The sequence below is a fragment of the Arvicanthis niloticus genome, chromosome 24 (assembly GCF_011762505.2).
Source record: "Arvicanthis niloticus isolate mArvNil1 chromosome 24, mArvNil1.pat.X, whole genome shotgun sequence".
Classification (NCBI taxonomy): domain Eukaryota; kingdom Metazoa; phylum Chordata; class Mammalia; order Rodentia; family Muridae; genus Arvicanthis; species Arvicanthis niloticus.
This window is the reverse complement of record NC_133432.1, coordinates 28,955,667-29,099,845: the sequence shown is the minus strand read 5'-3', so window position 1 is coordinate 29,099,845 and position 144,179 is coordinate 28,955,667. Positions and strand designations below refer to the sequence as shown.

At 43.6% G+C, this 144,179-nt stretch overlaps 1 protein-coding gene and 1 non-coding gene across 4 annotated transcripts; both read left to right on the top strand.

Moving 5' to 3' along the window:
- The first annotated feature begins 40,516 nt into the window (after positions 1 to 40,516).
- On the top strand, positions 40,517 to 137,304 carry Wasf3 (WASP family member 3). Of its 3 annotated transcripts, none has more exons than XM_076923407.1 (10): positions 40,517 to 40,624; positions 79,165 to 79,252; positions 100,792 to 100,934; positions 115,208 to 115,342; positions 117,555 to 117,708; positions 119,833 to 119,950; positions 129,144 to 129,310; positions 130,097 to 130,363; positions 131,564 to 131,928; positions 133,860 to 137,304. In XM_076923407.1, the coding sequence occupies exons 3-10, from the start codon at positions 100,802 to 100,804 to the stop codon at positions 134,015 to 134,017; spliced, it is 1,497 nt and encodes a 498-aa protein (XP_076779522.1). In that variant the 5' UTR covers positions 40,517 to 40,624; positions 79,165 to 79,252; positions 100,792 to 100,801; the 3' UTR covers positions 134,018 to 137,304. The 3 variants fall into 3 exon arrangements, with proteins under 3 accessions (XP_076779522.1, XP_076779520.1, XP_076779521.1); XM_076923405.1 differs by lacking the exon at positions 129,144 to 129,310 and adding an exon at positions 125,471 to 125,646 and having other exon boundaries at positions 40,518 to 40,624; XM_076923406.1 differs by lacking the exons at positions 40,517 to 40,624; positions 129,144 to 129,310 and adding exons at positions 62,576 to 62,594; positions 125,471 to 125,646.
- Positions 137,305 to 143,510: 6,206 nt separating this feature from the next.
- Positions 143,511 to 143,641, top strand: LOC143438297 (small nucleolar RNA SNORA17). Its single transcript, XR_013107239.1, has one exon. It is a non-coding gene; the product is annotated as a small nucleolar RNA SNORA17 (small nucleolar RNA).
- The last annotated feature ends 538 nt before the right edge of the window (positions 143,642 to 144,179 follow it).

Below are 144,179 nucleotides of genomic sequence, written 5' to 3'. Positions count from 1 at the left end.
GAGCAGGGGGCAGAGGGACTTGTGAGGAATGGTCCAGGAGGAAGGGAGGCAGATGAGTGGGGGCCAAAATTGGAATGACCCAGCACATACAGTTTCAGAGACCAGCAATGAATGACAGAGGCTGATCTAACCCTTCTCAGGGTCTACAGTGGAACTTACAGAGTAGTGGGGAGCGCTTTTACCAAGGCCTTGTGCTCCTGTCCAGGCTTGAGGAAGAATTCAAGTGCTAAATCTTTCCAGAGGACTCTCTAGGAGGAGGAAACAGGGAGGATGCAGTCGACCACCGTGGTTAGAATTCTATCTCCTTTTTTTTGGAAGGCCAGAAAGGGATCCGTCTGTAGTAGGAGATCCCGGGAGAGACCACTTGGGATCTAAGCCTTTCGCTTTCTCATTGACACAGACTAAGCCTGAGCCCTTCTAGCTTCTCTGGAAATCTAGGAAACTTGAGACTGAATTTCCACGGCTGCTCAGTCCTCGGAGGAACACCACACATGCCAACCGGCTTCATCACTGTCCTTTTCTCAGTCCTGGCAACTTCAATAAATTCAGCTGTTAAGTATTCAGAAGAAAGTCAAGAGAAGAACAATGTAAATACAGGGAGTGCCAGGCATTCCCCACAATAAGCATATGCTCGTGGCGTGAGTCTTTCGACAGCCTCATCCTGAGCCTCCGTATTGCGAGCATCTTGTGCACCAGTGTTTAAAGCCACAATATGTCTTTTTGGTAGAACCTGACCTCAAAACACAAGCCAAGCTGAGTGTTTCTGTGGGTACTCTGCCACAGACTGCCATCTGTTCTCTTGCTGAAGGGAAGCTGGCTGAGTGGTATTTACAGGCACACTGCTTTTCTGCTAACTCCTCACCTCCCCGAGGAATTCCCCTGTCCCTCAAGGGTGACTTTGGTTGTACTTGATTTTTTTCCTAGATGCTGACTTGGGAATCCAGTCAGAATACTGTCTGAAACATAACTGGAATGTGCGGTCATCTTGCTACTAAGCTGTGCACTTTGTCATGTTTCTGTTGCTGGTGTGTGCCCAGTGCACTGCATCTGTGGGACCAGGAATGCATGGAAAAGCCAGAGGACAGATGAGTTTGGGCTCCAGATGGGTCTCGATCACTCTCCCTGGGGATGATTTGATTGTACCTCAAAGCCCAGTCAAAGTGACATTTACTGTATCTTCTAATACTTCTTTGGAACGTCCATCTGACAATTGACTACTGTTGTCGAAACACAAACAGTGGACACCTACATGAGTTGCACCAGGCCGTGAACTTAGACCTTTCATGAGAACCACCATCTGACACATAGTAAATGCTCAGTAAACTCGACGAAGGATTGTTGTCTGTGTAAATGGATGAGTGAAGCCACATGCCTACTCTACCAGGTAACTATGGAACCCCTTTCCCTCTTGACTGTCAGCGTCCTGAGAGTCACTAATACACAGAAGTCTCCTGAACTGAATTTGCAAGCCACAACTTGACCTTACCTTTGAACTTATCCTTTGATCTCTTGACCCGGATTCCTCCCAGAAGGCGTTCTTAAAGGGCTACATTCAAAGAAACTATGCTTGTATCTTCTTTCTGTTTGTCCCACAACAATCTCTATAAACATGAATGAGGCAGTAACGGGGGCCTGCCAGGATCTCAGTATAAGGACCAATACCCTGAATCTGTTAGGAGAGAAAGAAATATGTTTCAACTTATAGGCAGAGAAAAAGACTTCCTGAGGAGGAACATGTTAGGAGCCGTGGTGAGCGGTGACAACATTCGCCATTACAAGATGGCGTGGGCATCCTGTGCTCCCACAAGTAAACAACTAACTGCGCAGGTGCAAAAGGCAAAAGCGCGCCAAAGTCACTGCCCATCCCGGGACGTATGGGTAATGAGTGAACAGCCAATCAGAAGTGAACACGCCACTCTAGGGTACATATAGCAGTGCCTTTCCCGGGCTTGAGGTCTTCCACTTCTCCTGATACAAGAATAAAGCCTCGCTGTAGTAACCACCTGAACACTGCCTCACGTGTCTCTTTCGCAGGCGAAGGGGACTTGAAGGGGCCCGGAATAGGAACACAGTAGTGCAGACATTAAGACCAACAACTGAATAGAGGAAGTTCATAAAACTAGAAAGCTTATGCACAGCCAAGCACACCAGCATTTGAGTGAAGACACAGCCTGCAGAACGGAAAAGAATCTTTACCATCTACATTTGAGTGAGGCTCGGGATCTAGAACATGCAAAGAACTCAGAAACTAAACATCAAGAAAACAAACAACCCATTTAAAAATTGGAGCATGGAGCTAAACAGATTTCCTCAAAAGTAGTCACACAGATGGCCGAGAAGTATACATATTTTTTGAGTGTTTAACTTTCTTAGCCATCGTAGAAATGCAGATTAGGACTACTTTGGGATTTCATCTTGCCCTGGTCAGAATGGCTAAGATTGAAAATAAAATGAAAGAAAAGAAAATAAGACAACTGGCCTAGATGTGTGAAAAAGGGAGCCGTTCACTGTTCACTGTTCTTAGGACTGCAAACTGCTGAAGCCACTGTGGGAATTGGTGTAGACATTCTTAAGAAAGCTAAAGGTAGATTTACTACACGACCCAGCTACATCTATTTTGGACACATGGCCCCAATCATCTAAACTCTACTACAGAGATCCCCGTTCACTTACGTTTACTGGTGCTCAATTTACAAGAGTCAGGGAATGGAAACAGCCTCGTGTCTGGGTGGCTGAATCTTACCAAAAGTTTTACTGGCTGGAGATTACTTTCATATGTAACTGCACGTATCCATATAAATAATTAATAAATATGTGGTACACTTAGAGCAATGGAATATTATTCAGCTCTGAAGAATTGTGATGTCTGCACACAAATCAATGAAACTAGAAAACATTATACTAAATGAGGAACCCAGACCCAGAAAGACAAACACCATGTGTTCTCGCTCATGTAGAGACTAACTTTAGACCTTTACACACATGTGTTTGAATTGTACTACCCACTGAAGTCAGGAAAGTAATAAGGAGGCATGGAGGGATTTCAGGGGAAGAGGGAATAGGAGAGAAAGTATGCAGGGGAAGACAGAAGAATGGAGCCAGAAGGATTAAGTGGGGTGGGGGATGGAAAGGCCAGGTGGAGAGGTGAATGTGGAGAAGGCTAGCTAACTCTAAAACCCTTTGTAAACCCACATGGAGATTTAGGACTGCAGAAGCATCTTAAAATATATTATACATGTACAGTTTAAGAGGAATTAACCTGAAATGGGTGCTATAAGCTATCAGATAAAAAGCCTGGCACCAGGTATAGCTCACCTCTTTTGGACTTGTTGGTTGGTAAGGTCTTATAGACTCCTGAACATTACAGGTTACTGCCATTTTTCTTAGTTACCCTCCAGAAGCAGATGGCAAGGCCCTCTTGCTAAAGCCTGCATACTTGAGGCATGGACTAGTGAGGAATCAAGCTGACACTAGCCAAGAATGTTATCCCTATTGGCTAGCTTTCACAGAGGTGGAAAGGTCTATGTACCCTGCCAAGGGAGAAACATAATCTTTCCTAGCTATGAACCCTGACAGTTGTAACTGACTCAGAAAGGGAAACAATAACTGCGTGAATGTTATGGGAATAATTAACCTCTTTCTGATTGAATTTAAGGCTCTTTGCAGACAGGGCTCATGTCATTAACAAGGCCACAAATCTGTGGCTTGGTAGATACAGGCCCTGGAGGAGAACCCACTACTTATAATTCTACTAAATGAATGTAGTATCAAATTGCCTACTGAATACCTCTAGGTTTGTGCAGGTCTCAAACCTCACCAGAGAGGCTTCTTTTTGCAGTAGATGGCGATTAACACATAGCCCACAACTGGTCAACGGCAGGGAATAAGAGCCTGAGGGATGCTTAGCCATAAATGGGACCATCTATAGCACACGTGCCCCTTGTAGGGGGTTAGGTGTCATCTTGGTAGTGAAGGAAGAAAGGTCATAAAAGCCAGATGTGGCGGATGACCACAGTGAAATGATGTTTCTGGATACAAGGGAGCAGGTGCACACATGAATTTATAGCAGTTGGGACAGCAAGTCCTAAGACCTGGGCAATTTCAAGCTAGACAAAATTCTAGGTTGGAGGAAGGAGTTGGTCACAAAGCCTCACCCTTAGCTGAGGAGCTATGGAAGTTGGTGGCTGCTAAAGAGTCACCTTTTTTCAAGGATGCTGCCCCTGAGAGGTTACCCATGATCAAGTAGATGGCCCTACATCCATGCATATTCTATCAGCACGTTGTATGACAAAACTGTTCCTGGGAAGACACAACAGATATGACTACTCACTCCAGATAGGAAGCCCATGACAGACCAAAATACAGATACCACTAAAGTCCAATTTGGTGAACCAATAAGCTATAAATAAATAATATAAATAATAAAGCTATATTAGGGTTACTTACAGGAATATGGGTGTGATAGTTTGAATGAGAATGGTCCCCATAGACTCATAGATTTGAACACTTAGTCACCAGGGAGTAGCACTATTTGAATGGATTAGGAGGTGTTGCCTTTTGGGGGAAATATGTCACTGGGGGTGGGCTTTGAGTTTTCAAATGCTCAAGCCAGGCTCAGTTTCTCAATCTCTCTCTCTCTCTCTCTCTCTCTCTCTCTCTCTCTCTCTCTCTCTCTCTCTCTCTTCCTCCCTGCCTCCCTGCTGTCTGCCGGTCTGGATGTAGAACTCTCAGCAGCCTCTTCAGTACCATGTCCGCTGGCATGCTGCTATGCTCCCCAGCATGATAATAATGGACTAAACATTTAAAACTGCAAGCCAACCCAATGACATGCTTTACTTTAGTAAGACTTCCCATTGGTCATGGTGTCTCTTCACAGCAATAGAACACGGACTAAGGCAATGGGTGAGGGGTTACTTATAGGAACAGAAATGACTCAAAGATGGCCAGCTCATGAAGGTGGAAACCTGGAGCACACCACACAGATTTCAGGCAGCAGGTCCCAATCTCTTCTTCTAGCCAGCTGGTCTGGTCTGAGAGTCTTTCTCAAAACTCAGTACCTCTAGTCTCAGAGGGACCCTCGGCTTTTATTGCTTACTTTGGCAGGGAGGAGCCTAGTGAATCCAGTCAGTTTCAGGGACTTCCTGAAGCTATTTTGAGTTGTTTACTTCCCAGTTTAAGGATGGGATGGTTTAATCTCTGAGGAAATATACAACACAGCGGAATTAGTGGCTAAAAAACAAAAATAAAACACAAAACAACAACAACAACAACAACAACAACAACAACAACAACAACAACAACAAGAAAACTTCCATAAAACTGGGAACAGATAGTGGTAGTGGGGACAGGGGAGGAATTGGAGGAGCTGGAATGGAGGATGGACTTGGTCAAAACACATTATATACTTGTCTGAAATTTTCTTACAATAAAAAAAGAAAAAAATCATTGACCATTATTATTTTTTTTCTTAGACAGGACAATTTCTAGTACTTCCTGTCTCCAAGAAGTCATTGCTAATATTGAATTCCAATAGCTCGTGAAACCATGGCTATTGTGAAACTATTATTGTGGCTGTAAAAGAGGCTTTGCATTTCAGCCCTTTCTTCAAAGCCCAGTAATTTGGGGGTAACATAATGGGAGCATGGCAGAATTTATTGAGCAGAGGAGACAGAGCCTTTCCCCTGCGTGGCAGAAGCTGAGGGAGGCTGGATGGTCCTGATGAAACCATGTTGGGAACTGAAGCTGCAACTTCATACCCATATCTATTGCAGAAATGTTCTTTTTCTGAAACACTTGTAAATGTACCCAGAAACGAGGAGAGAAATTCAAAAATGTATTTGCTTTCTTCAACTAGGAGGCAGATATAAGTTCTAGACTCAACCACTTTTCAGGATTGTAAATGCAGACACAGAGAGACAGGTGTGGTGGCTCACCTGACAGGGAATAAGCCCCCAGCAAGAAATTCATCTGGACAGAGTCAGCTGGGACTTCATTAGAATTGAATGGTCATGACCCCTAAGACAAGAGAGTTAGAGAAGGAACAGGAAGAGCCCAGCACACCATGCAGAGACTGCGGAGGGAAGTATTTTGCTGTAACTCCTTCCTGCTTTTTTTTTTTCTTTCTGAATTAAGAGACGAGAAGGGAGATTCCCCAAAACGAGACTGCACTGAGAGTCTGAGGCAGGAGGCAGCTCTCAGTTCTCTGATCCCTGCAGGTTCCTGGCAGCTGAAGCCTCCGAGAGCCCTCTGAGCATGGGGTATCTCCAGAGACTGAGAAATGAAGCCAATACCATCTGCCAACACAAAAAGCCGCAAAGGTGTGGGAAGTGTAAACAAAACGCACTGTTGTCTCTGTCAAGGTAAATACATAAAACAGGAAGTTCTGTCTTTAAAGAAGTTTGTGGAGTCACCATTTGGCAAGAATCTCTCTTGATCCAACATTTTCCTGAAGTCAAAATATAACTTCAAACTTTGTGGTGGTTTGAATAGGTACGGCGCCCAAAGACTCAAGTGTTTGAATGTTTGGCTCCTAGGGAATGGCACTATTAGGAGGTGTGGCCTTGATGGGGTGTGGCCTTGCTGGCGGAAGTACGTCACTGTGGGGGTGGGGCTTTGAGGACTATGCTCAAATCAAGCTCCAGCCAGTGTGGAATCAGTGTTGCCTTCTGCTGCCTATGATCCTGATGTAGAACACTTAGCTCCTTTTCCAACACCATGTCTGCCTGCAGGCTGCCATGCCATGATGATAATGTACTAAACCTATGAAACTGTAAGTCAGCCCCAATGAAATGTCCTTCATAAGAGTTGCTGAGGTCATAATGTCTCCACACAGCAATAAAACCCTAACTAAGACAAACTTCATTCTCCCCAGCAACTGGACTCTTGAATTAGCTAATCCTGGAAGAATGTGAGGCTGAATTCTCTGCTCAGAATGAGGCTTTTGGGACCACTGATCTGGGATTAAAAGCCCAGTGGAGCCCCTGCTGTACCGGTATGCTTGCTGCTGTTTACTTTATGTGTGTGTGTATGAGCCTTAGTGTGTGTCTGTGCACCACATGCATGCAGTGGCAGCAGAAGTCAGAATTGGACATCAGATCTCGAAGAACTGACGTTACAGATGGTTGTGAGCTGCCTTGTGGGTGCTGGGAACCAAGCCAGGTCCTTTGAAAGAGCAGCCAGTGTTCTGAGCCATCTTCCAGCCCCTGCTTGCTGGGTACCGAGCAACTTTGGACTCTTAAGCAGAATGCTGAGATATTCTGGACCATGTGACTTTATGGAGGAGATCACAAATCCTAACAAAGGGAACAGTATTGAGGGCCTTAAGCAGTGTGTGTGTGTGTTATTGAGATGATACATCTAGTCTTAGCTGAGATGGGACCATTTTTGATACCCCAATTACACACGAATACATAATCAGCACAAGACTGAATTTCAAGCACTATCCTATCAATAAATAGAGATCCCTGAGACTGCACAATAAAGAAACTCTAATGGGTTTGGCCTAATGTTTATATTCTAATGTTAATTTGGGTCCCCAAAATTGTTCGGACAAGAGAGTGCACACTTAAGACCCTGAGGGATCCTGCCCCCAGTTGGTTCTGATTGGTAAATAAAGATGCTTGCAGCCAATGGCTGGGCAGGTCAGACTTCAGGATGCCTGGGTTTGGGACTGGGAAGAAGGAGAAGGGTCAGGAGATCTGCCATGTTGGGAGAGTGTGGAGGACAGGAGAGACACCATGCTTGTGAATAGTGCAGGGCAGAGAGGCATGGCCACCCTGTGAAGGGGCCAGGAGAGCCAGGACCAGTTGGGCAGGCCTCTGGGTCCAGAGCAGCCAAGATAGAACACAAAATTTAGTAAGTAGTAGCTCTGAATTATCAGTGGGAGGTAGTTGAGGTTAGGCAAGTGGCCTAACTATTGAGCTGTTTAAGGCATATCAAAATATAAAGGCTATGTGTGTATCTTTCATTTGGGAATGAAATCCATTGAGCAGGTAGCAAACCTGACAATGGGATTTATTTAATTCAACAAGAAACTGCCAACATGACAACCCCATGATATAGTTAAGGTTTTTATTGTTGTTATGAAATAAAGAGAGAGAAAGAGAGAGAGAGAGAGAGAGAGACAGAGACAGAGAGAGCGACAGCGACAGACCAGCCAGAGGCATCTGGAAGGGTCCAGAGCAGAGAGAAGAAGGAAGCTATGTCCAGAAGACTGGACATACTGAACATAGCTAGGGCTGGGGAAGCTGGAGAGTGGGAGAGAATAGTGGAGATCAAAAGATAGCAAGAGGCAGAGAACAAGAGGATAGCAGGTGTGATCATACATGGGACAGTTAGATCATGTTAGGTGTAATGATGACCTAGGTACCGTTCTCATTTCGAAATTAATCATGACATAAGAGATGTGATTTTGTGTCAAGTTGACAAGGGGTGAACTTGTAGCTATTCTTGGTTGTCAAGTTGACTACATCTGGTATTAACTAAAAAACCCAAATGGCTGGGTACACCTGTGAGGGATTTTTTTTTTTTCTAAATTAAATCATTTGGGAATGGGAAGACTCATTTCTAGTCTGGATCTTTGAAGTGAGAAGATAAACCTTTGATCCAGATCTTTTGAGCTGGGACGATCCACCTTTAATCTGGACCACACCTAATGCTGGCAACCTAGATAAAGAACATGGGAGAAGGAAGCTTGTTCTTTGCCTACTTGCTGTCACCCTCACTGGCTAGTCCATTCCTTCACTGGCATTAGAGCCGACTTCTTACAAATTATGATGTATATGGAAGACCAGCTAAGACGTCCAGCCTCGTGGACTGAATAACTGCTGGATTCTTGGACTTCCTGCTCATGGGCAGCCATCACTGGGTTAGCTGGACCACAGCCTGTGAATTATTCTAGTACATCCTCTCTCTCTATCTACATATAGAGATTCCATCTCTTCTGTTTCTCTAGAGACCACTGACTCACCAGGAGAGAGTAAAAGAGCAAGTGAACATGTGAATAATGAGAATAGCTGAGTCAGGGGGAAATCCTTGCTGTTACAAGGAGAACAAATTGGTACCTGCAAGGAGGGAAGTCTGGGGAAGTGAGAAGGGCCAGAAACAAAGAACAAGTGCTTGCGATTAGTCACTGAGGGAGTCTGGAGGCTGTGTGGGCTTCAATAGGCAGCCACAGGTATATATGTCAATGGAGCCATATGTTCCTCTTCCCAGAGGTAAGGGAAACGACTCCTTTTCACAGATGGGAAGCAGTTTTACAAGTTCCTGTAGAGTGCTGGCTTTTACTCAAACCTCAGAAATCCCCCTATAGTTCAGGTTGAGCTCATTTCTGGATACATGGACTGCCCTTTGCAGTGCGGGGAATTGGAGTTTTCTTTGGACCTGACACCAACCAACATCATAACTCTCGACATACACATCCCACAGGAAAAACACAAGTGTCACAAAAAACCAAGACAGCATGTCTCCTCCAAACAACAGCATTTGAAGCAGTAATACATTAATCCACTCTAAACTTTCTGGCAGGTGGGTGCACATGAGGGCTCTTCACTATCTGCCCCAGTATTCTGGATTCCCAAAAGAAAAGCACATCTACACTTTTATACTTTAAAATACCATAGATAGCTCAATGGCTGGGCCACTCCCTAACTCCATGTGGCTAACACACACTCCCCTCTGATATTCCTGAGTTAATACTTACTCAATCTGTATTTTATCTTGGCTGCCCTGGACCCTGCTGGGCAGCCCTCCTGGGGCTGCTTTTCCCTGAACCCACATGTCCACTGTGTCTCCCTCCTGTATCTTTTAGGCATGGTCCATCTCCTATGCCCTTATCATGGCAAAATCCCTTCTTGTTCCTTCCTCGATCCCTTTCTGGGAATCCTAAAAGTCCTTCTTCTGTTTCTCTACCCAGCCATTGGCTGTCAGTAACTTTATTGACCAGTCAAAACCAACCGGGGACAGGCTTTCTTTAGTCCTGTGTGCAGGATGCTGCAAACAGATTTTTGGGTAACAATTAGCATGAGAAGACAAGCCACTACAAGTACTCTTAGTGTACCCAGGAAGACACATGAGATGACACAAGATGATGAACTCAAAACATCAATTATAAACATGTTTGAGGGTCTCAGAGAAGATAGCTCTATCTGACACCTTACCCAGAGACCCATTTACATTTTTTATAGTGGAAAATTACATATATAACTGTAAAATAATTCCACAGATGCAGTAAGATAGGTGGGAGGAAGCTTCCTGACAGGGCAGGTTAGCCAGCTTGGTGTGAGTTATTCATGAGCAACTCAGGATGAATCTTTGTAATCCCTCTAACTGCATCTGCACACTGGGAGGTGTATAAACACGCACGATTCTCAGCCATCAGTTGTTTTCAGCATGCAAGGGGTAACCGTTTCCTATTCAGCTTGGCAAGGTGGAATCTGAAGGATGTTAATAAAAAAAAATCCACATCCCAGATTTCCTGCCCTACTAGGTTCATATGCAAAAATCTTTTCCTTCTGGATGCTTCTCCTCCAGTGATCCAGGAGGAGTTAACATCTATTAGCAGTTGACCTGGACACAGACTGGACACAGTCAGTGTTGTCTTCACTTCGTCTTAGAAGTGAAGAAGTTGACGGGAATGAAGTTGAGTGTCTTGTCCGTAGGGACAGACTGAAGGTGTGGTGTCCCCGCCCCACTTACCTTTATGCCAGACTGATGTATCATGGGCATGAGCTTCTGAGGATACACTCATCTGAATCAGCCGTCACTGGCTGGCAGCAGCTGTCTGCTGTCAGGAAATTACTTCCCTCACCACCACAGTCAAGTGGGAGGTGTTAGCATTGGAGTGTGAAAGAACGACACCAGAGCGCTATTTGAAAATTGATTATGTCTAAATTACTTTCTGTGTTACATTATCCCACAGGTTGTGGCAAGAATAGCATCTTCAGTCTTCCTTAGGCCAGCTCATCATGACACCAGTTACAGTATTTTTTAGAGGACATACAGATGAGATGTTGTCTTTCAAAAGCAAACTATTTTCTTCCTGGGACATTTCCCTTTGGGTAGTGGGAGAGCTCAGGTGCTGTGTCTGTCTCTGTTACCATCTCACTCTGAGCGTGCTGGGATTGTACATGGACATGGATGCTGTAGCATCCATCTTTACGTGGGCTCTGGGGACCCACACTCAGGTACTCATGAGGGAATGGCAAGCGCTTTATCCACTGCTCTGGTCTGCTTTTTATCACTTTGATACAACAGTGACTAAAGCAAACTTGGAGAAGAAGGGGTTTATTTGGCTCATGGGTTACAGGTCATCATGTGGGGAAGCCATGGCAGGAACCTGGAAGCAGGAACTGAGACAGGGGCCATGGAAGAACACTGCTTATAGTATATTTCACTGTTCATGTCCAGCTACCTTTCCTATACACTGAGGCCCACCTGCCTAGGGAATTGTATTACTCTGGATGGGCTGAGGCCTCCCACATCTATTAGCAACCAAGAAACTGCCCCACAGACTTGCCCCCAGTCCAACCAGATTGAAGGGAAATCACCGGCAGAGATACTTTCTTCCCAGGCACATCAAGTCTGCAACTGAAGTTAACTGTGACATCCATTGAGCCATCTCCTCAGCCCCTCTGGTTAACCCTTAATTCCACACCCCCTCTATTGTCTGCTTCAGATGTCTATTAACCCAAGTAAGACCTAACCATTTCTTCTCTGGCACCGTGCAGAAGCCTTTCATACTTTTATTGCAGCAGTCATTGTGTAATCTCTCTTTCTCTTTGTATTTGAATTGCCTCTTCCTTAGTCAAACTTCCTTCTCAACCTCACGACACAACAGCTCCCTAATGAGTCTTTCTGCACGTAGTTCCATAGAAGTGTAAGCCTCATTAGCACTTCTGTTTCCAAAGCCTTCCAAGGTTCTGTCCTTCTCAGGAGTCAGGATCTCAGATGCTCTGTCTGATATGCCATTATTGTCCCTCCATTGTTTTCCAGGCATGTCCTCTGCTCTCTTCCAGAATCACTCCAGCCCATTGACATGTCCTGTCCTCAGCCCTCAATTGCCCCCAGATTACCCATGCCTGTGTATTACCTTTGTCTGCAATGTTCATCCGTCCATTCCCCTTAAATTTTCTTCTTACTCTTCAAGTGCTCTTATCTTACACACTCCATTTCCTATGTGGAGTTAATTCATCTGTTCTTTTTTTTTTGACCATTATCCAGCTGGCCTTTGTTTTGTGTGTGTGTGTGTGTTTTGACTTATGATGTTTCAGTTTTATAATGATGTAAAAGCAGTATATAGTGTAGATTGCTGTAGTTTCCATTTTAAGCATTTCCCTGTTGGGAGCCAACTTTTAGCAGAAAGCGGCTATCAGCTTTGCAGCCATCTTGAGCCATATACCCTGACGTGAGACTTGGATTACAATAGCCTACAACAGCTGAGCACACTCTGATAACATCTTGCTTTAGATTCCCAGGACTTTCCTTGGGTGTGTGAGATTAAAGGTGTGTGAGATTAAAGGTGTGTGACTTAAGGGCGTGACTTAGAGATCAGATTTAGAGACAAGACCTAAGGGCATGATTAAAGGCTCGACTTACAGGCATGGCTTAGAAGTGAGACATATAAAAGAGAGAGATTCAGACACTAGGGATTGAGACACTAGGAGTACGAGGTAGAGAGACTGAAGAATAAACGGGATTGAATCACACTCTGTCTGGTCTCCATTCTTCGAGTCTGTCCCCACTCTCTCTCTTGCTGAACCCTGACCTGCAGACCAGAATGGCAGCTTGGGCCGGGATACAGTGGCCGCCAATCATGGAGTGGAGAGGGCCTCAACATCTTAGGCCGCCCAAGGTGGGGCAGCCTAGGCCCCAACATTTTTGGCCGTCTGAACGTGGGAATAGTGCGGTTCCCAACATTTCCCCAAAGGACTATTTATGAAAGGCTTGGTCATCAGCCTTTGGTGGCATTGAGAGGGGCTGGAAGTTTTAGGAGATGGGACCTAACCATCCCTCTTTTCACTTCGTGACCTTATGAGGCACACGACTTCATTCTGAGCTTCAGTCATGATATACTATGCTTCCACAAGCTCAAACAATCAGGGCCAAGTAACCAGCTACAAATATGCATCCTGGCTCTCTCTCTTGAGGCTAGGAGGATACCAGACAGCCACATGATCAGAATAAAACAAGCCACATGAACAAGCTTACAGTGTTGCCACCCGAGAACTTTCAGTGTACTGGGAGGAATCTCAATTACATTTCCAATTTACAGTACTTTCAACTTATGATGAGTCTGCAGGGGTATATCTCACCATAAATAAACTGCATGTGTACTGTTAGCCAATCATGTAGCAAGCACACGAGGTAAAAACTAATGTCTCCCACCATGCCCGTGTTATCTAACACAAAGATTTATCGGCATTATTGAGATTTCTGGGACACTTTGTGCATTGCAATGTCATTTCAAAAACCTTATTTTGTTTTATGTATATGTGTGTTTTGCTTACTTGAGTATTTATACATCACTTGTGTTTTTAGTATCTACAGAGGCCAAAAGAGGGCATTGAACCTTCTGGAACTGGAATTACAGATGGTTGTGAACACCATATGGGTGTTGGAAATAGAACCTAGATCTTCAGGAAGAGCAGCCACTGGGTCATCTCTCCACCTCCCTACAATGTCATTTCAAATGCATTTGTTCAGTACAAAAAGAAGCTAGCTTTCTGAGGGTCATAGAAAACTAGAGTTTTGACACCAGAATTCCTATCCAAGTAATAAATTCAGTTAAAAGCATGTATTTTTTTTTTTTTTTAAAAAGATGTGATACTGTTTTTTCACTTTTTTTCTGCTGGTTGTTTCCAGGCAACCTTGAACTTGTCAAATAATAAAGTATAAGCAAAAATTGTGAAATGCGTGGCCTTACTTTGAAAATCCTGATCTTGACAGGCTAAATACACGATTCCACTTTATGACTAGACAGTCGTTAAAGGTCACTTCCTTCCTCATATTGATTTTTCTTGGTTTATTTTAATATGAAAACTTCAGCTAGGAAAGAACACAGGATATGGAATTTTTCATTTCAAATAATGTGAACCCCAACTTCACTGGTGTGAGAGCATGAGAAATTGTTTGAACTTTCTATGCTTTGATTTTTTCTCTCTCTCAAATAAGCATGCTCAGGGAGTCGATGGGTACCAGGAGGCTGGTGAGGGGATGGACTGATAACAGTAGTGCTTATCATAGCCAGCACTATAAGCCTCATGGTAAGGGCCCAGAGGAAACACAACTCTTGGAATCTCTGATGCTGGGCATCTGGACACGTCCTTCTAGTTTGGTCTGGGCTGCCTGCCATGGCCAGTAGACATACTGCTTCAGCCAGTTCTTGAGGTATAAATTCTGCAATCTGTGGTTTCTGAGTTACTTTCATGAAGTAACATTAGAATGATCACGGCTCGACCTTTCTGCCTTCCAGATCATCCCCTTCTACCCTAAGCCCCTGACTCAATGAAGAGATACATTTTTCCCCTCCCAGGAGGCTGAACTAGTTTAGGGAAGCCCTGGATGGTGATGAGCATAGTTCCTGCCAGATTTCAAGCAAATGAAATAGATGCTGTGCTGATGTTGACCTTGGTGTTGAGCCCTGATTGACATCCAGAGCTGTATTCGGAAGCTCCCAGGCTCCTGTGAACACAGCAAAGGAGCAATTATCTTTCCTATGACAATTGCCAGGACTCCTTCCTTCTTGGGCGGCACAGGGGTAGAACAGATGAACATATTAGAGTGAATACACCTCAGCTATTCATTTATTTTTGCAAATCCCGCTGATACTCAGACAAATCTCACTTTTGGCAGAAGAGGATCTCTGTAAGGAGAGAGAACATGATAGCTCAAACCTGTAACCTCAGCACTCGTGAGGCTGAGTCAGGGGGATAGTCTGGACTTCATGGTGAGTTTGAGGTTGCCCTGGATGACAGCATGAGATGCTGCCTCTGGAAGCCCTCAAACAGAAAAACGAGAACAAAGGTAAAAGAGACCATTAGATGCATTAAAGTCCTGCCTCCTACCCACAAAGTAGGGTCATTATATCTCACCAGGGAATGACATTTCAGAAGAAAACATGTATTTTTTTCTGCTATGACATAATGACAAGTTTTTTTGTGAATATCAGGAATGTATGAACCTTAGAGAAGTGAAATTTGAGCTTTTAATACGAAAGATGCCTATTGGGCAGTCCTAGTAGGATGGGACTACCAGTTTCCAAAATGCAAATTAAAGACACATGAACCAAACTTTCCAGAAACAAACACGACGAGCGTTAATGACTGATGATTAGTGGGGTAGAGCTTCCTGACTGTGGGGAATTGGAAGAGTACAGATTCGGAGCAAATTACCTCAGTCTAGTCTCAAGACTTTTTCCTTAACTCACAGTCTAATGATGTATCTTAGGTTAAAGGCTCTTTTAATTATTTTGATTGATAATTTGGCAGAAGTGCTGGTGAGGTCTTCTGGTGTTTTGATGGGGACTTTAGAGTACTCAGAGTCTTTTAAGTACAGGGTCATGCCATCCACCGAGAGGGCAAATTCAACTTCTTCCTTTTTCTACCTGGCTTCCTTCTATTTCTTCCTCTTGTCTTATTGCCCTGGCTGACTTCAAGTACTGTCTTGAGTAAGAGGGGAGGAAAGGTGCCTCCTTCTCTCTTTCAGAGCCACTCATTTGGTTTTTCCCACTCAGTGTCATGCTAACTATCAGGTTGCCCTGTGCGGTGTTTTTTTTTTTTTTTTTTTTTTTTTTTTTTTTTTTTTTTTTTTTTTTCCGTGTTGAGTTGTTTGTTCTTAGTTCCCTTGGATCTTTTTATCATGACAAGATGTTGAATTATGTCAAAGTTCTTTTCTGCATCCATGGATGTGACTGTGTGATTTCTACCTAGGCACTCTGTTACCCATCTTGATTGGGATATATCATCAAACCAAATCTGTATCCCTAAAATGAAGTTAATATTGTTCATTTCATTTTCCCTAGAGTCTTCCACTTTCTTAAAGAATATTTGCAAAGTACTCTTCAATGACTGAGTTCCAATGAAACCTGTGATGAATCTTCATTTTCATCTTTAATTTTGTTAACTTAGGCCTTCTCTCTTTTTTGTTCACTAATTAGAGACATGTTTATCAAACTTGGTTATTTTTCCATATCTAATTATTTGATTTATTCTATGTATTTTTGCTTTAGTGTCAACTTCATTAATTTCTGTTATGATCTTTAATATTTCTTGCATCTACTGTTTAGGGTTTGAATTGTTCTTGTTTCTCTCAGACATGAAGTGCATCATTAGGCTCTTTATCTAAGTTAATTTTGTTTTCTTTTTTTTTTTTAAGTAAGCACTCAAAGTTATAAACTGGTTTGCTTAGAACTCCTTTAACTCTATCCCAAAGGGTCTGTGAAGTTATAGTTTCTTTTTTTTATTTGATTCTAGGAACTTGTTAATGTCCTCCCTTATTTCGTCAATGACTCACCACTGGTTACTCCCTAGTGTATTGTTCAGTCTTCAAGCAAGCCTCTGTGTTATTTGTAGTTTATCTCATGATTTTTAGGTTCATTTTACTAAGGTCTGATAAGTTATATGGACTTGCTTTTGATCCTTTTGCGTTTGGTAAGACTTGATTTGTGGCTGATAGGGCTCTCTATTTAGAGAAGGTCCCGCAGGCTGCTGAAAAGGTGTATTCTGTGTTTGTTGGATACTCTGTTCACCTGTGTGTTTTCTTTGTTAATGTTTAGTTTGAAAACCCTATCTGGAGTCGACAGAGTGGGATATGGAAATCAACCACTATTATTGCACATAGCCTACCTAACTTATCTTGTCCATTAGTGTTTGTTTTATGAAATTAGAAGCCCCAGTATCTGGTTCATCTATGTTTACAATCATTATATTTTCTTTTGTTTTTTTTCCGAGACAGGGTTTTTCTGTGTAGCTCTGGCTGTCCTGGAACTCACTCTGTAGACCAGGCTGGCCTCAAACTCAGAAATCTGCCTGCCTCTGCCTCCCAAGTGCTGGGATTAAAGGTGTGCACCACCACTGGCCCGGGCCCATTATGTTTTCTTGATGAATTCTTCTCTCTGCTACTATATGGAGGCTTTATGTTCCTGTTTGTTTTCTGCTGTTGTGATAAAAAAAAATGTGCTGATAAGAAGAAAGGGTTCCTTTATCTTACAGTTTCAGGTTACAGTTCATTATTGTAGGGATTGAAACTATCACACACCCACAGCTCAGGGCAGAAAGAACACAGGCATCTGCACATCCTCATATTCCCACATGCCTGAATCTCCACATCCCTGCAATTCCACACCCCCACATCCTCATACTTCTGCTTGCCTGCATCCCCAAATGTCTGCATGCCCACATCCCTACATCCCTGCCCCATATCCTTGCATTCTTGCATCCCAGCATCCCTGTGTGCCAGCATCACCTGCATCCCTCCCTGGCATCCTCATATCCCTGCTTGCCTGCATCTCCACATCCCCAAATCCTTTGTTGCTCCACAAGCTTTCTTCACTCTTTACAGTTCAAACCTCAAAAACAAAACAAAACACTCCACATTTTAAACTTTTTGTGCATACTAGTATATGATCGTGTAGGATTTTAGGATGTATATTTTATTTCCTTCCTAGAAGATTTCCTCTATGTTAATTATTTTTTAAAATACAATTCTGATGTGTCCATCTCTGGTGGACCATGATGGTCATTCTTGGTTGTCAACTTGACTATATCTGGAATGAACTAAAACCCCCAAATTTAGAGGGGCACATCTGTGATGGATTTTTGCTTAATTTTAAGTGGGAAGATCCACTTTTAATCCAGATCACTGTTTGTGATTAAAGGTTGTGTCCGTATTCCAGCCAGAGGGATTAAAGGTGTTAGCTAAGGCTGAGCCACACCACAACTAGAGACAGTTTTCTCTAGTAAACAACAGAATTTTAGGGTTCAGAGAGTGATCAAATATCCTGCAAAAAGAATAATCCCCTCTTCCCTAATCACCTCTAAGCACACCTGCTGCTGGAAGTCTATATAAAGACACGGAAGAATTCGGAAGCTTTGGCTCTTTGCCTGCTTGCTCTCGCCTTGTTAACAAGTCCATCCCTTCACTGTCATTAGAGCCTAATTCTTCAAGGCTCCAATGTATGAAGACCACCTGAGACATCAAGCCTTGTGGACTGAACAGCTACTGGATTTTTGAATATTTCATCTATAGGCAGCCACTGTTGGATTAGCTGGACTACAGCCTGTAAGTTATTCTAACAAATCACACACACACACACACACACACACACACACACACACACACACACACACAGAGAGAGAGAGAGAGAGAGACAGAGCGCGAGAGAGACAGAGAGACAGATTCATACTATAAGTTCCGTTCCTCTAGAGAACACCGACTAATACATGGACCAAACACGAGTAACTAAGCACTAAGAACATTCTAGCATTTTCTTTCACAAAGGGCTGGTTTGGCAATTCCACATCTAGTTCAGGGGTAACCACTTGGCAATTATGATGGTAAAGATTCTTTTTGAGATAAGGTCTCACTGCAAATCCCTGTCTGGCTTGGGCTTTGCTATGCAGATCAAGCTTGCCTTGCACTCACATGGATTCCCATATCTATGGCTCCTGATTGAGCCTGTGTGCCACCATGCTGGCTCAACATCTCTACCGCCACTTGCTTCCACTTTGCATGAGCCCTTACAGACTTATGAATGCTTCTTTTCACTTCTCTAAACAGGAAAATTGTCATAACTTACACTAACACTTTGCGGAAACTGCTCGCTTCAGGCGGGAACTTCAGAAAGCCAGGTTAAATGCCTGACTTCTCATGTATATCTGGCCACACAGCATCCTACACAAGATGCAGGAGACTGGACACTTGTGGTGTTAATACTATCTGAAGATGGGAGAGTGGTATAGAAAGGGAGAAACTGTCTGAAAGAGTCTCGAAGGCTAAAAACTGAACACACGCTTCAGCTTGTCAAAGGCGGCCAAATCCTGGTTCAAATGATCCAGCTGTGTAAATATGGTTTTGTTAGTACTTAAATTTTATATGATCCGGGAGGGAATCAAGGGACACACCACTGTCTTTGTTACTGTTCTTTAAAGGGTGTGTATGTGAGATACCATTGTTGTTAGGATTCAGCCCATGGAGTCACAACCTACTCATATGGGGATCACCGTCAGCTTCTTTGTAGCTGCCTCTGCAAGATGTGTGCAGATCAAACATCAGCCCAATTGCTACCATCTACAGAACTGTTATTTTCTTAACTTATGAAGGATTTATTTACTTTTACTTTATGTGTTTGGGTGCTTTGCTTGCATGTATGTGTGTGTACCTTGCGTAAGCCTAGTGTCTGTGGAGCCAAAAGAGGGCATCAGATCCTCTGGAACTAGAGTTACATCTGTAATTCTAGTTACAGATGGTTATGAGCTACTGTGTGGGCGCTGGAAATTGAACCAGGGTTCTCTGCAAGAGCAGCCAGAGACCTTGTCTCTGAGCCACTTCTCCAATCCAAGCCCTAGGTATTGTTCATCTTCAAGTTGAACTACACACTTCATTTGACTTATCTACAAGTTTACAACTGTGCCTAGAAGACACATTTATACCCATTTTACAGAGCAGGATGCTAAAGCTATACAACACAGATTCTAGGCAATAGACAGGGTTTCTCTGTGTAGCTCTGGCTATCCTGAAACTCAGTCTATAGGCCAGGAAATCCACCTACCTCTGCCTCCAGAGTGCTGAGATTAAAGGTGTGTGCCACAACTGCCCAGCAAAAATTAAAAAAGGGTTTTAAGAAACCCTTTCCCAGGACTGACGCTACAGAAACTGGTGTTTTTATATTGTCAGCATATGGCTGTGTATACCAACAGTTCTATTAAGTGAAGGTGTAAAGAGTTAATCTTTCCGGTCTGTTTTTTTTTTTTTTTTTTTTTTTTTCTTTTTTCTTTTTTTTTTTTCTGCAAAAGGGAGAATGAGGACAGAAAAAACACACCTGCTGGAGGGGAGCTGTCCGCGGTTCTGAAAAGGATGCTCACCAGTAAGGCAATAATGAGCTTATCAAAGGAACAGGGGAAGGCAGAAATGCCTGTGTTAATAAAGATCTCACTGCTATTCCCTGGGTCTTTAAAGTAATTAAGCATTCTCTCTGCCACTGCTGAGTGTGAGGATTATTAAACAGATCAAGCCAGTGCTAACTGAAGGTGTGGGCAGATTTGCTCAAACTTCTCTACCACCACACTTCTGAAAAACTCCTCACTTTTATCCAAGTAAGTAATGTGTGCTTATAATGTTGAATAAAAGTTTTCAGATCTGAATTACAGATCCTTCTACGTGACATATGTTCTTGGGATTGACTTTCCAAATGTCACCCAAGAACCAAGATTAATTTAAGGAGCTCTCTATGAAGCCACACAAATCCTGTTGTTGGTAGCAATTTTCATTCATGTCTTTCATTTATTCACAGGAAGGCAGTACTTCACATATGTTCATATCAAAGGACGGAAAAGCTACTGCACAAATGCTAATATAAGCAAGAGTTTTATTTTCATCTTATTTAAGACATTTATTTATTTATTTATTTAGTGTAATGTACACACCACTATATGCACATGAAGATCAGAGGAAAACTTGAGGGAGTGGGTTCTCTCCTTCCACCATTTGGGTTCTAGTTGTCAAACTCAATGGTTAAGTTTGGCATCAAGTGGCTAAATTCCATGAGACATCTTCTTGAGCCTAGTAACATTTTTTTTTTTAAATGGAGTTGATGTAGGATATGTGAAAATGTTTAAGCTAAGCATGCCTCCTACATCTTTCTGTCAATCATGACTGGTTGTGGAATTTTGAATCATTGTTTGTAATCATCCCCAACATAGCCCCTGCTTCGTAATTCATTAAACTAATTAAATTAATTCATAAAATTACATTAATAAACACCTGGGATCTTAACATTTTTTCCACTCCGACATGACTGACAAGTTTCTTCAAAAAATGGTCGGGTTAAAGATGTAAGGAGATGAGGCTGGAGAGATGGCTCAGCAGTTAAGAGCACTGGCTCTTCCACAGGATCTGTATTCAACTCCCAGCACCCACATGGCAGCTCACAACTGTTTGCAACTTGAGCCCTGGAGTTCCACCATCTTCACACAGATACACACGAAGGCAAAATAACAATGTGTATAAAATAAAAATAAATAATTAATTTTAAAAAGATACAAGGAGACTTTGCCCACTAACTACATTAAAAGACTATATCACACTCAGAATTTATTATAAACTATAGTTTATATGTGTGCTAATAAGTGTATATCTGACCAGAACGAAAGTTAAATTTTAAAAGAAACACATAGTAAAAACTTGTTATTTAGGTGCACTTAAGGTTATTTGAGAACTGTGAGTGTGTGCGTGTGTACTCAAGTGGTAGGTTCACATATGGAGGGGGCGCTTTCAAATACACCTGGATATATTTACACACGTATATTTGAGGGTGGGACTATTTGCACATGAGACCAGAGATCATCTACAGTTCTTCCTTCTGGAGGTTGAGCCTGAGCACTTTGCAAAGAGAAGCCTTCTGGATATCTGAAGGATCAATCATTGGCGCAAACAATGTAAGATATGAACTCCTAAGCCAAAACAGAGTCTGGGCTCATGCAGCTCCAAAGACTGGAATACAATGTATGAAGGTAGAAACATTGTTTTTCTTTTGATTTTTTTTTTTTTTTTTTTTGGACAGGATTTTTCTGTGTAGCTCTGGCTGTCCTGGAATCCACTCTGTAGACAAGGATGGCCTTAAACTCACAGAGATACATCTGCCTCTGCTTTCTGAGCATTGGGATTAAAGTGCCACCACTGACCATTGATAGAAACATTCTTAATCCGTGGGTGGAAAGCTAGACCACAGAGCTGGAGGCCTGGGGTTTAGCACAGGGCTCTTTGGGTTCCCAGAGCATGTGTAATTTAGGAGATACCAGAAGCAGTAATCTAGACAGGACAACATCTTCCCAGGAGACTGCAATAGAAGCCACTAGAAGCAGTGTGTCCTCAGAATGCAAGGTAGATGCCCAGGGCTGTCCAAGCTGAGGCAGCAACCAGCTCATGTAAAATGAAAGAACACTAAAGACAGCAGCAATGGTCTGAAGAATGTATCCACTGCTCATCCAGGACAGGTGGAAGAGCTCCCAGCTCTGTGAGGCTGATGTGTGTTCCTTGCTGCACTCTGGGAAGCTCAGGCATTTTCCTGAATATTAGTCTGGGGATGTCTGCAAGGGTGTTTCAAACAAGAAATAAAGAGGTTTATAATAGGAGGGAAACAGAAGGAGAGATTTGGGTCTATATGAGCAATTGGTGGATTGTTCAAAGGAAATGGAATGAGAGAAGGGAGGGAGGGAGAGATAATGGAAGGGAGAAAAATAGAGGAGGGAGAGAGAGAGGGAGAGAGAGAGAGAGAGAGAGAGAGAGAGAGAGAGAGAGAGAGAGAGAGAAAGAGGGAGACAGAAAAGGGAGAGAGAGAGAGAAAGAGGGAGACAGAAAAAGAAAGAGAGAGAGAGAGAGAGAGAGAGAGAGAGAGAGAGAGAAAGAGGGAGACAGAAAAGGGAGAGAGAGAAAGAGGGAGACAGAAAAAGGGAGAGAGAGAGAGAGAGAGAGAGAGAGAGAGAGAGAGAGAGAGAGAGAGAGAAACTGCTAAGGTCCTGAGTGAATGCACAACTCCCTCCTCCTTGATGACTGCAGCCTGGAACTGCTCTCCTACAGAGATTCCCCCCTCCCCCAAGATTAGCCCACCCACTTTCTCATTATGTCATTTATAATTAATGTGTTTTCAGCCATGTTCCTGGCTCCATGCAAGCGTATGACCCACCAAATCCCAACTTTCCTGTATGTGTGCCTGACATTTATTTGTTCCCATGACCTGAGTCAGGTCAGGTCCCAAGCCATGGCATCTCAGCTTCCATACTGAGGATTTAGGTCATCTGAGGGATTAAAGGGAAGATTAATATTAAGATGAGAACCTAAACTGTCCTTGATAGGCTTCTCCTTTGAACTTTAGTCTCCTAACTGTTGCTACTATTTAGAAGGGAGACTGTGGAACCTTTAAGAGGAGGCTTAACTGGTAGAACTGGGTTATTAGAAGCAAGCCTTTAAAGGTTATAACCAAGTCTCTACTGCTTGCTCTGCCTCCTGGTGAACAGCCTCTGCCATTTGCTCCTGCCTCCAAAAACCCAAAGAAACCCTGAGCTAAAATCCACCCTATCTTGTTGATAATCTTCCCATCGGGTAGTGTAGCCACAGGATGTGAATATAGCTAAGATGCTGAACCTCCTGCATGGTCTGTTAATGGTTTATTAGGAGGCAGACTGTTGGAAAGGTTTATAAAAATCTCATGAATTTCCCGTGTGTGAACACTTTCATAAACAGAAATGTGTCTGATGGTACACACAACCTCTCAGGCATCTGTGTGTGATTCCCCTCCTTGTAGGTTCTTGCATAGTCACGGGTTATTAGAATTTAATTGGCTGCGTTAGGTGACTGTTCTGTGGTAATCTGTTAGTTGGGACTCTCCTGCAGGGAAGAACAATGTAGCTTCCAAAAGCAGATGTCCTTAGAAGCCACCATGCCCAGAGAGACTCGGATCAATGTACTCTCTGGGTAGAATCCTTGGCAGCTCATTCTAGGTTACTTCTCTGTTCTGAGGAACTCCCTGACCAAAAGCAACCTGGAGGAGGAGAGGGCTTATTTAGGCAGGGCAGGTGCTCAAAGTGGAAACCTGAAGACAGGAGATGAAGCAGAGAATGTATCTACCTACTAGGCTGTATGTCCCCAAACTTCCATGGCCTTTGAAACAGTACTACCAGTTTTTAGGGACCAAGTGGCTAAATTCATGAACCTTGGGGGAAAGTTCAGGCAGTGACTTGGGGAACCACAGGCTCTTTCCTCACTCCCCGAAAAGCATCGCTCTATTTTCTGTCTCTGGGTATCTCTATAAGGGGAATCAATGAGGTGTTCATGCTTTTGGCTAGCTTGAGTCCTTCATTTAATATCCACAGGAGTTGCCCATATTATAGCATGCATTAGAATTCCCTGCTTTTTAATAATAATATTCCATTGTTCTCCAGCCTATTGAACTTCTGTCAGGCTAAAGAAGATATAATTGGATTACATCTGATACACCATTCTGGGAACGTTACTTTTATAGAGGTAACCTCCCAAATTGTTCGGAATGTATCCTTCTGTTGGTTTCAGGTTATTTATAGTCTCAATTTATGAATGAAATGATTTAAACTCCCATTGTGTGTATAGAACCCATATCGTACAGATGGGTTTTTTATCTATTAACATATACTGGCTTGTTTTGGCCTTTTGGTTATAGATAATGATACACTGTAAATATGAGGACATATTCTGTCTGTCTGTCTGTCTGTCTGTCTGTCTGTCTGTCTGTCTTTCTCTGCTCCCCTTCTTCATTCTGCCCCACCGAATGTGACAGATATGGATGGAACGTTGCTTAACACCAAGAAGATACTCGAGAACCATTAACACTTCGGTGCGAATGTGTTTGAAGTACTACCTCTAAATGAAAGCATCACATTCTAAAAATTAGGCCAAAGTGAAAGAGCACATGGATATGAACACTACATTACCCATTTTTTTTTTCATTAAAGGTCTCCAATCACATGCTACTTACAGGACCTGGAGCATGCCAAGGCTCTTTTACCAGTGGCAGCACAGCTGTGTCTCCCACTACACCTGATCATAAGACTCTCCTTTCTAAAAGGTATCTCTCTCACACAGCTATTCTTAGAACCAGCATGTATTTTCAATCTTTTAAATTTTATTTATTTTTATTTTATTTTGGTGGGTCTTTTGCCTACATGTATGTTTGTGCAGGGCCTGAAGGGGTCAGACAAGGGTGTTGAATCCCCTGGATTGGGAGTTGAGGACAGTCCTGAATCACCTGTGGATTCTGGGAACCGAACCCAGGTCCTCTGCAAGAGCAGCCACTGATCTTAACCACAGTGCCGCTGCTTGGCTCGTCAGTACTCATTTTTTAATAAAGAAAACCATGGGAATGCATTATTTGTTTTACAAATATATGAGGTAAGATAGACCTGAGGGTCCTGGTCCACGTTAAGAAAGCAGAGATCTATCTGAAAGTGTCGATCCCACAGCAGGCGGCCGAGTCCCATGTCTTTGATAGTGATTGAAATAGTGTGTCTGGTTTTGTGTTCCAACCTGTAAATATCTTTGCAAACCTTTGAAAGCCTTAGCTTCTCTGTGTCTCGAGGTTTGACTGGAGAAGTAGGATAGGCTCATTTCACGCATAAGCTCCTAGAGATGAGGACTAATCCTTTTATGTAATAAGCACCTCAAGTGTACCTGGTACCCAGTAAGTATTCAAGCAATGTTCATTATGGTTATGGGAAAAAGTAGATGGTACCTGGTACACAGTGAGCACCCAGTGTTAACTATGATGACAGTGTTAGCCTGCATAGGACCCTCATGGCCCTGGAGACCTAGAACCTAAGCCCCTTTGCATGCCTCTTTCTCTATCCCCAAAGTCCTTTTTCAATATCATCTCAAGGTCACAGCCTTCACCCAAGTCTGTCTTTTCTGAGCCTCCAGAGGTTACAAGTCTCATCATCTTCCACACCACAAACCCTCTCAAGCACCCCTGAACAGCTCTGCTATGTATCTCTGCACTTGCTTAGGCCCCATGTAGGAGACCTGCGCTGCCTGTCACATGCTAGAAGGTTCTCTAGTTGTGTAAACTGAATTCTTCACTTTTGAGATGACCAATTTAAAAAAAAAAATGTCCACAGTGGCCCACACCTTTAATCATAGCACTTGGGAGGCAGAAGCAGGCAGATCTCTGAGTTCGAGTGAATACAGAGCAAATTTCAGGACAGCCTTTATGTGTGTGTGCACACATGCACACACACACACACACACACACACACACACATACACACACACACATGAAAAAGGAGGAAAGAGGGAAAGGAGGGAGGGAGAGACAAAGGCAGGAAAAGAAAAAGTGTCAATGGGAGTTTTCACCCCGGGACCTGCAGCCTGTGAGCCTGTGAGCCTTAATTAAATGGTTCACCTCGCTGCCTCACACCTACCAGGGATATTAGCCTCCACTTAACACTGTGATCTTTGTTTTATGGGAAGGCTACTACAGAGGGCAGGCAGAGCCACCTGGCTCACCCTCTTAATTTGCCATCAGAGTTAAACTCTATCTGACCACAAACTCCCGGATGTCTGATGGCATCTGGGTGCTAATAACTGTGTGTGTCTCACTCTTGGGCAGCTTTAGCTGGAGGAGCCATGCAAAGCAGTGTTCATGGCCTTCAGTCAGCAGCTTTAGACTTAGAGACACAAGATGCTAAATTGCTAGTGCATTATCTTCTATTCACCTCCTACATGCCTTGGCAAATAAAATATATATCGTTTGTTAGTCTTCATCAAAACCACAATCCCCCATTCAAAGGTTGCCTTCCATTGCCGGCCACCTGACATCAGAGTCACAACACCTAGTCACACAGGCCTCATGGACTGAAATGACATTATCTAAAATGAGGGTTCAATGCCACACACTTAATATTTTATCTGTCTTAGGGTTTTATTGCCATGAAGAGACACCGTGACCACAGCAATTCTTATAAAGAAAAATGTTTAACAGGGGCTGGTTTAGTTTAGTCTGTTATCATCATGGTGGGATGCATGGCATTGTGCATCTTGATCCTCAGGCAGCAGAAGGAGACTGTGAGCCACACTGGGCATAGCTTGGGCATCAGGGGACCTCAAAGCTTGCCAACACAGTGACACACTTCCTCCAACAAGGCCACACCTCCTAACAGTGCTACTTTTTGTGGCCAAGCATTCAAGCACATGATTCTATTCCTATTCAAACCACCACAGTGTCCTTTTGGAACATGAAGAAATCATGTCTTCACACAAGGGGCCTACAGTGCTAATGGAGCAAGGAACTTAGACACGTGGGCTAGTGCACATAAAGTAATAAGATGATATTAAAATCTGGCTGCCAGGGTAGGGCTTTGGGACATTGTGTCCTAGTGATGTTCACTGTGAAAAGACAAGAGACTTACTCTTTAATGCATTTCAGAGCACTATGATTTGGGGTGATGTGGATGGGTGGGGAATGTTACTCCCCTGATTCTGACCCCAGGGCCCTTGTGTATCCCGAAGTATTCATTATTCCTAATTTGCTTTGACTCTTGCAGCTTCCTCTGCACATGTTGAGGGGAGTCAAATACAGATTTATGGCTGTTTGATACATTCAAAAGCAGATTCCCTAAACTGGAAGGTTTGGGGGGTTTAAGTGGACAAGATTTTAGGAGTGAAAACTGTATGATGTGTTGATTATAGACGGCTTTTAGTCTTCATGGTAATTGCTTACATGTAGTAAGGACACTATCTTAAAAGGAGAAATGATGTAGTTTTGAGTAGTCTAATGAGAAAAAAAAAAAACCCTATTACTTGGTTGACTGTAGGGATGAGTTAGGGAGCATAACAATAAGGTCTGATGAAATTCCAAACCTGAATTCTAGGGAGATGAAGGGTGGATTAATGGAAAAATGCGGCAACATGCAACAAGGATTGCAACTGTGGTCTCTTTGACATGTCAACAACATGAAGATTATATGGATCAAGTCTGTTTCTCAGAAAGCCGAAATTACAGAAAGATTGTGTGGGGGTTTTGACACTGTCCCCAGCCCGGCTCTGCTTGCCCTCTTCTGTCTTCCATGAGTAACTGAGGGAAACTGCTTTCAGTGCAGCTTCTCTGTAGTTGTGGATAGTTCATTAGCTGTTGGCTGTATTTAGTCTAACGAGGATTGATCACTAAGATCTCAGCAGCTGTTATCGACACAGAGATGCCTCCTCAAAAAAAGAAAAAGGGATGTTACAAGGGATTTTGCATCTAGGTAGACAGATAGATGATAGGTGGATGGACAGATGGATGATTGGCAGATTGGTGAAAGCTCTTTTGCATCTAAGCATGTCTGCGTGTGTGTGCCCATATCCTAGAGAGGACTGGGAGGAATGTGTAAGAATCCCAAGCTGGGTTTTAGAATGAGGACAACTAGGATATCTTGCCAGTCTCAGCAGGATGTTGTGGTGGACACCTTTAATCCCATTGCATGGGAGCTAGAAGCAGGTGGATCTCTGTGTTTTAGGCCAGCCTTGTCTACACAGTGACTTCCAAGATAGCTGAAAGAAAACTGTAGCAGTTGGCATATCAATAATATTCTTACATCTTCCCTAGTTCTTGATGTAAATCTGATTTTAGACAAAGTCTCACTACACAGAGAGTTACAAGACAGCAGGGGGTTACATAGTGAGACCTTGTCTCTAATGGGTTTTACATGTGGAGAATTGGGAAAGGTGTTAGAGGGTGTTGTAGTAGAGGGTAGTCTGTGTGGCCATGCCTGTCACAAAGAACAGGATCCACAGGGATGTATTCTTCCTTGTATTATATGATATTAGAGTCCAGTCCTATCAAAAATATCAAAATGTAACTAAGAATAGAGCTGCAGCTAATTAGTTTGGATTTGTCTAAATGCTGTCACAGCACAAGATGTTTTCACACCCTCTAGTCAACAAGATGAGTCCAGCATTGTGGCGCCTGTTACACTGCTCTGAGAACAGGAGTATCCCTAGTCTCTCTGGTAAAGCCTGCTACCATGGAGACTGCAGGACTACCCGTGGTCAGAGGATCTGATGCACATGGCCTCTTAGCTGACAGAGGGAAAGCCAGACTGTGGACTGGAGGCTCCCACAACACTGTGGGTCCAACACATGCCGAGTCTAGGCTTCCTATCTGGTTTCATTTCTCTGGAGCTATGTGTACCTCTCACCCAGTCCATGCTAAGCAGTGTGAGTAATGGGTGGGCATTTTCCTAGATGCTCGGCTAAAGGAGACCTGAGCTCATGTGTGAGCTTGAGAAGACTGCAGTGGTCAGGAAAAGGGATGCTGGGTCAGCAGCAAAGGACGGTGTGGCGTTGCTTCTGTGTCCAGTTGCTTTTTACTCTGTCTCTGTGCCCCCCCTTTTGATTTATAATTGCTGCATTACCAATTTAAGGTTCCTCTTTTATTAGGGATTCTAATGACAACAGAAAGCAATTTCATTTGGCATGGCATTCTACAGAGTACCTTGCAGCTTGTCTCTGAAAAATGCTTAATGAATACAGTTAGTGTTTCATAGGAACCCATAAACTTGATAATCTCATATTGGGGGTTGGGTGGGGCTAGTAGACCTGTCACAGGGATCACAAAATTGACTAAAACAGAGTCCTTGGCAACCGGGACCTGTCATCTCAGGCAAGTCCTTTAATCTCCATACATCTTAGGTGCCTGATTGGATAGTGAAGTATCTTCTTTTCAAGGGTTTCTCTAAGGAAAAATAAAATTTAACAAACATCCAAAATCTGTAACACATATTTGTTTTGCAAGCAAAGTTGTAACATGATAACTCATGTATATGGGCTTATGTAGTTAAATAGTTAGTCCCCCTCCCCCAGGCCTAATGTCAAGGGGATCTGATAATGACGGCAACTCACTCATGTATCATCTGTCTGGGATTTATTTTATTTCCACCTAAGGCCTGGGCAGCTTATATCTCTCTGCCTGGCTGCAGCATTCCTCCATGACTGCCACAGGTAATTTTGCACAGGATGCTCTGCTAGAGTGCAGGGGGATATTTATTTTAGAAACAAACTGAGTATAGTAATAACCCAACCAATAAAATGAAGACTCTATAGTTTAATAGCCAAATTTGGGGCCATCAGAGGGCCATTGTCTTCAGCTATATCAGCCTGCAGGGTATATTTTAAAAATAGAACTCTTTATTGCAGACTATAGGCATATCCTGTGACCTATTTTCTATTTGTTTAAAATATGCACGGCGAGCCTTATTTTGCTTTACAAGCTTAGATTTAGTCATCTTCAGGGGACCCTTTTGTTTGCTCAGTAGAACATTTACTGGAAACACATTTTCTCCGGGCATTTTTTGAGGGGGTGTAATATGCACTTGGGATGATTAATTTGGTTTTTTTTTGATTAATTTGTAAATAAAAAGGTTAATTGGGATTACCACATTGAAGGTTTAAGTCCATGATGGGTTGGCCTTATTGCTTTGTGCTTGTGGTATGGCAGAGCTTAATGGTGGGAGCTCAGAAGAGTCAGGGCGAGGGCAAGGTTTCACAATTATCTTTGAGGGAATAGCATGACCCTAATAACCTAAAAGCCTCCCATTAGGCTCTACCTCACATGAAATTTCTATTATACCATCCTGGGGTCTCAGCCTTTAATAATTGGATATTTAGGGGGAGAAGGGGGCATTGAAGATCCTAACTACATCAGTGATGAAGAGAATTGATCCTACCAGTCACAAAACATAAAAGAGAAGGGGATGATAAGAAAGGCATTATCAGTGTTTATTGGTCACCCCTTCTTAAATATTATTTTAGGTGTATGGGCCTGAGTGTATCTATGTGTACCACATGCATGCAGGTGTCCCTGGAGGCTAGAAGAAGGCATTGGATCTCCTGGAATGGGAGGTGTGACCCATCATGTGGGTTCTGGGAACAAAACTAGGGGCTTCTGTCAGGGCACCAAGTGTTCTTACCACCAGGCCATCTCTCCAACCTCTGCCTAACTACTTATATGATTACCCGTATGAGAAGAATAGGTGCTTGGAAACACCAAGTCACTTTCTTAAGGAAACAGTGGGTTTGGAATATAATCCATGTGTGCTTTTATGGTAGTTTACATAGGTGTGGCTCTCACAGACTCATGTATTTGACTACTTTGCCCATAGGAAGTGACACTGTTAGGAGGTGTGGCCTTGTTGGAGGAAGTGTGTCACCATGGGGGCAGACTTTGAGGTCTCAGTTGCTCAAGCCAGGACTGTTGGGGCGTTCACTTTGGCAGCCCTGGGATCACGATGTAGAACTCTCAGTTCCTTCTCCAGCACCATGTCTGCCTGTGCACCGCCATGATGATAATGGACTAAACCTCTGAAATAGTAAGCCAGCCCCAATTATAAGAGTTGCTATGGCCATGTTGTCTCTTCACAGCAATAAAGCCCTAAGACATCTGGATTTAAGAGGTCATGTTCTCTGCACCCCATCCTCTGCTCTGGAAGTTTCTAGAATCCAGAACAACTGACCGTGGAGTTGTACCTAATTGTATCCTGCACTTACCTTGGAGTACTTTCTGTTTAAGCAACCAAGTGACTTTAAGTCCTGATTTTTTTCTATGTCTCTTCCCTCAGCAAATTCTGTGCTATGTATCTTCCTCACGAGAGTAAAGGGAAGCTGTGTCAGGGCCGACAGGACTGAGTAGTGCAGGGACAGGTAACATGCACTTTCCAGACCACATGGAGCATCACATTCTACCAGCAAATAGTCACATGGGCTACCAGAATCTTTCTGAAAAAAATTTAATTAATTTATTTTAGTTGTATGTGTATGGGTATTTTGCTTGCATGTGTTATCTATCTGTGCATCACATATATGCAGTACTTAGAGAGACCAGAAGAGGGCACCAGATCTACTGGATCTGGAATTAGAGATTGTGTGCCACCACGTGAGTGCTGGGAATCGAACCCAGATCTTCTGGAAAAGCAACAAGCGCTCTTAACCTCTGCAGCTTCCTCCCAGAATTTGGAAGTCTATTCTCTATGTGTACATCATGGGTGTCTGCAAGCCTGCTGCCTTGGAGGACTCTGTCTTTTTTATTATTATATATTTTTTAAGCTGGTATACAAAATACAGAGTTTCACTGCCACATGGATACCACTGCACTTGTATCTACTCACTCCTCTGTCCTCTCCAATGCCCTCCTTCCCTTCCCTCTAGCCCCCTTCCTCCCCAATATACATACATATACACACATATGCTTCACACATGAGAAGACACATGAGAAGACACATGAGCTGTGTCTTTCCTCTTCTCACTAGAGTCTCATCATTTAGTCCCCTTTCTTCCCTCAAAGAGTCTGCATTATACATTCATGCCTTATAGAATGTGTGTGTGTGTTATATGTGTGTATGTGCATCCTTTCATATTTCAAAAGCCATATTTTACACATGAAAGTAAACATGATATTTATCAGTCTGTGTCTGGATCACTTCACTAGCATGATGTCCTCCAACTCCATCTGCTTCTCTGCAGGTGACATAATATTATTCTTTTTTATTTCATATGCATGTGTGTGTGCATGTGTGTATATGCATGTGCGCACTACATGCTTGCATATAGAGGTCAATCTTGAATTCTACTCCTCAGGACTTACTCACTTTTTATTGTTTTATGAAACACAGTATCTCCCTGGGACCTGGGATTTCTAATTAGTCCAGCCTAGCAGGTCAATGAATCCCAGTGATCCACCTGCCTCTGACTCCTCAGTGTTGGGATTACAAGCATGTGATGACACACCTGGCTACTTTTATCCACATGGATGCTGGGTATCAGATTCAGGTCCTCATGCCTGCAGATCAGCAATCTACTGGTTGAACCATCTCCCCAGGCCCTAGTTTCATGCTTCTTTATAAACCCACTAAGTTCCATCTAGATTGCTTGAATGTTAGTTATTGTTAGGATATCATGAATATTCATTGGACAACCACAAGCTAGCTGCCTAGCATGTGATTGCAGCTGAGGATTCAAAATGAATAAGAAATAATCTCCAAGGGGAAATTTCCAATGTTATAGGGAGTAACATAAAAAAAAAAAAAAAAAAAAAAAAAAGGCCCCAATGTTAATGCCATGGAAATCCCAGAGGAATGGCCAAGGCAGTCAGGGTTAACTCCCCAGGAACACTTCAAGGAAAAGTGATTTTTGAGCTACACAGAGATGGTCTAGCCCTCCCAGATGAAGTGGGTAGCAGAAGTGTTCAGACAGAAAATGCTGAGCGTTTGTTAGAACAGCAGAACTCATCTTGCAGGAGTGAGAACCTCCTCCAAGGGCTTCTGAACAGAGGACAGATGTGAGATACCTGCCCTCCAGTGTGGGGCCAGGCCAAAGGAGTATGAAGGAAAGAGAAATAGGTTGGAAATGATGTCAAAGCATAGGAATTGGTTACACTGACCTCGGCTTGGGGAGTGGGAACAGGAAACTTTGAGGGGTATGTGCAGACAAATATTTTTTATAACCTACTTTGATAAGGCTTCAACCTCCCCTCTAGCCTGCCACCCGTCAGAGGTAGTGGAAAAGAAAGGTTATTAGGATACAGGGGAAGTGGACCTGTTTAGAAAGTTCTTTGGGGCAATTCCAGTGTTCACCGTTCTCAGTCCAGTCCACTAGCAAACACGAGACATGAATCAGCAGCTGCAGATTTCTCCTCTTAGCAGACACCACACACAAATCAGCAAAGGCAGTTCAATCCAGAAGAAACTGCAAGGCTCACCAACCAGCCTGAGTCCGAGGAAGCAGCAAGAAGTCACAGGAACTTCTCGAATTCTTTGGTGAGTTTCTCTCTATGAAGTCACCCACAATCGAAGCTCAGCAACACAATGAAAGATGAACCAATCCACGCATGTGAAATGAAGACTTGTGAGGCAGAGCCATCTGAACTAGCGCTCAAGCTCCCACTGTCTATGGGATCATATTTATGTTCTTTCTAAATATCATGCATCCTTTTACATGTTTGCTATAGCAAAACATCCTTTCACCTGTTCTGGCTTCAGTGAAGCATTCTTTCACCTGTCTGCCCCAGCAAAACATCATTATTACATAACTGAGTCTCTCCAAACAAACCAGACATTTCCACTTTAGGTGGGGGTTGCTTTGAGAGCGTCACTGACCAACCAACCAACAGTCGCATGTGCGCTTGTAGTTATGATACTTCCCCTAGCGAGGACAGCAACCTTTGTAGCTGTATTGGTTATGAACTTATGCTGTGATAAAACACATGACCAAGGGACTCTTGGAGAAGAGTGGCTCGCGGTTCTGGAGGGAGAGTCTGTCATGGCAGGGCATGCATGACAACAGGAAGCTGAACAGCCACATCTCCTTCCACAGGCCAGAGGCAGAGACACAAAGTGGAAGTGGAGCAAAGCTTTAAACTCTCAAGTATGCCCTCAGAGACATACTTTCATTGGCATGGCTCCAGCTTCTAAAGGTTCCAGAACGTCCCCCAACAACACCACCATCTAGGGACCAAGTGTTTAAATATCTGAACCTATGGACGGGACATTATTCTTAATTCAAGAGATCACTGTAACTGTCCTAGGTTATTGTAAAATACCCTGGGTAACATTAGGGAAAATAACACTTCTTAATATTTTCACTGGACAGTGAACATGAGAACACCTATTGGATACATACATAATGAGAACACATATTAGGTAAATACACAATGAGAACACGTATTTAATACATAGGAAGTTCACAATAAATGTTTGTTATTTTCATCTTCTCTAATATTGCTTCCCTCACGATACGATTATCACTATGTTGCCTTGCCGCTGTGAAGATTTCCATTTGAGAAATGGATCTTTACATAACTGGAGACTTTATCCCTATGAGAAGTATGCATACTGATTTAGATGACCCTTGGGTCAGGGTAAGTATAGATACAATTTTCTTAATTTTAAAAATGATTTATTTTTTACTTTTGCATATGCATGTCTGCATATACATGCTTGCAGAAAGGAGAAGAGGGCACGGATGTCCTGGAACTGGAGTTACAGGAGTTGCAAACTGCCATGTTGGTGCTGGGAAGTAAATCTGTGTCGTCTGCAAGACCAGCAACTACATTTATTGAATAGCCATGTACTATTATTATTATTATTATTATTATTATTATTATTATTATTATTATTACTATGTAGCTCTTAGCTAACCTGGGTTATGCAGGGACACTATATAGGACAGATTGCTTTGAACTCATAGACTCATAGTGATCCACCTGCCTCTGACACCCAGGTCCTTTTTATTTAAATTTTTAAAAAATTTTTATCTTATTTTTTTTATTTTAAGGAAGCTTGAGTAAGTGAAGAGTTATGAATGGAGCTAAATTAATTCCGGATACCAAAGTATCTGTAATCATTATTTCACTTCATTCTGAGAGCAAATACAAGTGAATGTGTCAAAAGCACTGACAACTATTATGTCTTTATAATTTGATTTCTTACATATTTTAATTATATCCTCTTAATTAGCGGCATCTCTTTGTTCTTCAGCTTTCTCCAAAGTGTGACTGAATTCAGCTCCTGATGCAAAACAGTGTGTAATTTGTACATAGGATGGCATGCTATTGAGTTCCAGAGAATGACAATTGATATTCTACTAACAAGTAGCAGTGACAAAAGGGAAGCTAAACCAATTACTGAGAAAATATCTAATTTATAAAGTGTCACCCCCCCCCCCCAAAAAAAAACAAAAACGCTGGACCATTACTGTCAGACTCCAAGCAAGGACAGTTCTAGAACTTCTCTGGATACCCACCCAAGAGTGTGGTCAGCCAAGAAACGGGGATGGAGTGTTCCACGAGGTTTAAGAAATGTCTCTGTGAAGATCTTAATAGGATTATGATCGAAAGCTGTTCAGTTATCACAGTAATGCCTGACAGCGGGCTGTCCATGGAGGGCGGCTGGCACAAGCCTGGCTACCCCTCTAACTTGTCATTCAAGATGTTATGGGACACTAACAGCCGTTCACATCATCAGAATTCTTTTCTTATGTGTTAGGAAACGAAGGACGAGGTTTTCCATTTAGATACATGTTGAAGTATTTAGAACCATGGTTTGGATTTTAAATGTCTCCCCAGAGCTCACATATGGAGGAGCCATTGGAAGGCTGTGGGCCCTTTAAGAGCTGGGACCTGCCTTTGGATCCCTTTCCTGTAACTGGGCTGCCTTGTTTGGCCTCAGTAGATGCAGTCTTGTCCTACTGCAACTTGATATGTCAAGGCAGGTTGATATTTATGGGAGGCCTCTGGGCTTTTTTGAGGAGAAAGGAAGGAGGAGTGGATGGAGACAGGGATGGGGTGCTGAGAGGGAGGGACTTGGGGGAGAGGAGGGAGAGGAAGCTGTAAATAAATAACTTAATAATAATTTAAAAAAAGAGTTGGGACCTTGTGTGAGGAGCTAGGTTACTGGGACATACCTTTGAAGCAGAGAGAGATAGTGGGGTCTCCACCTCTTCTGTTTTTTTTTTTCTTCTCACTATAAACTAATCTGTGTGGCGCCTATCAAGTTCTGTCTCGTCATGCATGCAAAGCAACAGAGCTAAGTAAACATGGATTTCAAATCCTGAAACTACAGTCAAAATATAGCCTTTCACTTTTACAGTTAATTTTATTTTCTTCTGTGACAGAAAGCCAACACATTTAGTGCCTTGGTGTTTGCAACTTGCTTCTGATTGGCTTAGTTAAATAACCTATGTGGCAAAAGGAAGAAAAGAAGTAGAGAGGAGAGAAAGGGAGAGAGAGAGAGAGAGAGAGAGAGAGAGAGAGAGAGAGAGAGAGAGAGGAAAAGAGGGAGGGAGGGAGGGAGGGAGGGAGGGAGAGAGAGAGAGAGAGAGAGAGAGAGAGAGAGAGAGGAAAAGAGGGAGGGAGGGAAAGACAGAGAATGGGGGTGAAGTGGAAGGAGAGCAATGTGGGGGGAAGAGGTGAGGGGAGGAGTAGGAGAGAGGTTGGAAGGAGTGTGTGGGCTAAGGGACTAACAAGGTCCCTGTCAGGGGATAAGCCGATGAGGCAGCATGTGGACAGCCGACAGAGGACAGCGACAAAATAAAATGGGCATTCACTTTATAAGTACTTAAATTTTCCTTTATATTTGAGAAAATTTCAACATAAAGCTGTATTAGAACCTAATTATCTTGTGAGGAAGGACTGTAAAGATTTACCAGTAATGGAAGGGGAATGTAATTTGTGACTGCAACAAGGCAAAAGATGACCTTTTAAAAAGATGAAACGTTGTCTTCACCGTCTCTACTGCAGTGTCTATGGGTTTGCTGTTGTCAGCGATGAATTCATTTTTAAAAGGACGTTTGAATTTGCAAAATTAACTGAGGGCAGGTGCATAGATTTTCAGGCACTCACCTCCCCTTCCAAGTTCTAGTTATAAATGTGTTAGTGAGGCTGCCATTTGCATGCTCACAGTTGATGTATTTTTATTAAAGAGAAGCCACAGTTTAAATTAGAACCCTTCATTCTCTGGGTTTGGACAAATGTGCGATATCTATCTATCTATCTATCTATCTATCTATCTATCTATCTATCTATCTTTGCTTTTCTCCTTCCAGGCCCCTGACAATCACTGATCCCACGCTCTCTATAGTTTTTACTTTTCCAGAATTTCACATTTCAGGATCATGTAACACATAGATTTTCCCCGTTGTCTTCTTTTACTCAGCCGTGAGTTCTTCCATTCTTCTGTGGCCCCATTAATGATTTTTTTTTTTCTCCTTGTGGAATAATATTGCATTATATGGCTACATCACCGACTACTTACTGAGGACATTTTAGTTTCTACCAGTGTTTGGTGATTATGGGTAAACATTGAAGCATAAGTTTTAAGATTAAAAATTATTTATTTTTATTTTATGTGTATCTGTGTGTGCCTGAGTGTGTGTGTGTGTGTGTGTGTGTGTGTATGCATGGGCACACATACACCATGTACATGCAGTTCCTATAGATGCCAGGAGAGGGCATCTGGTCTCCTGTAACTGGAGTTCAGATGGTTGTGAACTGCCTAATGGGTGCTGGAAGCTAAATTCCTGTCCTCTGTAAGAGCAGCCAGTGCTTTTAACCACTGAGCCATCTATCCAGTCCAAGGTGTACGTTTTTGTATGCACAAAAGTTTTTTTAACTCCATCGGATAAATTTCTAAAAATGTGTTTGCTGGGCCCTACATAAAAATTAGCCTCTGTTTTGTATGAAGCTGCCAAATTGAACCCTTTTGCAATCTTCAGTAGCAGTGAATGAGCCGTCCAGTGGCCCTGCGTCCTTGCCAACATCTGGCATTGCTGCACTTTTGGATTTCAACTGATCCAGTATGTATGCTATGCTGTTTAGTCTTTGTTTTACTTTATGACTCCCTAACGGCATATTTGGTGGTGCATATGCCTACTCAGTTCTTGCATTTTTTTCTATATTCATTTTGACAAAGGGTCTGTTAGGATATTTAGTTCATTTTAAAACTATATGTGTCGTTTTCTTTCTGAGATTTCGGTAGCTTTTTATAACGTGAGTCTTCTTAATGCATTAGTCAAACGGGAGATTCAGTCATGAATTTATTTATTTAGTAACATTGACAGGTACTGGCCGTACATAGGCCATACATACAGTTGTTCTTTCTTACTGACAGGAAGTGAGTGTCTTTCTGTCTTAGAATACATAATACTTTTGTCTCTTTTGTAGCCATATGATATGGGTCTGACTAAGAAGCAAACAAGGTTCTCACAGAGCCTTCCCAGAAAGAGTGCTAAAAGGGGAGGAGCCCCACTGGCATGGGAATTGCTGGTCTTTTCCCCTTTGTCTATCTACTGTTTTCCTGAATGGGATGCAATGTCTAGAGGAACTATCTTGTAAACATGGTAATTGATGGAAGGGTCACATGACAAGGGACATATTACCACTGACTCTAAAAAATCTGAGACAATGTGACACCATGGAGATGTTGTGGAAGCCCAGGTGTTTGCTCCAGACTTCTTGTTTAGATATGTCTGCATCTGAAGTAATTCCAGTGTTGAGGACACATTGAAGTCACAATGCTCACTGTAATGGTTTGACTATGCTTGGCCCATGGGAAATGGGCACTGTTAGGAGGTGTGGCCTTGTTGGAGGAGGCGTGGCCTTGTTGGAGAAAGTGCATCTCCTTACTGTGCGGGTGGGCTTTGAGGTCCTATGCTTAAGCTCCACCCAGGGCAGAAGAGCGCTCCCCCTGGTTGACTGCAGAAGACAGAGTCTCATCCTGGCTGCCTTCAGATCAAGATGTAGAACTCTCTGCTTCCGCTCTAGCACCATGTCTGCCTACATGCTGCCATGCTTCCTGCCATGACGATAATGGACTGAACCTCTAAAACAGTCAGCCAACCCCAGTTAAACATTTGCCTTTATAAGAGTTGCCTTGGTCATGGCGTCTCTTCACAGCAATGACACCCTAACAAAGACATCAACAGTAAGTTATACGTACTAAATACTCTGTATGACAATACAAGGTATCTCATCAGACATAAGCAGAGAATAAACTGAGTTTGTCAAGGAACTGGGATCTAAAGGCAAGTGGCCCGATGCAGCAAGTGTCAACACTCTAAGCTGCACCATTAAGGGTTACGGCATGTTTAGCCTTAAATCTAGAGGCAGCTCAGATATGGCAAGGGTTACAGAAGTGAAAGGACCGGGGAAATGTGACTAGTAGCCACAAGAAAGACATTCTGGATATTTCTGTATCTTCATATTTTTGAGTTCTCCATCAATTACCTGAATATATGTATGGGTAAGAACAGATGAAAGGAGGAGCGGCAGTTGTAATTTGAATGTCAAGTCGTCTTTGGGCGGGGCACAAATTTATCTTTCCAATGTCAGTGTTTAGAATACTGGGGAGCTGACATCTTGTTTACCTGTATATTCCAAATTGCTCTGGAATTGGAAACCAAGAATAGAGTTTTAAAAATCCTTTGAAAACATCGCAGAGTTTGTGAATTGTGTGCGGTTTTTCTGCTGTCCTTCTGGTGGTGTGAGCCCTGCTAAAATGTCTATCAACAGTTAGGCCTTTACTACTGGTTTGTTTATCATGTCTTAAAGACCACCTGAGTCAGTCTTCTTGAGCTTTTTAAATATAACTTTCTATTTCGTGATTTGATTTGTAAACAAAAACAAAAGACGAGTAACATTCGTGTTTTGACGCTGTAAAGCTCATTTCCTTTGGAACATAGGAGAACATGCTAATCTTCTGTTTTCTCTTTCCCCTCCTCCCCCTTTCTCCCCGTCTTGTTTATTTTCGCCTCAGTTATCTGGCACTACCGTAGACCAGGGTAAATTGGTGGTTCAAGACTACCCTATTTAATTCGCAGTGTGTCTTTCCTCGTAGGTGGGGGAGAATAGGAGAATAGGATTTGGAGATGGTGAAGACCAAGGCAAGAGGAATCTGTACATGAAAAAGATGGGAGGTTTCTGAACCTCCAGGGGTTAAATGCCAACTGATGACAGGGCTATAATCCTCTCAGGCTTGGGTGAATCCTCTGCCCTGAAAGGTGTCTGAGGACATACAGGTATGTTGACAGCCCTGTGTTACCAGGGGCCTCAAGGCCCAGGTGAAGGGTAAGCTACAGGTGGGGACCCAAGGGGTCTCAGGCAGAGGGGGTACCCAGGCCCCTTGGGTCCCCACCTTGGAGGAGGAGGCCTGAGAACGGGCCGCCTTCTCCGCAACGCCCCGCCCCCGCAGCGCCTACGCTGCCCTCTCCTGTTGGCTCTCCATTGGCCGCAGCGCTCGCCAATCCAGCCCCCTGGCCGTGAAGGGGGCGTGGCCGCGCGGTGCCGGGCCCCGGGCCGCGTCTGTCGCCGCTGCGCGCTGCGGTACGGGCGGCGGGACGATGAAGCGGGGAGCACGGCGCGGTGAGTGCGGCTGTGGTCCTTCCCAGGCTCCGGGCCGACCTCCGGGGGACGCGGGGCGGGATTCCGGGGGGTGTCGCGCTCGGGCTGCCGACCTGCCCTGGTCCCTCCCGGCCGCAGGTGGCGCCGCATCCTCCTTGCGCATCCTTCATCCCGATTGCTCCCGTCCCGCGTGCGGCCTGGCCTGCGCCGGGGTCCTGCGGGCCGCGTGCACCGAGGCTCCGGCTGCTCCCGGCCTGGTCCACGGCGCAGCCTCCCGGACAGCTCGTCTGTTCCCCCTCTGGCTTTGGTACTTCCCAACAAATGCTGGTTTTTCCTCTTGGTTGGCCTCTCTGCAGTGGAGAACAGAGTTCTTAATTATTGAGAAACTATGCGATAGGCCTGGGATTAAAGGTAGCCTGTCATCTTCATGGCTGATGTTTAGTGGAATAAGGATTTTTTTTTTTTTTTAATTCGTTTAGGGGTTGGTTTTGATATGGCGATTATCTCCTAGCAGTTTTTTTTTTTTTTTTTTTTTTTTTTTGTTTTTTTTTTTTTTTTTTTTTTTTTTTTTTTTTTGAGTTTTTAAAAGCCGAAGGTTAGAAAGGGTCCTATTTTTATTTCAGGTCGAAGCTCTTAAATTCAATTGCCTAATAGGGCATGACATTTTGACTTTTAAGATTCTGAACGCACGTTTTTGTAAGGGAGGAAGGGCGACCATTTGAAATGTTTTCCATTTTGAAAGTTTGGCTTGTCTAAAACAGAAAATACCTGAGACTCTACAGCAAACCGAGTTCAGAGTACTTGACTTGTTTCGTTGTCTTGTCCAGGGCAAATTCTCCTGGGCACGGGCTGTTTTTTGTGTATGCTTTACCAAACTTTCCTATTCAAGCAGCGAGACAATGCAGTCAGTGGCTCCTTTCAGTCCGTCCTTTCATCTACTTGAGAGGTTAAACCAGAGCCAGCTGGTTTGACCTTTCCCAAAGGCAGTTAAAGATCGACTCCTCTCCTCTTCCTTCTCCCAGGGTTCTAAGCTGTCTTGTAGTGCTCAGTTTTCTGAATTTAAAAGGTCCTTTGAGTTGATTTTTAAGAAAGTTGTGCTGTTTTAGAAGTTCAAAGCTCACTGGATTGTAAAGGAGACATACCTCTTGGACCTGCGTTTCTGTTACCTTTCAACAGAACCTTGTTCAAGATCTGCCTGTAGACATGACATCTGCACAGTGAAACTGCTTTAGAGCATTGCTTGATCTGTTTGCTTAAATTTTATAGTCTCATTGCCATTAATGGATGCTAGTAATTTGAAAAAAAATTGAAGATAAAGCTGGAACACACTTTGCTAGGTGATTGAGCCAACACTGACCTAACCCCCTCAACTTTCTCCATCACCAGTGTGTCTGTGTAGACATACTTTAGGGTTTTCATAGAAACTTGTATGTTAACAAGCAAGAAGCATTTTTTTGGGGGGGCTATTAAGATGCTTGGGTGAAAACAACTTTGTGAAATAAATATGAAAAAACTTGTCTGTACTATGTTTTACTGGTTTTCTGATTCCAGAAATTTCCTTTGAAGAATGTAGGTTGTCGTTTTTCCCTTGGGATAGTCTCTAAATTGCTGTGCAGACTTCAAATTGCTCAATTTCTCAATTTTTAAAAAGTTAATTAACTTATTTTAAGCTCTTCTTTAAATTCAGTTTTTGTGTGTCCAGGGTACATGTGTGTGTGTGCGTGTGCACATGGGTCCGTTTGTGTGTCCAGGGTACGTGTGTGTGTGTACATGTGCACATGGGTCCGTTTGTGTGTCCAGGGTACATGTGTGTGTGTATGTGTGCACATGGGGCTGTTTGTGTGTCCAGGGTACATGTGTGTGTGTACGTGTGCACATGGGTCCGTCTCTAACTTTCTCAAGTCTCAAGTTTCTTCCCACTAAACTCGCTGGTGGTTGTCAGCTCCGGCAATCCTCTGCCTCTCCTCACCTGTCAGCTCCGGGGTCACAGGTGCACAGCTATGCCTGGCTTTTTACATGGATGCTCAAGACCCAGCCCCAGGCCCTCATGTGTGTGTGTAGTAAGCACTCTTACCCGCTGAGCTGTCTCTACAGCTTAAGAGCATTTTATTTTTGTCAAATTTTGTAACTTTACTTTGGGCATTTGGAACCATATACACACTGGAAAAAAAAAAAACTTAATGTCAGTATAGAGATACCTGGAAAGAGGAGTGTCTATTTCTACCCTTCCCCCCTTGTGGCTGCCCTGATGCTGTTTCTTTTCTTTTTAAATTTATTTAACATGTGTGGTGTTTTGCTTGCATGTATGTCTGTGCACCACGTGCATGCGGTGCCCATGGAGGCCAGAAAAGGGCAGCAGATCCTCTGGAATTAGAGTTAAAGATGCACACAAGTGGGTGCAGGGGACTGAACCTGAGACCTCTGGAAGAGCAGCGAATACTCTTATACACGGAGGCATCTCTCCAGCCTTCAGATTTTCTTTTAAGGTGACCTTTTCTATTTAAAAAGTATTAGGTAAGTGCCTACTCAGTATGACACACCACCTTTATCCGTTGGGGTTGCAGAAGTGAGAGAGAGGAGGTTTTAAGATTTCCATAATCTATGCTCACAGACAGTGGGGGTGTGGTCAGGATTGTGATAAGCAACCTTCATAAATAACCTAATGTGCACATTTTCTTCTCTTTAACCTTCCGGGATATTTTAGAGTTTGCCAGGCATGGTAGGACTATGCTGTTAAGCAGGACAGATCTCTCTGTTGGCTGCCAGTGAGCTTACTGTGATATACTGGCTACAGTTTGTCTCCTGCAAGGACCGTAAGACCTCAGACGAGGACCACCAGCTAGAACTAATGGGCTGTTCTGAGATGAGAAAAGCCCCCAGAGCGAGTGAATGAAAAGTCTTAGCTGAGGTGATGAGAGAGAGAAAGAGGGGGGGAGACAGGGAGGCAGATGTTCACGTGTCTCCACTAGTCAAAGATAGTTGATATATCTAGGTTGGGTAGTGGGTTACACCTCTGATTGTGCAATACCAAACTTATAAAGCTTTTGATTAACATTTAAAAAAATGTATAAATGCAAAAAGGAAAAGGGGGCATGAGATAGGGGTTTTCTAAGGGGGGAATGGGGAAAGGGGATGGCATCTGAAATGTAAATAAAATATCCAATAAAAAAATGAATCTCAAAAAAAAAAAAAAGAAAAAAGAAAAAAGAAAAGTCTCAGCTGAGGGAAAACTGGATGAAGAGCCAGGGAGGGCGCAATGGAGCCGCTGAAAGCAAAGTGTGGTAGGGCGCAAGCGCAGGGAAGTAGAATGGAGTGAGAAGAGAGAATAAAAGCAGTACGCACGCCATTGCTGAGTAGAACAGAGACGGGAGAATGAAAACCATGTGCGCTATTGCTGATGGCGGAGTTTGGGCATCAGTGGGCAGTAGATAGTGGTTGAAGGATTTTGATCGAAAGAGAGACATGGTTAGATTTTCCTGTTGGGAATGGACTGGAAGAGGGAAGGGCAGGAGGAGGGAGGTCTGAGGAGGTGGAATTGCTAGGACTTCATCATTAGTTGTGTAAGTGTGTGGGATTCAGGGGGGCTGGAAGACATCTTCTTAGAGCAGTACTCTGTTGTCTTTGGGAGTTTGGTGATTTGGTGACAGCCCGGTGTTTCTTGACTTAGATTGGGGCAGCTGCATGCCCTGGTACTCATGGAAGGGTAATGATGGGCTATCTTTGTCCAGGTTAAGTCTCAGCCGTGTGGGTCAGGTGGTCTGTAGTTTAAGCACAGCAGTGGGTAGCATGAGATTTGAGGAACGCTTTCTTATGTCTGAAAGACAGGCATGAAGTGATAGAGAAGCAAGAAGGTCGTGGTATCCAAGGAAGCCAGGGGATCATTTGTAACTCTGAGGTGGCAGTACAGTTAATGATGGACCCAGAAACCCTAGGCTGGTATGCACCGGTGTTCACTAGTGAGTGGGAATCTGGGGTGTAGACTGCCTTGTTCAAGAACTCTGGTGGTAATGATAAAGGGTTGATACGGGGGAGTAGGGTGAAGTGTGACCTTGTTGATTTTGGTTTTTACCTGGAAGGCTCCTAGTTACTATAAAGAACTCAGATGGGAGGTATTGGGGAGAGGTCCATCTTCATAGTGACTTCAAGATGTCTGCTGGGCTCAGCCTAGAGGTGTGGTTAGTAGCACGGATGACTAGTCTCTCAAGTCTTGTTGTCGTGGATGAAGGGAAGAGAAAAGAGCCAGCTACAGTAGGCGGCTCCCTAAAACTCCAAGAAGAGAAAAGATTATGAATTTTTTTTTTTCAGGTGGGTGCTCTGGTACAAGATAATTGTTTTTCTTTTTTAAGACATGGAGTTTTTAGGTCAGGGTAGTCCTTATCAGAATGGATTCCAGGTTGGGTTAGTGTCTCTGGCCTCCTCTCTGAGTTATGTCTTTGCCTTGCCTCAAGGCTAGCTCTGTTTGAGTCAGAGCCCATTCTCCTAGTCTGGAGATGTTCCTAGATAGGACGGCGTTTCTTTGCTTACATTTCAGTTGCTCCTCCATCATTTTTTTCTGGACCCATGCATGCATGCTCTTGGAGGGTAGCCACTGTTTTTTGGTTTTCTGGGGACTCTCTTAAATTATTTTACTATTAATTTTATTTACTACCTTTATTTTATTAAAATTTAATCTAATTTCAATTTTAGACGCTCTAAATATCCCAGGGTACATTCTCATCTTTCAGGTTGGGCTTCTGAACTCAGCATCAGTTTTTAACTTTGTGCCTTACTTTTACTTGGTGGTACAAACCAATCTAGGCCTGTCTGTGCTGGGTATGCCCTTCACCACTGAGGCTTTTTAACTTACCCAGGTCGTAAAGGCAAAACCTAGGATCCCCTTGTCTCTTGAAATGCTACCTCACCAGGCCTGGAGCCCCATTTTATACTTCTTTGAAGTTTTTCTTGGGGTGTGTTCTTAGGGTCCCCTCCACTACCAGCCCAGTGAAGCAGTGGTGTTGAAATTGGTCTAAAGTGTTTTCAGTCATATTACATATTTTATATATAAATATATATATTTTATATAAATATGATATATATCATAATCTTTTCTCTTCTTGGAGTTTTAGGGAGCCACCTACTGTAGCTGGCTCTTCTCTCTTCCCTTCATCCACGACAAGACTTGAGAGACTAGTCATCAGTACTACTAACCACACCTCTAGGCTGAGCCCAGCAGACATCTTGAAGTCACTATGAAGATGGGCAAATGTGTGTGTGTGTGTGTGTGTGTGTGTATATATATATACATCTATCTATCTATCTATCTATCTATCTATCTATCTATCTATCTATCTATTTTTCTATCTATCCTCTTTCACCATTTAATTTTATTTTCCCCCCTTTTCAGTGTGCTAATCATTTTTAATCTGTTACTATAACAAATGTCTGAGTCACCATGAAGTGAAAAGGCTTATTTCATTTTGGTTCACTGTTTTCAGTCTGTGATCAGTTGTCTCCAGCTCCCCCACTGGCTTTTGTCCTCTGGCAAAGTTGTCACATCATGATAGGAGTGACCTGTTGCTTCAATGCCAGAGAAAATGTAGAAAGAAGAGACCAGGGTCCTACCATGCCACACCCCAATGCCTCCAAACTTTCTGCCAGGCCTCAGCCTCTTCATCTTTTCCTTCCTGTCACATTTCTCTGGTGTTCAAAACTTTAACACTAGACCTTGGAGTGTTTGAATCTCACCTATAGCAGCAGCCAGTCCTTGCTTGTTTGAACCTGTGTCTTAGGTACCATTGTAGTTTCCTAATGTCTTATTTCAATCAGGCATATCTGGAGTACTCAGGATCAGAAGTGCTTTGGATGCTGGAAACATGAGCTACCATGGGTGTGGGACCCAAGTACAAACCCAGAATCCATGTTGCATATATATCATATACACAGCCACAGGTTAATCTTTTTTATAATAATTATGTTTATAATAATTTTTTGCATGAAACCAAGTTTCATGGTAGGGACTTTTCTGCCATACATCAAAGCTTTCAAAGTTTTGATTTTTGAATGTTTTATTTTGTTATGTGTGTGGTTGGCCATTTCTGTGGGTCTGTTTGTGTGTATGTGTGTGACTTGGGGTGTATGTGTGTATACGCTTGTGTGTGGACAAAGGTCAAGTGTCAGAATTCTGTCCTCTTCTCCAACATGGAGTCAGATGGAAGTTACTCTGGCTAGTACATGTCAACTTGACCCAGGTAGAGTCAACTGGGAAAAGAGATCTTAGCTGAAGATTTGCCTTCTTCAGATTGGCCTACGGGAGTGTCTGTGGGACATTTTTCTTGATTAATGATTGATTGGGGAGGGCTAAACCCACTGTGAGGGCTGTTACCTGTGGGCTTGTGGTCCTGGGCTCTATAAGACAGCAAGTCATGAGAATCAAGCCAGTGGACAGTGTTCCTCTGTGATCTCTGCCTATGTGTTGGTCTTAGGTTCCTGCCCTGACTTCCCTCCGTGATGGGCTGTGGTCAGGGTACATAAGGCAAACAAACACCGTTGTCCTCGAGTTGCTTTTGCTCATGGTGTTTATCACAGCAACGGAAAGCAAACTAGAGCAACAGTGCTCAGCCCACTAAGAGAAACTGTTTTCTCTTGGTAAACCATGATTATTTTATAGATTGTATTTCTCATTTTTTTTTTTTAGTTGTTCTAAATCTGCTGTTACATGAGTTTCAGTCGAAAGAGCAGGATCTGATCTGTGACTCTGGCCTTGGACTGTACTTGATGGACGTGTATAATATCCTCAATTGCCCCCAAAGAAAAGTTGATTACAAAACCACATCCTACTTTAAGAGTTAATTAATATAAATGAGTTGGTCAGTGGTGGCGCACACCTTTAATTCCAACACTTGGGAGGCAGAGGCAGGCAGATCTGAGTTTGAGACCAGCCTGGTCTACAGAGTGAGTTCTAGAACAGCCAGGGCTACACGAAGAAATTCTGTCTCAAAAAACAGAGAGAGATAGAGATAGAACAGAGAGGGGGAGAGAAAAGAAAAAACAGGAGAGAGAGAAGAAGAAACAGGAGAGAGAAAGAGAAGAAAAAAACAGCGGGGAGAAAGAAGAAAAAAACGGGAGGAGAGAGAGAGAGAAGAAAAACTGGGGGGGGGGGGGATGAGTAAGAACTACTTGGACAGAAAAAGCCCTCAGGCAAGTTTTCTATTATACTTAAAAGACCTGTTAATAACTATCCCTTTAATAAGAGATGCACTTAAAATGTTTTTTATTAATTTACTCTCTGTCACTCCCTGTCTCTCTTTGTCTCTGTCTCTCTGTCTCTTTCTCTGTCTCTCTCTATCTCTCTGTCTCTCTCTGTCTCTCTATGTCTCTCTCTCTCTCTCTCTCTCTGTGTGTGTGTGTGTGTGTGTGTGTGTGTGTGTGTGTAGATCAGAGGACAGCTTACAGGAGTTCTTTCCACCATGTGGGTCCTGGGATTGAAAGCAGTTTGTCAGGCTTGGTAGTAACTTTACTCATGGGGCAGGCTAACTGCCCCTGAGATGCTGACTTTTATACCCAGAAGCCCTTTGCCACTTCAGTTGTTTATAGATCCTCACTGCTAAGCCTTCCTGCTTTTTCTGAGCTAGAATTCACAGTGCTTTTTTCTTTCTTTGTTTATCTACCAGTTTCTTCTGCTTCTCTGACCCCTTAACTTAAAAACAAATAAACAAACCCCCAAAGCTCCCAAAACCAAAACAACAACAACAACAAACCCGGCTCTCTTTCTCTCTAACCCAGTTCTCATAAGATTGACTTCCAGTCTCCTTCTGTGTCGCTGCTAAATTCTCTCTTCTATGATAATGAGAAGCTGCATAAAGGACCCTGAATTCCCCACGGCAATGGAGTTCTGGACATGGCTGCTGATAGGGTTTCCAGGTTTTGTGTCTCTGAACGGAAAAGGAAATTGGGCAGAGGCATGTGTCTTATAATAATAAAGCTAGAGGCATCTGAGGAGAGGAGACAGACACAGTAGGACACAGATCTGAGCAGGCAGACAGAGGCTTGCTCATCCGAGGGGTGTGCCCAGGATCCAGGTGATTCTATTGTACTTCATGGCTTTCTGGCTGGTTTGTGGAGCCCATATCATGCATGCAGAGTCTGTTACTTACTGGCATCGCTAGGTCAAATGTCTACCTTCTTTTTTGCCAGCACATTTTTCTTGAATGTTAATTTTGCAGTCTTTGTGTGAGGCAGGAACTTCATTCTTGGCCCTACTCCCCTGCCTCAATAGCACCACCAACTAGAAGCAGCAGAGCCCCTCACCAACACCCCCAATTCCCTATCATCAGACATCTGGTTATAATTATACAGTGCAACACTGTTTCTCAAGACTTCACTTCAGTTGAACCATTCTTTGAAGCATTCTGATTATTAAAATATTACTTTTGTTTCAGAGTTGAAATCGCAGTTTATAGTAGTTTCAAGGTTTGTCAGTGATAATAAATCCATACCTGAGCTGTACTTAAAAGTTTTATGACTGCTCTGCTGTTTGCGACTTATTTAAGCTTAATAAAAACTTAAAAAATACAGAGTGTGGCCGCCACCTGGCTGTCCCCACTGCATTACTGCCTATCCTAGCTGGCTTTCTGCTGCTGTGATAAATGCACAACTAAAAGCAACTTGGTGAGGTAGTTGCAGGCTTATTCATCTTACAGGTCCAATTTTGACATGTCCAGTTCTTTCTCTAATTCCTCAAAATAAAGCAAACACACACATAAAGAACAGCAAAAGCTCTCCCTGCTCCATGAGGTAAGGATAAAACATGGAAGAACTGGATAGGGCTGACACATTGTTATACGTAGCTTCAGCTATCAACTTCACACAACCCGGAGTCACCTGGGCAGAGGAAACCTCAGCTGAGGAATCACCTCCTCCATCAGACTGGCCTGTGGGAGCATTTTTTGATTACTAATTGATATAGGAGGACCTAGTCCACTGTGGGCGGTACCATCCCTAGGCAGGAGGGCCTGGGCTGTGTAAGAAAGGGGAGCCTGGGAGCAAGCCTGGGAGCAGCATAGCATTCTAATTTGGTTTTTCTTTTAGTTCCTGCTTCAAGTTTCTCCCTTGGCTTCCCTCAATGATAGACTATAACCTGTAAGATGAATAAGCCTGCAACTACCTCACCAAGTTGCTTTTAGTTGTGCATTTATCACAGCAGCAGAAAGCCAGCTAGGATAGGCAGTAATGCAGTGGGGACAGCCAGGTGGCGGCCACACTCTCTGTATATTCATTATTAATTTTGTTCCAACAGTAGGCATTCAGAAACTTATTGTTTTACTCTTTGGCTCTTTGGTTCTAATGATCATTGTCAGACTTAATTCAGACAAACCATTTTACTGTGTATTTTAATATACGTAGAATGCTTTCTCTTTTTGGATGAAGAACTTGGGTCTGCTTGCAGACTAGTGAAAGTTACAGGTTGTGCTTAAGCGGGTTGTCTGAGATGCTATTGGTTTTATTGGCCATAATCGGTAGAGACTTCTAGCTTGTCTTCTATTAAATGAAGATCTGAGTTAGCTCATAAGGGGGACTTGTAACAATGAAGAGCTAAAACGTGAATTCTGAGAATCATTAATCTTTGGGGACTGAGAGTGAAGCACTGAGACCTGTGCCTCTGGTAGTTAAGTCTCCCTGGCCAGCATCTTAGATGGTAGTGTTAACAGCTTCAGTAACTGTAAGAAGTGGCCGGAGAAGTCTGTGAGGGGAGGCTTGTGTGGCTGACACAGCTGGGCTTCTGTGTGGACGCCCTGGTGGTTGGTCTCTTTACACCTTGCATCACACTTTCTGCAGGAACTGGGATCCTGGGTGGTTGAGCTGGTGGCTGGGGAAGGGTGAGAGCCTACAGAGAGATTTAAGAGCGTAGCACATAGCACCTCTCAAACTGCTGGCCGTGCTAGCATGCAGCGTCCTTTAGCCTGTTGCAGATTAGAAGATGCAGTGTAGCTAGGAACCCCCAGAGAGGAGACTTAACATCACCAGGTCTTGCCCAGGGCTGACTAAGACGTTTGCATCCTGGGGGCTTTAGTGAAGGGAACAAAGCTCAGCTTTATGCTGTAGTTTGCATCATTTGTAAAGATCATACCAGTTTTCTTAAAAAAAAAAAAAAATGCTTGATTTCACATTGTACATGCTTCAAGCTGCCATTCAAATGTGTGTGAAGATGCTTATAGGATCTGTGTTCCTGTTCCTCAGCTTCGGGGCAGGGGCACATAACTCTGAGCTGTTTGTTAAAGGCAGCTTTAGAGACCAGGGAGGAATGTGTCATTCGTTCAGAGTGTGGTGCACACCGTGTACTACAGCAGAGGTTGGGATGTCCATTAGGTTTTTTGGTTTTTGTCAACTTGACAAAAACTAAAGTTATGTGGGAAGAGGGAATGTCAACTGAAAAGTCACTTCTTTCAGGCTAGCCTGAAAGTTGTGGGGCGTTTTCTTGATTAATGACTGACATGGGAGGCCCAGACTACTATGGGAGAGGCCTCCCCTGGGCAGGTGGTCTTGGGTGCTATAGGAAAGCAGGTGAGCAAGCCATGGGAGCAGTAAGCAGTGTTTCTCTAAGTGTTTCTGCTTCAGTTCCTGCCTCCAGGTTCCTGCCCTGACTTCCTCCATGATGGACTGTGGTTGAGAGTGTAAGGGGATTCAAATAAATCATTCCCTCCCCAAGTTGCTTTTGGTTGGGATGTTTCATTGCCGCAATAAAAAAAGCAAATTAGGACAGTTGGTAAGCTGCATCTTGGGAGTTAAACCCGGATTGTTATGACGGTTGTGTTAGTACATGGGTTTCTGAGCAGCATGGGGCTGATGTGGCAATGGAAAGTGTGTCACTTGCAAAGAATGGAATGTTTGGTGTCTGGCCCTTTACAGTCAAAACACTTGCACCCTGCCCCCCCCCCCCCCCCCCCCCCAGTTTCAGAGGCTCAACTGTGCCCTACTCACTGGGGAGAGATAATAGGCAACTTGTAAATACAGGTAGTAGGAATGCTCTAAGGAAGAGAAGCAGTGAGTGTAGAGAGTACCCAAGCGGCTGGCTTTCCTGTAGTGTCCAGGGAAGGCTTCTGTGAGATTTAAACCAAGGGGTGAGTGGAAGGGAAGGAGGAAGCCAGCCAGCTGGACACTTTGGGAAAGAGCTAACTAAGATAGATGTGGACTACAACTGTTTCCAAGTTGTCTGAGATGTCTGGAGATAATGTGCCCAGGGGTGTGAATTAATTGCAGCTTCTGGGAGGGCGGTCCATGACCCAGTGGGCTGAGATGATACTTGGTATCCTGAAGTGGGAGGGTTGGGTTCTTTTTTGTTTGTTTGTTTTTATTTATTTATGTTTTTAAAGATTTATTTATTTCATGTATGTGGGCACACTATAGCTGTCTTCAGACACACCAGAAGAGGTATGGGATCCCATTATAGATGGTTGTGAGCCACCATATGGTTGCCGGGTATTGAACTCAGGACTTCTGGAAGATCAGTGCCCTTAACCGCTGAGTCACCTCTCCAGCCTGAAGTAGGAGGTTTTTACAAGGTTTTGAGCAGGAAAGGAATTTGTGTCATTTGTGATGGATTCCTGCAACTTCTATTCAGGGGACAGATTGTAGGAGGAGCAGTAGAGACAGGTGTGTGTGTGCCCAGCACCGCTAGGTTCTGTGGCTGTCTAGATTACTTTCCTTGAGGATCTGATGGTGTGGTTGGAAAGGGAAGGGATCCCTGCAGTGTGCTGCCATAGGTGGAGAAGCAAATGGCTGTAGAGGTGCCAGTCAAGTATACTTCCGTACCCACAGTCTGCAGTTCTTGGAAGGACTGGTTTTGCACAAGTGTTTCTCCCAAATGTGAAAATAGGCACTCAGTTGGGTTTTGAGAGGTTCTTCCAGGACACAGGTAGTTTGGTTTTTAGATCAGTGGTCGTGTCAGTGGTGTCTGGACCATGTGCGGGAGCTAATCTAAGCCCTTGTCTCAGCTCAGTAGGATAGTGCCGTGGACACTGAAGGGAGGAGCGACATTTGCTTTCTTTGCAAAGAACGAGGGCCAAGGTAATTCTGACTTGGGAAAAATAGTATCTCAGAGCTATAAAAAGTCAGTAATTTGTCGAGAGCATATTGTTGGAGAACTGCTATTTTCATATGTACCCAGCAGTATGAATTAGTTGCAAAATGCACCTCTGTATAATTAAACAAATTGCCATGTTCCCTGGAGTTATGGATATGACCCAATTAAACTTGGGAAGATGCCTAAGAAATCACTTTTTTTTCCCCAGGTAGGTGACATTAAGCCATTTGGATAATGATTAGTTGGAAAAAAATAATTTTGGAAGAGGTCCTTTACTTTCTTTTCCCCTGTAACAGGGTATCTATATCATTAGGAACACCTTTTAAAAAAAGTTTTTATAGTTTAGGTTTAAAATGAAATAAAGAAACTAAACCCATAAATTGTAGGATTTTTTTTTTAAATAAACACATTCTTTACAATGGCTGGAACTACATTTAGTAAGAATTTGAATGCCACAACTAATATATTTCTCTGACACGTCCTGATGTTGCTCTTAATGGCTGTGAATACACATTCTTTACAAGCTCCCAGTTTGTTGGGACAACAGAAAATCTCAGCAGATGCTGGGCGATTCAAATGAAACAAAATGCTGTTCTTTCAATTAAACAAAAAATAGTAGCCAAATGTATCCAGAAAATTATTTACTAAGTAACCCATGGTCAGAGAAAATGTTTGATAGGAATTACCAAGTTTTAGAAATATTTTGCTTAGATTTAATATAAAAATACTATATGTAAGGACTTGGAGTGCAGCTAAAATTATACCCAGAGGAACATTCTTAGCCATAAACATGTATATTAGGAAAGAGGAAAACCTGGAAAATGCTTAGTGCTCTGAGCATTCATTTAGGGCATGGTTAGCAATTGAGTATACTCGTGTGTGAGCGTTATTTGTGTGAGCAAGCACATGTACTTTCTTTCATTTTGTCTCATGTTTCATTTTGTCTCTTGATGTTCAAGTCACATCAAGAAAGAATTCTTCTATTCCTATTTGCTCAAGAGACTTAATTTTTAAAAAATTGAGTGTATATGAGTTTGTGTGGGGTATGTGCATATGGATGCAGGTACCTGTGGAGGCCAGAAGAGGGCACCAAATCCCCTGGAGCTGGAGTTATAGGGGGTTATGAATGAGCTACCCAGTGTGAGTGCTGGGAGTTGAACACAGGTCCTCTGGAAGTGCAGTACACAACTCTTAACTGCTTGAACTAATCTCTCCAGCCTCCTCAAGAGATTTTATTTTTGTTGGATTGGGGTGGGGGGGGGGGTGTTGAATTCTATCAAAAGCTTCCTCACCTTCTCTGGAGGTAACCATGTAATTCTTCTCATTTGACATATTAGTTTGACATTTATTTGCTACAGTTGACAATAGTGAAACATTGTTACATTCCTGGTATGAGCCCTTGATGTGGTGTTGTTGCTATTTTTTATGTTTTTCTTTTTTGCTTCTTTGTTATTTGGTGTATAGATATGATTAACTGTTCACTCACTAGAAGCATACCTTTGAGTCTCTAAGTAGTCATTATCTATTTCAATAGTTTTGTCTTGATTTTTATTTTATCTGATGTTATTAAAACATATTTCCATTTGCCTAATAAATTTTGGCCCACTCTTTAACCTTTTTGAGTATGCATTTGCATTATCTGTCATGCACTAATTGTTCTGCATCTTAAGCATGACTCCTATAGTCAAAATAATTAAGCTCTGCTCTAAGAAATTTGAAAATAACTTTTCATTCAGTAGGCTAGCTAGGATCATTTACATTAACTGCTGTTAACTGTGTTTGTTTTCAATTCTGTCACTTATAATTATGTATATATTTTATTTCACTTTATTTACATAGACATTTGTTGTTAGGTTTGTTTCATTGATCAAAGTCTTTTGATGTCAGGAAATACTTTATTATTGTAATGATTACCTTTGAAATAACAACCTCAGAAACACCTTAATGCCATGCTCACTTTAACCTGCCCGTCTAGAATAGCATCTCTTTGTTCTTACCCATAGGTAAGAACATGCACGGTAACAGTGACCTCACTGTGTTCTCCTCTCTTGATAGGTTCCTCTCAATATCTTGGTTGTATTTTCCATAGTTAGGGCATAGGAGGTTTACTTGCGGCACATATGTGTGTGTATGTGTGTGTGTGTGTGTGTGTGTGTGTGTATGTAATGGTTGTTTGATGCACATATTTATGTACATTGCCTTCATTCAGTACCAGTGGAGGCCATAAAAGGACATTGGGTTCCCTGGTGCTGGAATGTGGATAGTTAGGGCTGCCATGTGTGTGCTGGGAACCCAACCTGGGTCGTCTGGAAGAGCAGCCAGTGTCTTTAACCACTGAGCCATGTCTTCAGCTCCATACCTGTTGTTTTTCTATCCAGGACCCCAATAATTTTTCAGTCTTCAACTCGGTACACAAAATACTGACTTTTTTGTTCTTTCAGTTCGGTTGCTTTGGCAACCCCTCAGCTAGAGAGCCTTCCAGCTCTGATGCAGCTGTTGAACACAAGGAGCACGTTTTGCTGGCGTATCTAGAATGGTATTAGTTGTGTACCATTTGGGGGACAACTGAGAACATACTATTGAAATAATTGACTGTGTCTGAGGTCCAAGTGATGGACCTGGGCTTTAGAAGCATGGTTTGAACCCCAGGAGGGATAATGTGTAAGCACTCTGAGTCCCTGCTTGCTCAGATGTACAGATGCATCTATATTTGAACAGTTTTGGTACCTGAAGGAAGCTCGGCTGGCTACCTTTAGCTTCATTTGTTTTCCTTACGTTTGTTCTGAAAATGATTTTCTACTTCTGTAGTGCTTTGTTGATTCTGACTTCAGCCTTCACTCCCTACCCTTTCACCTTCCTCTCTGTGGGCCCCGAGGACGTTTCCTGTCTCTGCGAATGTAGCTTACTAGATGTGGACGGTACCGCTCGCCAGGTAGCTTACTAGATGTGGACGGTACCGCTCGCCAGGGCACACTTTGACATGGTTTGCTGTTTGGCTCGTTAAACAGTCATTTCATCTCCTTTGTTTTCAGAAACTTGTATTCAAGTATTATTTAAAGATTTTGATGTTTTGAATTTTTTTCTTCAAGTTTTATATATGTGTATCATGACGATACAGTGTTTCCAGTTACACCTCACATCTGGCTCCTTCCCTGTGCCTGGTGTTCCCAGTTACACCTCACATCTGACTCGTTCCCTGTGCCTGGTGTTCCCAGTTACACCTCACATCTGGCTTGTTCCGTGTGCCCGGTGTTCCCAGTTACACCTCACATCTGGCTCGTTCCCTGTGCCCGGTGTTCCCAGTTACACCTCACATCTGGCTCGTTCCCTGTGCCCGGTGTTCCCAGTTACACCTCACATCTGGCTCGTTCCCTGTGCCCGGTGTTCCCAGTTACACCTCACATCTGGCTCGTTCCCTGTGCCCGGTGTTCCCAGTTACACCTCACATCTGGCTCGTTCCCTGTGCCCGGTATTCCCAGTTACACCTCACATCTGGCTCGTTCCCTGTGCCCGGTGTTTCCAGTTACACCTCACATCTGGCTCGTTCCCTGTGCCTGGTGTTTCCAGTTACACCTCATATCTGGCTCGTTCCCTCTGCCTCAGGTTTATTCTCTCTGACCTGTCATAGATCGTTGTCTCACATGAGCAGAACTCCCTTCTTTCCTTCTTTCTTTCCTAAAAATATCTCCTCAATGACCTTCATCAAACTGTCATTTGACTCTCTTCGCTGCCTGCAGGCATCACATTTAATATTTGGCTTACTGTAATTTTATTTATTCAATTTATTGATTCAAAGCATTCTGTTTTTCCTCCCCCTGTCTTAGTCAGGGTTTCCATTGTTGTGACAGAGCACCATGATCAAAAAGCAAGTTGAAAAGAAAAGGGTTTATTTGGCTCACACTTCTACATCACTGTTCATCATTGAAGGAAGTCAGGACAGAAACTGAAGCAGGGCAGGAACCTGAATGCAGGAGCTGATGTAGAGGGCATGGAGGGATGCTGCTTACTGGCTTGCTCAGCCTGCTTTCTTAACCCAGGACCACCAGGGATGGTACCACCTACAATGGCTCTCCTCCAGTCACTGTTGGGTCTGAGAACTTGAGAATAATCCACTATGAAAACCAAGTTCGAGCCAACAAAAGGTTATTCACAAAGCTGATACATCAGGAAGATGGTTGTGTTCTTAGATACAAACTCTGTCAGCCAGGGATGGGGTGGGGGAAGGACAGAGCAACCTTTTAGAGCAAAGTCCGACAAATTAGGACAGGTGGAGGCAAGGGTAGAGGAAACCAATGGCGTACATGCAGACCGTGTGTGTTTCCAACCAGTCTTGCACCTTAAGTGGGTTATTATCTGTCAGGTACCTCAGATGACTTTCCTGATAACTTGGCCTGGATCAAGATCAACCAGTTAGAGCCTCTTTAGCAGCTGGTGGGTTTCAGTTCTAACTGGGTGCTGACCAACAAAGCACAGGGTAAGATATCGTGGTTTAAGTTCATACAGGGCACCTGGGGCCAGAAGTCATTTCTGGAAATCAGCTGTTTCTTAGAATTCAGCTTATTACAAAGATGGAGACGATACAAGATGGGGTCTCTGTAGCCAAGGAGGCCTCCAACACCATCGGTTAAGAGCATGCCCATAGGTGGCCCACAGCCTGATTTTATGAAGGCGTCTTCTCAGTTGAGTTTCCATCATCTCAATGACGTTAGCTGTGTCACGTTGACGTAAAACTGTCCAGTGCACCTTCTGTTGTTAGTCCCTGTTGAGGTTTAGTACCATGAACTGGTCGTGAAACATGAATCTAAAAGATACTGCTTCTTAAGGGAATGATTTACCTTTGGAATTTCCAGAACCTTAAGTTCTGGAATCTAGTCTCTGAATTGGGATGCCCCTGGAGTGCTGCATAGGTTCTCAAGTTTCGATGGACAATCAGCTGATTCCAGTGTGCACACAGGTTTGGGAACACGACTGTTCTGGCCTTGAGTCGTGTGGAGCTTTGTGCTGCTAATGTTAACCCTTGTATTAGTTTTTCGTGTGTGCGTGCATGTGCGTGTGATGTATGTGTGTGTGTGTATGTGTATAGGTCAGAGGACAACTTTAAGGAGTAGGCTTTCCCCTTTCACTGTGAGATGTCCTATTTAAGATGTTTTATTTTGAGACAAAGTCTCATTAAATTTCCTAGGCTGGCCTTGAACTTGGGATCCTCCTGCCTCAGCCTCTCAAGTGGCCGGCATTTCTGGCCTGCATCACCAGGCATAGCTTATTACAATTAATTTTTAAAAATAACTTTTTATTTTGAAACAATAATAGGCTCATAGCAACCTCCAGAAGGGCATCAAACAGTTCTGTGTGCTCTCAGCTCAATGCCACACTTGTTGGGACTCATACAGTATCAAAACGAGGAGGTGAACAGGGCTGCAGAGGGCTCAGAGGTGAAGAGCAGTGGCTGCTCCTGCAGAGGACCTTAGTTCCATTTCCAGCGCTGACATGGCAGTTTATAAACGTCTGTAAACTCTATTCCCAGGGGATCTGACACCCTGTTTCTGGCTTCCCTTGGCACTGTATGCACATGGTACCCATACACATAAAATAATAAAATGATTAGAAGAATCTGTCCTAACTTTAAAAAATAAATACTTTCAATTTTGAAGTGGAAACTTATGGTTTTGTTGGAAGGTCATTTGTGTCCAATGGTAGTTTTGTGAGGGGGGCAGACATGTGAAGGAGTGTTTTCCTGAAGTGGATATAGGTGAAAGGATGTTTTTCTAAAGCAGACATGTGAAGGGACGTTTTGATGAAGTGGGCATAGGTGAAAGGATGCTTTACTAAAGCAAGCATGCAAAAGGACATGTGATGAAAGACACGTATGTATTGGTTTGCCTTACATTGTATTATTGAACTTTGCTTATGGTGACTTTATAGAAAGAAACATACCAAAACCCTTTTGGTGGTGTTTTGGTGGCTTCTTGCCACTTTTGTGGGCTCGGGCCAATTGGCAGAGTGATGTTCGCTGATACAGACTTCCTTGGAGTTTTATTAAAACAGACTCATGTGCAAGATCCATGGTGAGGTAAGTCCCGTGGAGGACCTGTGCTGTTTGGAGGGATATAATTGTGTGATGTTTGGCCCCTGCTGGTCCCTGTTGCTCCTGCTGACGCGTGTTGATTTGGTGGAGGCCTGGCTGTTTCTATTAGGTTGTGCTACCATTGTTGATTTGTGTTTGCTCTCCTGACACTACTAAACTACACTGCTGGTATATTCATGGAGTATTTGCAAATAGGTTGAGCTGCCACTGCTGGTGGGTGGTGGGCTACAGGGAGGTTAAAGCCTTTAAGAACCACCATTAGAAATAGGATTTGAAAAAAATTAAAGTTACAGAGAACAGAAAACACTTCCTGTCATATATTAAGACATTGTAGAGCACAGCAATGAAAGGCTGTATTAGTCAGAGCAAAGAAAGCTATGGTGAGACAGAAAGGGGTGGTGGTGGGGGGAGTGGACCTGTTTAGAAAGGTTATTTGGAGCAACTCCTGTCTGTGTTGTCTGGAAATCAGTGGTTCAGCTCACAGGCTAGCAGGAAGTGGTAGCTCTATCCACTCACAAAGACTTCACAGATAGAGCAGCAGTCCAGGTTGCTAGAGCTGGGTTAGCAACAGTGGTGACGACCTAGCAGAGACAGCCAGACCTCAGCCTTGGCTTGAATCAGCAGGAGGGACCAGCAGGAGCACCAGGAGATGTTCTCAGCTCTGCCTCTCAAGGAAGCAAAGATCAGCGAAGACAAGACACTCACTCACAAGTGTTACACTCTACCAGCAAGCCATGTTCTCTCTCTGTCATTCCATGGAGACATCTCGTGTCCTCCATGTGCTTTACCTCAGAATGTGCATCCAGTCAGCCCTAGTTCTCAGAAGAACCTGCAGCGTCTCACCAGAAGTTCTTTTGGAGCCTTTCTCTATGTAGCCATGACAAATGCAGTTCGGCTACGAAATGCAAGGCGGACCAATGCACGCATGTTGTTAGCACAGAGTCCTTCATCACACGTTCTTTCACGTGCTTGCTTTAAGCAGAACATCCTCTCTCCTGTGTCAGCTTCAGCAAAGTCCCCTTAGCCTTTCACACCTGTGTTCACTTTAAGGAGATGTTCGTTCACATGTTGGCCCCAGCAAAACACCACCCAGCCAATGTTCCAAGGAACCCTTAAGTTTCCACTTCATTTCTCCATTCTTCTTTTATAGATTTTCTTTTGTTTTCTGTAATAATCTTAAAGTTATCCTGTCTGGTTTATAGAAGATGGTCAGAGATACTAAGAGAAACATTCTCTCTGCCCTTTGGCCCTGTTTGGAGTCTGGGTTTTAAACTTAAGTGTGACATTGGCTCTGTAAACAAACAAACAGAAAACTATTTAGATTCATGCTTTCTTATATATTTCATTTGATGGACCTTGAAGACTTTGCAGTGGGACTTTTTCTTTTGTCTGTATTTTCACCAGGGTTATTGTAAAATTTCTCAAAATCCATGAGCACTACAGCAGTAACCCTGCCTGCAAGATCCAAAACAACTCAGGTTCTTTGCTGTTATAAAACTGTGAATAATAAAAGGACATTATACCATCAGTCCAATTAAGGATTGAGTGAAAATGTTTGTAGCTGCTGAAAAAGACTTCCCTACCAAGGGAGAGGCTTCAGAAATGGATCTGGCAAGATCATCTCCTTCCAGCTTTTCCACTAAACCAGTTGGTGTTTTGAGAGGAAGCATATTGTCGAGATTTTTCAGCCTTCTTCAGAATCGAGGTGAAGGAGGCCCTCCTATCTGAAGTATGTAACATGATTGGGCATCTGCAGTGGAAGGGAAGGCTTGAATTCTTTTCACACAGTGGTTGGCATCTATGGTTGGAATAAGATCCTGTCTCCTTCTAAGAGCTGCCAACTAAACGGTTGGTTTACTGAAGACAATCAAGGCTGTAGTTGTTTGAAAAAACCAAACTGTAGACCTTGAAGGGCAGATCAAATCAGGGCCTCATGGGATTCTATGCAGGATTTGAAAACAATGGAGCAAATGAGAAGAGAAAATTGACCTCATCTGCGGGTGAATAGCTGTGTCTGTTAATTGAAATGACCTTTTTAAAATGAGGGGTTTTGTTGTTGTTTGGTTTTTTCTTTTTCTGTCCCTTTTGGAAAAAGATTTCTTAAAATTGCCACAGGACTTCAATTTTTTTTCTTAAATTTTAACTATAGTATTCCATTCATGATAATATTCCAAAGTAGAGGTTTCAAAGTTGTTTGGCCACAGCAGACAATCCATTGAATAATTATAAGTGATGTTCACAAATGGGAGTAAATGTGATAATCAGATGAATTGATATACACGATCATTATTGAAATTAGCAAGATGAGAGGAGTGAGTTTAAAATATATATTCTTATATTAATATATGTGCACAGCGGTGACACACACACACACACACACACAAACTAGTCCTGAAGGGTAAGTGTGAACAATTGAAAGAAGGATCAGTTTAGTGACCCTTCAAGTGTTTATTTGCCCTAAGTATGAGGGGCTCTTGATGGTGTTGTATGTTTTTATTGATCAGAGCATGTGTTACAGTGACATAAAACCAAACCTGCCCATTGTATTGTACTGTGTGCCTCTGGTTTCCATTTTATATTGCATGAGGATCTTATCTAGCAGTCCTGACTGGAACCACAGAGATTTGTCTGCTTTACCTCTTGAGTGTTGGGATTAAAGGTGTACACCACCATGTCCAACAGGTATTGACTTTTATTGGTTTTGAGATAGCGTGCCTTGTAGTCTTGTAGCCCAGCTGCCCTGAAACTGCTGGCCTTCTGCTCCTCCTGCCCCCATGTCTGAAGTGCTGGGCTTGTAGGCACAATTAGACATAGCCTGTTAGGTAGATGGCTACTTGGTTTCTTCCGGCTTTGTCTGGCTAGATCGGTGAGCAATACTAAGATTCTGGTTTGGGAAAGCAGCATAGAGGCGGCTTATTTGCTCCATTGGGAACTTTAGTGCTATTCATGGTTAATCTCAGGATTGACAACTAATTACCTGCTTTGAAACAAGGGAGGGCAAACCAAAACCCCTCCCACACAGTGACATACTTCCTCCAGCAAGGCCACTCCCTCTAAGCCTCCCCAAAGAGTGCCACCAGCTGGGAACCAGGAATATAGGAGCTTATGGGGGACATGCTTGTTTAAACCACCACGTGGTTCCTGACCAGGGTGTTCTCTTGGGAAATGTTTTGATTGATCAATGTCAAATTTCACAATAATTAGAACTCAGAAGAAAGGGACTACTGTGTGCTGCAGAATGTGACTTGTGTGGACAAGCAGTGAGGCCCTACTATGGTAGATTTGGCTTGCCATGGCATCACATTTGTGAGATGTCTTGCTCTTTGGGGTGTTGTTGAATGGTAAAAATAAAGAGGATTACCTCAATGATTCCTTAGACTGGCTTTGCCAGTGTATACTCAGTAGAGTGTGGCTTTGCCCCTGCATATGTCTGACTAGCCACTGTAGGATCTGCAGAAAAAACTGCAGAGATGAGGACTGGCTGTGACCGGCTGTGCTCTCTTAAGGCAATTCTCTAGCTTCTTATAAAATAGAATGAAATGCCAGATACGCTTTCCACTTTTATTTTTAAGCAACTCCTTAGTGAGTAGCTACCCTGCCACAGCCTTCTTTGGACACTGGCAACACGTGACTAAGCAAAATATTAACAAATCCCCGCCCCACCCTGCCCTGCTCAGCAGTCAGAGCAGAAGTCCCATGGGAAAATCAGACAGAAGAGGTGTGCAGGCTAAGTTTGTACACACTGCAGAGCGGAGCTCACAGGAGGCAACGGAAGGAGAGGAAAGTTCTCCTGAGAAAGCAAGGAGGCCTAGGATGGTGTGGTTTTAATTGGAGTGAGGTCAGAGCAGGTAATGTTTAAGCAGTGTTGTGAAGGAAGTGGGATGGGGGTTGGGGAAGAACATTCCAGGGGAAGCTGCATTGAAATGTAAGTCCTCAGGAGGTTGCCGCCTGTGGGTGGCAAGAGCTGCAGAAGGATGAAGTAGAATGAAGACAGACAGACCGACAGACTGACTGACAGACAGACAAATATGTGCGTGTGCACACACACCCACCCGCCCTAGAGGGTGGAGAGTGAAGGAGGTGGGTTGGGTGGTTCTTGTCAGTTACTGGAAGAGTGTTTTCTTCTGACACAGTTGCTAATACTTTCGTATGGGATGGAGATCAACCTGTTGGGAGCAAAGAGAGACCAGAAAACAGGGGTGGGGGGTGGGGGTGGGGATGCTCAGGCTGGGGCGGAAGCAGCAGCGCAACAGACAAACTTGAGTGTAAGGATGACTGAGTATCCAAGGTGCATGACAATATCACCATGACGCGCACTGTTATGTATACCTGATGCTAATAAACAATTATAGTAGTAAAGAGAACTGTATAAAATATAAATCTTCTCAAAGCTTACAACGTATGTAAATATTGCATAATATTTGTAGGTCTGGTATAATTAGTCTTAATTCTTTGGCTTGGTTATATCTGAGTTTATTAACAGAAAAACATGTCGATTGTAATGATTTGAATAAGCTAAGACCCTGACCTACACCAATGGCAGGATATAATGATTTGTGCTTTGTTAAGCGGGAGTCTGAAAGGAGCTCCCATCTTTGATCACCCATGCTGTTTTCGTCTCATCTTGCATTCAACCCTCCAGCGAACTCATCTGCTGCTGGTTTTGTCTAGACCTTTGATTACACCCAAGTCTGTTGATTTGCAGCATCGGCTCCCGACTCCAGTTCTGCATTTTGTAGATAGCAGGACATTCCCCTGCTCTGAAAACCGTCTCCCAAAGTGTGAGTTTTAGTTTTCCATCAAAATGCCTTTCCTACCTCTGAAACCCTTCTGAGATAGACAACTGCAAAATCTTTTGAGCACCCTAGTGGAATTATAGGTGACTTTCACACCATCTTTCCTTTTATCCTTAACTAGCTTGTAGATGCTATTTATTATGGTTTGAAGCTGAATTGTCCCCCATGGTCACATGCATTTGGACATCTGATCCCCAGCAGGCAGCACTGTTTGGGGAGGTTATGGAAGCTTTTGGTTGATGGGCCTGGCTGGTGGACATGGGTCTGCAGGGTGGGCTTTTGAGAGTTATAGCCTTACCCTGTTTTCCACCCCACCCTGTGCTTCTGGGTCTGAGGCTGTGATCTTAGCAGGAAGCTTGCCACACCCACCTGTAAGGATGGGGTTGCTTCAGCTGCCAGGCCCAGGTTAGCCACTCATCCCCTAAGATGTTCCTGTTAGGTATTTCAGTATGGCAGCTGGTCCTGCCATTGCCCTGCTGCTAAGCCTGTGATGCTGCTTTGGCTCAGGCTGTGACTGGGGCTCACCTAGACTGTTGCGTTATTGCCTGTGTTGGTTTTGGGGTATATCACCCACACTGCCAAGCTACCTCCCTTCACCTATCCCCTCACTCTCCTCAAACCCATGACTCTTGCCTCCTCTCCACCGTTCCTCTTAGGTATTTGTCATAGTGACAGAACATGGAGGAAGAGAGATCTCTGGCATACTGTGTCTGTATAATGGCTGGGAATGCCAGGAGTGTTACAGCTCTCAGGAGAGAAGTGAAGAGGTTTGGGAGGCTTACACGGGACAGGCAATGGGGGGTCCTCGTCTGTCATTGGCAGTGCCAGCAGCAGAGGCGATGTGAGGGCCACCCAAGATCCAGTGGTGAGTGCTTCTGGAGAGAGAACGCTCCCCCAAGTGTTACAGCTTGGTAAAGACGGCCACTCTCAGCCTCTCAGGTGAAAAAACTTGTGCGTTTTCTTCCATGTGGACAAGGACTATATAAACTTTGAGGAGTCGGGTAGGATGTAGGGGTGGGTGTTTCCCATTGGTTGAGTTTGAGATGTGAGTGATGCTGTTTGCTTTGGGAAGGACCCGGGTGCTACATTACCTGACTGACTGCCCATGGTCCTCTCAGTGGGGTATCATGGTTACCTGCTCAGGTACAGAGACAGGGAGGAAGGTCCTTGGCTCCTACTGATCTCAAGTCTCTGAGATTCCTGGGATCTGAGCTCACTCAGCCTTGCCGGTTCTTATGGTTGTCTGGTGGCACAGCCCATTGGCCTACACCACAGCCCATTCTGTTCTGGCTTTTGTAATGTTTGTTAAGAATTAGTGTAGGGAGCAAAGGAAGTCCCAAGCAACTGAATTCCTTAATGAATGTGTGCTGTTAACATGGGCACAGTCATGTCAAAGTTCCCACAGCCTCACCCTCAGAGGGATGGCGAAGCCTTCTTGTTTCACATTGACAGGGTGTACAGAAGATGTCTGCCATGACTTCCCCTTCCTAGATGTTTCTTGTTGCCACTCAGAGATTGTTCCAATCAAGATTAGCTAAGCCTGCCTTCTTATTCTGCTGTGTATAAAAACCCCACCTCCTTGTTTATCTGTGTGCAATAACCACACCTCCCTGTTCAATTGTATATAATAAAAATAAACACACTGGTTTCTCCATCAGAGAGCCCAGACCACTCAATCACAGTGCTCTCTCTCTCTCTCTCTCTCTCTCTCTCTCTCTCTCTCTCTCTCTCTCTCTCTCTGTGTGTGTGTGTGTGTGTGTGTGTGTGTGTGTGTGATTTCTTCATTCTCCTGCTGCTCCCAGTCAGGTCCAAGTCCCCGGGCAAAGGACATAGTGAATTAGTTTTCTGTATGTTTCTCTTAATTGCTTTTTTTTCCTTTTTAAGTAACAAACAGATCTCTTTTCTTTTGTTTACTTTGGATATTATCTCTTTGGTTAGCAGTTTGGCTGTTATCATTTGGAGATGAAATGGTCTCTGTCTTATGGTTCTAATCATTCAGAGATATATGATCTCACGAGGCCTCTGGTGTCATCAGTGGATTCCACCCCTGACAATTCATAACTTTGTGGAATTGTTGGGTGATAGGGCCTGGCTGGGGCAGGTGAGTGGAAGCTTAATTTTGAAGGACATCTTTTACTTTACTACTCTCTGCCTCCTTCTGGGCTTCTCAGCTGCCACAAGGTGAGCAGCTGCGTCCGGCCGTGCTCTCTGCCATGACCACTTATCTTAAGCCCAGAAACACTGGAAGCAGCCACCGTGGACTAGACTTTGGAACCGCGAGCCCATGACTCTTGCCTCCTCCCCACCGTTCCTCTTAGGTATTTGTCATAGTGACAGAACATGGAGGAAGAGAGCTCTCTGGCATACTGTGTCTGTATAATGGATGTTATTGTCACCCGACAACTATGTTTGATTTGATCCTTAGACACACTATGTCTAGAGGCATCATCTGTGAGTGAAATGTGCAGTTTACTTGTGAACTTTGGCCCCTGGAATCTTTGTGGTAGGATTCGGTAGGCATCTGTGGAGGTATCCATTCATTAATCTGCTGTCCTCTTTGGGCTGTGAAGATGGTGGGGTGGGGTATATACAGAAGGCCATAGCAGTTCCGTGGGCTTGAACGGCTTGCCTGGGTACTGCACAGAGTCTCTGAGGTGTTTGTTTTTAGTAGTGGAGTGGCAGCTTTCTGTTTCCAGAGATGTCTTTCGAGTGAGATGGTTTCATCCTAAATGAAAGGCTAATGACGGAAAGCCTGCTTTCTGGAGGCCCACCTTCCAGGTTTGGCTCTCCCGTTTGTACTATGCATAACAATAAAGGAGGGCCTGGCAGGAGACATGGAGTACTTTGGTCCATTGCCAGGGGTCCATTGTTGTTTAGACGGGTGCCACCCTCAGGGACGGAGGAAGGGAGTGTGCTGCCTGGACACAAGTGTGGGGGATGTGAACACTTGATCCACTTGCACACAAATATGGGGTGCTAGCACCTCCTCTCCACCCACCTGCACACGAGTGTGGGGGTGCTAGCTCCTCCTCTCCACCCAGAGCATCTAGCTGAGGCAGCTGAGATTTTCTGCTTCCTTCTCCATCAGCTGACAGCTCCACATTGTGCTGCCTGCAGCTGAGGAGAGATAGCTGCCATTCACGAAATATGCCAGCCACTCCCCTATGTCCTTTGCCTGTGATAGCCCATCTTCTCTATTTCACACTCTGGAAGGAGGTATGGTGGGCCATGTTTTTACACAGGGATGCTGATGTGTGAGGACCTGACAGTAATATCTTCTCCAATGTCTAGAGCTTTGGGTGGTTGATCCATGTGTGGAGCTCAGATCTCTGCAGACCCCACCACCCCATTCCTTCACCTTTACCATGCAGGCTTGGAACTCACAGGAAATGTGTCTAGCAGAATCAGAGTAGGTGCTATAATGAAGTAAGTACTTCTAGCTAACTGGTCAGAGATGGGATTTAATGTCAGAGATACTTCCACTGTATGGGTGAGTTGTTTCTCAGGCCATCTCTCTCATTGGTATGATGGAAGTACCAGGCCAAAGTACCAGGCCTTACATACTTCCAATGTAAGGAAGTATGGGCTTTCGTTGGGGTCTAGATCCAAACAATGCAGTCTATCATGTGGGAAGGCATGGCGGCAGGAGCTGGTCACAGTGTACCCACACTCAGGAAGCAGAAGAGGTAGTAGGTACTGGGGTTCAGCTTATTCCTTTTCATTCAGTCTGGGACCCCAGCCTGTGGGATGGGGCCACCCACATTCAGGGTGGTGGATTTTTACACCACAATTAACCTAATCTAGAAATTTCCTCACAGACCTGTCCAGAGGTCTAGGCAATATGAGAATGTTAACCATCACAAGTCCATCTCCATGTCAATTTGACAGTAACATGCACCATTAAACCACTCCCTCTTCTTACACACCCTACAGTTCCCATAGGCATGTGGCCATCTCTTAATTCATTATGCAAAACGCATGCAATCCAAAGTCCCTGTGATTTTTAACAGTGCTCTTCAAAAGATAAGTGCAGAGTGTCCCTTACCTGTTCATCTCCACAACATTGGGGAAAACAGCTGAATACTTCCACTGTGCAGTGGTGTAAAGTAAACATCTCTATTTTCAAAGAGAAGACTGGGGTGATCAGAACAAAGCAAGACTGAACCCAGCAGAGAAAACACCAGCTCCGGAAGCTCTGTGTCTGGCATCTGTGTCTTGTGATGGAATCACCAGGGCTCCAGAGGGCTCCTGCAGCACACATAGCCTATCTCTTGGGCTAGCTCCACTTCAGGTCTTCAGCTTGCCTCAGGAGCTATCTCATGGTTCTAGCATCTCTGATATCCCAAGATCCCCACTACAACACAGACCAAATTCACCTCTATAGCTTTATGTAGTGGCCTCTCAGGGCCTCCTTACAGCTGCTCTGACCCTACCACTCATCACCTAGCCTCAGTGTCTGTGGAGCCTTGGCACCAGACTTCACGCCTCCTACCTTCCTCTTGCATGTTTTATGCCTGCAAAAATAGTACCATATGATCGGCATTGCCAAGTTCTGCTAATTTGGTATGAACCCCAACTCCCTTACATCAGTTTCCACAGCTGACCCTGAAAAAACATTTCGCTAGGTGATTGTTTTCAAGGGAACTTTTTGGGTGGCCCTGTCCTTTCAGATGAACTTGCATATTCAGTAGGTGGAGCCTTCAGTGGGTAAGGCCTTGCCTTTAGGGCCCCTTTTGTGCAGAAACCCAGTGCAGAGCCTGCGGTTTCTCTTTCTTGACATTACTCTCGTCAGCAATCACAGCTGCCTTCACACCTACTCCGTCTCCTCTTCCTGAGCAGACTGCACATCTTCAGTATTTTTCCGCTTCATTTTCACTCTGGCTCGCTGTGGACCTGGATGATGGCAGTGAGCAGTAACCGTGACATAGCCCAAATGCCATCCCATGTTAAACAAATTAGTCCGTTACCTTTGAATTCAGCATCAACACTGTTTGCCAGAGTGTCCTAGGGGAGTTCCCAGACTCTTCCATGTTCCTCTAGCAAACCAGTTCCTAAGGCTCCTGAACCACAGCAAAGATACCAGTTTTCTGTGTTAGTTACTTTCCTGTTGCTGTGGCCACAATCTCTGATGGAAGGGGCTCTGACTGCTTTGTATGGACAGACCAGAGGCTTGGGAGAGTGGGTGGAGCTGTGTGCTAAAGCAGCCTGGCTCATTTGAACAACTTCTGTTGGGTAGAAGTTCATAGACATATTTGTTACCATAGCCATGATTATACTTTTTCCTCAGGAAATTTATACACAGAATCTTTGTATCAGATTTAGTGTTACAACTAGCCTTAAAATATAGTCTGGTTCTAGAATAGTAGAAATTGTCATGGTAAGAATGGAAAAATAAATCTCCCCATACTGTTCCTCAGGCTTCTCTGCTTCCATTTAATACTGGTGCAGGTTTCATAAGTATTTTGGGTCATTTATTTATGTAATACTTATTATTTTCCTTGGTCAAAACTTAAGAGTCTACACATCTAGTGGCACTAACCGCTAATCCCGTGACCAGGCTGAGACTTAGCTCTCAGTGTTGGGGGTGGGAGGTGATGGACATATTTTAGTCCAGGGCATCTCTACCCTGTTTGGAAGCAGGAGCTTGAAACAGATCAGCATCTTAAGTAGGCAATGGTAGCAATTAGGGTTGTTGTTACATTTGTCTTCCTACCCAAACAGCTGTGGCAATGCAGAGTTCCAGCTATCAGCAATTAAAACACCACCACCACCACCACCACCACCACCACCACCACCACCACCACCACCACCACCACCACCACCACAAACCAGCCTCTCTCTGGCCAACAATAGAAGGCTCAGCAACTCCCCACAGAGACTGAAGGGAGGGAAGATCAGACAGTGGGGTTGGGGCTCATAATTCAAGATAAGGATTCTGGCACCCATGGAGTATTGAGGAGTCAAGTTTAATTGCATTTACTTGTTTAGTATGCACTTCGAAGGCAGAGTAATAGACGGTAGTTTGTGTTGCATATCCCATGCGTTCGGAGTTCTTTGCAGTTTTTGGGAGGGGTGTTCCTTCTGGGTGAGGTGGTCCTGAGGTCCAGGTCCTCTGAATGGGATTCAGAGCCAGGTCGCCTTTGTGGTTGAGCATGCGTCCATGCCCCCTTCATGTGGACTTCTGTCTACCACTAAGCTATATATTCCCCATCCTTGATGTATGGCTTTTAAGTCTGTATTTTTTTTCTCTCTAGCTTAGGCTCTAATTTATTGAATATATAAAAGCAATTTGTAAGCATGGAAAAATGGCTCAGTGGCTAAGTGCAGCAAGCGTGCTTCTAGAAGGTCAGAATTTGCATCTCAGCACCCATGTCTAGAGGCACACAGTTGCTTGTAACTCCCCCTCCAAGGGATCTGGTGTTCACTTCCACAGGTCCATACACAGATGGCAGATGTTTACATAGGTGCACACACACTTATATATAAAGTTTTTTTTTTTTTTTTTTTTTTTTTTTTTTTTAAATAATTCTTACCTTTCTGGTCTCAGTGTTGTGGATTAAATAAGATGATTTATGTGAAATCCTTTGGTCAGTGGTCCTCTGGATTCAGATGTGAGTTGTTATTAATAAAAGTGACTTGCCATTTGCAGTGCGGAGCCCAATGGATAGTGGCTTTCTTTTAGTTCATTCATTGTATGTTAATGAATTTATTCTTGCAATTAGAAACGCTTAATGAAGGTCATGATTAGAAATAGAGGGAGTGCACCAGTAAACCTGTGTCGTTGTTCTTTGTTTTCAGACCCGGCTCACTGTGTAGTCCTGGCTGCCCTAGAACTCACAGAGATCCCTCTGCCTCTGCCTCCCATTCCTGGCTAGGAGACCATTTTTAAGTAAGATTTATTGCAAAGATTTCAGCAATAGCTACATGATTGGTTTGAAACATTAATGTTTTTGTGTACCTGACTGTATCTGACGTGTTTTACATTTTTGGCTAATGAAAAGGAAGCACACTTGAAGGCTACACTGAGGAAGACTGAGGGGGGAAAGAGCGATCGAGCGAGCGAGATGGTGTGATGTGCCTCACTCTGCATTCTGTAGCCGGCTATTTTTAGCATCTCTTTGAATCACTGATGAATTCTCATTTGAAGACTCAACCATTAAAGGAGAGAAAAATACAAACCAGTTTAGGCAAGGATGCTTGCTACTCGGCCCAGATCTGTTTCAGGCTTTAATGTGAACAGGGGTAGCCACTGGTTTGCAGTCTTTGAAGGAGCAAGGGCACTAGGAAGGGTGCCAGAAGATCAGCCAAGGACACGCTGCTCCACTTTTTCAAAGGAGACTTTTACAAACTCTGAAGTTGGGGGATTGCTTAATGAGGAAGCTGTATTGCATCTGTGATGCGGGACAAAGGACTCAATCAGGCATCTGTGGCCTTACTGTGCCTCTCCTGTCCTCGGGTCCACCCTCTGGACCCCATCTGTCTCCTGCCCCATCCTGTCTGCCGATCTCATCCTCATTTCTTGGGCTGCCTCTGAGTATGGCTCAAGAAATCTGCTTACCAAAGCCAGCTGGGGCTGGTCCGCATGGTCGCTATTCAGCAGGCCTTGCCACGTGCTTCTTGTCTTTGACCGCTCCTCGAGTAGGAAGCCTTATTTTATCCTGAACAAATTATTCTTATTTTTATCTTTCAATGCTCATCTCAGAGAGGCTCATTAACTGTTTGGTGGCCTGGAAACAGCTGCTACCCTCGCTCACAGGCTCAGCCTAAGCCCACGTGACTCTTGGAAGTGGCGATCACAGATTCAGTTCAATGTCATTGAGTCCAGGGCATGTCCAGCTCTCTCTTGCCCAAATAGGTCAGAAATTAGCTCCCACTCCACCCCACTTAGGCATATGAGAGAAGTCACTTATTTGTCAAATGATTGGATATTGTGTGTGTATTAAGTGTTAGAGAGACAAACAGTGACAAGAGAGGGAGGGAAAAAGAGTGGAGTTAGTCTGGAAAGTCTGAGAACTTTAGTGCCATGTCTGTCCACCAAGGGAGATTAACATAACAAGGAAACACTGGCCTGGCCTGTGTAGTTATGCCTTACAATTGGGCAGTCTGCTTTCCTTTGAAAACAGTGTATTTGCTATGAGTATCTGACCATCTTCAACCTTTCCATTTTTCCCCCTCCAGTGATCCAGTTATTTTGGTATGCTAATGAAGAGTTCAGCACAATGAATAGCAGACCTAAGCTGGAACTTTCCAGAAGCCATCTCAAGTCTTAGTTTTTTCTGTGTGCTTACATGGTTTTTGTTCTAGGCTAACAGTGATTGGAAGCTGCTATGAACTCCTTTCTGGGTGGCATCTGGGCTTAGGATTCATGTGCAGTGGCCCGGCTCTACAGTCTTCAGTTTGGGGGCATGGTTGCAGGACAGGCTGTGGCAGTGTTTGATACCCAGTTGTGTGCCAAGGCTAGCTCTTTCTATTATTTAGTCATTTAATGATTCTCCCAGCCTCATCCTTGTCTCTTGAGAGACTCAGGTCTGAACAAACTGTCTTAGTGAGTGAGCGGAGAAGCCCACTCGAGATTGAAGCTGGCTTAAGTGCCCACTGCACAGTGGCCTTCTATGCAATGGGTACAGAGAAAGGAGATGCATGTTACCAGGTTGTCGGAACAGGGCTCTTGATTAAGTGTCACTGCTGGGTGCTCATTGGTAAGACGGGGACAGGAAATGCTAGTCCCAGCCTGCTGGAGCTGGGGAGATGTGTGCTGATGATCCCTGAGCAGCTGGCGTCCTGCATGGAAGGTGTTAGACAATGTGCCCAAGAACTGGACATCACTGTTCAAGTGCTTCAGGACTGGGGAACAGGGGCCCCATTTGTGCTGACAGTGCCAAGGAAGTGGATACTTACTGAGGGTACAGACTGGTGTTGTAGCCCAGAAGGGTGTGTGCCTTCCCTGTAGACCTTGTGTGGTGGGTGTGGCTTTAGGGCAGGCGTCTCTCCTATGGCTAGAGAGTACTGGGCATCTTTAGGCTTGTGCTAGACCTTGATTGCAGAGACTGGCTAGAGCAGGAAGTACTTATTTGATGTTTCAAGGATACAGACTTCTCCTAGGTACCAAGAAGCCTTATTACTGCCAGCAGTGTTCAGTGCCTGGGGTTATAAATCAATAACTCCCTCTGCCTCCTAGTGCTCTTGTAGATGTGGAGAGGAGTCAGAGGAGGGGATTCGTCACTAAGTAGGAGTGTGTCTCTGGAGATCCTTAACACCTGACACTGCTGACGCCAAGTGTGAGTGGCCCTGGAGACACGTCTGCCTTGTCTGTGATGTGCCAGGAGCACACTGCATGTGCATCGTGGCAGCAAGGTGATATGGAGCCTTTATCTAAGAGCACATCTCTCTTGTGCTCTGCATCCCAAAGGGTGGATCTTCAGTGCAGCTTCCTGCAGCTGCTGCCAGGTTTCCCTCAGCAGTCTGTGTACATCCCTCCAGCACTCAATTTCCCAGCTTGTGCTGCAGTCTTTCTAACGTGTAGCGGAGGGCTAGCGCCAAGGGGCAGAACTCAACCACATGTAGTTTCAAGATGGCTTTTATTTGTGATTCTGTAACCAGGCAACAACTTGTATAAAGACAAAGTAAATGTTCTTATGTGCTGATAAGCCTGGATTCCCATGCAGAAATATGGAATGAAGAATGGATCAGTTCCTTTATCACTGTCTTCTGTGATACCATACCAGCCTAGCTAACTGGACTTCTGATTGGCTGCTTAGTGTTTCTTCTGATTTGCTCTTCCCCCTCCCCACTTTGAAAATTGGGCCATTGCAGGGTTCAGTTTGATGGAGGGGCACCTAGTGTGAATGATAGCATTTGTTAGGACTGGCTTATAGAGGCCTACTGCAGTCCAGTCGAGAACAACAACAGCCCGCCAGTTTTCCTTTCAGTATTTTTGACCAGGCACCGTTAGCTTGGTCAAACTTAGGTCCCAGTCCAGAGGTTCTGCAAAGTCACACTGTGTCAGGCATTGATTTTCCTTTTTTCATATCTTACCAGATTCACAACCACCCCCACATCCAGTTTCCAGGGGACCCTGTATCCCCTACTAACCTACAAGGGTACCAGGCACAATTGTGGTACATACACATACATGGAGGCAAAACTCTCACACACATAAAATAACTCTAAAAGGGACTTTTAGAAGTGCTAATCCTAGCTGGCGATGTGATATGCACTATATTTGATAGATGCCCCTGGTTTTTGTCGACTTACTCCACTGCCTCTGCTGCTGCCGTCTCCTGCATCACCTACCTTATACTTATCCTTATACCCTGCCAGCTCAGTAAGGATGTGTAAGGGCAAGGGTCTTTGCTGTTACTCAACAGTGGCTCCCCCACTGTCTCCTAACAGTTCTGTTCTATATTGTATTGAGTCATGGGACCAGGTAAACGTGTTCTGCTGTAAAAGATACAGGTATGTAATGCAGTGGAGATGAATCCCCAAGACCATAGGGAAAACACAAAGGCTGCTACTGGTGCCTGTAACCTCACTCCCTCCTCACCTTCCCCCTCCTCGCCTTCTTCCCCTTCCTCCCCCCCCTCCTAAAATGTCATGCTTCATGTTTTATGAGTTGTGCTTTCCTGACACCAATAGCGCCATGTCTCAGGACTGAGCCAAGGGTTGCAAGCAGAGTTGCATTTGTGAGTAGTTGAGATGCTGACGGCCTAAGGACATAGATGGAAGTGGGGTCTTGTGAAGGGTGTGGAACAAGGAGTGAGTCGAGCAAGCATCTGCACCTGGAGGGACCACACGTGAGCTCTGCTGACTTCTGTGAAACTAGAATTGAGAGGCTTAAGAGCCTTGTCAAGGACCGAAATAGTAAACAGGTTTAATGCAGTCAGATTAGGGGAGTGCAGGCAGATTAACAGGGAGCAGTTTAGACACCGTCTGTTTGCACAGGAAGCCTTTACATATCCCAAGACTCCTTGTTTCATATTGACTTTAAATGTCATAAATAAGTGAGATTAACAGGAAACGTTTTTTATTATCATTGACTTTGTAAGATGCTGGTAGAAAAGACTTCCTGAGCCTGGTGCAGAGTCTTCCATGCAGGGCGCAAACTGAAGGAAGCGTGTACTGCTGTTGACACACATGGTCTACAATGTGTGTGAAGTCACCTGAACTCATGTTCATTATCATAAGAAATGCCTAATTCTCTCCACTTTCTTCCTGATTTTAGAAATAGACTTGAAAGCAATAACAACAAAACTCGGTGGTTATTTATCCTACGGAGTGACTCACTATGGGTTCCTGATGTAGTAAAGGCGATTTTTATTTGGTAGCAACATTTTAACAATTACTTAAAGACCACCTGAGAGCATTTTGATGCTTCCATGTTGAGGCCGTTAATCAGAATCCAAATGGCCAAGGGTAAATACATCTCTGTTGGGATTTCAGAAAAGGGTGTGGCTCCAAAAGGACCACCTCCTTAATTGTTGATTTGTTTGTTCTTGGAGTCAGCTGTGGAGGTTCAGTCTTTTGCTATGTAATGTAAACATGTTAAATATGCCCCCCCCCCCCAAGGCCTGGTTCCCCCATGGACAAGAGAGTTTGAATGTTCACAAATGATGCTGTGTGCCCTTGCTCTTTAACTTAAAACTAGTGGTTAAGTAAAGATGCCTGCAGCCTATAGCTGGGCAGAAGAGAGGGAGGCTGGGTTTTGGTGTGGGCTTTGGGTCTGAGGAGGGACCAAGAGAGAAGAATGTGGAGAGAGAAGATGCCATGGGGTAGGTGAGTCATGCAGACATGGCCATGAGGACTGGCCAGTTGGAGTTAAGAGCCGCCCAGATTGTACATGGTGAGTTATAACTCATGGTTATTGATAGGAAGTAGATATAACAGGATAGAGGGTAGATATTTGCCCAGGTCTGGTACATTAAGGGCTTATTATAAATATAAAAGTCGTATGTCTTTTATCTGGGAATTGAATGATTAAAAGCACGGTAGTAACCCAACTGAGATTAAATAATTACAGTAACAGTCAGCGAATACTTGAATGTCTGTATGCTATTTTTCATAGTATTTCTTTCTTAGATTCTTGTAATAGGATCTTCAGTTCAGCTATCTGAGCCAGAACCCATAGTATGGTACTACGCAGACAGTGGCCAGTCCATTCATAGTGTTGCTTATATTAACACTAATTAAAATTAGATAAGACATTAAGTCTCTTCATCATGCTAGCTGGATTTTTGCCACCCCGGCAAGCACTCTGGGAAGCTGGAGGCCATCCAGTTGAGCATTGTTCTCTGGAGTACTTCACTCATGACAAGGAGCTCAGGTGGACAGGTTGCCTTAGGGTATTCATTCCCCTGACTCCATAGTTCGGTAGGTATCTCAGCCTTCTCTTCCACTTCTGACTATGACCTGCATCTTTCAGCTTTATTCCTTTTAAACATCTTCCTCTTCTGGCTTAGGACTGTATCACTAGTCATCTGAGTGATACGAACGATCAAAGTCAGCGTCTAAATCTATTGTGTCCCTCAAGATGTCAGGCCCCTGCTGTGTGCTGGTTTACACCATTGCTACCTCTATAAAGTCCTGGTTACCTGGAACTTCACTTGCTTCTTCTGGTGCACTGAGAAATGCATACATGCAGGCAAAACAGTCATACACATAAAACGAGTAAAAAAGAATTTCTCGGGCACAAGTTTACAGTTCCCATGGAAATCAGAAGAGGGCATTAGATCCTCAGGAACTGGAGTTCCAGATGGTTCTGAGCACCATGTGGGGACTGGGACTCAAACCCAGGTCCTCTGGAAGAGTTACCAGTGTTCTCAGTTACCACTGAGCTATCTCGCTAGCCCCAGGATTTCACCTCTTGGTAGCTATGCAGTGTTTCACATGTAATGGTCTAGACCACTCACACAATTGAGCTAATTCTCAAAGACATTCTGGTTTTTGACCTGTGTTAGAGACATTAGTAGCTTTTTAGGAAAGAAAACTGTGATTGTTTGTATCTGAAGAGAGACTGCACAATCTAGTTAGTAACAGTGGTGTTCTGTCTGGTGCTGGCTCATCCTGTGTGATTCTGGACAATCCTTTCTGCTGCTTCAGTTCTTCCCTGCAGTGGAGAGTCCGCAGGCTTTGAAGACTAAGTTAGTCCCATGTGCGATGTTGGTTGTAGAATTGGTCCTGATTGTAGCATCTACCAGATGGTAGCTAACAGTAAAAGTAGTGATTTTGTAGATTCTCCCGGACTGCAGAGTTCCTAGGTGTAACTGACACAGGCGTGTACTGGACACTTTCCTGGCCCCGGGGTACTGCCAGTTAAATTCCTTTCTAGTGAAGCCTAGATGGCTTAGCCATGCTTCTGCTGTGATGCAATGCCATGACTACAACTGGTAAGATAAAGAGTATTGGAGTATTTTTTTTTGAGCTATTTCATTGGGTTTTTATACCCCCAACACTAGGGAGGAGAGAAAGAAAGTTAGATGGGAAAGAGGGCGTAGATCCCTTTTAGACAGCAAAATAGAGCACTTCCTGCTGATTAGGGACACTGGGTTCCTTGGGGGCAAGTCCAATCTTTGTTGTTAGGATATCTTCAATTTCTTTCAATTTCGTCAAACCACAACAGCAGTAACCAGGAGCAGCAGGAGGGAAGCAGCAGTCACCATAGACACCCTCTTTCTCCTGCTCCTGCTTTCTCCTCCTCATCTTCCTCTTCTTCCTCCTTTTCTTCCTCCTCCTCTTTTCCCCACTCCCCCTCTTCCTTATTCAGAGCACCTCTGTCCCTCCCAGGGCACTGGCATTTATTCCTTCTCCAGAGTCCCCAGAATTAAACTCCCTGCAGCTGGCAAAAATCACTTCCTTCCTAGAGCACGAAGCAATCACAGTTAATGGCTATGGACAAACTGAAGCAGCCCCATATCCCACACCTGGGATTAAATAAAAACGTGTTCACATAATATTTTTTAAAAAAGAAACCAAAAATCTCACTACAAAGATTTTTTTGGTACTGTTCCAGAGGCATAGAGTCCCTTCTGGTGAAGAAGGCATGGCATGGTACAGGTACAGGTGCAGGTGCAGGTGCAGGTGCAGGTGCAGGTGCAGGTGCAGGTGCAGGTGCAGGTGCAGGTGCAGGTGCAGGTGCAGGTGCAGGTGCAGGTGCAGGTGCAGGTGCAGGTGCAGGTGCAGGAAGCCAAGAGATCATATTTCAACTCTACATGGGAAGCAAGCAGAGAAAGGACGTGGGGAGAGGTCATGAGCCCTCAAAGCCCCACCAATATGATGTGCTTCCTACAGCAAGGTTCCACTTCCTAAAGGTACTAGATCCTCCCCAAACAGTGCCACCAGCTGGCGACCAAGTGGCATTGCTCATTCAGACTTAAAACCATCAAGTCAGACCAGCTGGACTAGTGCGGGTGAAATGAAACCTGGATAATCTAAACCCAAGGATAGTTTTCTGCATTTGTAAATAAGTTAACATACACAGATTACTTTAAAAAAGGATACCTTTAAAAAAAAAAGGTTTATTTTTTTTTTCAGTTCTATATATGCATGTGTGTTTGTGTGTATGTGTCCCCTGTGGAAGTCAGAAGAGGTCTTCAGGCCCTGGAGCTAGAGTTAGAGGTGGTTGTGAGCTGCCTCTCCTGGCTGATGGGTACTGAACTCAGGTCTTCTGCAGGAGCAGTAGGCAGGCATTCCTAACCTCTGAGCCAACCCCCTGCATTTCTCTTTTGCTCTTTAAAATCAATAGGAAGCTATGGAGCTGACTTTTAAAGATGCTTTAAAAAAGGATGGTGACTCTCTTCACTGCATTGATTCTCAAAGTCGCTTGAACTGGTATAGCTCAGGCATGTTCAGATAATTGTTTGGAAGACTTGATGCTGCTTTTCTTTGTTTCAGAACTTGCACAGGTATTCCTGTGCTTGGACTGCCTTTCCCAGGTTTAACCTCTGCCACTGGTGACCGCTGAGAAGCAGTTTGGCAAAGTGTGTCTGTCTTCTAAACTGCTTTGTTCTCGGTGTCTTAAACTCACTGATTTTGCAACAATGTCCCCTGTGTGTTTCTCATCCTGATTCTTTCCTGAGCAGTCATTCCTCACCAGTTTTATGTGTTTGGTCTAACAGAATAGCTTGTCTTTATCTCCATTTTTCTCACTATCAAAAATGTCTATAACATGATTAACAGGATTCTAATTAAATACAAATATTGTTGGAAAAAATGAACAGTCCTTGCATGAATGATCAATATTATTGGACTGATTCTGAGAGGTAGCAATAGCACCTGCAGACATGTCTTACTGTTGAGTGAACAAATCAAATGATGTAGTTGAAAGTGCTTAGAATACAACTGGCTATTTTCCTATCCTTCATTCATTATTCATATTATTATTATTCATTAACTATGAATTCTTCAAGTTATTTCGAGAGTTTATTCCTGAATAGGGAACTGGGCTATATAAGGCCTTAAGTCCTACATTAGATCTTTCCTTAAGCTAATTAAAAAAAAAATAGTTCTGGGATTAGCGCTTCCTTGGTGAAGTTGTTGAGTTCTAAAATTTGAATTTCAGGCTTAGGTGAAGGCTTGAGAACATTTCAGCTACTGTTATTTAATTATTCTCTTTATTCTTTCCATTTAGTTCTGATCCCGTTTGCTGTCCCTGCTGACACCTGAGCCGCGGCGGCGATGCTGCTGAGACCCCTTCAGCCCACAAGTCAACCTACCTGGTAGGAGTGTCTTTTAGCTTCAAGGTTCCTCAAGTGCAGCAACAGACTGGTCTAGAAATGTAATTGAAAATAGAATAGCATAAAAGATTTTAATGGCTGTGAATATTTGCTATCAGTATATTTTAATATATTGATAATAACTAAAGGTCTTTGAGTTTAGTTACTGCTTTGGGATATTAAAAGAGAAAAACTGTGACTGGATATATTTATTTTATTTTTGTACGAAGCACATGATATGACTCTTTAGTTTATGTCATATTAAACTGTTCTATTCATTTTTTCTATACATTTTTTTTTTTAAATAAGATTTTATTTTATGTGTATGGTGTTAGCCTGCATGTGTGTATGAGTACTCTGAGCATGCAGTCCCTCAGAGGTCAGAAGAGGGTGTCAGATTTCCTGGCAAATGTGTGCGAGCTGTCATGTGGGTGCTGCTGGGAATTGAACTCGGATCCTCTTCAAGAGCAGCCAGTGCTCTTAACTGCAGAGCCACCTCTGCTCCCAACCCCATAATTGAACTGTGTGATTCCCCAGCATGACCTTTGTATATGACAGTGTTGTGTCACAGTATCACACAGTTGGGCATGCTGTGGGACATTTTCTTCCGATTCTTCTGTGCTCACTCCTTGTCAGGTGGACCTAGCTAGCAGACTATCTCTTCTGTATCTAAATGTAATCAAAGGGTCTTCTGCCGATTGCAAGACTCCCAGTGATGGAAGGAAACGTTCTGGCTGTGCACCCTCAGTCAGATCCTGAGGCCTCCTGGTGACAGTCGTCCCTGCACTTGATTTTCACTAGTGCAGAAGGGAAACGCGGCACTAAGCACCGTACTTCCAAAGCCACGGAGCTGGGTGGCGCTTAGAGACCAGCACGATCTGCGATGCTAACAGAATAGGCAGCACAGTATTTTGAATTTCTGTGGTCGTTTATCTAGGGTGCATCTAGTAATGTTCATTACTTCATCCAGTGATAGAATTAATAATTGATAAAGTCTCACAAAATCAGCAATGTAAGAAACACTTTCAAAAACAGAAATCCAAAAGTCCTTTCAGAACTCACTAAAGGTGTCTGTAAATGCCCTACAGCTAATGCTGGAACTATTAGTAACAGAGTCACTGTTAGGAAGGAGGCCACTGTGGGCTGGAGATGCTGTGAGCACAAGGCAGCAGGAATGCAAGTCAGAGTACCCAGGAAAGGAAGACTAAAGAAGTGACATTATCCCTACAGTCTCTAAAGCAGGGGAAAGAACGAGAAACAAGAATGAGTATATATATATATATGTATATATATATTCAGCACAGTTTTTAACATACTCTGCAGAAAGAGATATATATAATAAAAAAGACAAAATGACTGAGTGTTAATATGGCTCAGTGGTTTTAAAGTCTTTGGAGATTTCTGTCCTTTTCTCCACAGACCAAGACTTGCCCCTTTCTACTGCTAAAGAATACTTTTAAGGCCTCAGGCTGCTGCCATTTCTGATTATGGACTCAGTCACAGAAGCATACAGCCTGTGACTTCCCAGTTCTCTAGAGTTCTGAAACAAGCAGGGCCTAACAGCTCTGGGAGGGGGCTGCCCTGTGTCTGTGCTGTGTGTGTGTGTGTGTGTGTGTGTGTGTGTGTGTGTGTGTGATTGGGCCCCTCCCTTCTTTGCTAACATCTGTGACTGATGAATTCTGAACACCTGCTGCTAAGGATGGACCTTAGCAATTCATTTCTTTTTCTTTCTTTTTTTTTTTTTATATTTTTTCTTTTTAAAAATTTGTTTCTTTTAAAAAATTTTTTATTGGATATTATATTTATAGTTCAGATTTTATCTTCTTACCACCATTCCCCCCACCATCCAGGAACCTCCTATTCCATCCCCCCCTCCTCCTGCTTCTATGAGGCTGTGCCTCCACCTACCCCCCCCACTTCCACCTCCCCACCCTCGAATTCCCCCCCACTCGGTGTTCAGCCTTCATGGGACCAAGGATCTCCTCTCCCACCTATGCTCTACAAGGCCATCCGCCCCTACATATACAGCTGGAGTCATGGGTCCCTCCCTATGTGCTCCCAGGCTGGTGGTTTAGACCCTGGGGAGCTCTGGTTGGTTGATATTATTGCTCTCCTCATGGGGCCACCAACCTTTTCAGCTCCTTTAGTCTTCTCTCTAACTTCTCCATTGGGAAACCCTTGATCAGATCAGTGGCTAGCTGTGAGCATCTGCCTCTGAATATGTTAGACTCTGGCAGACCTCTAAGGAGACAGCTATATCAGGCTCTTGTCAGCATGTACTTCCTGATATCCACATCAGTGTCTACCTTTTGGTGACTGCATACTTTGAGTGATGAATACCCAGGTGGAATGGTCTACAGACGGCCCCTCCTTCAGTTTCTGTCCCACACTTTGTCTCCATATTTGCTCCCTTGAGTATTTTGTTACTCCTTCTAAATAGGACTGAGGCATCCACACTTGGTCTTTCTTCTTCATGAGCTTCATGTGGTCTGTGAGTTGAATCTTGGCTATTTCAAGCTTTGGGGCTAATATCCACTTACCAGTGAGTAAATACCATGTGTGTTCTTTTGTGATTGGGTTACCTCACTAGGGATGATATTTTCTAGTTCCATCCATTTACCTAAGAATTTCTCAAATTCATTATTTTTAATATTCATTTTTCCTATATTTAATTCATTTTCCTATATTTAATATTGTACTCCATTGTGTAAATGTACCACATTTTTTGTATCCATTCCTCTGTTGAAGGACATCTGGGTTCTTTCCAGCTTCTGGCTATTATAAATAAGGCTGCTATGAACATAGTGGAGCATGTGTCCTTGTTATATGTTGGAGCATCTTCTGGGTATATGCCCAGGAGTGGTATAGCTGGGTCCTCAGGTAATGCTATGTCCAATTTTCAGGGGAACCGCCAGACTGATTTCCAGAGTGGTTGTACCAGCTTGCAATCCCACCAACAATGGAGGAGTGTTCCTCTTTCTCCACATCCTCACCAGCATCTGCTGTCACCTGAGTTTTTGATCTTAGCCATTCTGACTGGTGTGAGGTGGTATCTCAGTGTTGTTTTGATTTGCATTTCCCTGATGACTGAGGATGTTGAGCATTTGTAAGGTGCTTCTCGGCCATTCGAGTTTCCTCAGTTGAGAATTCTCTCTTTAGCTCTGTACCCCATTTTTTAATAGGGTTATTTGGTTGTCTGGAGTCTAATTTCTTGAGTTCTTTGCATATATTAAATATTAGCCCTCTATCGGATGTAGGATTGGTAATGATCTTTTCCCAATCTGTTGGTTGCTGTTTTATCTTATTGACAGAGTCCTTTGCCTTATAGAAGCTTTGCAATTTGATGAGGTCCCATTTGTCAATTCTTGATCTTAGAGCATAAGCCATTGGTGTTCTGTTCAGGAACTTTCCCCTGTGCCTAGGTATTCGAAGGTCTTCCCCACCTTCTCTTCTATTAGTTTCAGTGTATCTGGTTTTATGGGGAGGTCCGTTATCCACTTGGACTTGAGCTTTGTACAAGGTTTTGGTATGAGTGTAATTGTGGCTTCATAGAACGAATTGGGTAGTGTTCCTTCTGTTTCTACTCTGTTGAATAGTTTGAAGAGAATTGGTATTAGGTCTTCCCGGAAGGTCTGATAGAATTCTTCACTGAAACCATCTGGTCCCCGACTTTTTTTGATGGGGAGATTTTTAATGACTGCTTCTCTTTCTTTAGGGGTTATGGGACTGTTTAGATGGTTTATCTGCTCCTGTTTTAATTTTGATACTTGGTATCTGTCTAGAAAATTGTTCATTTTATCCAGATTTTCCAATTTTGTTGAGTATAGGCCTTTGTAGTAGGATCTGACGATTTTTTTTTTTTTAATTTTCTCAGTTTCTGTTGTTATGTCTCCTTTTTCAGTTCTGATTTTATTAATTTGGATACTGTCTCTGTGCCCTTTGGTTAGTCTGGCTAAGGGTTTATCTATCTTGTTGATTTTTCTCAAAGAACCAGCTCCTGGTTTTGTTGATATTTTGTACAGTTCTTTCTGTTTCTATTTGGTTGATTTTAGCCCTGAGTTTGATTATTTCCTGTTGTCTACCTCTCTTGGGTATATTAGCTTCTTTTTCTAACGCTTTCAGGTGTTTTATCAAGTTGTTAGTGTATGCTCTTTCCAGTTTCTTTTTGTGGGCACTTAGAGCTATGAGTTTTCCTCTTAGTACTGCTCTCATAGAGTCCCACAAGTTTTGATATGATTTGTCCTCATTTTCATTAAATTATAAAAAGTCTTTAATTTTTTTTTTTATTTTTTCCTTGACCAAGTCATCATTGAGTAGAGGGCTGTTCAGTTCCCATGTGTATGTGGGCTTTCCGTTGTTTTTGTCAATATTAAAGATGAGTCTTAGTCTATGGTGGTCTGATAAGGTACTAGGGATTATTTCAATCTTGTTGTATCTGTTGAGGCCTGTTTTGTGACCAGTTATATGGTCTTTTTTGGAGAAGGTACCATGAGGTGCTGAGAAAAATGTATATTCTTTTGTTTTAGGATGAAATGTTCTATAGAATTCAGTTAAGTCCAATTGGTTCATAACTTCTGTTAGTTTCATTGTGTCTCGATTTAGTTTCTGTTTCCATGATCTGTCCATTGCTGAGAGTGGGGTGTTGAAATCTCCCACTATTATTGTGTGAGGTGCAATGTATGCTTTAAGCTTTAGTAAAGTTTCTTTTATGTATGTGGGTGCCCTTGCATTTGGGGCATAGATGTTCAGAATTGAGAGTTCTTCTTGGTACATTTTTCCTTTGATGAATATGAAGTGTCCTTCTTTATCTTTTTTGATTACTTTTGGTTGAAAATCGATTTTATTTGATAGTAGAATTGCTACTCCAGCATTTTTCTGGAGGCCATTTGCTTGGAAGATTGTTTTCCATCCTTTTACTCTGAGGTAGTGTCTGTCTTTTTCACAGAGGTGCGTTTCCTGTATGCAGCAAAATGCTGTGTTTTGTTTATGTATCCAGTCTGATAGTCTACGTCTTTTTATTGGAGAATTGAGTCCCTCGATACTAAGAGATATTAAGGAAAAATGAATGTTGCTTCCTGTTATTTTTGTTATTGGAGGTGGAGTTATGTTTGTGTAACTGTCTTCTTTTAGGGTTGTTGGAAGATTACTTTCTTGCCTTTTCTAGGTTGTAGTTTCCCTCCTTGTGTTGGAGTTTTCCATCAATTATCTTTTGAAGTGCTGGGTTTGTGGTAAGATATTGTATAAATTTGGTTTTGTCATGGCATATCTTGGTTTCTCCATCAATATTGATTGAGAGTTTTGCTCGGTATAGTAGTCTGGGCTGGCATTTGTGTTCTCTTAGGGTTTGTATGATATCAGTCCAGGATCTTCTGGCTTTTATAGTCTCTGGTGAGAAGTCTGGTGTAATTCTTATAGGTCTGCCTTTATATGTTACTTTACCTTTTTCCCTTACTGCTTTTAGTATTGTTTCTTTGTTTTGTACATTTGATGTTTTGATTATTATGTGACGGGAGGTATTTCTTTTTTTGGTCTAGTCTATTTTGGGGTTCTGTAGGCTTCTTGTATATTTATGGGTATCTCTTTCTTTAGGTTAGGAAAGTTTTCCTCTATAATTTTGTTGAAGGTATTTACTGGTCCTTTAAGTTGGGAGTCTTCACGCTCATCTATACCTATTATCCTTATTTTTGGCCTTCTCATTGTGTCTTAGATTTCCTGGATGTTTTGGGTTTGTAGCTTTTTGTATTTTGCATTTTCTTTGACTGTTGTGTCAATGTTTTCCGTGGTATCTTCTGCACATGAGATTCTGTCTTCTATCTCTTGTATTCTGTTGGTGATACTTGTGTCTATGACTCCTGATTTTTTTTCCCTAGGTTTTCTATCTCCAGGGTAGTCTCCCTTTGTGATTTCTTTATTGTTTCTACTTCCATTTTTAGATCTTAGATGGTTTTGTTTAATTTTTTCACCTGTTTGGTTGTGTTTTCTTGCAATTCTTTAAGGGATTTTTGTGTTTCCTCTTTAAGGGCTTCTACCTGACTTTGAGAGTGTTATTTATGTCCTTCTTAAAGTCCTCTTTCATCATCATGAGAAGTGATTTTAACTCTGAATCCTGCTTTTCTGGTGTGGTGGGGTGTTCAGGGCTTGCTATGATGGGGGAACTGGGTTCTGATGATGCTATGTAACTTTGGATTCTGTTGTTTACATTCTTATGCTTGCCTTTTGCCATCTGTTTAACTCTAGTGCTGCCTGTACTCACTGTCTCTTACTGGAGCCTGCCTTTCCAGTTATCTTGCTTGTGTCTGAACTCCTCAGGGTCCACATGTCTCTGTGATCATTTAATCCTGAGCTCCAGCTGCTCTGAGTACAGTGGTTTCTCTAAGATGTCTCAGGATAAGATGTCTCCAAGGTAGTAGACCAGCTAGGTGTCCGCTGTTCTGGGTGCAGTGTCTCCTCTAGGATGTCACAGAATATGGTGTCTTCATGGGAGCAGACCAGCTAGGTGTTCTCTGCTCTGAGTGTAGTGGCTCCTCTAGGATGTCTCAGGATATGGTGTCCGCTGCTCTCAATTCAGTTGCTCCTTTAGGATGTCTTGGGATAAGGTGTTTTCATGGGAGCAGACAAGCTGGGTGTCTGCCCCAGCCACAAGGACCAGACAGAGGGTGGAAGGGGAGTGTTATTCAGCAGGGGTGGGGTTTGGGTACCTAGTGGTTCCTGAGTGCTCACTGCTCCCAGTTGTAGCTCTGGGGTGTAGGGCAGTGGGCGACTGTTCTTACCTGCCACTCTGAGGTCAGTGGCCTCTCTAGGAAATCTCAGGGTACGATGTTCACATAGGAGTAGGCCAGCTGAGTGTATGTTCCAGCCACAAGGACCAGGTGAGTGGCGGAAGGGGAGTGTTATTCTGCAGGGGTGGGGTTTGGGTTTCTGGTGGGTCCTGAACCCTCCCTACTCCCACTTGTAGCTCTGTGGCATAGGACAGTGGGTGACTGTTCTTACCTGCTGCTCTGAGTTCAGTTGTTCATCTAGGATGTCTCTGTATAAGGTGTCTTCACAGGAGCAGACCAGCTGGGTGTCTGCTCCAACCACAATGACCAGGTGAGGGGCAGAAGGGGAGTGGTATTCTATAATGGTGGGGTTTGGGTGCCTGGTGGGTCCTGAGTGCTTTCTGCTCTCAGTTGTAGCTCTGGGATGTAGGGCTTTGGGCAACTGTTCTTACCTGCCACTCTGAGGTCAGTGGCCTCTCTAGGATGTCTCAGGATACAGAGTCCACACAGGAGCAGATCAGCTGGGTGTCTGTTCCAGCCACAAGGACCAGGCGAGGGGCAGCAATTCATTTCTAACAAGAGGACTGGAGATGCAAATTCATGTTGAATACCAGTAGACATTGTTTGCGGTGTGTGTGCTTGAGTGTGTTTGTGTGTGTGCATGTGTCCTGTGTGTGCTTGAGTTTGTACACTCTTGTGTGCCCATCTGTGTGTGCATGTGTATATACTTGTATAGCATGTATCATTTGATCACATTTTATATCACTGTCAGTCACATATTATGTGCATTGATTTCTGCTTAGTGATTTTCAAATGTTTACTCATTTTGATGAAGGCTTTCAATATGGAGTTGAGGAAATCTGAGTTTTGGACCCAACTCTTTAGAATAGTCATGTGACCTGTCCAGTGTCTCTGCATGATTTTCTAGAATTATTCCTAAGTCATTTGATTTAAGACAATTTTCTAGCCTCAGAAAGATGTTTTAGATGGTTTGAAAAGCATATGTCAGTGTGCCTTCCCATCTGAATGCTCTGTATGATGGGGTGGAATAATACAGGAGTTCATATGTAACCCTGAAAGCAGAATAGACAAGTTTAAATGTCATCAGTCAGCTGCTGTTCCTTTGCTTGAATTGGGTTGAAGTCATGAAAACGCAAAGTCTGTCTTCTTTAGTGTTCCAGTCTTGAGCTTCACATGTCAGTGGCTCTCGGCTCTCAGCCTTAGCAGTCTGAGCTGCTAGCAGCTGTCAGCAGCTAGTGTTGACAGCTGCTCTTGGCCACCCTCTCAACAATGCTCTGTCTGCTTGGCAGTTTCAAAGCCAGTAGCTTCTGGTGTTACCGGCTCTCAGTGAAAGGAACTCAGCCCACCCTGTCCCTTATGTAGACCTGAACAGATGATAAAGCCATCAGAACATGGTTATCCTGGAGTTTACACAAGCTGCTGTACTTGGAACAGGTTTGAAACTGGCCCCATGAGGATGAATGGATGCTACTTATGTAGACTTAAAGGGTGGGCTCATCCACAACCATCTGTGGCTCACTGTCCTGTGTTACCATGTCAGCCTGTGCAAGTGTGTTGTGCTTACCTGTCCTTGCTGTCATAGATAGGGGTATGCTGGATTCAGACCATAGTTAGGAAATCTGAAGTGCCTGTAGTGTGGATACAGACACATGGAGTGCTGAATCTCTGTGTCCAGGGACACTTACAGAGGGGCCGCAGGAAGGGCGCAAAGGGAAGTGTCAGGAATGGTGCTGGGCAGCTTTACCTCAACCTGACATAAGCTGGAATCATGTTGGAAGAGGGAACCTCAATTGAGAGAATGCCCCCATCAGACTGCCCTGTGGCAAGTCAAAAGGAGTAAGCTGGTAAGCAGGAATCAAGACCATCCTAGTGATTGCCATGACAACTTCAGAAGTGATGGTGACTCCTTCACTGCTGTCAGAATGGTATCCTAGATCAACCTTCAAGGCAGCCACACACACGTCCCCAGTGGAATCCTCAGCCCCTAGAGAAGTAGTGGCATGTGTTATTGTGGCAACTGTGATGCGATGCACAAGTCCAGAATTCAGAGCCAGGGCTCCCAGCAGCCATGCCTGATCTAGGCAGATTTATTGACCATCTGGACCCCTTTAGGATGGTGGTGGTGACTGCACTAAGGAGCCTATCATTTATGGCTCCAGGTGGAGGGGTGGGAGGTGCAGCTTGGCTGTCAGTTTGTTGGCCTCCTAAGGAAAAGACCATATTCTATTGCTATCTGCTGTTTTGATTTTGAGAGATGGGACTATCTTCTGCCCCCTGGTTTGGATTCTGTATGTGTTTCTTGGATAGGACCTCCTTCCTTCTCCTGTTACGTCTCTTTAGCCATGCCTGCTGACCAGCACAGCCCTTGGCATGTATTTAGTGAGTAGTTTCTTCATTTAATCTGAGAGCCTTTAACCTATTGTTCTTTAAATGGAGGTTGTTTGTCATCTTTAGCTCAACAGTATTATTCAGATATTTGAAATGTAGGCCTTTTTTATTTCAATGACTTGGAACCTGAGGGGCAAATCTACACTGGGATGTCCATCCTATACTGATTATAAAAGTTTAGAAATAATTTCTCTAAATGTTGTCACTCAAAAACATATATACCTTTTTACATGTACACCTAGTCATGCATATCTTATTTTAGTTGAGATACACATACATGCACACACACACACACACACACACACACACACACACACACACACACTCTTGGTGTTTGTTGGGGCTTGAAAAGAGGACAGATTATACATAGTAGAAGGAGAGGATCCTGCTCCTGTGAGAAATTGCATGGCCTACACAGCATTTCACTGAGTCTCCTTAGCAATTCAGTGTGCATTCTAGATACCAGGTAGTATTTGTATTACAAGGAGCCATACTGGATCCTGACTTACAGAGACCTAGGATTATTCCCCTGGCCTGAGCAAGCTTAGGTTGTGGCATGAATATCTGCCACATATATACAGTGGTCAGCCAAAAGCTGATCATCTGTGTGGAACGTACAAAAGACAGGAGTGAGACAGGAGTCTCAGGCTTGTGCATACACTGGCACAAGGCAGTGTGAGGAGGTGAGGGTCTAGACAGCTCATCCATCAGTGATTTAAAGTCTCTGATAGAAATGGAACAGCAAAAATGTAAACCAATGTATCTCTTTTCTATGCTGGAGTTGACCGTTCATGGCAAATGAGAGTTAAATTGAGAGGGGCTCTCAAGGAGAGAGGGGAGGAGAGAAAACGGAAGCATATGGATGGATTCCAGGACAGACCACAGGTCAGACAGCAGTGGTGACCAGTTAGCACAATGCTGTGCTTTGGTCTCTGTGATCTTCATTGTCCCTCTGCCTCCTCAGTTTGCATTTCTTTGAAGTGTAACAGAGATGATTATGCCCAGGCAGCCTGGCTGCAGAGGACCAAGTGACTAATCAGAATTCAGGGAGCCAAGCTCTCGCTTTGACTGTGGGAAGGCAGAGGTAGTAGTGACGCTGTCTCCTGGGAGGCACTTGCCTCCCTCCACCCAGGGTACCGGAATACCCTGGCAAGTAGCTCCAGTCCTGGCCCTGGGAAATGAAAAGCTTGCCCTTAAGGTGAAAAGATGCTCCCCTGAGCATCATGTCACTGTGTGTGGCCACAAGATCAATACTGCTGGGACCGCTTGTCTGCCGAGGTAAATTACAAGTTCATGTAATCAGAAGGCCAACATCTGCAGCCTGGATAACTTAGTTCAGTGTATATAATGCAGTCTGCGCCACCCAATTTAGCTCTGCCACATGCCACACTCTTAATTGCCTAGCATGCAGCAATCAGACTAAAGGTCACCGGCACATGAGGAATAGAAGAGACAGACTCCTTAGCCCTGCCAGGTTTTACAAATGGATGGAGCCTTTAGGTCTCTTATGTAAAGCATCACATTGTCTATAAATAGGGATGGATGTCTTACTTCTTCCAGTCCTGTTTTTAACCCTTCATTTCCTTCTTTTGCTTGACAGCTATAACAAAGGCTTTAAGTAGTTTTGGATGAGAGTGGAGAGCGTGGACACCCTGTCTTCTTCCTGATTGTAATGGGAAGGCTTTGATATTGTCTCCTTTTGGTCCAATTCTGGCCATGGGTTTTCAGGTGTGGCCTTAATTTCTTGAGCTATGGTCCCTGTTGTTTCTTTTTGGGTTTTTATCAGGAAGAAACTCTCACCACAAAAACACAAGTCTCACCTCACAAGGGATCAGAGGTAGTTTATTCTAGAGGGGAACATGAGTGAGCATGGCTGGGGAACACAGATTCAGGTTATCTTAAATAGCATGATCCAACATGGCAATCGTAACAGAACAAAGAAAGTCATAAATCAAAACACTTTTCAAATACAGCATGAGGACAGGTAGGACAGCAGGTTATGGCAGAGCTGGGACACCCCAGCTGTGACTTCAGATGCCTGTTGGTGTATTCTTAGTCTTTGATTGATGAAAACTAGGGTTTTGTTAAGTTAATATATTTCAAAAGGTTTCATCTGTTAATTCCAGAATGGTAGATCAGACCCAGAAATGGTCAAGGAATGGCTATTTCGAGGGCTGAAAGTATATTGTACATACAAGATAAACTGTAGTTAGGGTCTGCAACATTCCAACCTCTCTACTATCAGAGAGGTTCCAATTGGTCAGTCAGTATTACAAAGGATTCAGTGGGCAGTATGGTTCTTTTCAGAGATGTCGGCCCACAGTCCTGTTCCCCACTTACCCCCACTGCCTCCTGTTAGCCAAGCATCACATTTGGACACGAGGGGACTGCATATAATTCATTAAGTATTATTAAAGTCCTGCATCACTAGGAAAGGATCATTCCTAGGAACTGGTGTAGATAGGGCTGGATGTTAGGCAGGACAGCAATCTTTAGGAGACTGTAATGGGTGGTAAAGCCATTGGGGAAAAACTGCAATTTTTGGATCATATTAAAATTTATTAACCATTGTGATCCAAATTTGATGGTTTTTATTGTCTATACTTGTCATGACATGTAACGGATCACAGGAGTAACATAAAATTGAAATAATCAAGACCACCAGAGGGGCTAGCAAACCACATGAGGAAAACAGATCATTTAAACTACCAAAATTTACAGTTTTGATAGTTCCTGATTCACGGCCCGTTTTTCCCCATACAGACAGTTACTTGTAGCCTGCAAACTTATTTTATTGTTTGGAGTATTTAAAAAAAAAATCTGTCTTTCAATCTTAGATGGTCTTTGGCAAGCTTGATCCTACAGTTACACACAATGTGGACCAGTCAGCATTAATTCCCAGGAAAGATAACTTTATTAAAAGGTAATATTGCCAAGATTAATATTATTTTACCATCTAAGAATAGACCAAACAAAATACTAAATATAAATGTTTTTTAAACTCTAATTGTAAGAAGATTTAAGGAACATAAGAGAAATGTGTAGGTATTTGGGGTATTCTGTTGCTAATGTCGTTGAAGATGGGTGTCATCCAGCATTTTCAAGTCTATGTATGTGTTCTCGGGTGAAGTTGACCTGCGTTTGAGGTAGCAGGCTGAAAGCTTGTCTACTGAGTTCTTGTAGTGGGAGTAAGCTGGAAGCACCAGGATTGAAGTCTTTTCTTGTCACAGCATGAAGTCTTTGATGGGATTTCCCACCCCTCCCTACACCTCCAGTTGATGAAATCATCTGGTTTTCTTTATCCTTCTGGAAAGACACTAATGGAGTCTGAATTTTTAGCTATCATATTTAAAAGTCTCACACTTTCTCTTCCATAAAGAGGGTCAGATGGGGCACTGTGCAGGAACCCACAGGGCCTGAGGTGCTGCTTCAGGCTGACACCTTCACCAACTGTGTATTCTGTGTCTCTTGCATCATGAAACATTACTCTGTGTGTGTGTGTGTGTGTGTGTGTGTGTGTGTGTGTGTGTGTGAAAGAGAGAGAGAGAGAGAGAGAGAGAGAGAGAGAGAGAGAGAGAGAGAGTTATTTGTATTCTTTTATCATGACCTCCTTAAGATACCCAGGCATTTGCTTATCTGGTTAACTGTACCTACTTTAAACTCTGACTACTTTTCTCTGCATGGAGAATGGACAAGCTGGGTACTGCCTTTAGCGACGCTGTTGAGTTTTCCTGTCTCCCTTCACAGTTCCTGTTGGAGCTGAGATTGGTTTCTTGGTGACCACTCTCACCAGGCTGGGACCTCCCATCCTTCAGCTCCTGCAGAGACTGTGGGGTCTGTGGCTTCTGGCCTCACTGCTCCTGAGATTCCTTTGGACACTCAGGGTCTGCTCCGGCTTGATCACATCTTCTGCCATCCCTGGCTCACGCACTGCTCCTGACTCGAGGTCATGACTCAGCTGACAGAACTCCCCTTATTCTGACCGAGCAGCGCGATGCCCATTGATGTCTTTCTTACTAGACTCAGCCCTTCTGAGACTGGAGTTTGCCACTGTTTGTCCCTTGTCAGAGGAAGAATATACAGCGCCTGCTGGAAGTATTTAGATTCAACAGTATCTTATGCATCTACCATATATGTCCCTCTGAGTCGTCAGGACGCCAGCTTTCTTGACTGGGCCCAGAGCAGCACGCTGCTTCTATCTTGACTGTCAGGCTTTCCCAACTCCACAGGTGGGTCTTGTTCCACAGTTTCCTGTTGTGCCGGTGTTCCAGGCACAGGTCCTGAGAGGATCACTTGGTACCCACCAGCAGAGTTTGTGGGTCTCATCCTTGCCCACGTTCTGTTCATTTATAGCTTTCAGTCCTGTGCTGACTTTACATGGAGCATTAGAGTAGCTTAGCCTTCACTGACTGTGTGGTTGTTTTGTGGACAGTTCTCTCCTCTGATGTTTTCAGATGTCTGTACTGTTCCTTGCGACACCCCTCACCAGGACATTGTCCAGATCACCCAGTGGAATCTTCAGTAACTGAATCATGTCACATGACAGGTACTTCATGTCACATGTCAGCCACAGTGTCATTCCCTCGCCTGCAGAGTGGGATTCTGGCAAGTTCTAAATCCCCACCTGCCCACCACTTGCTCTTTGACCTTCCTTGTGGTTTCTTGTGTTAGTTTTGGCCCTAGAAGCAGAGGCCAAGATGCCTCCTCTGTGAAGGGAGGTGTGTTTGGAGCATAGGAAGCCAGAACCAGCAAAGCACAGGCTAGCCTTGCAGGGATGAAGGGTACTACTGGCTTCCCTGCTGGTCGGCCATTCTCATGGCATCGCAATATAGCAGAGGTTCCAGGGAGACCTTTGCTTTTCCCTGCCTCTGCCACTTGCTCGGGTGTGGTGTTGTAGTTTGTCACTGAGACTTTGTCCATCTGTCTCCTGCAGTGAGAGCTGTCTATCTCTACCATTAAAGACTGCAGTCACTTCAAGCTGGACATTGGGGTCTCATGATTCCTAGATTGGGATTCTGGCCTGATTTCTACAGGATGTGATGTAACTACAGGCTTTATCACCTGTGTCTCAGTTCCCGAAGTAAGGACTCTGAGATGTAATTAATTATGAATAAATGCTTAGGCCACCATGTGGTTGGTTACCTCTCTTAGGATCATATGTCTGTCTCCATCACCATCCGGGCAAACTTTCTCCTGCCTGAATCTTTCCCAGAATCCTTTCTCCCTGCTGGAACTCCTGGCTCTTATTTCCTGCCTCAGCCAATAGACCAACAGCTTTTTTTTTTTTTTTTTTTTTTTTTATTGATGGGTGAAGCTTCTACACAGAACACAGGAGATTATCCCTATAGTTCACGGTTCTGGGAACTAGATTGTCTCTTGCTAAGTTGAGATCATTTCTCAGAAAAGTGGGACAAACAAACCCTACCTCTAACAGATTCCTTTCAAAGCCCCTGGTAACCCATAAACAAATATTTTGCTGGCAACCTTTTCTTCACACTTACCAGACAGACAGATGTGAAAGTATGGTTTGATACATCCTGTTTGTTTGGGTTTTCTCTATAAAGAAACGCTAAGTGCTTCCACGGGCAACAGTTGGATTAATCAATTATGTTTGTTGTAAAGCATTCTCAGGAGTAAGGACCAACCCAACATGTTTTTCCTTTTCTCATTCTTGTGCTTCAGTTAATTCAAAACTAAATTAGTGCCAGATAAAATAAAGCCAACCTGAGAAAAGTGTACAAGTACTTCACACTTGCCCAGCAAACCACAGAAACCATTGCTTACAGGGGAACTGAAAAGCCATCTTGCTAACACTGCAGGTAGGGAAGTCAGCCTATCTGTGTTGTCATGGACAGAGGCACAGAGGTAAGAAACAAAGGTAAGAAACTAGTCAAGGCTGGCATTCTAGAGCAGCAGCAGGCAGAGGAGGCACACATTGCTATGTATGCAGGTGGCTGGATGACTGGCGGAATCAGGTTGTACTGAGGCCATTCATGCCATCACAGTGAGCAGAATCCACAGGCGTGGCTCTCCTCAGAGCAAAGACAGGCACAGGCCTCCCTGTAATAGTCTCAGACATTCTTGCAGGTTGCAGGAATGAAGCTTAAGTGGGGGAAGGAGGAAGTATGAAGTTGCTGTGTGTTCTCCTTCCCAAGACTTCCCTGTTGCTGTAGAGTACAGCATGGCGAGGTGTGGGCATACCAGCGATGAGACAGTTAGTGTTGTAAAGACAGTTTCCAACAGGACAGGGTCGGCAATAACATATGGGAAGCACCTGGCCCATTAGGAGGTGAGAGTGAAGGGCGCCCTGAACAAGACCTTCATCAGTTTCTACTGAAGCAGGGAAGGCTCAGAATTGACTAGTTTGAGTAATTCTGTGGTCTCTGGGGGTGAGGGGCTGCCCTTACCTTTCTTGACTGGTGGCCCAGAATGGATTAAGGGAGGTGGCCAGTGTCCAGGGCAGGGACCCAGCAGATGAGGCAGTGGGTTTGAGGTTCTGGTTTGGCAGGGATACACATAAGAGCACATGCCTGGCTCAGTTAGTTGTTCCTAGTGACTGGAAGCTCTCAGATCTCAGAGGGGTGGGCCCTCCACGGCCGCGGCAAAGCTGACATTCTGTAGGGCTATAAGGCATCAAGCTTTTCTTATTTGTGCCCTGAAAACATCTTGTTAGTCTTAAGGTCAGCTTTTATGGCAGTCTCCCAAGCGTGCTGTGGCCTCCCCTGTTGGTTGGCCAGCAGCCCGCTCGCACTGAGAAGGAACTGCTTTGCATACAGAACTAAATGCCTTTGGCAGGGTAGGATGGGAAGCCACAGCACACAGATTGGGCATTGTGCACTGCACGAGGGAACGTTGGGTTCTGTGGGAATCAGCCTGAGCTGGCTGCTGACTGGCCAGAGCACCAGGCATGTGTGTTTAACACCCTGTCCAACTCCGGGAGGTGGCAAATAGCTCTGGAGAAGAGGGAACACAGTTGTCTAACTCATTTTAGATAGGCTGTAGACTCGAGGCACCAGTGATATGCATGTGACGAGAGTTCTGTGTATTTGAACAATTGTAGGTCCAAATAGACGTGGGTGATGCTTTTCTCTCCAGGGTTCTGTACTGACCGTGGTTCTGGGCAGGTCCAAAGGTAGAAGTTGACATTGAATTCTGAACGGATGTGGAAGAGAAATAATTTACAGCTCTTAGCTGTCACACTTTGTGGGGGATAAGGTACTTAGAAGGCAGTGAATGCTTAACTAGTCTCACATGCGGCCTTGGGAACAGTGGTTCAGGTTCCTGTCCAGCGTCTGCTGCATTGTCTCTGCTCTCAGAAGCCTCTGTTCCTTCTGCCTTTGTTGCTGTGACTCGAACATGCATATATTGAGCTCTGGTCACTTTCATGTCTGTCTATTTCCCACCTCCCGCTCCTGCTGACATCCTTCTTCTTCCCAACATGGCTCCTGGGCGTGCGTGCGTGTGTGTGTGTGTGTGTGTGTGCGTGTGTGTGTGTGTGTGTGTGTGTGTGTCCCCTCCCACTGAGTTTAATTAAGGTTGCCTATATGAGCATCAGTGTGTATGTGTGGTTAGTCACTGAAACAGGCAGCTTATCTGTGGCTTCAACATTATAGACTCTGCCACCATTCCACCCCAGCACTCATTAACTGCCCATTGTCTCTTCATGAGGGATGGGGCCTCATTAGCTCCTTCCCTGAGCATGATGAAATGGCAGCTAGCTCAGCCCTGTGCAGGCTTTATGCAGATAACCACAGGTGCAGGGAGCTCATGCGTGCAGTGGCCACACCATGACCAGGACATGTCTTGCATACATCACTCTTCCTTAACCTCTGACTCTTAGACTCTTTTGCCCCATCTTCCGGGATGTTCTCTGAGCCTTTTGGGGGTGATGTTGATATCTCGTGTGGTCCAAGCATACCACAGTCACTTGCTGTCAGCACTATGATGAATCGTAGTCTCTGTGTTCACCACTGTTCATTGTGAAACGGAACCTCCTCTGATGGGGGCTGAGAGCAGGACCGATCCGTGAGTATAAACGAATATTTAGAAAGCAGTTTGATCCCATGTCCATTTAGCAGACTGGCAGTTGTAGGTTTTCTCCTAGGCCTCTGACATCACCAGCTAACAGGCTCTTGACCAGGTTTACAGTACAAGTAGAGTACAGTACTTAGTCCCTCCCATGGAAAGGGCCTCACGTCTGAATAGAAAGCAGTTGGTCCTCCAGTAAAGTCACGCCATTCTTGCGTCAGCAAGCGTTATTGTAGCCAGTTGAGTCCATAGCTCAGTAGAACCATTGTCGGCCAGCAGCTTGCCTAGTACCTTCTGGCGCCATGAGAGCTAGCCAGCAGGTCGGAGACTTCAGCTGCCGGTTCTAAAGTAGGGTCCCAGCTTCTGTGAGCCGTGACACAGGCTGGGATGGGCTTTGGCGATGCTTCTATCTGGATCACTTCTGCTCCTCTTGGAAACATCAGTAAGCTCATTGGCTCACCGAGCTGGACTTTGGTGGTATTCTTGGTCTGTCATTAGTTCCTTTGTCTGCTAAAACTCGGCTGGAGGAAGACCTCTCCAGACAGGGCTCATCTTCCCTGCGGCTGCATCCTCAGCAGCTTGGATGCTGGTGGCTACCAGACAGGATATCAGTAAGTTACTTGTTTTGGAGTCAGTGGACCCTCAGTGATGAAGAGAGGAGGAAGAGAAGCAAGGGTTGGTTCATGCTTACACCTTCCCAGCTTCTGTCCTTGTAGCTTGCCATTCAGTTACTGTATCGGCTGACAGTAGGTTTTGCTTTAGGTAACAGAAAACTATGTGGCCTTAAACATAGATTATTAACTTCCCTAATGCCATAGAAATTTCAGATTAGTGTGTCAGGAATTTGACGGCTAACAAGAGTCATGTAGATACTGCCATCTCTTCATGAAAGCTGGGCAATGGGAGAAGCTTGTGAGGTTGAAAATTCACCTCAGTCATTGTATTTTCTAGTGTTCCATAAGGAGTAAAGTATGATATTCACAAACTTCCTCAATGAGTGTGGGGTTCCGGTTGCACTCATAATGCATGTGTTGGGTCTGGAAACACGGCTCAGCAGCTGAACACTGGTTGCTCTTCCAGAGGACTAGGTTCAATCCTTATATACCCATAGGATGGCTCACAACTGCCTATAACTCCAGGTCTATTGCCCCCCTCTGGTCTCTGAGGGCACTGCACACACAAGGTACATCTACTGACATACAGGCAAACACTCATGCACATGAAATAAAACATTTGAAAAAAAAAAAAAACATTTTAAAGGCAAAGAATCCCATCTCTTCTTGGGGGAGCAGTTCTTTAGTTTAAACTGTATATTTTGAGGGGGTGAACATATAAAAATGAATCCTATTGAGAACCTCTTTCCTGCTATGACTGCCCTGTATTTTAATCTGAGGCCCTGAAAGCTGTTTGGACATTGTATGCCTGGCAGTCTATTGATGAATGTTACAGTAAGGTGAAGTGGCTGACATTTTAGTAGGGAGGTGCTCTCCTTCCCAGGGTCAGTGTTTATAGATTTTCCTTCATACATTCCCAGGGAGGAGCGTTCCCATTTCTGGTAGGGAGTTTCCAGTCAGTGAAGATGGCTGCTCTAATGCTCCTCTGCATTTCTCAGCCCTGTCTTTGCTGTGGCCAGTGTCATGCTGAGTGGGGTGGAAGAGGGAATCCCAACAGGGAAGAAGAAGATTTTAAAAGGACATTTTCCTTATTTTCTTATATTCCATTCTCATTTCCCTCCTTCCTGGTGCCTCTGATTCTCGAGTATGTGCTTTCTAGTTCTTCATGTTTGTAGTCTAGGACAAGCCTTTTCTGTCTATCATCTGGCAGTATTGCATCTATAGACTTGTGGCCACTTCTGACTCTTACCGTTAGTTCTGTATTTGCCGGCTTTTCTTCAGTGTGTTACATAGTGACGGGTTAGTCATTTCAAGAGTAAGGCTGATTTGGCTCAGGGTTCAGTGGCTCCATCCCATAGTTGGTCAGCCTGTTGTGTTGGGCCTCTGGTGAAGTAACATGTTGCAGACAAAAGTGGGAAGAGCTGTTCATGTCATTACCAAGAACCAAAAGTGGGAAGTGACAAAGGCCTGCCAACCTCCAGTGGCACTCACTCCTTCAGTGACCTGAGTCCTGGCCAACTCTTAAAGTTTCTACTCTCCCCTCAGGGCATTGCTCAGAGACCAGGACTATATTATACTTGGGTCTCTGAAGGTCATTAGAAACCCAACAGTTGGGGTGTGTGTGTGTGTGTGTGTGTGTGTGTGTGTGTGTATGTGTATAGGTTTTTCAAAGAAGTATTCTTTATAATTGACTCGAACTTAAAATGGCTCAAAGGCATTCACCAGAAGAATGGGTAAGTCAATTGTAGCACAGGCATTTCTGGGGTATAACAAGAAATGTTCTATAATAAAAAAATAAGTAATATGTAGAGTATTTTTATGAATATACACAAATATTTCTGTATGTTCCATAAAAATATTAAAATCCATAAAAATGCTCTTTTATCTTAAAAATGCTCTAGTATCTTTTTAATTTTAAAAAGGTGTTTTAAATTAAAATAGAATTATATAATTTCCTCTTCCTTCCTCCAGCCCTTCCCAGATATCCTCCCCAACTCTCCCATGCCTCCAATTCTCGTTGATAGCCTCCTTTTATTTGATTATATGTGTGTATAAATGTATATATATATATATATATATATATATATATATATATATGTGTGTGTGTGTGTGTGTGTGTGTGTGTGTGTACGTGTGTGTATAGAATACTACTGAGTCCACTTTTATTGGTGGTGTGTATATGATTTTAAAGCTGACCATTCTGTACTGGACAACCAATAAGAGGTCTCATGCCTGCAAGAGGCTAATTCTTGTTCCAGAAGTAAGTAGTTACCTGTAGTTCTAGAGTGGAGCCTGCAAATTTGCCCACCCCCTCTCTGTTGCCATTGTTCCAGCTTTGTTAATGCAGCCATTTCTAGAAGAGCCTGTTTCACAGCAGACTTCCTGGTCTTTCTGGTCCTTCTTCCTCAATGTTCCCTGAGCCATGGACTCAGGATGTCTGTGTGTCCATTAGAGCTGAACTCCCCACAGTCTGTTGAACTCTATACTCTGTCCAGTTATGGTTTTCTTTGATGGTCTCCGTTTGCTGTAAGGAGAAGCTTGAGGGGTGTAAGCTACAGTTAGCTGTGATATAAAGATGAGATTTAGAAAGTAGTAGGGAATTACGCTGGTCTAGCCATGGTGGTTGTAGACTCTTTTCTAAGGTCCATGACCTCATCAGTTCCTGGAAGATGCTAGGTTTCTGGTACCAGTCATGATTTCCTTCCTGTATATTATAAAACAATGAAAACCAACTTTGATAATACTACAAACCTTATATTGAAAGAAAGCTCACAGAATTGGTATGACTCCAGTTATATCAAACTCAGTCAAAAACTAAACCATATGATTAGAGGCTTCATGCTTAGGTGATAAAGTCTACAGAATGTACAGGGGACACCTGCCAGACACTTGGTCACAGGGAGTGAGAAAGGAGTTGTCACCAGAAAGAGAGATTTAGAGACATTCTTGGATGCCAGTAGTCCCTGCTTCTCCACCCAGTGATAATTACTTAAGCACTTTGAGACATCTATAAACATTTGTGAGAGATATATAATGCATTTTGTGTATATTTTGCTATAACTAATAACTATGGGGTATTTGTTTGTTTTTGAGATTGGGTCTCACTGTGTAGCCTTGGCTGACCAGAACTCATTATGTAGACAAGGCTGGCCTCAAACTCATAGAGATTCACTTGCTTCTGCCTCTTGAGTGCCGGGATTAATGGTGTGTACCATCATGCCCTACTTTAATTAATTAATTTATTTTTGGCCTTTTTCTTTTTCTGTCTGCCGTCATTCTCATACATGCCTAGAACTTGAGAGTATTCTTCTCTTAAAGGAGAATTCTACACATATCTGAAATCTCTGAAGTTTTAAGGCATTTGAACATGCATCACTTTCTAGCCAACTCTTTCACACAGGAATGAAAGGCTAATTGAAATTCCTGACCAAGTTTCCATTACCAAGAAAATTAAAACTCTAGATTTGTTTAAATGAGACTATGATTCTCTCCCTCTCTCTCTCTCTCTCTCTCTCTCTCTCTCTCTCTCTCTCTATATATATATATATATATATATATATATACACATATACATACATGTATACATATATACATACACGTATATGTATATATATGTATATAAACGTATATATATACGTATATATGTATATATATACACGTGTATATATATACATACATACGCATACACATACATATACATATATATGACCATGGACATCTTTTCAATTTTCAGATTGTCAGCCATGCCTTTAGTGAAGAGGAACATCGAGCCCCGGCACCTGTGCCAGGGTGCCCTGCCAGAAGGAATCACTAGTGAGCTTGAATGTGTGACCAACAGCACGCTCGCTGCCATCATCCGCCAGCTAAGCAGTCTGAGTAAGTCCCCTCTGTTTCCCCTGGCTACTGGCAGTGTTTTATAGACTAAACAGTACCCAGTGTACTTTGACTCATTGTTAACTGTGAAGAAAAGCATCTTCCTCCATCTGCCATGGCCATTGACTGTGTCTGCCTTGGGCTGCTGGTACCTGACTCTGCATTTAAAGTTGTCATCATGAAAATACGAGCCTGTACATTGCTAGAGAGGACCAGATGTGTAGACTTCACAACATGTCCGTTTTTAATGCCTTTTAAGGTTAAGTTGATAGTGCATTGAATTTTTTCTTAGCAAAACTGCCTCATTAAATTTGACAGGACCAAGGGTTTTTCTTTTTTTAACCTGTTAGGTTGTAGTTAGCATCTACAGTGTACCTTGTATACAGTTGATGTTCAACAAATATTGGCCTAATTCCATATAGAAAATACCAGGTAAGCTGATTATTGCATATATGTTATATATATATATATATATATATATATATATATATATATATATATATAATATATATATGTAGTTGACTGACAGCAGCTATAGCCATAAGAAAAGATCCCATTATTTTGTCAATAAAGGTCAATATTAAATACCTAAGGGATGTTCTTTTAAGGATTCAGAGAAGCACGAAAAGGCTTTTTTTTTTTTTTTTAAATGCTGTTTGAAATTGTATTTTTTCTTACTTTGACTTTATTCTGACCCTGTTTTCTCACTTTGCCTTCATTCCTCTCAGTGGTGATGGATTTTCACACTTAACACTGTATGAACTAGTCTAGTAATAGCTGGGAAGTCTCTATGAAATTCACAGAAGGTAGATGTGTATATGAGTGTGTGTGTGTGTGTGTGTGTGTGTTAGTATGTATGTGAGTGTATGAGTGCGTGTGCAAGTGTGTGTGTATTATATCAGTGTGTGTGTATATGAGAGAGTGTGTATGAATGTGTGTTACTGTGTTTATAAGTGTATGAGTGTGTTTATGAGTGAGTGTGTTTTTGAGAGAGAGAGAGTGAGAGAAAGAGAGAGAGAGAGAGAGAGAGAGAGAGAGAGACTCAAGTGCTTTTGTGTATTTTTGAGAAGAACCACTGCAGATAACTATTTCTTTAAAAGGATTGTATTTGATACTGATATCTTTTAAGGAGATTTGTAAATTTTGGCTAAGGAAACTGTCACTTGGAAATGAATTACCATGCATTTTGGAATGGATTTCCCTTGAAAGCTAAACTAATTACTGTTGATTTTGGGTTAGTGGTTGTTCATATAATATATAAATTTATATAATTAGAGAAAAAAAAATCTCTTTCAAGTTATTGATAGATGCACACATTTCTCTTTGCTTCTGTTGTTTTTTGCAAGTTCTCTTTCTTGCTAGTAGCTAAAATGTCTGTTGACATTTTAAAATATAAGTAATATAAACTGACTTATATTTAAAATATAAGTAATAAAATAAAATATAAGTAGTGCAAACTGACTTAAACTTAATAATTTAATAACCAAGCTACCCAGTGAACTGTGGTATTGAGCAGAATGTTGTCTTAATCAGGTTTATTCTACCTGTTTGGACGTAGTCCCATGTAACTGGCTTCCCCAAGTGTTTTGCTGCAGAAGCTCCTGCCATTGCAGGAGCAATATTGTGGTACACTCCCACAAGCCTCTCCAGCTGTAGCCATCTGTGCCCTGTGCTTTAAACCTGTACTATGTTAATTACACATAAGGGAACATTCATAAAGCACCTGACCGTTGGAGAAAGATATTTCCTGGGCTGAGGAATTCACGGATCATGGGATTTCTGCAAATGTGGCAGAGGGCAGTAGAAGAATTGGTGTGGGAGTGTATTTTCCTGGAATGGCTCAGCAGCTACCACTGCCTTTGAAGGTGGAGCACTGACAGGCCTTAGAACCTGAAGGGAGAGGAATAGACTTTCCTGAGATCTCCCAAAGAAACATAGACTTGCTAATATCTTGACTTTAATCCAGAACAGACCAAGTTCATTCTAGATGTCAGATTCCAGGTATAAGATGATAATTGGAGTTTAAAGCCACCATTGGGTGTTGAGAACCACTCTGCCCCACGCTTGGGGGCCAAAATGTCGAGGACTGCTCTATCAATGTTGGAACCCGCACTGCCAAAAGCCTTGGGGGCTAAATTGTTAGAGCCTGCACTGCCCCAAGCTGCTCCGGTTTACGGGTTGGGGTTCAGCAAGAGAGAGAGGGAGGATGGACGCAAAGAATGGAGACCAGACAGAGTGTGATTCAATCCTGTTTATTCTTCAGTCTGTCTTCTTCTCTCTGAGTTCCTAGTTCCCAGTCCTAGTTCTAAGTCCCTAGTTCCTAGTACCAAGTCTCAGGTCCTAATCTCAGTTTCAGGTGTAATAAGTCTCAAGTCCTTGTCCCAGTTCTAGTTGCTAGCCTCTTTCCCAGTTCCAACTTACCAGTCTCAAGTTCTAGTTACAAGTGTCTAGTTCTGTCTGCCTCTTGCCTTTTATATGTCTCACTTCTAAGTCACGCCTTTAAGTCACACCTTTAAGTCTTATCTCTAAATCGCACCTTTAAGTCATGCCTTTAAGTCTCACACCTTTAAGTCTCACACACCTAAGGAAAAATCCTGGGTATCTAAAAGAAGATGTTATCAGAATGTGCTTAGCTGTTATATGCTGTTGTAAACAAGTCTCTTGTCAGGGTATATGGCTCAAGATGGCTGCAAGGATGATACCCACCTTCTGTCGGCTCCCCACAATTGGGGTCATTGTACATACATACAATAGAGAGCCTATCTGTTACTCTGGGGTGGAGATTGTTATGTTGCACATGATCATACAGACACTTGATGTCGCTAAGCACTACGGATCCTCTGTGGCCTCATGCCTGGACCACTGATGGGAACCTGCCTCAAGGACACTTGGTCCGTAGCTAGATTCCCCCCATGGCTCCCGACACTACCTTTCTTTCAGACTATCACACAAGATTCCAAGAAGCATCCCATAGGTGGAGGATGGAATATGGACCAGAGATGCTAGCCCCCAAATGCAGACCTGTGTGTTTTGCATTTAAAAGACAATCTAGGCCAGTCAATTCATTTTAGAAAGTTGACCTAAGGAACATTATGGGTCCTGCTAATAAAATGTCATCCCAGGATAAGGAGCTGCAATGACCACATGGGAAACCCAAATTGTAGAGGAGGCAGATCTGAGAAGAAAGCAGCTGTCAATGGAGTCTGTATCTCCTAATAGTTCCATAACTCCCCAAACGACACCACCAGTAGGGGACCAAGGGACCAAATACCTGAGCCTGTGTGGGACATTTCTCAAACTACCACACTCGCAAAACATTTCAACACTGTCCCCCACTTGCGCAGTTCATTCCGTTTGGTTTCATTGAATGTACCTGCCATTACTCTTTAGTCTTTGGGGTGTCTTTCCATGCAGAGTTTACTTGTGACTGAGTTCTATGTGTATGTGATAAGGGTGGGAGCTTCCTGTTCGCCTCAAGTATTCAGTGGCTTTCTGACTGTGAGGTGCTAGGCTTACACCAAGCAGCATGATTTCAGTGATGGCTTCCGTGTGTGTGTGTGTGTGTGTGTGTGTGTGTGTGTGTGTGTGTGTGTTTCTCACCAAGGCATTTATGGCAAATCTCTGCCTCGCTGTGTCCATCCTCACACTGTGCTGGCCCTCTGTCTTTCTAACCAAGCAGTGGCCTGTTGAGAGAAAGTGGGTTGTGCTAGCACCAGAATCAGAATTTACAGGTGTAATTTTAAAATGGGGTGGAAGAGATCAACATGTGGAGTTCTTGCCTTCGTCACAGTGGGATCAATCTCCATTGTACCACACCAGGGCAGACAGAGCAGTGCAGCACGGGAATCTCAGCACCCAGGAAGTAGAGGCAGGAAGATCAGTTCAGAGTCATCCGTGGGTACACTGCGAGTTCCAGGCCAGTTTGACTACATGAGACCCTGTCTTTCATGGATTTTTCTTTCCCAGTTCATAATCATCAGATGGTGTTATTGGTTGTTTGTGTTGTTTTGGTGTCTAGGCCCTGGCCCAAGTCCTTGTGCATGGCCAAGTATCCCACCATTTATGATAAACCCAAAGCAGAATCTTTTTAAAAACTTTTTTAGGACCCCTAACCTTTATTCACTCAATCCAGATGAGAATGACTTAACCTTCTGTACTTTCTGTCCAAACCCCATACTCACACCCACCATCAAATCCAATCCTCTTCCTCCCACCCACCCTCAGAGACTCAGGTGTGGTCCAGACGGGTGCTGCACTGCTCTGGGACTTCTTGCAGGAGTGAGAGATGCTGGCTGCCTGACAGGCCGCTGTGCTCAGAAGAAGGGTTTCAGTGGAAGCTTCAGGATTTGCCTTGACCCACATTTGTCATCCCTCTCTTGAGCACAGCAGCTTGCCTGGAGAGCCACCTGTTTTCTTGTGGTTCTAGAGTAGACAGGGACACCGGAGATCCCCGAGGAACCAGCCATTGAGACTGGCACTCACCTCATTCTGATTCTCCTACATTTATTGGAAGCTCAGGACGGTGAGCACTGAAGCGCTGTTTAAAGCCTGAAGATTCTGGTCCTGTGTGCAGACTAGCAAGTGCGGCTCTGCATTCTGCTCGCCTTTGGGGCGTATGACATACTCTTTTTACAGCCTAGTTGAACACAGGTTTTGAGGTAAGGGAGTTTTGCAGTATTGTGTTTCAGTGGGGTTATTAGGAAACCTTTTCAACAGGACAATATTGGTTGCTGCTGCTAAGGTTAGTGACAGTTATAGCCACAAAAGAGGAAACTTGTAACTGGAAGAGTGTTAGTGTGAAAGACAAAGGCCCAAGAGCCTTCAGAGTTTATCCAGTAACATTTTCAAAGTATTTACTATGAAGTTTCAGATTATCTTTGAATATGAATTTCCAGTAGGGGAGATCAGAGTAGTGGGTGAGGGAGAAAAGACCCTGCTGGTGCAGCTGTGCCTAACACTGCAGAACTTAGTGTCCAGCTGAGGAGCATTGAGGGGTTTCCTTCAGATAATGACAGTCACTCTGCACACCAATTACCATGAATGAGAATATTTCTCCACAATTTTCCTTGATTAACAATCCCAAGCTCTTGCAGCTCTTGGCTGGCTGCTCAATTAAAATTGCAGTGTCTTGCAATCAAATCTTGCTGATATTAGAGTGAAATAATAGTTCTTATATGTTATAACTTTATTAAGGTTGGAAACTTCTAAGAAAGATGCTTTCTAAAGAATAAAAAGATGAACCACCAAGTAGAAGAAACATGTTTTATGAACTTATGTGATAAATGAAGTATCAAAGAAGTTTTAAAATTCAGTATTAATGAAGTATCAAAGTATAAATGAAGTATCAAAGAAGTTTTAAAATTCAGTATTAATCAAGGAGGAACTAATTTTGAAGAGAACAAATACTGGGGCTGAGAGATGGCTTAGCCACAAGAGCATTGGCTGCTCTTGCAGAGGATCTGAGTTCAATTCCCAAAACCCACATGGCAGCTCACAACCATCTGTCAGTTCCAGGGGACTCTGATGCCTTCTTCTGGCCTCTGTTGGTACTGCATAAACATAGTACACACTGATTTATGCAGCAAAACACTCATTCACATAAAATAAAAGTAAATAAATATTTTTTAAAAAGGTGAATAAATCCCTGTACACTTTGACCAAGGAAGAATGAGATAAAAAGAAGCATTTAAGAAGATACTCAGCACCATTAGAGTATGATTTTAATATAATTTTTCTTTTAAAGAAAGAGGAGCATCAGGAGTCTGTGCCAATGGTGCTAGGAGTCCTTTAAACACGTTGTGACTGTTATGACTTTCTTCTGTTCTTGTGATAATAAATGTTCCACTTATTGCCTTTAGGATGTTCCCCCCCTTCTCTTTCTGTGTCACACACACATTATACTTGATTATATGTAAAATGTATAGCACAAAGCTACACAAAGTACACAATATATGACACTGCATCCATTCAGTGAACTTACTGAAGGTACTGCTTTGTATCCGTCTTTAAGAGAATGACATCTCAGTGTATAAATAGCTGTGAAGCCCGTCCTCACTACATGATAAACAGCTCTGTGGGTTCATCTAAGGGACGTTTAATAGCTGATGGTTCTTATATCCATAGACTTATTTAAACATTTCTTCACTGTTGAAATACATGAGACTCCTTTCTGGGGGTGTTAGTATATAACATATCTTTGGGTGCTTTTGAAAAAACATTCTGCCATCTTAATAGCTATCAAGTTACTCTTAATGAGAGCGTCTCTGCAGATAACTTAGAACTCCGAGTTCATTCATGTAAACTCTCCCTACTTTCCCTTAATCATTACAGTCCTTTTAGAAGAGATGACCAAGATACATACAACAATGAGGCGAAAATACACGTTTAAGGTTAAAGACACAGACTTAAGGAAAATCATGGGTAGAAAACTTATCCTGCAATTGCAATGCGTAAGAAAGCTGGTTTGGTTAATATCAGATGAGAGACTAGGAAAGAAGTGAAGGGTGTTTTATTTAGATAAAAGAGCCAAGAACACGGACCAGTCTTAAACCTGTTCATGTAGGGAAACTCCTCACAGTACAGGTATAAACAAGGACTTTCTGAACAGGACTCCAGCAGGGCAAGGAATTTCATCAAAAACTAACAAACAGTATCATATCATATAATTAAAAAGCTTCTCCACAGCAAAGGAACCCATCAGCAGATCAAACACCCTGAAGAATGAGAGCAACCCCGGCAGCTACAGGTCAGACGAGGGTTGGCATCTTGATTGCATAGAGGAATGTAAACATTGTGCACAAGAAAATAAAACTCCAGCCAGTGATGTATTGAACGAACACTGCTCGAAATAAGAAGCACAAATGACTGGTAACATCCTGAAAAGTACTCTGCATCATTAGCCAGCGGGAGGGAGTGTGCAAACTAGGACAGCTGTGCGTTTCTATCTGACCCAGTGGGACCAGCAGTCACCTAGAAAAACAAGCAATAATAAAGATGCTGTGGGGAAAGACAATGTTTAATTTGCTGCTCGTAGGAAGAACATTGGTGTGGCCATTATGGAAACCAACATGGAAGTTTCCTGAAACTACACAATCCAGGTATTCTAACCCTGGGTGTATTCTCTACAGACTTCAAACCCTGCCACAAGGATGCTTTGATGTCTGTGTTGCTGCTCTGTTTACATCCCCCAGCATTGGGGTTAGAAGTGTTTGTGAGCTTCCTAACATGGGTGCAGGGACTCAGTCCTGGGTCTTCCCTGTAAGAGTGTTTAGAGACTGAACAGCTACACAAGGAGTTTTATTCAGCTGTGAAGAGGATTATGAAACGTGCAGGAAAGTGAGTGCACATGGAGATGACTATACTCAGTATGGCCACCTGGACTCAGGAGGACAAAGATGCTGTGTTCTCCCTCACATGCAGATCCAAGATTTTAATTTTTATGTGTGTTTATACATACAGGTGTGGATATAGGTCATAAAACCTGAGAAGTGTTGAAGTGAGGGACAGTAGCAGACCGAGGGTGACCCAGGGCGACCGAGGGTGGAAAAGAAGCTCCTACGGTTAGCAGGGTCCAGTGGGGCTGGGCAGGGGAGGGGGAGGGCAGACAGGATGTGTTTTATTTGAAGATGCTGTAATAAAACCTAATCTTTTGTAGAGTAATTAATATATATGTGTATGTAAAACAGTTATATTAACACACATGTATATATTCATATATGTTTTACAGAGACAGAAAAGAAAATTATCAATGTAAAGTATCTTAGGGTTTCCATTGCTGGGAAGAAACACCATGACCAAGGCAACTCTTATAAAGGACAACTTTAACTGGGGCTGGCTTACAGATTCAGAGGTTCAGTCCATTATCATCATGGCAGGAGGCATGGCAGCCTGCAGGCAGACATGGTGCTGGAGAAGGAGCTGAAAGTTGTGCATTTTTATCTGAAAGCAACCAGGAGAGACCAATATCCTCAGGCAGCTAGGAGGATGTTCTCTTCCACAAGGAGTAGAGCCTGAGTGTAGTAGGAGGCCTCCAAAGCCCACCCCAACAGTGACACACTTCCTCCAAGAAGGCCACATCTCCTAACAGTATCCCCACCTATGGCCCAAGCATATTCAAACCACTGCATAAGGAGAAAATGTAGGGCTTACTTTATACCTGACAGGTGGGAACACAATGCAGTTCACATGTTAAGGTTGTATGTGCACATGAAAAGAATGCTCCAAAGCACAAGAAGGAAAAATAAGCAGAACTAAGCAACTGGAGAGATGGCTCAGTAATTATGACTTCTCGCTGCTCTTGCAGAGGACCCAGGTTTAATTCTCAGCATCTACCAGGCAGCTCACAACCATCCATACCACCAGCTCTGGGGAATCCGATGCCCTGGCTTGGCCTCTGTAAGCACTACTCCCATGTGTGCATATCCATACACAGACACACGCATGTACACACAATTAAAAAGAAAACCAGAATATTTTAAAAATAAAATAAGCAAAACTAACAGGGGACCTATACAAATTACAAATAACAATTGGGGTAGGATTTTAAAAAGCCCTAATTATTGAAAGAAAATGTAGACAAGATAATTTATAGTAACATGAAATATTTGAACTACCAATATTTGAACTACTAATCAGTTTGGCTTAATTGCTTTTTGTGTAATAAATTCCCAAGCTATAGAGTATACATTTTTGAAGCATAAGATGACTGAGCAGACAGAAGTGCTCCATGTCAAACCTGAGGATCTGAGTTTGATAACTGGAAACTCACGGTAGGAGGAGAAGACTGACTCCTGCAAGTTGTCCTGTGACCTCGCTCTGTGCAGGATGGCATGCATCCACATGCACGCGTGTAGTACACATATGCAATCGTGTGTATGTGTACACACACACTTTTCAAATTTTTTAAAATTTATTTTTATGTATATGAATAATTTTGCCTGCATTTATTTCTGTGGACTACATATATGCAAACACCCATGGAGGCCAGAAAAGGGCCTGGAACTGGATCCCCCAGGAACTGGAGTTACAGATGGTTGTGAGTCACCATGTGGGTGCTGGGAATTGAACCCAGGTCCTCTGGAAGAGCAGCCAGTGACCTAACCACTGGGCCATTGCTGCAGCCTACATAAAAAATGTTTTCTTTTTAAAAGACTATTTTCAGGGAGCATCTGCTATTATATAAAATGTAAGTCCAAAGAGAGTACTATAGAGAGCGTGATGATAATAAGATGCTAATTATCTTTAGGAGAGTTTTCAAATATTGGGAATTCAAGCAACATATTTTAGAGTATTGCTGGTCAAAGAAAAATTTAAAACGGGAATTAGAAACACTTTCAGAGTGATAATAAACACAAAATACCAGTGTGTTTGTGGGATTTACGCATGGAGATTCATGGTAAATTGCTCAGCCATGCTGCTTTAATTTCCTCATTAATTAGTCTTTGTGGTTTTAGACTGGTCTCATCGTATCTTCTCTTCCCACCTCATATGTACACTCATGACTGTGACGTTTCTTTCACTTAGAAAAGAGAACTGTGTTCCTCTTCTGAATAAGTGTTAGCGTCTGTCTGCACCCTCTTATTGTCTGCCCCTCTTCACCGTGGTGGGGCTGGACACATGTGGAATCCATTTCTGCCACCGCATTCTGTTCTACTCTCATCATGCTCCCATGAGATGAGAGCTAGTGAGGATGCTCCCGAGTCTCTTCACAGCAAGGTTCCTTCAAGAACCCCTCAGGCTTCACAGCCTCCGCTCCCCTGGTTGTCTCCTGTCCATCCACACTAATGAAACTGCATCAGCATTGCAGTGACATCCAAGCAGCTCACTGCATATTATGTGATCTGTTATTGGTGTGTTTGGTTCATCAATAGCTTCGTGTCTGGAGAGACCTCATACAACAACTCACTTTGAAGGACAAATGTTCTCGGGACTGGCCATTAGGATTTTTTTTTTTTTCTTTTGCCTCTTCCATACATTTGGCAAGCTAATCTGATGATCTTTATGCGGTGACTTAAAAGTTTATACCTATAGTTCTGACCTCTTCCCTAGATTTCATATTCCTTCATACAGCGGCTCACATGATACCTCAAAAGTATATTAGGCTCTATATGCTTCAGGCAAACACAATGTATAATTTCTCCCGGTTTCTCCCATCTCTAGTACCCAGATGTCCACTCCTTAGCAAATGAGTTTAGGCGTCATAAGAATAGACACGTAATTTGCTCACCCTCTCACTTCCCAACGGGGAAAAGTATCCCCATCCTAATCATCATTGCTTTCCTCTCAGGGCAGGAGCCTCCCGTTGTCTCTTCTTGCTGTCATCTCATTGCACCCGAAAGTGGACGTGTATTTGTGAGCTCCATCACTCGTGGCCTAGTGACCCTGGCCTCCTGGGTGCTGCTTACACACACCAAGACCATTGCTGTCTTCTGATGACAGTTCTTCCTCTGATAGAACCCTCTTTGCTTCTGTCGATAAGTTTATCCAAGGCCATGAGGTGCAAAGATATACCTGCAGGCACAAAGCCCACACGCATAGAATAATGATAAAATATTCCCAGCTGTCATATATGGGTAAAAAGCCCTTCGTTATCTTTATTCTTCAGCACTTCAGAGGCATTTCCTCCATTGGATGTGACTGGAAATGAGTTCACATGGTCCTGATGATCCAGAAGCAGAGGCTTTGTTGGTAACAACATGGTCATTAACTCCCATCAGAATTATTTTAGTTTAACTGTTGATAGACTTACTATATTGATGAGTAGAACGCAGCATTTCACATTGTTTTGGAAAACTGCAGACTAAAATGGCAACACATTACACATATTCACCAGAAAATACAGCTCCTTCTATTTCCTTCCCTTTAGCCACAAACTCACTTTCTGCAGCTGGAAAAAATATGAATCATAGAAGTCTTCAATTTCTCTATCTCTTTATAAGTCGAGAGCTTCTGGGTGGAAAGATAGCATCAGCTGCATGCTCTCTATCTCTGTTTAAGAATTCATGGGAGAGGCTACACATTATCATTTTCTGCTTGTATAGCAGCTAGCGTACAGTGACCATCTTTCTCAACAGGAGTCACCATGCTTAAAAGGATGCTTCGACTTCTGCAGGAGTCTGAGGTGTACATGTCTATCCTTGTGTGACACACCATGCCTAAGGATGACTTTTAGCAAAGGGGGAAGAGGAGTTCTTGAAGTTTCTTTGGTGTGCGTGCGTGCGTGCGTGCGTGCGTGCGTGTGTGTGTGTGTGTGTGTGTGTGTGTGTGTGTGAATGTTCTTTCAGATTTCTGTTTTCTGTTAAAGATTTTGAGGTGCCCCAAAGGAGTAGAAACATGGGATCCACTTAGCTAATGTTCTCGATAAGTCTGTGAGCAGCAGCATCTGTTGTGTGCTTACTCATTAAAGGGAACACTGGTCTAGTCTGTATCTGTTTTTCTTCAGTAGCCATTGAGAACCAGCTCTGTGCATGTAGTGAAGAGATTAAAGGTTTAGTTCCCATGCTTAGAAAGCCAGTGAGATAAAAACCAGATTAGCTTTGTGTGAGTCAGGAGTAAGATAAGCTTAAGGTATCTCATGGGAATAGAGTGTAGGTGTCTTGCTAGAACATTCACCCTCTGCCCTGAAGGGACTGGTTGTAGGTTAACCAGCTCATGATTTGGTTCATGTGTTTTCATTCCTTAATTCCCAAACCCTCTAAACTCCCTGTGACTTTCCTTAGAGTGGTTCACTCATGGCAACTGCTGACATTGGTCAGTATAGTGGCTGTGGTGGTTATGGCTGCACAGCATCCTCCAGGCAGCCTGGGTGTGTTTGTGGAGAAGTTCGAAGTGAGTCAGGAGCTGGGGAGTCCGTGGGAGCATCTTGACCTCACAGTGAGAAAGCACAGCCATCTCCTTAACTATAGTCATCTACCTTAAGACGCAGCTTCTGCCAACCTGGCTTCCCAGGCTTCCCACATGGTTAGTTTTAACGGTGACGAAATATTCATAGCATAAAATTGACCCTTGTTACTGTGTTTAGGTGTGTAGCTCAGTGTGTTGACGGTGCTTACAGTTGCCCATGACGTGTCCAGAGCCTTTCATCTCACAGAACTGAATCTCTTCCCGTTAACCCACCCCACCCTCCTCCTTCCCTGAGTCCATGGTAACTACTGTTCTATGTTCTGTCTGAATTTGTCTGTTCTCTAATGCCTGTGAGTGAAGTCACACGCTATTGTTTTTCTGTCACCATCTTATTTCATTGGCATAGTGTTTTTAAGGTGCGTCCATGTTGTAGGATGTGCCAGAATTCACTGCATTTTGAAGGCTAAAATTCAATTTCATTATCCTTTTATCCATCGATGGACAAGTGAGTTGGTTTTTACCTATAAGCTTTACTGAATAATGTTTCTGTGAGCATGTGTGTGCAAATACTTATTTCTGTTTTTTAAAAAGTATTTTTATGTCCATGACTGTTTTGTGAGTACGTGTGCATGTACATATTTCCCACAGAGGCCAAAAAAGAGTATCTGATCCCTTGGAAGTGGAATTACAGATGGTGTGAACTGCCATGCGCATGCTGGGAACCGAACCTGGGTTTTCTGCAAGAGTGGAAAGTACTCATAATCATTGAACTATCCAGTCCATTATAACTGTATTTGATGGGAAAACAGCTGTTTCTCTAGGCTAAGCTCAGAGGTGAAGTGACTGCTTCCTGTGATAACTCTGTGTTGCACACTGTGAGGACTGTCACACTGTTGTCTGTGGCCAAGGAGGTTGTATGAGCACCAGAAACTGAGACTAACAGGTAAAATTTCTGTCTCATCTGTTTCTGCCACTTCCCAGGTAATGTGTCTGGACAGATCAGCGTTTGCTATTTCCAGCTAGAGAATGAACCAGTAACCCCTGGCTATGTGCTGGCCTCGGTCATCCATTTGTAGAACGCATGATAGAGAGGTGGATCCTCAGTTGTAGACAGGCATAGCTCCTATTCTCATGGACTAGGCCATAAGTATAAACGCCAACCTTGAGTTGGTAAGCATCAGGAGTTTGCTAAAGTGGGATTCTCTGTCATAACTAAGACGTTTTCTATTTTTCTACTTTTCTATTGTGATGAAACATGATGACCAAAGTCAACGTATGGAAGAAAGGGTTTATTTTTAGCTTACTGTTCCAGGAGGAGAGTCCATATGTTAGGGGAGGGGTAGTGGCAGTAGCCTGGAGCAGGAAGCTGAGAGATCATATCTTCATCCATGTGAAAAAGGCAGAGAGAGTGACCTGAGAGTAGGGTGAGACTTAAGACTAAAGCTTATTCCTAGTGACACACACACACACACACACACACACCACAAATAGTGCCTCCAATGGGAACCAAGCCTTTGCATCCATGAGCTTGTGAAGAGCATTTCTTTTTCAAACCACCAGAGCATTCTTGTGTTAGTCAACTTATCTTCTGGGAGTTCACAATTCTCTTTTGTTGGTTGGGCAAAGACTCACTAGAAACTGAAAACCAGCAGGAGTGCTAGGTGTCTCTTGTCAGAGACATTAAGTCCTTAGACGCATGAGGAGTTGTCAGTCACTGAACATGTGTAGACTGAGTAAAGAATAATGGAGAGTTTTGCAGATTTGAGGTGAGGAAATTTATCTTTCTAGAAATGTTTAATAGATTCTTTTAAGGAAAAGGGAGACCCAGACATGGTGACAAATGCTTATAGTCCCAGTCCCAGGAATACTGAGCCAAGGGGATATGGCCAGTCTGGGCTATGTAGTGAGATCATGTCTACTCTGTGTCTAGCACCCATAAAAAAGTAGAGGTGAGCCCTGCTAGAAACTTTGAGCTGAAATCTTAGATGCTGATTTTAGGCCGTGTGAGATTCAGTACTGCATAACTGCATTTCTGAATGTGCGGGAAGTCTAGTGTCATCAGAAGGCATCAAGCACAATGTCACTTGTGCAGTGTCCCTCACTCAATGATGGCCTATATTAAAAGACCAAAATAATCTCTGGAGTTTCATTGAGCAATAAGAGGAAAGCTTTAATATTTCAGTTTTGTGTAAAATGAGAACTTATTTTTTTCTTTAAAAAAAATCCATTTAGTGGTAACAACTTGAGTGACAGCTCAGGCAGCAAGGAGGATGCTGCAGTCTCAAATAGTTTACTGTTCTAAAGGCCTTGGACCTTGACACTTGCTTTGACATTCATTTGGACCAGCCCTGCATGGTGGCAGTGGCAGTGGCAGTGACAGTGACGATCATGCATCACCAATCCCTCAGCAGATGTCTTTCCCCCCTCTTCTCTAGGCAAACATGCAGAAGACATATTTGGTGAGTTATTTAATGAGGCTAACAACTTCTACATCAGAGCAAATTCCCTTCAAGACAGAATCGATCGGCTTGCTGTCAAAGTCACCCAGCTGGACTCCACGGTGGAGGAGGGTAGGTAATTGCATGAAAGCAGCGAGCTGCGTGCAATGCAGGCTCTTCAGTGGTAATTAACTCCAGCGCAGTCTCTGCTGTTCCCTTCAGCAGCACACTGCCATTCATCTGTCTTTTCTTGGAAGAATGGAAAGGGAGCACCCATAGCACTCACTTAATCAGTGATAAAAAAAAAAGACTCATAGTCTCTATCATATGTCATGCTCTTGTTTTAAAAAGTTACAGATATTACATAAGCTGAGGGCAGTCTCATTTTAATCCAGTTCTTAAGTTTCATTCACGGATAAAAAAATAAACTTTGAATAGCTACTTGGTCTGTTTGGTTAAGTGATTCTTGGTATCTTTTAAAGAAGATTTATTTTATTTTATTTTTCAGTCCCGTGTCTCTCTGGGTGTCTGTGTGTGGGTGTGTTGATGTAGGTATTGGTGGAGCCCAGAAAACTATATCAAATACTCTGGAGCATGAGTCACAGGCAGTTGTGAGCCCCTCGGTGTGGGCACTAGGAACTAAACTCAGGTCCCCTGTAAAATCATTCAGTGCTCTTATCTGCTGTGCCAACGCTCAGGGCCCAGTTTATTTATCTTATTATTCACTTTGTAAATGTATATCACAGCCGAGTTTTAGATCATCTTTCTTATGTAGTTTTGTTAGGGCTTAGAATTGGTTGCTTATGATAAGACCTACGCTGGACAAGATGAGTAGGTTAAGTCAAATGTGGTTTCAGGGACTATGCCATGTCTTTAAACCTCTTTTCCAGGCAAGATTCTATTGTATTGTTTGCATTGATGCATATATTAGCATTGTAGAGACCTTTTCCTCAAAGCTAAGGAGTCTGGGTTCCTTCTCTGGGTTGTCACACAGCATATGTGAGGTTTGATGGTCCAGTGGGCAGGACAAACTGGAGGACCAGCTTGGGCACCTAGAGGAGTTATCAAGGTCGGATGAGTTACATACAATGTAAAAGTTGTGAAAACTAAAAAAATGCTCACCTTCCTCTGCTCAGCTGGGTGCTCACTTAGCTCAACTTTGTTTCCTGGATCAAGGTGTTTATTTTGTGGGTCAGAGGTCGAAAGTTTCAAGGCTCTCTGCCCTGGCCTGTGGGGCAGTGAACTGGAACTGGGGGACCATCTGAAAGAGAGAACTGGGGGACAAGGGACACGAGAAACGGACAGCAAGTTAAGCTGTCAAATTTTAATTGTTCTCACACAGGTTATATACACATAGAAGCAGGACATGAGGTGGGGGGGGGGTGATGTAGGGTCTCTTTGTCTCTGGGGAGCTCAGGTGTTCTCAAGAACAGGATGTTGGCTGTGTGAAAAGTTCAGCAGAAGGAACAGAGCAGAGCAGGTTGCTAAGTACCTGTCCATAAGACCTATAGTTATTTGTTCATAACACGGCTAGTACTTTCGCACAGAGGCTACCTGTCCACAAGATCTATAGCTGTCTGTTCTCAGCTGGATCAGTACTTTCCCACAGAGGCCAAGACTTTGTGCCAATAAGCATGTATGGCTGACAAAGCAGTTAATATTTAGGCAAGATCGCTCCCAACGCCTCTCTTTCTGCATCGTTGTGATGGGTGCTTAGTAGGCTGCTCATATTTTCATTCTTTTTTTGTTCAGGCATCTTACTGCACCTGGCACTAATGGTTTCTCCTAAGATATCCAGATCTGTGTGCTTGCCTGCCATCCTCGGGCTATATTCTGTGTGGTGTCTGAGAGGTGCTGTTTAGACAGCAGCAAAATGGCACCCTGGTCCAGTGAAATAATTCTCTTGTTACAAATGAAGACAAAGCTGTGATTTGACTTCATGCCATCTTCGTCATGTAAAAGAAAATGTATCTTTTAGAGGGAGGATGGGCATTCTGTTTAAGCAGGGTTTTAAAGAAACAACAGAAACCATTATTGCAGGGGCTGGAGAGATGACTCGGTGGTTAAGAGCACTGGCTGCTCTTGCAAAAGACCCACGTTCAGTTCCCAGCACCCACATCCAGTGGCTCACAATTGCTTGAGTCCCAGGGGATCCAATGCGCTCTTATGGCCTCTGCCAGCATTGTGCATGTATACACACTCATGCACATACCCCCAAATAAATCTGTTTGAAAAAGCCAATATTGAGTCATTCTGGGAGATATTTATAATTCTGAGTCAAAAGATGCTTCTTTCTAAAGAGAGACTATCTTGTATGTAACCCAGGGGATTTGTCTCTCAATAGTCTCGCTACAGGATATCAACATGAAGAAAGCATTCAAAAGCTCTACCATCCAAGACCAGCAGGTGGTTTCCAAGAACAGCATTCCCAATCCTGTTGCTGACATTTACAACCAGAGTGACAAGCCTCCGCCGCTGAGCATCCTGACACCATACAGGTACACCTCCATGCCTCTCCCCGCTCCCCACGGCCTCTCAGCAGAGATCGAGGAACGTTTCAAGAGGCTAAAATGTGCTGGTGTGCTGGTGGTACCACCGTGGAGGGCTCCCTTGGGTTGAAAAAGAACACTCTGAAAACAGTAACTGCCATATCCTACCCACTGAAGTGTTGGCTGTAGAATTGCTGGTGTTTGTAACAGGAGATGTGTGAGTTTTGATTTTCGCACTCAGATGTGGCCGTCTTCAGTGGAAGTGATTCTTCACAGCAGCATACAGGTGTGGGTGTGCCATTCCTTATGTTCAAGTTAGCTGGAAAGCAATGGCACGGTTCATTTATAACATGGTAAAATCCTCACCCTAGCCCTCAGCGGCACACGAGCATCACTGTTCTGTTGTTGCTATGGTGGTTGGATATGTCAGGGACAGATTCCCAGAGAAAAGACAAAACTCTAACAGGGAGGGCAGCATTCGTAGGGAGAGGCCATCTGCACGCACTCTTATGAAGCTTCAGGCATCTTTCCCAAGACTATGGTGTCTTCTTCTTAAAACTACCATCACCATTTTTGAGTCCCTTTCTTGTTCTTACTGTCTCCTTGTCCTCCATGGTGGGCCTTGTCCCTCTGCCCATCTTTCCTCCCCTCTGTGGATTTAACTTCACCGACATCTGCTGGGCACTGTGGTGCTAGCCAAACTGGCTCACTTCTCAGAGGCAGCGCTGCAGCCAAGTGTGCAATGGTCTTGGAGACCTGCATGTTCTTTGTATGTGGCTGCCATCCTGACATCCTCCTCAGGAGGGTCCAGCCTCTTCATTTGATTTGTGGTCTTTCCCCAGGATGATGCACAGAAGACATTTAGAGCCAACCTCCATGAGAGGACAGTTGGAACTGTCACATTCTCTTTCTGCTGGACAAAGAGATTCTCTCAGACAAATAAATGGGCATGCACACATAATCAAAATCATATGGAAACTGACGGGAGCCAGGCAACATAATGTGCCTCAGCCCCTATGGGACAAGTAGGCTTTCCTAGAATTTAGAGTGTATACATTTAAGACTGTAATGTGTGTGAATAAAAACCTCTCTCCTGACCACCCTCTTTTTCCACTAATTTGGTTTCTTGTTCCTTTATTTGGGCCACAAACTTTCTCCTGTCTATGTATATTTAACTGGCCTTGCCTCTCCTGCATGTATTTATAACTTAGTGGGATATGGCTATAAACAATAGCTCTCTTCATTTCATTTGAACGCAGTGTTTACATTACATCATGACTGAAAAAATTTTTTTCCATTTATTTTCTGAGAGCAGTGGAAAGCATTTTTGAAAGGTTCCATTTTTATTTTTGACTATATGTCTTTCTGTATGTAGTGCACATGAATATAACGCACCCAGAGGCTAGAGTTACAGGCAGCTGTGGGCAAGCTGATGTGAGGGCTGGGAACTGAACTCAGGTCCTCTGAAGGACAGGTAGGGGTTCTTAACTGCTGGGCCATCTCTCTAGCCCTTCAAGTGTCACCACTGATCCCTGTTAACAGCCTGAGTTCATAGTGGCTGTGTTATTACTTGTTAAATGTTAAGGGAATAATTTATATAATGATTTGAAATATTATTTAGACTATAGTAATCATAGCAGTACTTGAAACTGACATGGCCATGGGAGATAAAGTTTCTTGAGAAAAATACATTGTGTTTCTGTCATGTCTACACCTATGACCATTTTGCTTTCTGAAACCAAATGGTGTTGTGTAAACTTGAATTGGACTGTGGTGAAGTTCCCAGTAGAGTCAGTGTACTCTGAGTATCCTGGGCCTCTACTTGTAGCTTCCTGTTAGAATAAACCAAATAGTTCCTTAAAGGCAAAAGCTATTGAAGTTGGACATTTGTGAGTGAGGGGAATTTTCACATAGGATTTACACCTAGTGATTTCTGTTTTTAAGACTGTAGAGTTATTTGCTTTTGTGCATGTTTCCATGTTTTTCCAAATAAGGAAGTTCATGGTATAATACATAAGGTGGTTAACATGCCCCATATGAGTGTTAGGATCCAAAGGATTAAAGTTAATGTCACCTCCTGATGAAGGCTGCTGACGACCATGCTTCCCTGGCTCTGCATGCTTTGGTCCACAGAGATGACAAGAAGGATGGGCTGAAGTTCTACACAGATCCCTCTTACTTCTTTGACCTCTGGAAAGAAAAGATGCTGCAGGACACAGAAGACAAGAGGAAAGAGAAACGACGTCAGAAGGTGTGTGGTGATGTCAGTGGGAGACACTCATCAGTGTGCACACGGGCCCCTTGCTCACATATTTGGGCATTATGTCTAGTGCTCGGGTTTTCTCAGGGTGTCCTCCTTTCGCATGACAAACTTGACACTTTAACCCAGCAATGGTGTTTTAAGTTGATCCGACAAGATTTGTTCTCCAGCACTTGTATGCCCATAACAAAGGAAGTGGTGAACGCTGAAGTTCAGTTTCGGACTGTGTTTGATGACTCCCGCCCCTTTGCTCCCTCAGAGCTTCATACAGTCAGTGCTCCTGTCAGACATCAGTGTGCTTTTTCCTGTTTCCATTCATCTGTTAGGTACAATGTCACTGTGACTGAGAACTTACTGAGATGCTCTTGAGAGACTGGGAAGCGAGTGATCTGTACTTTCAGAGATCTTTACTAGGGGTGAGCCCCCCACTTAGAGGAGGGTGGAGGTAGAGGTGAACAAGAAGAATGTCAGTCAGGATTTTTAGAAATAGCCGCCCTATATATCATCTTGGGAGGATAAACTGAGTTGTTTGGGTTAAGCAACTTCCACTTTGAAAATTGCCCCTTTAGGGCTGAGAATTTAGATGTATCCCATTGAGAGGAGTAATTCTTCAAGGGAGATACCTACTGACCTTTTTATACATACACTGTGTTCAAAAATCAACCACCCAGACCATGCTTTTAATCCTAACATGGGGAGGCAGAAGCAGGAAGGTCTCTGTGAGTCCAAGACCAGCCTGGTCTACATAATAGATTCTGGGCCAACCAAGGCTACATAGTGAGACCCTGTCTCAAAAGAGAAAGCACCAACCACAAACTAGAATAACAAAAACAGACCACAATAGTAAAATACCAACAAAACAACTGCCCAGCTTGGCTTGACAAGTACTAGACTATACTGGAAGAAATACTTAGCACTAAGTGGGGTGGTCTTGAGGCTGGGAGCATTTAGATGTATTGAGGTGAAGATGAATAAGAACTCAAGGTTTGAAAATACGACCAAAGGATGGGCCAGGGGTAGCTCAGCTCAGAGCACCCGATTGTATGAGCAGGTCTTGGCTTCACTTCTCAGCACAGACAAAAGAAGAAAGAGAAGGGATAGAGAGGAGGAGGGCGCCCGGATTCAGGGAGAGGCTTTTTAAGAGGTGTGTTGGATGACACTGTCTGCAAGCACTCACACCGGGGAAGGATTTAGCTGGGGACCTGGGAAGAACTGCCGAGTTTTACAAAGAATTCAAGCAAAGAAGTCATAGAAGAAAAAATACATTAAAAGACCCTGTCATTGTAAAGGACAAACCCAGAACTTCAGGAGGGCTCTCCATGGACACTTCCTGTCCTTCTGAAAGGCCTTCCCTTCTCATATTTATCTCAGGAGAGGGTTTTCCTTCTCAAAAATTGATTGCTTGTGTGTAGACATTTTGCCTGTATGTATGTTGTGTACTACTTGAATGTCTAGTGCCTGCCTGCAGAGGCCAGAAGAGGGCATCAGATCCCCTGGAACAGATGGTTGTGAGCCACCATGTCGGTGCTGGGAACTGAACCCAGGTCCTCTGTAAGAGCAGCCAGTGCTCTAACCACTGAGCCATCTCTCCTATAACCCTATAGGTTATATAGGTTCTGGCCTATAACCCGTTGAAAGAAAATTATTTTTGCTGTTGTTGCTGGTATGTAATTATTGTACTCACACTGGCTTCATAAGGATATTGGTGTGTGTGTGTGTGTGTGTGTGTGTGTGTGTGTGTGTGTGTGTGTGTGTGTGTAAAAGAATCTGTTTAATAAAAAGGGAAAAATAAATAAAATCTAGAATCCTTAAATGAGGGAATACATATGATATTTATCTTATGGAGATGTAGTTCAGTTAATATCAGGATATCCAGTTGATCCATTTCCCTCACTCTCTGTAGCTGAATTCAGTTTGTTGTGTATGAATCCAACGTTTCTTTATCCTCTATTGACAGTCACCAGTTAGCTGTCATGAGCAACACGGCAGTAAAGCTTGGGGAACAGTCATCTGTGACAAGATGACCTAGCGTCCTTTGGGCAAATCCCAGCAGTGAGAGCTGACTTGGTTTTGATCTCAGAGGACCTCTATATTGCTTCCCTAGTTGTGGGATTCATTTATATGTGTGCCCAGCAGTGAAGATGGTTCCCTTTCTCTGTATCCTCATAGGCAGTGGTTTTCTTAATGAGCACTGTTCTAAGTTGAGATGGACTCTGAGTATAGATTCCATCTAGGAAGGTGCTCGCAAGGCTCCTCCCTTTACAGTCTGTGAATCCGCATGTCCTGAGGGCTCATGCACTGGAGCGGTTCCCCACATGTCACGTGGTGCCTTAGACACAGTGAGCATATGCTGTGCCATCCACGCACCCCACCCCTATCCCCAGATGAAACTAACTTGATCACGGGTGAATGATCTTTGTGACACGTTCTTGCGTTCCACTTGTAAGCCTCGGGCTGAGTAAGTTTGTGTCTCTGATAAGACAATTGGCCTATGATCCTCTTTTCTGTTACTGTTTTTTTCTCTCTCCTGTTTTGGATCTGGGTGATGCTGGCTCTGTGTGGAGCATTTGGTGGTATTTCTTCCTCGCTAGTCTACAAGCTAGTGTGAGAAACATCTGTGTTAGCTCTGTAACTGTCTCCCAGCAGGAGCTTCCCAGAGACTTTTGCTTTTATCATTATTGTTGTTGTTATTATTATTGCTTCAGTTTTGCTTTTTTTTTATAGTGGTTTAAGTAGCTTGTATCCTCTTTGCTTAATTTCAGTAGGTCATAGATACCTAGAAATGCATCTATTTCTTTCAAATTACCAACTTGCTATAAAGCAGATCTTAACTGCTCCCGGGCAGCTTCTGGCCTGTGTTGGCTGCAGCTGTGCTCCCCTCTCATCTCTAACTGCTCCCGGGGAGGTTCTGGCCTGTGTTGGCTGCGGCTGTGCTCCCCCTCATCCCTAATTCTGTTCATGTGCATCTTCTGGATGCTCTGGATCGTTTTGGTTTTCAGTCTTATTTATCACTTCAAATAACCAATCCTTTCATTGATTTTTTTTTAAATTTCATTTCTTTCTCTCATGACGTTTCTTACTTCTCTTCCCCTGTGGGTTTGGGGTTTTCTTATTCTTATTTGTCCAAGGTTCTAAGGGTCATGGTTACCTTTTTGCTTGAAATCTATCATTTTTAAGATGTGCTCACTGCTTTCATTACACCATGGATCCCTTCAGTTTGTGTTTTTCACCATGGACATGTTCCTCCTTCTGCTGTAACTGATAGTCTTGCTGGATGTACTAATACACATCAGCAGAGTGAGGATATGTATGAAGTAGGGTTGGTAGGGACAGGTGTGACGGATAGCCTTCAAGAGTCAAAGGGCTTTTCTTGGAAGAGGTACAGAGGGTAGGACATCGCGTTGCATAGTCTGGGGATTCTATTGCAAGCCCAGGTCACTGAGATAAGATTTATTACCTTAAATATTTCAAGATACTGTGTGTGTCTCCATCCAATATGCATTTTACTGCATAGAACTGAAGGCTGAACTATTGTGAGCACATAGCACACCTATCCCCTGATTATGTCAATGTGGGCCCCCTGAACAGGAAGTGATATTTGTTACGTGCCTTTAACAGTGTGGCTCTTAAATTAGGATGTAGCTTGGCTCCATATTGAAACCTCTCTCCTCTTGTCTTCTGGGTTTTAAAAGTACACAAATAGTATATCCTAGCTGTAATGCAACTAAGTGGCTTTGACTGTTACGGGGGCACACCCTCCTGTGAAGACCTAGTATCACTTAGCAGTCTTGTGAACATCTTCTCCAATCTTTAGGCCACATACTAAGGCATGCATACACATGTGCTGAAGCGTTTTGTATATGCGAAATCATACCAGACATGATTTTCACACACAGGAATTATTAAGAATGTGGGTTTTTTCCTTAATAGCATACAGTATTCTGAAATACAAATGCTCCATAAACTACCTGCCCCTTGCCATGTTTAGGAATGGAGGTTGATTGTAAATTGCACTTTTAAAGTCCCAGAGTTGGTTTCCTATGACATTAGAGGTGGTTCTTTAGTTTACATTTCTAGAAGGTGAATTGCTGTTAATGAGGAGAAAGCAAGGCAAGACTTGGATAGTCCAGTCATTCGGCCCTTGCCCCTTGAAAGGCTGAAGACTCAGTTTATACCACCAGAGGGTCTTGGCGGATATTATTGACTTGCTGAGTGCCATCTCATCTGCACCTCATCTTTTCTCATCCTCTGCAGCCATCCTAGGTTCTGTGTGCATTTTGTGTCCTTATTCTTAAAGTGCTCCAGAGCCTCTAAGCACCTCTGAAAACAATCCAGTGCAGCCAACACTTTCTCACTGCCTTAAATGCAGGTGAGGTGACATTTGGTATATATATATGTATATGTATATGTGTATATATATATACACACACAGATGCACATATTTAGATATATGAAACACATATAATAATCATGCTTAATATAAAGCTGGGTATAAGCTATATTATACTTTAAAATATATATATATTTGTATTTTACCACATTCTATAGAGACTTGTTTATGCCAGCTGTCCGACTTCCCCTTTCAGGAAACAAACTCCATGAGGATAGAAACACTCTCTCTCTCTCTCTCTCTCTCTCTCTCTCTCTCTCTCTCTCTCTCTCTCTGTGTGTGTGTGTGTGTGTGTGTGTGTGTGTGCACTAGCATGCATGCATGCATGTGTTGTGTGTATGTTGGCCCTTTTCATCATCAGTGTGTGTGTCTCAGTGCTGGGCATGTGTCCCTGGGACATGCTTGTGCTTGAGGTGTGATATGTGGCTTTGATCACTCAGCCAGCATTTACTGAGTGTATGCTTCTTGTAAAGGTAAAAGAGTAGGTGAGGCCCATAAGGGAGAGTAGGAGGGAAAGGCACACAGCCTTTGTCATGGATGATCATAAATGCTTATGCAAGAAAAGGGACAAATGTGTAGGTGTCCATAGAGGGCCTCCCCTTGGAAGAGGGGCTTGCGTCTGACCACCATGAAGATGGAATATGCCTTGGCTGACAGACAGGTCTGGTATAAGAATGGCTTTGTGTCTAAGCAGGTAAGTTTATCTGTGTGTGCACAGACATGAACACATGTACATGTATGCACATATAGGGGCTTCAGTTTGTCAATGAGGGAAATGACTTTTATGAATGGTGTTACCAGATACTTCACATGAGCAGTGCAGATCTAGGCACTGACATGTTAAATAGGCTATAACCCCAGCAAGTGAGAGTCCTGTCCAGAAGTTGAAGTAAGCAGCTATGGAGGGAGCCTGTTGTTTCTTTAGAGACCCACTTTATTTCTGTTGGACCTGGTAAGCCCCGAGGCATGTGCTGTTAGAATTTCCTACAGTTGGGTGTAATAAGACGTGAACAGCCCTTGAGTGTGCCCGGCTTGTGTTCTGCGAGTTGTCACTGCCTCTAACCTGCTGTTTTCCTTTCCCTTCTGTCTTGGCATGCTTGCTCTCTTTTCTTGGACATCAGGAGCAAAAGCGCGTAGATGGCACCACCCGAGAGGTGAAAAAGGTTAGAAAAGCCAGAAACAGGCGCCAGGAGTGGAATATGATGGCGTATGACAAAGAGCTTAGGCCTGACAACAGGTTGTCTCAGAGTGTGCACCATGGAGCATCCTCCGAGGGATCTCTGTCCCCAGACACTAGGTGTGTGCGTGTCATGGACCCCTTTCCCCGTGTTTGAATCCCCGTATTTTGGGTTTCTGTGTGCCCTATTGTATCCTTATCATTGACATCTGTATTTTGCTTTTAAAATAATGCTTTAAGGCATGTGATTTGAATGTGGGTTACTTTGTACACATTTAAAGCTTTCTTGGGTTTTCTCTTGGGTTAATCTGGAAGGCGGAGTGTTACTGTGGATTCTGAACTTGGGTGACTGTCAATGACTTTGCTTATTCATCACTTACTGCTTTAATGTAAAATGTTGAATTTCCTTTGTTCTTTGTCAGTAGTGACCCAGGAAGACCTTCATTTGAAGAAGGCACAGACAAAAGAGGGCTTGCTCTCTTTCCAAACTACTACTCTTACATGCTCTCATTTTAGGACTTCTGCTGAGTTTTCTTGAAAAAGTTGACAGCAGTTAAGTAAAAATGTTTCTTGCAGGTACCAACAGAGAGGTCATGAGGACACATTTCTCACACCGAGACTCACCTGATGACCGACTGGCCTGTTTTAACCTTTGGTTTAATTTCTTGCTTCAGTTTTGTCGAATCAGGTTCCATTTGTGTAGACTTCTGGGCTTCTGCATTTCCAAGTTAGAATTCAGGCTGGGCACGTAGCTCAGTTGGAAGAGTGGTTTCTTGGCATGTGTGAAGCCCTGGGGTGAACCCTGGTTCATAAACCAGGCGTGCTGGCACAAGCCTGCAACCCAACACCCAGAGGTGGAGTCAGGATGATCAGAAATTCAGGGTCATCCTGGACTACATATCTGAGGCCATCCTGGAATACATGAAGCTTTTTAAAATAACAGCAAACAAATGTACAAACTAACCAAAACATAAAGAATTTATCCAAGAAAATGTCAAAAATAACATGAAATCGGGTGTGTACCCCATATTTGACTTCTTTACTTATTGTTTTTTCTTCTTTTCACCTTTATTACCAAGGAGTTTAGAGTAGTCTCTACCCACCCAAAAGAATAAGTGGGTGTCTACTAGGAGACAAGTTTAGGGGTTACAGGACTTCTGATACTGCTTTCTGCCCAGGCCTATGAGGTCGGAAAGATGTGCCCCAGGTAATCTTTCTATACACCTGTAGCCTGGAGTATTCAGAGAACTCTGGGAGCTCTGAGCTTCAGCCTCATACTTGAACTTTAGTATCAGGCTATTGATACTACAGTTCTGCTGCTGTGGTGAAGGGTATGGGAACCCCAGAATCCCCAGGGTGCTGATTTTTTGTTTTCACAAGTAACTTGGTTGGGGTTTTAAACTGTCACACAAAGCACACACTTTATTTTCACACCATATATGCTCTGATTTAAACGTGTAGATGGGAAAGGGGTGGGTTTTTTTTTTGTTTTTTGTTGTTGTTTTTTTTTTTTTTACACCGTCAGTTGAATGCTTCTTCATACTATCTGAGATTGTTCCATGCTGAGCATGCTGCTGATGGCCCTTGGAATTATTCGATCCTCTGCTTGTGTATTCACGTAGTCTAGGTACAGTTTCATTCTCGCATGTGGTTCCTTTCTCAGCGTGTACTTGGGACTTGTGCCCTTTGCTGTGACTCACCATTGCAGATCTGACTTTAGTAAACATCATAGTTCATCACTGGACTTAGACTGAACTTCAATCAATTTGGAAAATTAGCATGTTTTATTAAAACTGCAGCCTTTTCTCTTTTGTAAAGAAGATGTGGGGTTTTCTTCTAGTTATTTGAAGGTGTGTGGGTGTGGCACTCTGTGTGAGTGCAGCGCCTGTGGAGGCCAGAATGGAGTGTCAGACCCCCAGGACTTGGAGTTACAGATGGGTTTTTAACTGCTATGTGGGTGTGAGAATCAAACCAGGGTCCTCTGCAAGAGCAGCCAGAACACTCAGCTGCTGACCTTTCTCTCCAGTCTTAACTTTTTCTTATTATGAATTAAAAATACTTATATCAGGATATTACAGAAAGAAATTAAAACTAAATACCCATCCTGACATCCTCCCCAGAAGCCAGTTTGCTTTTTTACTGTATCTGTCTTCAGTCTCTGTCTGTGCCTATGTGGGATTTTTATCTTTACAAAATTGGGATCACGTGAAACATTTTCCTTTTACTTATTTTTATTGTTGTTGTGGGTTTTTTTGTTTTTTGTTTTTTTTTTTGTTTTGTTTTTTTTTTAATGACACAGGGTCTCACCCCATAGCACTGGGTTTCCTGGAACTCTCTATGTAGACCTTAAACACACAAAGATCCATGGATCTTAGCGTCCCAAATACTGGGATTAAAGGCATGCATCATCGTACCTAGCTCTTTGACATCTTAAAAATATTTTATTGGTAAACATTACTGTTAAAGCATGATTTTTGAGGTGTATTCTCCTCACACGTGAGCATTAAAGATACTAAGGGAAGTTTAGCCTTAAGCTGCATATAAGGCAGTCCTATAAAAGCGCCCAGATAAACGGACCTCCTAAGTTCTGCCCTCTCCTGGCACATTGTTAGGTATGGCTTGTTTCTAACTATGAGTTTCGGATGAACAGTTAATGGAATGTTCTCTGTAATCAGAAATCAGTACATCTCCACATCCAGCTGGCTCTATTTTCTCCAATACTGGGCCCTGCTTTAGTGCTGTGGTTCTGCCTGCCTGCTTCTGGAAAAATCCCTGGGAATTGATGGTATTGTTGAGCTAAGCGAACAGCTTCCTTCCTGCCTCCATTACCTTAACCCACTAGTTCTCTGCTGCAACAGCTGGGGACTGACTATCACAGAGCCACAGAGTCACGCTGCTCGGCACCACATCAGTGGCACGCCTGTGGCAACTTCTACCTGCCCATTCAGCCTCCTCTGAGTCCCCTCAACCCCCTGCAACTGCCTGCTGGCACCCCTTTGTTCCCTGGTCCTTCACCTGATCAGCCCCTGCTGATTCTCCTCTTGTCACCCTTCATCAGATTCCTGTCCCCATCAATCCTGTGTCTATCTCTGTGTGGTCACCTGCTTTGTCTTGAATTCTTTTCTCAAAGCCATGTTCCAAATATGGCATTCTCATCTGTACCATGGAATGTGCTGCATCCTACCCAGTGTCCCACTGGAGACACTCTACACAGTGCTGGGTGACTGTCTCCTGTAGAAAGTGACACGTCAGTGACGTAGTCACCTAGGTAGGGAGTCTATATCATCAGTGACCCCATAGATTTAGATCTGTTTCTGTTTTTGAAATACATCCAAATACAGGTCAGACGTTTTCTCTCACTAAAGTCTGGCAACTCCACTGCTAGCTCTTGAGAGAGTGACTAAGACATCTTAACATACAGCCATGATCTAGACCACAGCTCACAGACAGGGGAGACAAATAAGTTACTGTTATGCTGCCGTTAGGGGACAGAGGGGAGGAACAGGCCCTCTGGTTGGGGAAAGCAGCCCACAGAAGTTCCAAAGGCAGGCATGAGTTCATGTCTTCATTTCTGCCCTTTCCATGTCCCCAGTGTGTGCTTACCTGTTTCCCTTCAGAGAGAGAAACTCAAGCTGAACCCTAGCAGGAACCAGCAAGTGTATGTGAGAAAAGTCAGAACCAGAAGAGAAGAGTGGGAGAGGAGGAAAATGGGCATTGAATTCATGAGTGACGCAAAGAGGCTGGATCAGGCAGGGAGCGCCAAGGAAGATGCGAGGCCCAGAGGGTGCGTCATTCTGCTTTCCTGGATCCCCGGCCCCAGACCAGGCCCTGCTTCAGCATCTCGGGAAGATGTGCAGTCCCTGATGACTGTCCTGTAAAATGGGTGTCTCTTACTAACGCGGCTTGCTGCTGCTACATAACCTGTTGCCCTCCTCCCAGGCTCTGCAGGATGCAGGCCATCACCTCCTTTCCAAACTGCTCACTAACACAAGGTCTCCATTCCCTGTAGAGCTCTGTTGTGCCGCTGTGCTTACAGCGCAGGAAGCCAGTCCATGCTGATTTTCCTTCTTCAGATTCAACACATTTTTGCCATTTATAAAAATGCAGTTCACTGTGCATTCTGAATCCCTCTTTGTCTTCTTGCTGTTAACATGTATCCAGTTCACCTGCTGTTTCATACTGCCAAATCATATCCTGTGGTATTTTATTGCGTCAGAAATTCCCACTCAATCTGAGATACTGTTTCTAAACGAATGGGGTTTGTCACATATCATTGTTTTCGTAAAGAAATCCGTGAAGTGCTGTGGCGATATGTCTCTGCTGGTTCCTAATTACTGGTCTGACTTACTACCAAAGCTTCTGATCTGAATTCGTGTAACACTGGGGCTTGCTACTAAAATAATTGTGTTGTTGCTTGGAAGCTCTCAGGGGGTTGGACTTAGCTATACGTAAGAGAAATAAATGTCTCTCCTCATGTACTGACAATGTTGTTATTTGTCGATATGCAGTTACGTCTTGGGGGACATTTTTAAAACTTCAATTCCTCCCACCCCCTTTTCTCCAAACTCAGGTCTCACACATCCGATGTTACCGATTATTCTTATCCTGCTACTCCCAACCACGCTTTGCAAGCACAGCCAGTGACACCTTCCTACACGGCTGGTGATGCGCCACTGCATGGAACCACAAACCAAGGAGCTGAGCACGAGTACCGACCCTCGTCTGCCTCGGCACGGCACATGGCCCTGAACAGACCTCAGCAGCCACCGCCCCCGCCTCCTCCCCAGGCTCCAGAGGGGTCCCAGGCCTCAACGTCAGTGGCTCCAGCCGACTATGGGTAAACTGCTATTCCTTTCATGTTCTCTTTTGTTGGTGAATTGGTGTCTTGGAAGACTGTTATCACTTAGAGTACAGTCAAGAATGATTGGACACAGTGTCGGTGTTGACAGAGGGTGTCAAATGAAGTAGGTGCAGAATCCAGCCACTGACCCTTTTCTTCTGCAGTCACATCTCGGGTGGACAGTGTGCCTGTGTCTGTCCCCTGCTCACATATGGACTGCAAGCTGAGGCACCCATAAAGGGTAAAATGCTTATTTGAGAATTTGGCTACACTCATGAGTTTCTCACAGAGTGCTGGTCATGGGCCAGAAAACAAAATTCACTCCTCTCCATTCACTCTGTAATCCCTTCTTGACCTCCTGGCTCCTGGAACATTCTGCCCTGTGCTCTTGTTCTCTGATCTGTGAATTGAATGCCTCCATTGTGTCTAGATCCTTCCAAATCATATGTTAATTCATTTGAGACCCTCCCTTTTATTTTGGAAGATTGTCTTTAGCTTAGATTTAGTCTTTAAAACTCCCTAGTATCTACACTCAGGAAAGTTGAATATAGCAACATGTCTTCTCCATCTAAGGGGAATCCTTGCACTGATTGGGCCCACAGCCTGAAAGCAGAGACCGTGTGGCCTGGGTATCACTTGTCCTTTGGCCTTGGCTAAGCTTGGATTCCTAGGTTATGTTTTGAGGCTTCTGCATCAGGCACACAGAGGGTCTGTAGCTTGGAAAACTGTTAACCTGTTTCTTGGAGTGTTTGGCACACCGCTGGGTACCTTAACCCTGGAGATCCTATTCGAATAGGGCCAGAGAAGGGAGCATCATCCCAGCCTCTGACTCCTTGGCCTCAGAACCCTCATGAGACAAGGTTCTGACTGGCACAGTTATAAGAGGCCTGGAATGGAATGGACACTGACCTTCTGCTGCCATCTGTGGACCTTAGCCATCCACAGAATTCATCATGCATTTCAAAAAATGGTCATTTTAGGTATATTTCAGTGGGTTTTTAATTGTCATGATGAAAAATGTATAACTGGGAGAAACTGACTCTTCGCGTGGACACTTGCACCCTACAGTGACTCTGGTCCAGCCTGCAGCACCATGCTCTGTGTCTGAGCTATGTCTCTATGTGCTCTATGAGGACTAAGGAGACGTGACTGACCCTCCCTGGTTATGTGGGTGACTGTGTCTTATTTATTCCTCAGGATGCTTCCAGCACAGATAATTGAATACTACAATCCCTCAGGACCACCACCACCTCCCCCTCCACCCATGATTCCTTCAGCACAAACTGCCTTCGTCAGCCCTCTGCAGATCCCTGCGCAGCCCCCATTCCCTGCCTCAGCCGGCTCCACATACCCTACTCCACCTCACCAGCCCTCCACTGGGCTCCTGGCCACAGCACCACCACCCCCAGGCCCCCCACCTCCTCCACCTGGTCCTCCTGGCCCCTCCTCCCTGTCATCCTCCCCAATGCATGGTCCCCCTGTGGCTGAGGCAAAGCGCTCAGAGCCTGCACAGCCACCCATAAGTGATGCAAGAAGTGACCTCCTGGCTGCCATCCGGATGGGTAAGTGTGCATGCGGGTTCACAAGCTGTGTTCTGGAAGAGACTGATTTGCCTCTCAGCCAGCGACACTGCCTTCAAAAGATAATGGTATATTCCATCATTTGTTACTTTCTTATTAAGTTGGAATTCTTTGGGTAGCATAGAAACACTTTATAATAAAAAGTTAAACCTTCAGGAAAGCTTTACTTGACAAGAAGTTAGACGCTAGACATCAAATGATAGATTAAGTAATAGGACCCTCCTCCACTTTGGACCTCAAGAATAAAATGGAAGTGAGTGAGTGCCCAGCAATGGTTTTGTTTTCAACAAAGCTAAGATTACATTGGATTTGTCACAGACACAGCTTGGTGTGCCAAGCCTGTGGCTCCTGGAATTTATTCAGTAGCTCACAGATTGTGCCAGGCAAAACTCTTGCCCTTACTATAGCTGAGTCCTAACACAGGAGAGGTGACATGAGCATCTTGTAGACCTTGACCCTGTTGACTGCCCCATAGCCTTCCAAGGGAGACTGTGTGTTATACCAGTCACCCTTAACCTGTCAAAGCCCAGGTGGCCCCAGGCAGCAGCAACAGGCTGCAGAATATCCCAAGAGCTCCTCAGACCCTAAGGAACTCTAAAACCTCTTAGTCACAGCTTGTCTGTCTTAGATGGAAGTAACAAGGGAGGTTGCTAGTCTGTAACCCAGAAAACTGCACTCTGGTAACATCCTTGACAGAGATATGGTGCAGCTGTCTCTGCCTCTGCCTGAGCTCATTAAATCAAGCCTGTGCGCGCGCACACACACACACACACACACACACACACACACACACACACACACACACACTTGCTGTGTATGCATATGCACAGGTTACATAGACACACACACCTACCTGTTGCTAAAGACCTTGGAATCTGCAAGTATCTTGAACATCACTAAAAGACTTCAGTTTGTCAAGAGCTGCAGTCTGAAAGCCAGACTACCTTAAGGGAGGTCAGCTCTGCAGTCTTAGGATGAGAATCTTAGACATGGTTTTATACCCTCTAGACCAATCCACTGAGTGCATAACCAGGGACTACCATGCTCCAGAAGACCATGTCTGTTCTCTACAGGAGCTAAGCTTGTAAATGTGGAGCTCAAAGAACTCTCCAGATTAGAGTTTAACAGAAATGGGGACAAATAAGGCAGGAGGTATTTGGAGCCAGAAAAATATGTCCCCACTAGATTGGATTATTGGCACCATTTGAATAAGATTTATAGGGAAAATAGAAACAATGTTTATCTACGATAACTTCTGGTTCTGGTTTTGATGTTTTCTTCAGGAAAGAACATGTTAAGTAGTTGCATATTTTAGTAGTATAGACCCACTATGTCTTGAGTAACTCCTGAACCATCCAGAGAAAAGTGTGTGCATGTTTTTGTGAGAGTATGTGCTTGTGTGTGTGTGTGTGCATGTGTGTGTACATGTATGTGTGAGTCTGTGTGCTTGTGTGCATGAGTGTGTGCATGCATGTGGGCGTGCATGAGTGTGTGTGTGTACGTGCGTGCATGCATGAGTGCATGTGTGTGTGTGTGTGTGTATGTATGTGTGTGTGTGTCCCCGCGTGTGTGCATGTGTGTGACAGATTGAGAAACCTTGTTCCAACATTGTAAGGGCAAGTAATATGGGAATATCTTTCTCCTGGTTTTGTACCTAGCCCATGAATCTGAAATTCTGTCAAAGGGCAATGTTAAGTGCTTCATGTTAAACCACCATTGTCTTACCAAGTAGTTGCACAGACTGCTGTATTTTGTGTCCATTTCCAGCCAGAGCCTGAGTTTACATGTTTTCTCTACTCTCAGATGTTCAGGGTCTTGTCTTTATAAACCCAGTATAAACAGGGTGACCTGTTTGGTTTCCTTTCCTGGGAGCTGGCCAAGAGACTGATTCTCCTCCCTGCCTCTGTTTTCAGGAATCCAACTGAAAAAGGTGCAGGAGCAACGTGAGCAGGAAGCCAAGCGGGAGCCTGTCGGGAATGACGTGGCCACGATCTTGTCTAGACGCATTGCTGTGGAGTACAGCGACTCAGACGATGACTCTGAATTTGATGAGAACGATTGGTCCGACTGAGTTGCAAGGGCCAGGCGGCCGGTGGATAGCCAGGCACCATATGCAAGTGTGTTAGGAGCTCCAGTGATCTCTGCACCCTCACAGTGGTATTACCTGTAGCTTTAGTACCTTTTGTATTAACAGTGTGATATTGCTTCTGCACATCCTTCTGGATTTGTTGAGTATTTACTGTGTAATACTTAAGTGCCACTAAACACAGCACACCGTGCTGCACACCAGGAAATTCACAGTAACTAGTGCATCATCCTGAAGTAGCATCTTGCTTTCCTCTCAGCTGCGAGAGTCTCCTCTCCTGTCCATCTTGACTTGGTGGGCTTGCCACGTGTCTGTGCAGCTGCCCCATGTCAGCTCTTTTGCAAGATCAATAGCTGTGTGTCTCAGTGATGTCTTCCAACCAGTGGGTGATAATGCTTTCCTGTTTCTTTTCTTTGCAAATTAAATTCCAGATGGACATGGTTGTAGAGGGGGAAAGTTTAACAGATCGGAATGAGATGTATCTGTGTTTGCACACTTGGCCTGGTAGCCTCCAAGGAAATGTGTATGTTCATTTGCTTTCCTTATCTTGGCACTTACAACAGAGAGCAGAGAGCACGCATTTTTATGAGGGGAACCCTGTGGGTACTCAGGTGGAAAGTTCCCACTGACTTTTGCAGATGGAACTCACTTTAGTGGCTAGCCCTGATAGCGTGGGCACCAGTTAGCCAGGCCGTGTATAAGCTGCAAAACTTGCATGGTAGAGCTGCTGCATCTGGTTCCCTCCTACTCCACCCAGTGGGAAAGGGACTACACATTTTATTTCCTGGGATCCCTGCTCCTCTGTTCACCAGGGAGTGAGCATAGTTCAGCACCTCACTCCCCTTGCTCTGAATCATGGAAGCTTGGGTTTAGCTGAGAGATGCCGCCAGCTGTTCACGACCCATGGTGCTGTGGCTGGATTCACATGCAGTCTCTCAAACAGGGCCACACCCCTCCTGAAGCACAGCTCTCTCTCCTCTTGTGTTGTTGGCACATTTTAAAATTTTAAAAGTACCTCACAAGATAAACTTGATTTAGCCAGTTGCCCTGGCAGAGACCCTGACTTCCCCTCTGCTGCCCTGACCCTTTTACCAAATGGAGATTCCACAGTCCTGGCTGAGGCAGGGGCTCAAAGTCCAGTGTCTGCTTTGCAATTCTGCAAGGACAGCTGCTTATTTAAATAAGTCATTGTGGTGTCCCCAGGTTTGGGTTATAGGTAGGACCTTGCAGAGGGGCCAGGACACTGCCTTCCCTTAGGTGCATATTTAAATGGCCTGCAGCTCTTAATAGCTCTCACTTTTTATGAAAAAAAAAATTTAGATCTGGGGTGACATTGTTTCAGTCGATAGGGAGTGCCTGTGGGGTAATTAAAAGTGAGTTTTGCTCATGAGTTTGGGGATGTCACCCAGCCGCCCACATCGCCTCCTGTGTGTGTGGACACCTGTCCCTTGGGCAGCTGTCCTGTAACACCTGCCAGTGGTAGGTTTTACTCATGTCAATCTGACACTGAAAGCCCCATCTGCAAGCCCCTTCCCATGCCCTGCTTTGGTATGTGTCTGAGTGCTCTGTGCTGTCCGATGGTCATCCTGGAGCCTGGACACACACGGGCGTGGCTGTGACTCGCTGTCATATTGGTAATCGCTGAGAAGCTTTTTTGTTTCTCTCATTTCTGTTTTCCAATACTGAGACCTACCATGCTGACATCATTCTCATGACTTTTACATTTTGAGCCTTTTGTTATCCTTCCAGTAGCTTGTCTGTGTTATTCCTCCTGTCTCCTGCCTGCCCTGTAGAACCCCAGCAGTCACATTGGCAGCACCCGTCTGTTTGGTAGGGTCCTCATGCTCTCAGGGTGGAGGGAAGACATTAAAGCTACCAGCCATTGCCAGGATTTCTTCTACTGATGTCACATCAGAATGAAACTAGTGGCTCTTTACTCACAAATGTCACGAGCTTATCCATTGTTGCTTGTCCCGTAGTTTTGCCAAGAAGTTAATTTTAGTTTGATTCTATAGCTAGAGAGAAAGCTTTTGCCCATTGCATTCTGTAACCTTCAGAAGAATGGGAAATGACTAAAATCCAATTCAGATTATTTTTAGAGATTCTTTTTGGCAAATTTGATTTAGTCTAAAATTTAAATCCAAGTTGCTTCAATACTTTACAGAATGAGAACAAAGTAAAAAAAGTTTAGATTTTCGATTTTCATATTCTAAAAAAGTATTTACTAAAACAAATGGAGAACAGACTTTAGTAGCATGCTTGATTTCTACACATTTCATGCTTACATTTACATCTACAGGTTTTAAGGTTGTTTTATATTATCCCCAGTTTTAGTGTTCCGTATGCATTTTAGCTGAGTATCCGATACAGTATTTTCTCATGGTATAGACTCAGCCAGATGGATAGCTGGAGGGGTGGCTGGCTGACTGGCTGACTGGCTGGCTGGATGAGTGGGTAGGTAGTTATGTGGATGGCTGGGTAGATGGACAGATGGATGAGTGGATGGGTGGGCTGGTGGGTGGGTAGGTGAATGGATGATAGGTAGGTTGAGTGGGTGGATGAGTAAATGAATAGGAGTGGGTGGTGGGTGGATATATGGATGAGTGGATGGGTGGGTGGATTGGTGATAGATGAATGGGTGAGTGGATGGATGATAGGTTGGTGGGTGGTTAGGTGAATAAGTGAATAGATAGATATATAGGTCAATGAGTGGATTGGGAAGTAGGTGGCTGAATGGATGGTAAATAGATGGATCGATTGCAGATAAATGCATGAATGGATGGATGCATACATGCACGCCTGGATGGATAGGCGGATAGAAGATGCCTGAGTCTGCACATAACTGCACTGAGAAGGCAAGTGAGTGTACTATTAGCACCTAACCCCAAGCTTCAGTACTTAGGTTTTATTTACTAAGACACTATTAGAAGATGGATGTTTTCATCCCAGTACATTTTTTAACACATCAAGTCATTTATGAGCATAGTATGATGAGGGGTGTGAAAGCTTTGTAATATTTTCAGCAGAAATGTGTGATACATTTGAATCCATTGAAGTCTGGAGGGAGTGTGTCAGCCAGAGTAGCAGGGTGGTTTTGTTTGTTTGTTTGTTTGTTTTATGAAGGACAGTATCTGTTATCTTGCAGTATTATCAATGCAGTTGTAAATTGAATCTAAAGTGGTATTAAAAACTGTCAAACAATTTTTAATCTGTTTGTATATCTTACTATAGATCACAAGTAACATCTAAATAAAATTACACGTGTAACCCTACATGGCTCTGCTCATTTATAACTGTTGTGCCCGGAAACATTTATGAAGCCCAAACAACAATCAAAGGAGCCTACTCTGATGTAATTACATTAGGGTCTCTTTATTATAAAGAGTTTGGGCCTACTCAGTGCTAACCCATAGGACAGTTTGTTGCAGCAGCCTGAATCCTCATTGGGACAGGGTTTTATAGGAAATTGGGAGCAAGTGAGAGGGTGTCCAGCCTGGCAAGCATCTAATAGAATGACTGTTGTAAGCCAACAAATGAAAGACCAGAAGCAGCAAGCTCACTAAAGGGGAAACCCACCAACTTCCTTGTAGATGATAGAACTCAAGATTCTGCTTTGCTCAAGCCTAAAGATAAAATCTCTTTAAAAAAATGCTAGGTCAAAGGGACAGCAGGAATGAAACAATACTCACAGAGCGCCCAAAGAACAGTGGACTTGGGAGTGGGCAGAGTAACCCACTTATCCACCCAACGGCCCCTAATCCCTACACCCTCTTGCATGTTGTTCCTCCTGAGTGCCAATGGTATATGGTGCTAGAGTTAAAAGATATTTATTCACCTTACCCTTGGCACCAAAGAGCCAAGACCTGAGTATTTCAACAGTTTATGAATGACCTGGTGACAGCAGAAACCAAACAAAAATGCCTAATGTGGACCCAAGACTTCTTGGAGGCCCTAAAAATTTTTTAGATTATTAAGCCTCTGCTACGAAGGCCCTACTCTTCCAACCACAGGTGATCTTCCTAGATCTGGGAGATACATATCAAGAAAAGGTCAGAGGTGGCTCTCCAAGGTCAGGAAGAAATTTTCAGCCCAGCTTTGGGGTTACCAGTTGTGACTACACCCTTCCATCTCTCCATGGAAGAAATATCTGGGCCCTGGCACCAGCCAGTGGCCTGTCTGCAAAGAAATTAGACCCAGTTGCCAAAAGCTACCCCCATTGGTGCATTAGTGCAGTGTTGCCCTCCTGGTTAAAGATGCTGACAAATTGTCACTGGGCCAAAGCCTGACCATCACCAATGCCAGAAGGACTCATTACCAGCCTCTCCTCTTAACTCTCCCTAAGATACCCTTTCAGGACCCAGCTTCCCTAAACCCAGCTATCCTGCTTCCTGATCCAGACCTCAATGGGCCTCTGTATGACTGCTCTGACATTTTGGCCCACATCATGGGACCAGACCAGATCTTCAAGATACTGGTACCCTTGATGGATGTAGAGATAACATGGTTCACCAACAACAATAGCTTCATTCAGAAGTATGCTGGGGCTCAGATGGTCTCAAAGTTGGAGATCATATAGGCAGAGCCGCCCTCGGCAAGAACATCATCACAGAAAGCAAAACTGATAACTCTAACCCAGGTGTTACAGCTAAAACAAAACAAGAAACACAGATAGTTGGTAAATGCCTTTGCTACCACTCATGTCCATGGGACATTTATACAGAGAAAAGCCTTCTGACAGCAGAGCACAAATCAAGACAAAAAAAAAAAATTCTCTCCCTACCGAGGGATCTATGAGAGGCTTAAGAAGTTGGTCATCTTTCACTGTTCAGTACACTAGAAAGGGAAAAGACTCAGTTTCAGAAGACAACAGTACAACAGAGAAAGCAACCTGATACACTGCTCTGGAAATCAGACCTGAATTGCCTCTCACTTCCCTGGATCTGGGGGATCCTACACCTCCTGACCACCCTCAATATTCCAAAGATGGCATAGCCTGTACTAAGAATTTGCCCACCCATGTCCCAATGTTATGCTGGAATATGGAGAACAGCAGATTACAAACTCATTGTGTCACACACACACACACACACACAAATAAGACTGTACGTACTTCAGAAGATTCACTGCTTTTCCCACATGGGCAGCCAGAGAATGCAGATTAGAGATGCAGACTCACAGATAGCGGGCATTGTCAAGAACTATATTAGGCCAGATTAAAACAAACAACAAACAAAACCCTGATAATAGGTTCAGAGGCACAAAGCCTAGAGCCTATTGGGAGACAGACTTAAAAGATAAAATGAAAAAAAATCGAAATATAAATATTTACTGATGTTTAAAAGACAAACGTCCAAAATATGAGCTTCCTCAGATAGAAGGGTTAGATCTATGAACCAACTTTTGTGTCCCAGGTAAGTCAGAGACTAGACAACATTCTGAGAATTGATTAGAAACTTTAGTATATATATAGACCCCAGAGTTTAGGACAAGTAGAAAAAAACAAACAAAACCCTAAAAGAGACCTTAACTAAATTGACCTGAAAGACTGATAATGACTGATCAGCTCTCCTTCCCTCTGCTTTCTATTGAGTATGAAACTTCCCTTAATCTGATGAGACTCACCCCTCTTAAAATTAAGCAAACTATTTGGGGGGAGGGGGCTAGTCATATAAAATGGTGAGAAATACCTAGACTGATTAGCCTGGGCTATATAGAAATGTTGCTGACCCTGAACCTGGGAGTAAGACAGTAAACAGCTTTATCCCCGTGGTGTCTACTTCAGCTCCTTCCCCCTTAGTCTATCCTTACTTCCTTTGATGTTGTATTGTGACCTGGCCACATAATCCAATCACATCCTTTCCTCTCTAGGATGCTTCAGGTCGTGGTGCTTATTACAACATCAGAGAGCAAGCTAGAATACAACATATCTAAAAACACAGAGATAAATCAGTTGGCTCTTTACTCCTTAGAATACAGGGTAAAGTCGCAGAAGAGGGCAATTATCTGACAGGCAAAGTGGTGCCCAGAGCAGAAGCTATCACCTCTTACATTCAAAATGTGCCCTTGAGCAACCAGTACCATCTTGTAGAACCAGAATCAAGCCGTGATTGAGGAGACAACAGCTTGATCAGAACTGTTTAATTATTCATATTTTGTTCTTTAAAATAGTTTTGCCTTTATTTTTAATTTAGTGGTTAAGTGTGCACACTGCTCTTGCACAGGATCTGAGTTTGGTTCCCAGGACTCATGTCATGAGGCTCTCAACTGCCTATAAGTTCAGCTCACAACTGCCTCTTGGTTCAGCTTTAGGGAGACTGACACCACTGGCCACACAGACACACACAGAGAGACACATACACATATTCACACATACATGTACAGATACACATACACAAACACATGCACATAGTCACAGACATACACAGGGATACTTACAGACACACATATACATACTTACACATACACACATAGACACACTCAGACAGACTCATACATATACTCACATAGACATACACACTCACAAGCACACACATTTACATACACACAGACACACACATTCACATACACAGACATCCACACCTACACACTCACAGACACACACACTAACACACACGTCATTTAAAAGAAAAAAAAGCTCATATTACTCCCAAAGAAAATTCTGGAAGCTTCAGACACCTCTACTTTGTTTGTCTTTGTGCTCTGTGGAGTCCTAGGAGTTCTCCTGAACCACTTGAGACAGTAACAAGGGTGTTGGGGTGACCTGCATTGAGGTTTTTTTGTAACAATTGGACTACCGTCTGTCCTACCATAGCACCCCCAGGGAAAAGTCTAGCTGAGCTGTCAGATGTTTGTAAAGCAGCGTGGGGCAAAATTTATCTTCCCTGGGTACCTGACTTCTTTATTGCAAACCCGTAGCCCCTTCAGACACATACTTCTTTTCTGAATTCGCTGTGCACCAAGACTCTTATTGCTGGCATCCTCACTAGAAGTGTGTGGGTATGCATGTATTTGTATTGCTTTACAGACTGCATCTCACCATGTGTGTCTGGCCTCAAACTCGCAGAAAACCTCCTGCCTCTGCATCACCCAAAGGTGATGAATGTGGATGGGTGGGAACGATTTTAGATTATATACTTCCTGTATAAGGACTGTTGCTTTTGACTAGATTTTTTTTCTTTTCCTTTAAAAGAGTGTTTAGCTAAGACATAAAAAGTTAGTCTTTCCTATAGAATTGAGACTGAAGGAATACTGGTTATAGGGGACTCCCTCAGACAAACTTCACTAAAATGTTAACTGCTTAAAATGTGAAATTTAAAATTCTGTCCTGCTGCAATGGTTTGGGTTTTGGCCCTTTGAAATATTAATTCTGGAAATGGAGGCTGTGGAAGTTACTTTGTTATGGGCTGTGCTGGAAAGCTGATTAATATCTTGAATTTAAACAGTTATTAAATTGTTAATATATTTGTAAGTGCTAAGAAAATTTCTCAACTTTCTTTTGACCATCAAAGTTAAAATATAAATTCAAAAGATTAATCTAGAATTGCCCTGTCTGTAGAGATTTGTTTTACATGAATTCTGGCTTTGGTTCACATGAACACATACATCTTGTCCATGCTGAAATGGAAACATTTTCTGTTAGGATGATTGCTCATGAAAAATACATTTTGAAAGAGCTCTCACGGGCCTGAGCATGGCAAGCATGGCTCTGGCCGGCCTTGCCCTTCTTCCCCAATTCCTTCTGCCCTGCTAAAAACCACTAGATGGCATTCCTAAAGTTAGTTCTCAAGATCTGTTCCCTTATTTGACCACTTCTGCCTCCTGAGATTGACTATCAATGTCCACCTGTCAAAGTACTGAAGCCCAGGAATGAAAAGCTCAGTTTGGCTGCCCTAATTAACATATCCAATCAAAATTAAACACCTCATATGCCCTAATTAACATATCCAATCAAAATTAAACACCTCATATGCCCTAATTAACATATCCAATCAAAGTTAAACACCTCATCCTAAAATGAGGTTTCACCTTTATAAACCACCATTTTCTATGGGCTAGTCTTTATCCACTCTATGCAGAGGCAGTCCTTTGTCCCTCTGGGAAAAAATCCTTGCCCCCTGTCCCTTGTTTGCCTTCCTCCTCTCTCTCACCCTCCATCTCCTGTCTTTGTTCCTTATCTCTGCCCAGTCCTTAAGTGGCAACTAACTCCCCTTTGTGCCGAGAACTTGATCTTAGAGTGTCTTGTGCCAATACTGGTCCTATTATATTTTATTGTAAATACTAAGAGACTAAAATATCTTAATATGTAATTTGATGAGAATTATCAACACCAAATATGAGTGGCCATGGCTGAAGAATACAGATGTAACTTTCTGTAGCATGGAGTTTGGCTACTCCACTTTATGCTTCTGGAGGGTCGTGGTCCTCCAGCCACAGGCCAGCAGCTCCCTGTGTACACACACACACACACACACACACACACACACACACACACACACACACAAGCTTATTTTTAACATGCCATCTAGCTCAGTGGTCCAGCCCCTCTCTATTTCTACCCAGCCATTGACTGTTGCTTTTTTATTGATTGACCAAAAACCAACTGGGGACAAGGATCTTCAGCTTTTGCATACTTAGATTACTGATTAAATCAAATCATTAGAACCAAACCCCAACAACATTCCCCCAAATTCCATGTTCCAATGTGGCGACTCCTTTGTGGAGCGTTTACAATAACAGAATGAAGAGTCATAAATGAGGTGCCTGTCACATACAGGGATGGAAACATCTGGAAGGTGGGTTAAAGCAAAGCCGGGGATCTGTAGGCCTCAGATGAGGGCTGACAACATTCTCAGCTAATGATTGGTTGGAAACTAGTGCTCTGTCTGGATGTTCCAAAGAGTTACCCAATGGTCACAAAAATGTTAGGCTGGGAAGAGAAGATGTTAATGAGTAGCTATGACGGGTGTTACAGTTGCCTGAAGATAATTTGGCTCTGGCCTCCCACCATCCCCACTTGTCTGCAGTTATTAAAGCTCATTAGTTGCTTGGCCTTTTGAAGGTTCAGAGGAGGGTATAGCCTTCCCTCTGCATCTTTTACTGACAGTATAGACAATGGAAAATGATCCAGGCTGGTCTGATAATTGGGTGCTTAGGGGATGGTGCTTAGAGGATGGTGCTTAGGGGATAAAGCACTCACCACGTAAATGCAAGGGCCTGAGTTTGACATCCAGAGCCCACCTGAAACTCAACAGACAAAAGCTGGACTTGTGCTAGATAGGGAACCATGAGGGGTAGATCCCTGGAGCTCACTAGCCAGCAAGTCCAGTCTTGGAAGTCTCAGGTCAGTGAGGGATCTTGGCTCCAAAATAGCACCTGAAGAATAACACCTGGGGATGCAGCCCTCGGGCCCATACTCAGGACTGTGCCTGTGAGACACACACATACATAAATAATTTAATTTAATTAAAACAAAAACCCTCCTGCCCCTAGAGACATTACATGTGTGGCTGCTGTGTCACCTATGCGTCAGGAGGTAACAGAGAAGAGAGACACTATGTCTATCCTCAGTGTTCTGACTGTCAACACCTGAGTGATTAGTAGCCTAACACTCCCTGAAAAAATTGAGCCTGAAATGACCACCAGCCATGCAGGCAAGAAAGGGCTCCTAGGGCAAAGATTGACCCCAAGAGGAGACAAACCCTGCCTGGGACTGCAGGCCTAGGGTGGGAGTGAGTCTGAGACATAAAACCCCTGCATGGAGCCACCTGAGCAGCCAAGCAAAGAGCAAGCCTGAGACATTCACCAGGCCAGCCACCAGTGCAGCACCAAGGGGCCCAGGCAGGGAATTTGCCTAAGATGACCACCAGTCACTTGAGGGTGGGGAGAGGCACACTCCATGCCTGATGACCAGTGTCCAGCACCATAATGCATGAATGGGTCAGAGCACTCCTGAGAAGCCCTCTACACTCAGAGACCCCAGCACCGTTAAGAGGATCAAGGATGTGTTCACAATGAAGAGAGGATACTGGAGGAACTGGAGACTTGAAGATAGTGAGAAACAGCCAGTGGTGCCACCTGGGCCTATGCATCACCAAGGGCCATGGATTGGCTCTGAAGCAGCAGTGTCTGTAACCACCAAAGGGCCAGG

What these genes read in the sequence shown, in the direction of transcription:
- Wasf3 (XM_076923405.1), top strand. Translation starts at nt 100,802, where the DNA reads ATGCCTTTAGTGAAGAGGAACATCGAGCCCCGGCACCTGTGCCAGGGT. An exon ending in AGCATCCTGACACCATACAG is followed by an intron (nt 117,709 to 119,832) that starts GTACACCTCCAT and finishes TTTGGTCCACAG; the next exon opens with AGATGACAAGAAGGATGGGC. An exon ending in AAGAGAAACGACGTCAGAAG is followed by an intron (nt 119,951 to 125,470) that starts GTGTGTGGTGAT and finishes CTTGGACATCAG; the next exon opens with GAGCAAAAGCGCGTAGATGG.